This window comes from Oncorhynchus gorbuscha, linkage group LG02 (genome assembly GCF_021184085.1).
Source record: "Oncorhynchus gorbuscha isolate QuinsamMale2020 ecotype Even-year linkage group LG02, OgorEven_v1.0, whole genome shotgun sequence".
Classification (NCBI taxonomy): domain Eukaryota; kingdom Metazoa; phylum Chordata; class Actinopteri; order Salmoniformes; family Salmonidae; genus Oncorhynchus; species Oncorhynchus gorbuscha.
Window position 1 is genome coordinate 49,597,874 of NC_060174.1, and position 144,179 is coordinate 49,742,052.

At 43.2% G+C, this 144,179-nt stretch overlaps 3 protein-coding genes across 5 annotated transcripts; 2 read left to right on the top strand and 1 right to left on the bottom strand.

Moving 5' to 3' along the window:
- The first annotated feature begins 706 nt into the window (after positions 1 to 706).
- LOC124003756 (ankyrin repeat domain-containing protein 27-like) lies at positions 707 to 35,706 on the top strand. Of its 3 annotated transcripts, none has more exons than XM_046312321.1 (27): positions 707 to 847; positions 7,782 to 7,904; positions 16,115 to 16,225; positions 16,651 to 16,807; positions 16,936 to 17,090; positions 20,126 to 20,185; positions 21,062 to 21,115; positions 21,252 to 21,317; positions 21,417 to 21,493; positions 21,801 to 21,922; positions 23,337 to 23,415; positions 23,616 to 23,754; positions 24,589 to 24,681; positions 25,328 to 25,452; positions 25,954 to 26,036; positions 26,235 to 26,350; positions 26,547 to 26,639; positions 27,070 to 27,267; positions 29,121 to 29,177; positions 30,225 to 30,341; positions 31,436 to 31,600; positions 31,876 to 32,070; positions 32,280 to 32,399; positions 32,665 to 32,838; positions 33,097 to 33,256; positions 33,509 to 33,590; positions 33,870 to 35,706. In XM_046312321.1, the coding sequence occupies exons 2-27, from the start codon at positions 7,803 to 7,805 to the stop codon at positions 34,441 to 34,443; spliced, it is 3,474 nt and encodes a 1,157-aa protein (XP_046168277.1). In that variant the 5' UTR covers positions 707 to 847; positions 7,782 to 7,802; the 3' UTR covers positions 34,444 to 35,706. The 3 variants fall into 3 exon arrangements, with proteins under 3 accessions (XP_046168277.1, XP_046168268.1, XP_046168286.1); XM_046312312.1 differs by having other exon boundaries at positions 708 to 847; positions 31,873 to 32,070; XM_046312330.1 differs by having other exon boundaries at positions 708 to 847; positions 31,873 to 32,070; positions 33,097 to 33,190.
- Positions 35,707 to 50,836: 15,130 nt separating this feature from the next.
- LOC124003782 (iroquois-class homeodomain protein IRX-5-like) lies at positions 50,837 to 53,431 on the bottom strand. Its single transcript, XM_046312354.1, has 3 exons — positions 52,945 to 53,431; positions 52,074 to 52,476; positions 50,837 to 51,856 (listed from the first exon to the last, which is right to left on the bottom strand). Exons 1-3 carry the CDS (start codon positions 53,182 to 53,184, stop codon positions 51,147 to 51,149), a joined length of 1,353 nt encoding a protein of 450 aa, XP_046168310.1. The 5' UTR covers positions 53,185 to 53,431; the 3' UTR covers positions 50,837 to 51,146.
- Positions 53,432 to 54,288: 857 nt separating this feature from the next.
- Positions 54,289 to 115,894, top strand: LOC124003772. Its single transcript, XM_046312342.1, has 12 exons — positions 54,289 to 54,484; positions 60,175 to 61,143; positions 73,861 to 74,148; positions 87,225 to 87,281; positions 90,731 to 90,853; positions 91,552 to 91,563; positions 92,564 to 92,566; positions 97,614 to 97,700; positions 101,671 to 101,675; positions 106,777 to 106,850; positions 114,875 to 114,970; positions 115,245 to 115,894. The coding sequence occupies exons 2-12, from the start codon at positions 60,190 to 60,192 to the stop codon at positions 115,448 to 115,450; spliced, it is 1,905 nt and encodes a 634-aa protein (XP_046168298.1). The 5' UTR covers positions 54,289 to 54,484; positions 60,175 to 60,189; the 3' UTR covers positions 115,451 to 115,894.
- Positions 115,895 to 144,179: the final 28,285 nt, after the last annotated feature.

The window sequence follows — 144,179 nt, forward strand, 5'->3', positions numbered from 1 at the left end:
AAACAGTTTTTTTTGTAACCATCAATGAGGTTGCTGCACCTTCCACTATGCAGCTGCAAACTGCTCTAATTTATTGGTAAAGATAGGAAGACCCCACTACTGAGGAGACACGAAATTCCCCCATTAGACTTTGCCACACCCCACCTAAACAAAATGGGGAAATGTTATGTGGACCAGTTAATTAAGCAAAATCAGAGCTATTTTTGCAATACAGATCAGTGCTATGTTTACCGATGACCAAAGTAAGCATTATCCCTTTAAAGGAGATGGTAGGAAAAAAACATTTTGGAAGGATGAAGTCCTGAGGAGAACTAGACCCAGTGCATTTTTTTTGTGGCCTACATGTTTGTTGTTGTATCACACTTAAATATAGATCACGTTGTTCTGTAACAATAACTTCTGTATCTACCAAATAAATGCAACATTTCAAGCCATTACAATAGTCAGTGGTAGGGACAAACCACCTTTGACAATCTTATTCAATCAATTTATGGTGATCCAAATAGATTTCTCAGGGCAGTCATATATTATTTTAGGACGACATGTTGACTAGCCATATACTGTAATTTGATTTCATACACTGAACGGTGGTGTCATCCTTTCCTTTGACGTTTTCACGAACCCTCAACACCGACCGACATGTTAGGACCTGAGGGATTGGTTTGCTGCGCCTGATTGGTTGACTAAACCAAATTAGCGAATGTTTTCCTCGTCATCAAGTTAGAGAGACCGGTAGTGCTGACAGCCAGGCAGGCATCAAATGGTAGACTTTCTTCTGTTTACACGGTCAGGCTTTTGAAGAAGTGCAATTTGCAATGCGATTCCGGAGTGTTTAGCAGATAAAGAGGTACGTTATGGACATAGCTATATTGTGTTTGTATGAATGTCCATCCAAGCCGACGTTGCTGTTGTTGTGATAGAAAACGTTTTCTAGCTAAAAGATGAGCAGCTAATATAACGTTAGCTAGCTAAAAGCTAGCCAATGTAAGAACACAAATATTTGGCATTGAAACCTCGACCCATGTAGATGCTGCAATCCATTTGCTATATATTGCTACGACTTTGAGTGAAGTGTTCCTCTCGATCCGGTCAGCTGTTATGAATTTAAATTCTGTTTTGCTTGATTCCACCTTTCAAAACAAGCATATGTTTGACATTGGTTGTCACTTACAGCTTATCACAGGAAATTGCTACCACATTTCACAACTTTCGGGCAACCTTGTTTAGCCATTACCTGGAAGACCTCAACATGTGGCACTGTAGTATCCCTGGGGCACATGGCCTATCCATTGAGACTAGACGGAATACAGCTTTTGTCATTTTTGACTTTGTAGCAGGTTAGAATAATTCGGCGATGGTTAGCTAAAAACAAACGACTTTTGACGTGAATTTAACAAAAGTTGTGTTCTTTCTAGCCATGTCCAGCCTATCCACAGTGAGGTCTTGGGAAGACTAATAAGAACATAGGCCGAATGATCAATTGCACATGAGTGGGTGCAGAGCAACATGTGATTTGGGCTACTTACTTGTACATCCAAAAATGGTTGAGACCGACGTGGAAGTTCCCCCAAGAATGCAGAAAAAATTATATGTAGGGCCTGTCATGCTCTGTAGAATTAACTTGGCAATGGAAACTGACATACCGTTTACTCTATACTTGAATATCAAACCAAAGAATAGTAAAATAATACAGAGCTTGCAGATACAATTCAAACAGTGACCTTAATAAACCGTGAGAGCCTGATACTATTGGGAAGTTGTGGACAATTGTGTTAAATATGTATACCTCCATATACTACAGTGCCTATATAATAGACCAGTTTTTAATTTAGTAGTATTGGCCAAGGAGTCTGTAGCTGTAGCCTATGTGTCAAAGGTCACCAGTCTGTCTTGAGAATTCCTAGACCATGAGGTCAGTAGTGTAACCTCTGTTACCCAGAAGTAAAATGATCTTCTCTCATGAAAGTTTGACACTTCCTGTTTTATTGCTGGGCGGAATGCAGAGCTTGTCAGCTTGTAGTCCTAATAACCAGAAATGAGTTACCTCTGGTTCGTTCAGCCATTTTCTATGGGGAAAGCAAGGCAGTTAACCCTCAACAACAATGGGCACAGATGGTGTCAATTTAAAGCAGCCCCCTACACCTCTCTGATTCAGAGGGCTTCGGTTTAAATGCGGAAGACACATTTAGGTTTAATGCATTCAGTTGTGCAACTGACTAGGTATCTCCCTTTCCCCCAAAAAAACATATTTTTCTTTTAATACATTTTTACAATACAGACAATTTTGACTTTGTGGCTGTGGAATCTAGTGGAAATTGGTTTATCATCTGCACCCGGGCTTGAAAATCACCAGTTCAACCACTGCCTTCGTCCAACCCTGATTTGTCCAAAAATCTGGAAATGTTGAATTGTAGTGTCCAATGGAAATGTGAGAGGGCATGGTGAGTGGATGTGTCGTTGTGAAAACGGCCTGGTTCAACTTCACTAAATTGTGTACGGGAAGTGTATCTTTTGTATTTGGAAGATTCTTTCTCGCTTATGTGATAGGGTTTCCAAAACTATCGCTAGCGAGGATTAACCCCGCGAGGATTAACCCCATCAGTCCCCGCAAAAATGGGCTCTTCATTTATCCGACTTTAATTTATCTACATGACCAGCCCATATATTTAGCCTCACAATTAAGTGTTTTGCCATTTTCTTTTCAGGGCAACCAGGGCTACAAGTAGAACACAAAACAGTGGTATTTAAAAGCCTTTGATGAGCACAATTGAAGATGGTCATCCACAAAATTTGATTTGTGGGCACATAAAACGATATCCAGTTTTGGAATGTTATCCGTGGGATACCGAGCTAGTGATCAAAACTCTAAATTACATTATATCAATTGCAGTTATTTTATTATTCTGTTAGACAAGCACATGACATAGCCCTACTCAGCAATGTTGTTGGGAAAATGACTTTCCATGGAAACAACAGGATGGATGTTACAGATGGTGATATTGGCTGTATTGAGGAATCAAAACGAGAGTCTTGACTCTGTAAACATTGCCATGGCTTTGGCAGAGGAAATTATGTTCTCCTATTTTTTTAAAGTGCAATTGAATCGGTAAGTTTGAAACCTTGTGCTTTAATTACAATGATTGTTTCTGCTCATCCTGGAGTCTGTCAGTATGTTCAGAGAGGAAGTGAGAGGCACAACTTGCCGATAATACCGTTTTTTTCCATTGTTTCGCCCACCAAGCAAGGAGTTTTTGTATGGAGGTCAATGTGTCGAATTTGTTCAACCAAAACATTAATGGCTTATTTGCTAGTTAAGATTGATTTGATGTAATAGAAGTTTCATAATGCTTAAATTGTTACGAGTGTACGGATATAAGTAGAACACTTGACAGTCTCAAGATAACCTTTTTGTCATCAATATTAGATTGATGTACAGCTGGTGTGTCAAACTCATTCCATGGAGGGCCGACTGTATGCTGGTTTTTGTTATTTCCTATCGATGTGTGTCCAATTTAAAACCTAGACAACCAAGTAAGGGGAGTTCCTAACTAATCGTTGACCTTAATTGATCAATCAAGTACACGAGAGGAGTGAACCTGCAGACACTCATCCCACCATGGATTCAGTTTGACAGGTGATGGTCTATACAGTGTGACCAAACAGGATGAAAGGCCAGACTGAGAATACGTTATTTCCCATTATCTTGAAGAGAACGGACATTTGTATTTATGCTCACAAAGGCCAGATCCCATCACCAACTCACCCATCGTGAAATGCCTGCCTTGGCTTTCCTGAAGTGGAAAATGTGCTGTAAGCGTTCACTCCCCACACGTGTGAAGGAAGGTTACCCCCAAACAGGGCTGTTCAGACCCAGCTGACCGGTCACATGGTTAGATGGCACATTCTTCAGGGTTTCAGGCCAGCAGACAGCATCCATCTGATACCAAGGAGGCAGCAGCTCTGTGAGATGAGGGTGGAAGTGGAGCTGCTGCCTTCACGCTAAGACAGTTACTGCTTCACTATGAAGCCCAGTCAGACTCCAGAGAGGCTGGTTTAGATGAGCCCCCCCCCATGGCATTATCATTCCTAGGATTCGTAAAGATGATGTTGATCTCAGCGTTTCAAGGCCCGTTTACGAGGCGCAATCACGTGAGTAGCCTGATGAACTGATCTTAGATGAGACTTGAATGGATTTCATACTCTTTTGTTCCCCATTTTGGGGATGATGCTCACATGTTTTTATGGTGTTTTCAATGGATTGATTGGAATCTTACATCAGAAGAACATGTGACGACACAGTGCCTGCCATATGACCTGGCTAAATTTCATATTTACAGGCATTGCGCTACACCTGCAAAAACATCTGCTAAATATGTGTATGTGACCAATAACATTTTATGAGATTATAGTTTTGATTCAAAAGGAGATGAGGCTAACATCGGAACATTTATAACTTGACTCAACAAGCAGAGATGTAGAGCCCCCAAACTGGTAGGTCCCGAATTTTGTCATTTTATTTTTCTAATTTACTCGGTCGGGCTTAGACCCCTGATATCATATAAACACACATAAGCCATGGAAGAATGCATAGAATTACAGGTATTTAGCTTCAAACAGCTAAAAAGAATCTCTGCCTCATGCAAAAAATGTAAAATTGTTGGAAATTGTCTTTAAAACTGCAACATTTTCTCTCCGCCAACAAGATGGTTGTCAAGTGGGGATTTGTTACTACGCCGATAAATTACATTATCCATTTTGTCACCTAGGACATCTGTGACCAGACCTTCTCAAATAATACTTGAGTACCCCTGATGCAGACAAGACAATGCACACAAAATAGACCTAGCTTATTATATACAATATGTTGTTTATGCACAACCATGTCGTCTACAAAGCTACCATCTGCACTAATAGCTGGGACAAAGCAGAGACCAACCAGACAAGACAATCTCCTCTCTCCTATTAGGCCGATTCAACCAGTAATGAGACTGACCTCGAAAGAAAAGTCACACCTCACTGTTATTTTTAAACATTTCATTTAGCCAGGCAAGTCAGTTTAGAACAAATTATTATTTATGTTGACGGCCTACCGGGCAGAACAACAGATTTTTTTACCTTGTCAGTTTGGGGATTCGATCCAGCAACCTTTCTGTTACTGGTCCAACGCTCTAACCACTAGGCTACCTGCCGCCCCCCAACAGCCTGTTAGTTAGATCATTCCCGTGTGTCTTTGTGGGCGACTGACTGCTTCATTGAAATTTGATGTCTGTTGCAAGGTCTCCCAAGCATGTCATACAGAGACAAAATCTAACGCCCCACGATGGGGGATCATGCAATTATGTGGTGAACCAACTTTAAGTAATTTAATTTCCCGAAAACGTTAACAAGCTCAGCCGAGAGGCAGCTGGCTGGCGAGGTGAAAAGTGACCCTGGAGAGAGAGACAATCTTCCTGTTGTTCCTGCTGTGGTTTAAGATTCCTCAGGAAAGAGGAGCGCGAGCTTCTGGACCTAGCTGCTCCCGTCTTTGCTTCTTTGTCCTCTTCAAATAGAGTAGGCCTAAGCCTTTGACCAAGCCAGAGCAGCCCATAGGGCAGGAGCAGGATCTCCTGTTTCTGTAGCTTGAGGAAGCTTGATGGACTCACACCACATTTTAATTGTTGCTAGGGTGCCAGTGAAAAAATGTTAGCTAGTCAGATTAGTTTCTGGTTCACAATGATTTATTTTTTCAAACAGCAATGGGTATGCAAACCAGGTTTTCAAAAAGTTTGAGGTCTTGGTTGAATCTTCGGGTTGCGCAGTTCAGTCATTGTGCACTGTTTGAATCAACATTTCTAAAGGCTTTCCCAAAATACCTTCCCAATTAACTGTTGACTGCAAAGTAGGTCTACCTGGCAGAATGAAATCATGATTTGTATCAATTGCGGGGCATTTGTTTAGCAAACTATGCCATCACATGTAGCCTACACTGTACATTGTGCAGTACAAACAACGGTCTCTTGCTAGGTGTGTAATTGAATTAAAGGTCAACTAAAGACTTCAAAAGTGGTCTCCTAATGTGGTTTAAGAATTGTTGTGGACTGAGAGCAACAAGTGAACTCGGAAATCTGGAAAAACAAAACACGGGCCCTACTGTGCTACTGACTGCACAATATTTAGCGATTTTTGAACAAAAGTTTTATTTTTTTGTTCTCCAAATAATCACTTTAAATATCATATTGTCAAGTTAAAATGTAATTGTTTGTGCATGGAGGGTAGATCGTTATAGGACAATTTTAAAGGTAACATCCGCTTTCCCTGGCCTTTATTCTTTTGAATGCGTGCCAGTAGCTTTCAGTTGGCACTGGACCGGTGTGCCACTTGCAAATTTACCTGGAATGTCAAGCCTTGCAGGGGCATGCTAGTTTAAAAGTTGGCTAGTCATTATTAGTCTGGTTCTGTATGGATTGCAGGTACATTGTGGGAGACAAGTTGGGTCACTAAACATTTGTGCAACCAAATCACATGCCGGTGCCATCAACACTAGTCTGTCCTCTTGGCAGACACTATTGATATTGAAACCCCTCTTAGCCAACCAGCAGTTTAGTCCTAACCTACTTCATGTCAACAACTCTAATATGTGACAGTCCGGCTTGGTTCAGTCTTATGTAGTGAAATTTTAAATGTTTTTTTTTTTTTTTACATTGGATGAAAGTAGAGACTCAGAGCTAGACAATGGTATATCATACACTACAGTTGAGGAACAATGGGAAAGTAATTCTGCTTTGAAAGTTGACAAACTTGTAACCTCACCTTTGATAAAATGGCCCTTGAATGTTTTGGTAAACCTACTGGAGAGCTCTTCATTGTCGACACCCATTCAGCATAGTTCACGCCAAGTTAATGGCGAGCTAATTACAGAAAATAGCTTACAATTGTGAGTGTGACGAAATAAAAGCAGGGCATTCTACCTGAGGATTTTAGAACTTGGACACTCCCTCGTTGGCCTAACGTTGATATCCTAATTTGACTTTGGTCCAGGCCATGTTCATCACATTACCTTGGGTAGATTTTATTTGATATAGTTTGCGTCTAAGTTTATTTGTCACATGCACATAATACAGAAGATGTAGTGAACATTTTTTTCCATTTCCTTTCCCTTAGTTTGAAGATGTGATCCCGAGACGGGTGTTTTCTACAACAGCCTATGTGTTCTCTTTTTGACAATTTGCAATCAAACGGCAGAATTTTCCTCAGCTATCATACTTTAATTCCACTGATTTCAAAAGTTGGTCCTCCAGAAAGTGGAGAGCAACACTCAGCCAGTTCTACTACGTGATATTTTTCAAAAAAGCTGTGTTCGAAAGGATTACCTACACATACTGACCAGCTCACGTTATAGACAAAAGTTCGCTACTTGGCAGACCAATCATCTCTCGGCATATCTCAGTCAATCATGGCATGGCTAGCGGGGATGTTCCAGCCTTTTTCCGGGGCTAAACCAACTAGGCTTGTATTTTAACAATTGTATTTGTATTTATAGATGACATGTTTGCTATTAAGGCGCATGAAAGTTCACATGTTCCAGAAGACTTTTCTGACGAAAAATCCATTTTGATAAAAATAAAAACGTTTACGTTCAAATGGCTCTCCTGTGAAGTAGTGACACGTGACATACACCTAGTTTCCTGAAATGAGTCCCTTTTGGAGCAACATGAATGCATGTTTTGTCAGCTGAATTTCCTGGTATCGAACCCTTCCCTCCAACCACACATTTACTGTAAACTGTCCTCTCTTCCTCCCAGGAGCCAGAGATCCAGTTCCTTATGGCTCTGTATGATGAGAACCTCCAGAACAACCCTTTTTATCTGGCGCTGGAGAAGCAGCGTCCTGACCTGTGCAGCAGAGTGGCAGAGCTCCATGGCATCGTGAGTGACTGACAGCTATGGCTGTGGGGCTACATATAGTGCTCAGCCTTTTACATTATGTACAGTTGGCTCCAAAATTGCTGGCATCCCTGACTGGCAATGCACAAACAATACTTTAAAAAAGAAATAAACAATATAATTATAGAGAGAAACTCAAAATACCAACATGTGAGAAATACTGTACTTTATTAATGTTTCAATGGAACCCACCAAAATCATAAAATTATTTAATACAAAATCAATTTAACCAAAATCAAGGTTTCATAATTATTGGCACTCCTCATTTAGTACTTAGTGCAACCACTTCTGGCAAGGATAACAGCATGGTCTTTTCCTGTAATGTTTGACAAGGTTAGGGAACACATTTGGAGCGATTTTGGACTATTCCTCTATGCAGATCCTTTCAAGAGCCTTCACATTCTTGGGTTTGCGCTTATCACCTGCCCTCTTCAACTCAGCCCACAGGTTTTTGATTGGATTGAGGTCCAGCGACTGAGATGGCCATGGCAGAACATTGATGTTGTTGTCACAGAACCATTTCTGTGTGGATCTTGAGGTATGTTTCGAGTCATTTTCTTGTTGGAAAGTCCACCTACGGCCAAGTTCCAGCCTTCTGGCAGAGGCAACCAGATTGTCAGCTAAAATTGCCTGATACTTGGTAGAGTTCATTATGCCATCAATCTTAACTCGTGCCCCTGGACCTCTGGAATTAAAATGGCCCCAAAACATCCCTGACCCTCCATATTTCACCATGACTATGAGGTGCCTCTCCTTGTATGCATCTCTGTTTCGACGCCAAACATGCCGATGCTGTATGTGACCAAAATGTTCAATTTTGGTCTCATCTGACCAGAGCACCTTCTTCAAGTCATAATTTAAATGACGTTTGGCAAACTCCAAGAGCCTGTGTCTGTGTCTTGGGGTCAGAAAGGGCTTTCTTCTGGCAACCCTTCCAAAGAGCCTGTGCTTTTTGAAACCTGGTGACCCCAAGACGCCACCAAGGCCTGCAATTCTTTCAGTGATTCTTCGCTATTTTGTTGCTTCTCTCACCATCCTCCTCCTTATCCTGGGGGGAAAAATGCATTTGCGTCCTCTACCCATGAGGTTTTCAACTGTTCCATATCTTTTTAATTTTTTTATAATTGCCCTGACAGTGCTCAGTGGTATATTCAATCGTTTGTGGATCTTGTAGCCATTTCCAGATTTATGAAGGTCTATGACCATCTGTCTCTTTTTAACTGCTAGTTCTTTTGGTTTCTTCATGGTGTTGGATGACAGAGGGATATTGCATATGTGTTACCTCATTTGTATACCCTAGTGAAACAGGAAGTGATGTTATGGCTCAATAAAGTTCCTTAAGTCTTAGATGAACTTAAATAAGTGGAATTTAATTTGGTTTAATTTTGCTAGATGTTATTTACAATCATCTTTAAGAGTGCCATTAATTGTGAAACCTTGATTTGGAGGACAGATTTTTAATTAAATCAATAAATTTATTTTGGTTGGTTCCATTGAAACATTAATAAAGTACAGTATTTCTCACATGTTGGTATTGAGTTTATCTCCATAATTAGATTGTTTCTATTTTTTAAGTATTGTTTGTGCATTGCCAGTCAGGGGTGCCAGTAATTTTGGAGCCCACTGTATGTATTAGGGACTAGGCTCAGTAGAATAGTAGCTTGTTCAGGCAAGCAGTGGTGGAGTGGAGCCCCACCAACATCTAGGAAATGTGCATGCAATTCTGTTATTTCACGTCACAACAATATATCATATCGGTAAATAATAACATTTTATTTAAAACATTTGATTGACCTGATAAAGCATATGTGGTCGCTTTTCCATTGTATTGTTGGTTTGGTACATTTTGGTTGAATAAGGCAGCTCCAAAATGCAGCCGTTTCAGCCTCACTCTGTGCTTTCTGTGGTGGAGGGGCAGACAGAAAATGAATTGCAGAGCGTAGATGTCAGTGATTTCTCTGTGGTTGCGTGTGATTGTCTCAGCACCTGCTGGGTGAGCTAGCCAGCAAAAGTCCATCTTCGGTGCGTCATTGATTATTCGGCATGACCAATTTTAATTAGGGCTGATTTCAAGTTTTCATAACAATCGGTAATCTGCCTTTTTGGACGCCGATTACATTGCAATCCACGAGGAGACTGCGTGGCACGCTGACCACCTGTTACCCGAGTGCAGCATCAAAAGGACCTTGTGGCTACAAGAGCCAAGGTATGATGCTAGCTAGCATTAAACTGATCTTATAAAAAACCAATCAATCTTCACATAATCACTCGTTAACTACACATGGTTGATATTACTAGGTTAACTAGCTTGTCCTGCGTTGCATATAATCAAAGCGTTGCCTGTTAATTATTTTATTAAAAAGTAATTGGCCACAAATTCAAGGTCTTATGTCTTTGATTAAGGTCTTTGATTGGGCTGTCAACATCATAGCTGGCTAGTTGTTTACTGTTAGGTTCCAATTCTCAGAGTGAAAAACTCAATGGACACTGAAAGTTGAACCAAGTTTAATTATTCCCAGAGGGTCATTCCTCCCCCCCACCTCCTCCTCATCACTAATCCATGGCTCTCTCCCCTTATCAATGCCTGCCACATGTGATTGCTTCCCAGCACTCAATATTTCAATAGAATACCTGATATAATGTAAACGTTATACATTACCCTCTCACCCTCAGTGACTTGAATAAACATGAACCCAACATCATGCACTGTTAGCACATCTTCAAGCTAGGTAGTGTAGCTCGCTGAAACATGTCGACTAGCTTAGCTATCTCCTAGCAAATAATTGTCAAACTTAGCGTTATGAAGGAAATGTAGAGAGAAACTCTTGGTTGGGCGGTATACTGTATTTTGAAATATCATCCGTATGAGTTTCCAATACAATTTTAGTGTTGGTTATACATTTTAATATTGGTACTTAAAACATTTTTTAAAAGCTTTTATAGATCCCTGCAGTCAACTTGTGCACTAGGTAATAGATAAAGCAGATTATGTTCATAATTTTGCCTGTTAATAAGAAATCATCTATGCTTACTAGTTTCCCAAAACAGCTGTTTGAGCCAGTCATGTGTGTTTGTTTACAAAGAAGCACAAAGAGCAACTTAAGTGAGGTGATCAAGTTACAGTTGTATGAAATTCACTACTAATGTTTGCCAGCTATACAGCACCAGTCAACAGTTTGGACATGCCTACTCATTATTTTTCACTATTTTCTACATTGTAGAATAATAGTGAAGACATCAAAACTATGAAATACCACACATGGAATCATGTGTTAAACAAATCAAAATATTTTATATTTGAGATTCTTCAAAGTATAGCTACCCTTTGCCTTGACAGCTTTGCACACTCTTGGCATTCTCTCAACCAGTTTCATGAGGAATGCTTTTCCAACAGTCTTGAAGTAGTTCCCACATATACTGAGCACTTGTTGGCTGCTTTTCCTTCACTCTGCTATCCAACTCATCCCAAACTCATCCTAAACTATCTCAATTGGATTGAGGTCTGTTGATTGTGGAGGCCAGGTCATCTGATGAAGCAGTCCATCACTGTCCTTCTTGGTCAAATAACCCTTACACAGCCTTGAGGTGTGTTGGGTCGTTGTCCTGTAGAAAAACAAACGATAGTCCCACTAAGCGCAAACCAGATGGGATGGTATATTGCTGCAGAATGCTGTGGTAGCCATGCTGGTTAAGTGTTGTGGTTTTAGATGTGTTTTAATATGTTTTATGTACACACTATTTGAATATTTATAATATGCATATTGTTATATTTGGTAGCACTTATTTGTTTTCCCTCGACTCCAACCCCATTCGATGCGTTGGAACGGATATGGGTATGGCTAGGTCTACATAAGGGTGCAATTTATTTATTTTTTACTCACAAAAGCTCTGACGAAGGCTGTGAGGCTGATACGTAAAGCTTGTTGAAGGGCAGTGATACTATCGAGCAGTGTGTGGGTTTATTTTTTTTCCCATACTATAAAATAATGCCACGGAATTCTAAGCAAATCTTGTCTGCTAAATTAACTAGTGTATCCCACAGCCATATGATCTTCTTTTTTTTCATACTATAAAATAATGCCACAAATGTTTTTAAATGTAGATGTTCCAAAGGTCTGTGGGTGCCATAGAAACCAGGAGATGATAAATGTGTTTTATTAATTAACGGTCAATTACCGTGAGACGGGCAGTTATTTGCTTGACAATCTCCGGCTGACAATGTTATGATCGCCACAGCCCTATCTACTGCTCAGAATATTTTAAATCATGACTTAAAAAAAACATAATCCTTTGGAACATTAACCTGTTAAAACAGTTCTGTCGCAAGGAGGGTTGTAAAGTAGGCTAATATGCCCAATACATTATCACTGCAGATTGGCTGTGCTTGAATTGCCCTGCCAATGTTCTTTTCAGACTATTTTGAAATGTTAGGTATATGATCACTGATGGTGAATCTCAAGTAAAAAAGAGACAAAATGCATTTTATGGCTTATAACTTTTATATCAGACCGCATACCACAGGTATGACGAAACAGTTTATTTTTACTGCTCTAATTACGTTGGTAAACGGTTTATAATAGAAATAAGGCACCTCGGGGTTTGTGATATATGACCAATACACCACGGCTAAGGGCTATGTCCAGGCACTCCGCATTGTATCGTACTTAACAGCCCTCAGCTGTGGTATATTGGCCATGTACAACACCCGCTCTGGCCTTATTGCTTAAATATACTGTGTCTAAAATGTATATAGTATTGACGTGACTTGTGATGAATGTTATTTAACGTATCAACTAACTATGTTTAATTGTTACCGGATTTAATCATATCACCATTAACTCATTAGGAATTTGGGGCACAACGTAAGGTGTTTTAAGTGTTACCAATGCCCAAATTCAACTCTAGAAGATATCTAAACTCAAAAAAAATAATGTCTTCTCACTGTCAACTGCATTTATTTTCAGCAAACTGAATGTGTGTAAATACTTGTATGACCATAACAAGACATCCCTTAGACCACTAAGGGCTGTCCATTAAAATAACAAAAAAAATGATTGAAAAATAGTGTTCATTTTGTAAATGACTATTCTAGCTAGAAATTGCTTTTTTTGTTTTTATGGAGTGTCTACATAGGTGTATCAGCAACCATCACTCCTGTGTTCCAATGGCGTGTTGTGTTAGCCTTTTAAAATGATAAACATGAATTGGCTAATTGACCATTAAACTCTTTTACAAATATGTTAGCACAGCTAAGAACTGTTCTGATTTTAAAGAAGCAATAAAACTGGCTTTTAGACTATCTGGAGCATCAGCATTTGTGGGTTTGATTACAGGCTCAAAATGGCCAGAAACAAATAACTTTCTTCTGAAACTCGTCAGTCTATTCTTGTTCTGAGAAATGAAGTCTATTCCATGCGAGAAATTTCCAAGAAACTGAAGATCTTGTACAACGCAGTGTACTACTCCCTTCACAGAACAGCGCAAACTGTCTCTAACCAGAATAGAATCAAATCAAATGTAAGAAGGGCTATATAAATACATCAGCTGATATCTCAAAGTGCTGTACAGAAACTCAGCCTAAAACCCCAAACAGCAAGCAATGCAGGTGTAGAAGCACGGTGGCTAGGAAAAACTCCCTAGAAAGGACACAACCTAGAGCGAAACCAGGCTATGAGGGGTGGCCAGTCCTCTTCTGGCAATGCCAGGTGGAGATTATAACAGAACATTAAATAGTACCCACAAAACACCAGTCTCAACAGTGAAGAGGCAACTCTGGGATGCTGGCCTTCTAGGCAGAGTTCCCCTGTCCAGTGTCTGTGTTTTGACCATCTCAATCTTCTTTTTGTTGGCCATTCTGAGATGAGGCTTTTTCTTTGCAACTCTGTCTAGATGGCCAGTGTCCTGGAGTCGCCTCTTCACTGTTGACATTGAGACTAGTGTTGTACGGGGACTATTTAATGAAGCTGCCAGTTGAGGACTTATGAGGTGTCTGTTTCTCAAACTAGACACTCTAATGTACGTGTCCTCTCTAGTGGACTGACAATATATGATGGGTTGTTGCACATATGGAAGAGGAGGTGTGGAAAATAGAGAGGGGGGGGAAAAGGGACATTTATCGTACATTTGGAAACAACGCTCACAGCCATATACCTTACCCAAACGGGTGGCAACTTGTGTGTAAGAAATGCAATGTATTTATGTGTAGATGGCTTTGTTTGTCGTCTCTGAAACCAATCAATCTTTGTATGGGGAATGGCTCGATTAGTGGACAACCAGAGCCTTACACCCGAGGTCACAATGTCCTTCTTCATAGCGGTCTTGTGTTCAAATAGAACAGATCTTCAGATGCACCAATGGTTGTCTGAGATGGGATTGTTTTCCCTTCCCACCTTGTGTCTTTAGTCAAAGTTCTAGGACCACCTTTACATGCCCAGCTGCAGACTGGCAATGCTAAGGTCTAGTCTTTATCTTCACCTTGTGTGGAGTTTCCAGTTTCTAACCATTTCAACGTGTGGACCACGCTCTCACATCTTTTAGCTCACTCTTCACATTTGCTGGTCTGCATGTTAATTCTTAGCGAGTCCTTTTAAGCAATCTAGCCGAAAAGTGCGGTTCCATCACACTGACACGCTCTTCTGACATCATTCGGTGTGTGGCTTAGTTTTCATGTCCTTTGCACATTAACTATGTTCTCGTTAGGAATGGGATTTCAGTTTTCTATCTTAACAAAAAAAATGTAATTGTTCTTCATATTTCCTACACAATGTAAAGGATGTAAATGTGAAGCTTTCACACTGTATGTCAAGTTACAGTATTTGTGTTATACTGTTTTTAATGACATCACAAAATGAAAAACAATTTGACATTATTATTCTTTAGATCCCCACTGACCATTCCTATCTTAGAAATATTGTTCCAATATTCACTTTTGACATTCAGGGTTTTTGGGTTCTCGGCTGCATAAGATTTACGTGGGAGAGCGGGGGGTCTGGCTATTTGCCAAGCTGATCGGAGGCCTTGGAGTCATGCCAGTAAGGAAGCTGAAGCCTAACCGTTGTTGTTGATTAGTTTACTCCAATTATGGGAGGGGTGGTAGGGTTAGGGGAAAATATGTATATTTTTTTTGTGAAAAAATAAGTGCCTTCCTGGCACTATGGCTGCTGAATCAAGTGCATCTATCCCCAATAGAACAAAACTAATAAAGATAATTGGAGTGCAAGGCTTTATAATTATTATTTTTACAGAGATGTTTGGTGATTGACTAGGAATGCCTTGGAGATCAACCAATTGATTGTAATCGACGGGTTGGTGACCACTGGCCTAGGCCTATACGTTCTTTCCCAGACTCATGAATGGAACGTTTTGAGCGTAGCATAAGGTAACCAGTCCATCCAGTATGCATAATAAGATGGTACACACTCAAAGGTGATTACTAGAATTAATTTAATTTGGGAGTATAGGCCAGACTAATTATATACCAAAAGACAATGTTTTTCTGCCATGCGTAATATAAGGTAGGCTATGTATTGTATAACGCCACAATCATTATTTTAATTCTGTTTTTTTGGGGGGCTTGGGCTAATATAGACCTATGCATAAGCTTAGTAAAAACAGGCATAAACTTCCCAAATTCTCCCAATAGCCAGGTGCAAGGGGAGAGAAAATGACCAAGCTGCATCTTTCAGTCAAACATAAGTTAAAACTAATGCAATTTTCACTAGTCTGTAATAATCTAATCATATTTTACCAGTTCGCCAACAAGCATAGGCCTGTTAACTAGGCTACATCGACAAAATACTGTGACTTTGAGAGAACTTTGAGTTGATTTAAATTGCAACAAATACAACATGAAACCGTTAGATGAATGTGTATATTTCTCCATTTACAGTGTTTGAATCATGTCAGATTTTTTTCCCTCTGGTATTAAATGCTTTAAAAGGGAAGCAAAGAGTTTGTGCTGACACTACGGTCATGGGTATTGGATTGCATGTGGGCACTGGGCAGTAGGCCATATCATAAAGAAATCAAGGCTACTTCCTGGGGCTAAGTAGCAATGTCACAGTAAGATCAGATGCTTTTTATTGTAGAAATTTTACCAATGAAACCATTGATAAATCCATTCTTAGTCACGAGAAACATGTTTTTAAATTTTATTTAAAACCTTGATGATGGTCATATTACTGTGCCCCCAGGTTTTGGTGCCGTGCCGTGGAAGTCTAACCCTTGGGGCGTACACAGCAGCCCAGTTTGAAACCTACGTTTTACAGCCCTCTGGAGAGGGATATCAGACTGTAGATGGGAAGGTAAGTTCCATCAGACCAGTACCACGGCATATGGAAATGCCACAGTATCGATCCAGACTATCACACCCGGCCGTGATTGGGAGTACCATAGGGCGGCACACAATTGGCCCAGTGTCGGCCGGGGTAGGCCGTCATTGTAAATAAGAATTTGTTCTTAACTGACTTGCCTAGTTAAAGGTAAAATTTAAAAAAGTATTAGCCATCTCTTGATTCTACAGTTGTTAAACTGAGAAATTGTATACTAGTGTACTATTGTCCTCTATTCCTCTATTTTAACATGGTAAAATATGTGTTGACTCATTGGTTTACTACACCAAAACATCAGACTATTTCATATTCTCTGGCCTAACTGTATATCTTTGGTTGATTCTACTCTGCTATAACGGAGGATATTGGGGTCTGCTCCTCCTCTTCCTCTCTGATAGGAACTGACCATCCAGGACAGCCAGGTCAGACTGGGCGCAGGGTTCCAGGCCCCTGCCAATGTGCCCATCCTGTTTGAGGAGACTTTTTACAATGAGAAGGAGCAGAGCTACAGCATCCTCTGTATTGCCAGGCCCATCGACACAGACCAAAGCCCAGGTACCGCTCTCCTCCAGAAGCTGTGAAAGTCTATTTAAGTGGGTGTACGATTTTAGTTGATGTTGAACCAGATACAAACAGCCTACAGCCACCATCTCACTCTCGCCTTTCTTGTCTCCCTCTCTCAGTGGAGGTGACCCCCAGCCCAGGCCTGTACTGTCTGAAGAATGTGGAGGATGTCCGGGAGTTTCTGGGCCGCCATGCGGAGAAACTGGACAAGTTCATAAGCAGCTTCTGCCATTCCTTTAAAGAGCAGGAAAGGAAGGGACTGCGACACCACATCGTAAGCACCGTGCCTAATCCTGATGGACACTACTAGCTCACTGCTAGCTAGCTAGCAATTTCACAAGGGTCGAGTAAAACCATTTCCACGCATGATAACCTACACTGAGTGTACAAAACATAAGGAACGCCTGCTTTTTCCATGACATAGACTGACCAGGTGATAGCTATCATCTCTTGCTGATGTGACCTGTTAAATCCACTCCAAGCATTGTATATGAAGGGGAGGAGAATGATTCTAGAATGATTTTTAAGCCTTGAGACATTGATTGTGGATGTGTGCCATTCAGAGGGGGAATGGGTGAGACGAAATATTGAAGTGCCTTTGAATGGGCTATTGTAGTAGGTGTCAGGCGCGCCCGTTCGTGTCAAGAACTGCAACGCTGCTGGGGTTTACACGCTTAACAGTTTCTCGTGTGTATCAAGAATGGTCCACCACACACAAGACATCCAGCCAACTTGACACAACAACTATGGGAAGCATTTGAGTCAGTATGGGCCAGCACCCCTGTGGAACGCTTTCGACACCTTATAGTATCCATACCCGACGAATTGAGAGGGAAAAGGTGGTGTAACTCAAAATTAGGGAAGTGTTCCTAAAGTTTTGTACACTATGTATACTGAAATACATAGCTAGTGCACTCATTTCTAATGTGATAGATACTATACTATTAATACACATTGTACTGTATAAGACAGAGTAGCATAGTCCGAACCAAAGTTATTGGAATCCTTGAGAAAGCTGAGCAAAAAATACTGTGTAAAATAAGTGCAAAAACCGAGCTCAATTGTATGCTCCAAAAATTGGGAAATGATTTACTGGGTAAAGTTCATGCTGCTGTTGACCTTAACAAGGGCCCCAGGATGCAAAACCCACCACTGGTGTGCTTGGCCAAAGAGCTCTATTTTCATGTCATCTGACCATAGCACCGGTTCCAATCCAAGTGCCAATACCATTTAAGCAAACTCCAGGCGTTTACATTTGTTGGATGATATGAAAGTAGAGCTCTTAGTCCACGCACACCAGTAGTGTTTTGCATCGGGAAAAAATATACGTATACAGAAAAGAACCCTATAAAGGTGGTGGATCTTTGATGTTCTGGGGCTATTTCCCTTCCACTGGTCCTGTAGCCCTTTGGAACTTTATAGTAGAACTTTACCCAGTACCAGGACATTTTAGCCCAAAACATGGTTGCTTCTGCAAGGAGGCTAAAATTTGGCCGCAAGTGGATCTTCCAGCAAGACAATAACCGCAAGCACAAATCAAAATCCACAAATAAATGGTTTGAACACAAAAATCAACATTTTGCAACAGATAGCAAAGTCTCAGGACTTGAACCGCATTGAAAATCTGTGGTTTGAATTGAAGACAGTCCATAAGTGCAGATGAAGGATATCAACAATCTGGAACAATTCTATATAAAGGAAGGGTCTAAGATTACTCCCAATGTGTTCTCAAATCAAATTATATTAGTCACATGCGCGGAGTACAACCGGTGTAGACCTTAACAGTGAAATGCTTACTTACGAGCCCCTAACCAAAAGTGCAGTTTCAAAAAATACGAACAAGAGATAGAAGTAACAAGTAATTAAAGAGCAGCAGTAAAAAATAGACTATATACAGAGGGGTGCCAGTACAGCATCAATGTGCGGGGGCACCGGTTAGTTGAGGTGGTATGTACATGTAGGTAGAGTTATTTAAAGTGACTATGCATAGATGACAACTGAGAGTGGCAGTGGTGTGGAGGTGGCAATGTGAATAGTCTGGGTAGCCATTTGACTAGATGTTCAGGAGTCTTATGGCTTGGGGGTAGAAGCTGTTTAGAAGCCTCTTGGACCTAGACTTGGCGCTCCGGTTCCCGCTTGCCGTGTGGTAGCAGAGAGAACAGTCTATGACTAGGGTGGCTGGAGTCTTTGACAATTCTTAGGGAATAGGTTTTGTCGTGCCCGCTTCACAACTGTCATGGTGTGCCTGGACCATGTTAGTTTGTTGGTGATGTGGACACCAAGGAACTTGAAGCTTTCAACCTGCTCCACTGCAGCCCCATCAATGAGAATGGGGGTGTGCTCGGGCCTCTGTTTCCTGTAGTCCACAATCACCCTCTTTGTCTTGATCACGTTGAGGGAGAGGTTGTTGTCCTGGCACCATACAGCCAGGTCTCTGAGCTCCTCCCTATAGGCTGTCTCGTTGTTGTCTGTGATCAGGCATACCACTGTTGTGTCATCGGTAAATTTAATGATGGTGTTAGTTGTGCCTGGCCGTGCAGTCATGAGTGAACAGGGAGTACAGGAGGGGGCTGAGCACGCACCCCTGAGGGGCCCCTGTGTTGAGGATCAGCATGGCGGGTGTGTTGGTTCCTACCCTTACCACCTGGGGGCGGCCCGTCAGGAAGTCCAGGATCCAGTTGCAGAGGGAGGTATATTGCCCCAGGGTCCTTAGCTTATTGATGAGCTTTGAGGGTACTATGGTGTTGAACGCTGAGCTGTAGTCAATGAATAGCATTGGCCAAGGGTTTCTGGGATGATGGTGTTGATGTGAGCCATGACCAGCCTTTCAAAGCACATTATGGCTACAGACGTGAGTGCTACGGGTCGGTAGTAATTTAGGCAGGTTACCTTAGTGTTCTTGGGCACAGGTACTATGGTGGTCTGCTTAAAGCATGTTGGTATTACAAACTCGCACAAGGAGAGGTTGCAAATGACAGTGAAGACATTAAACATTTTAGATAAAGGCTCAGTGGTGTTATCCTCGCAAGGTAAAATATTGAAAACAAGGGTGTCAATAATTTAGACTCCTATTTTAATTTTTTTACTACTTCTTAAACAAAATCTCTGACCAATTGTGTTAGAATAATTACATGTAAAACAAAAATGGGAGCATACAATATAGCTCAGTATTTGTATAGTAAAAAAAATTCTGTTTGCTCAGCTTTATCAATGGTGCCAATAATTTTGGACCGGACTCTATGCGATAGATGTATAATATTTATTCTGCTGTGACCACTGCTCTAACCTGTGACTGTCCTCTCCCCTCAGGACTCAGTGAATGCCCTTTATACTAAATGTCTTCAGTGCCTGTTGAGAGACTCAAGCCTGGTAAGTACTGTAGGAACATGACTGTTAGATTGTCGGGTTGCCAGCTATTTTTCAAGCAAGGTAGCTGTTGGTTGCTCCATTTGTCGCTAAAAGTCATTAGATGAGGTTATGAAGTAATAGCGATGTCATAATGTTATTTTGCACATAAAAAATAACATACTTATGCTGTCCCTCAGTCTCTCATGCAATGGAAAATTCTCCAAAGCATTAATAGAATGTTTGAAGGAGAACAAAAAGGAATAAATTAATTTGTATTTTAAAAAAAAAGTGTTTTGTTTAAATGTATGGTAGCTAACTTATTTAGAATGCTTCTTTTTTTGCATTACAAAAAAATATTATTTATGCTAGAGAGTTCTATCATTTAACAATAAGGAACAATTTAATAAATTAATTTCTCTCGCTGCAGCAGCAGAGAAGGAGTCGAGAGGCTAGAGTGGAGAGAGATGCGAGAGAGGTGGGGGAAGGTGCACACGTGCAGCAGCAATTGATAGAGGTAGCAGTGCTCAGAGCAGCACAGCTAGGCTCAGCCAAGTGGGCACACACTCACACAAATAGGGAAGTCACTAAATCAACCAAAAGTTGCTGGGGTAGCCTTGAGTAGTAGCTAAACGTGTTGCTATACGCTTTAACCAATAAAAGTAGCTGGAGGGTCTGAAAACTCGCTAAATCTAGTGACAAAGTTGCTAAGTCTGCAACACTGCCTGATTATCTACATATCTCAAGTCATGTTCAGTTCAGTAGGTCACACTAGCAATGTTTTTTAAATGTTTCTTATTGGACAAGTTCAGGTTTTCTATTTCTATGTGCCTACTGGACCACGACCCAGTTGTCTTTCCTGAGATCTGAACCAGATTGGTTATACCTCCTGTTTTTCAGAAAGTGCTGGCCAAACAGGAGCTCCAGATGACTCTCCTTAAACAAGCGGTGGAAGTAAGAGAGATTTCCGTCTATTGTGTTGTATTGAACATTTGAAAACTGCCCTACGGAGTAGTTGTGTGACGCTATAATGCTTAATGTGTTTTTATGAAATGTTGTCGGTATACATATTTTCTGTTTTATCTTTCAGATGTATATACATCATGGTATCCATGATTTAATCTTTAACTTTGTGGGAACTCTTGAAGCCAGCCAGGTCTGTACAGTATTTGATATTACTGTTAGTCTTTTTATAGCCTCAGAATCACCATGCGGTAAAGGTTAATGTTCATGTTAACTATCACTGTTTCAACAGGATTCTGCCTTCAACAAAACCACCAGAGGTCTGCAGGACCTGCAGCAGAAAGACGTGGGGGTCAAATCTGAATTTAGGTTGGTCGCCTTTATGCTGACAGTCCAAAGTAACCATATACAGTCATCGCATTATACATGCATACAACACAAACAAGGGGCCACACCACCATATCGCTCATATACCACTTCTAATACAAACTGATCATCATATTGAATAGGTCTGATATGAGACCCTGTTCCGTTGTGTCTATAGACTATAGGAGTATGTTTGCCTGTCTCATCAGTATCAATATCACCTAGCCATTCACTACTATAACCTGTAGTGTGTCCCTGAATCCTACTATAGTATCAATACCCAGTTGTATTTCCCTATTACCAAATACAGTATAAATATACCCCGGGCCAAGAGAGAGCTGAGCCAGTTGAACCACTGCACCTCTCCTCTACACAAGCTGCTCTGCCTCAGAAAGGTGGGACTCGCCATCATGCAGTCCCCCAGCAGCTCAGGTATACCATCTGTCTGTCTCTTGTCTCTCTTGTCTGCATTTTATGTCACATCGGCAGAGGTTTACACAGTGTTGTTGTGTCACAAACAGCACTGTTGAGACTGGAAGGTAAATGTGCCTTAAAATGGATTCTGGACTGTTTGTTATGGTACTATAGATGCGGTAAAGAGATCAAAGAAACTCAACCATGGGGCAGCAGGTAGCCTAGTGGTTAGGGCGTTGGGCCAGTCACGTTCCCCGGTGGGCCGTCATTGTAAATAAGAATTTGTTCTTAACTCACTTGCCTAGTTAAATAAAGGTTTAAAAAACCAAAACAGTGGAAATGCCATGGAAACGTGTGGGAGAAAGATCCCGAATCTCCTCATTGCACCTCAGCAAAATTAGCCTACATTTAGGCTATTGTTTATATGTATATTTCACACTGTGTTGAGGTAAAAATCTTGAGTATAATGCTCGTATGGATGTCAACCCCAATACAATTTCATGTTATTGTCACCAACTGCATTCCAGTTAAAAGCGACTGTCTACCACCGCCCATTTCTCCACGCTAGCTATGCTACCAGCTTATAATATGCTACCAGCTTACCGGCTTATAAGAGCATTTAGGAGTCACTTTTTCGAAGCCTGAAAAGCGGCTACTTCGAAATGTTATGCATCGAAACAGCCAATTATATCCAAATCAGACTATAGTAACCGCATTGAGGGCCTGTTACAATACATAAATCATTATGGATTGCCACTTTGTTAGATCAGATTTGTTGATTGTGTGCCAATCCACCCCCCCTCCCCCTATGGTCTGTGTTCCACTGACTTCTTTACCACATCACATAAGTTACTAGAAGTAGCTTACAAGGCTGGTCATTGTAACCGCCCAGGTCAGGGTGTGTAGGAAAGTTGACTGAACTCTGCACAGTCCCACATAATGTCCTCCATTCCTCAATTTCTGTTCACTCCCTGCCTGGTAATATAATTAACTCTGTACTTACGCATAACAATGTCCTGACTCTTAGGGCCTAATGTGTTTGTCCAGTTTGTTTTGGAAATAAAACCTTGTTGGCCACATAACAACCCTTACCCTGTCTCTGTGGCGTGGTGTGATCCACTCGTAATTTCTGTTGGCCAAACAGCCAATTTACCAATTTAAAGCCTAAACGACAAGGAAAGAGGCAGAGTGTCTGTCTCAGAGGTTAGACAGACTGTGTGGGCATTTCACAGGTAAAGCAACTCTGTAAAGCAACACTCATGTGTTTGTAGGATGAAGCGGTTTTGATGTATTCATTTTAAAGAGCCTTATCTCTCTAGTCTACTGTGTGCCCCCTGCCATAAACCTCAGTCACATTAACAGGTTACAGTTACTGAAGGAACCACCGTAATTGAATTCTTCCTTTCATTTCCATTTTTTCCTTCACATGCAGTGAGCATAGAGGCCGTATGTGCAGACGATCTTCTCTCTGTCATTCTGTACTTACTTGTGAAGACGGAGATCCCCAATTGGTGAGGAAGATGTTCAGCAGAAAACCTTCAACCTACTAATACCACTGACTATGGAATGACTTGATTTACTTCAAGTAAACTAGTTGAATGAATGAATGAATTACTAAAGTGACCTAGTAATTAAAGAGTCATTGATTGATTCATTAACTAGTAAATAATGTATTAAAAGCCAGTGTTGTGTTTAACTAATACTCTTCCAGGATGGCCAACCTGAGCTACATCAAGAACTTCCATTTCTGTAGCTCTACCAAGGACGAGTTGAGCTACTGGCTGACGTCGTTCGAGGCTGCCGTCGAGTTCATCAGCCAGGGCAACCTCAACCTGAGCCAGGAACGAAAGGTGACAGTACATTACAGTACAGTAGTACTCGCACAGTAAGAACTCACAGTAATCAGCTAGGTCAACTTCCTGAGCCAGAGACAAATGGTGAGCACAACAAAGTACAGTAGCACTCACACAGGGTGGCTCCTTCCTTACGTTACACTACACTGAGTGTACAAAACTTTTAATATTGATTGCACCCTCCTTTTTTGCCCTCAGAAGAGCCTCAATTGGTCGGGGCATAGACTCTTCCCACAGTTGTCAAGTTGGCTGGATGTCATTTGAGTGGTGAACCGTTCTTGATACACACAGGAAACTGAGTGTGAAACCCAGCAGCGTTGCAGTTCTTGACGCAAACTGGTGCGCCTGTTCAAAGGCACTTAAATATTTTGTCTTGCCAATCCACCCTCTAAATGGCACACATACACAATCCATGTCTCAATTGTCTCAAGGCTTAAAAATCCTTCTTTAACCTGTCTGCTCCCCTTCATATACACTGATTTTGAAGTGGATTTAACAAGCGACATCAATAAGGGATCATAGCTTTCACCTGGATTCACCTGGCCGGTCTGTCATGGAAAGAGCAGGTGTTCTTAATGTTTTTGTTCACTCAGTGTACCTGGACCCTGGCTAGCTTGACTTGGCTCAATGTTGTCAAAATGGCTTTATACACCACCAGCACATATAACAATGTTGTATCTGATATCCTATACAAGCGCTGTTGACTTAGACACACCACTTCATCACTGCAATACCTGTCATAACAGGCCACAGTAGTGAGCGAACTTGACCGAAATGAGTGAGGAAAAAAGTCCTGTGTGCAGAGTAAGTGACTGTGTCGGTTGTTTGCAGGGCTCAGGGGAACTGAACGACAAGGTGCGTTTCACACAGAAAATAAACCTGCTCTGTCAGAACGATGCTACCCCCATCAACTGTCTGTTTGAGGTGAGAACATGACCAAGGGGGGAGGAAAGCTTTACTCTGTGTTGGGGAGTAGTGAACTACATGTTGTAAATTAGTCATTTACAACATTTTGCAGTAGGTTGTTGGTAGTTGAACTCTTTTCTAATCTTGGTAGTGGTTTCTGTTGTTAATAGCTACATCACTACATGGCAAAAAAGTTAACTACACACAGCTTTTTTTGCAAAAATATAAGAAAATATGAGGGCATCAGACCTGCCGAATTCTCACTTGAAACAGTTTTTGTGTTTAGTAGGCTAAATTACAGTCTGATAACACCTGACCCCAGAGTGACCTGTTCTTGCAATTTGTAGTCTGTGACATTTTTCAAAGTGGCTTTAGTTCCTTAAGGGTAGCTTTAGTGTAGCGTTAACTTCTAGTGTGCAGTTATTGGTAGCTTGGTAAACTATGATTTCAGAGTAGCTTCCCCAACACTGACTGGGCATCATGGTCTATTGGCTAGATGGATACCTTACTTTGTTAAACAATTTAATTTGTTCACATGAAAATGTTGTTTAACCAACTTTCTTTGGGTAAAAAAAAAAAAATCAATTATCCGTATGATTTTTATCTTTTTTTAAACTGCTGTTTTGTGTGTGTGTGTGTGTGTGTGTGTGTGTGTGTCCTGTAGCACATAGCCAACGGTAACGAAGCGGAGGTCAAGCGTGTGTTGAGTGAAAACGAAAGCGATGAAGACGGGGTGAAGATGTGTCACCCCCTTTGCTCCTGTGATCACTGTGAGCTCCGGGTCTCTGGGTGAGCACACGCACGCAATACCACACACAGGTTTGTTATGACGGGGCGGCAGGTAGCCTAGCAATTAGTGTTGGGACAGTAACCGAAAGGTTGCTTGTTCGAATACCCGAGCCAGCAAGGTGGGAATATCTGCCGTTCTGCCTTTGAGCAAGGCAGTTAACCCCCCCACAACAACTACTCCCCGGGTGCCGATAACGTGGACTTCGATTAAGGCAGCCCCCCCCGCACCTCTGATTCAGAGGAATGCGGAAGACATTTTTCAATTGAATGCATTCAGATGTGCAACTGACTAGATATCCCCTTTCCCCCACCCATCAGGTAAGTCTCAGACACTTCACTTGTCTGTTTTTCTTCACTCCTAGTGGAATCATATTCTCTTTCTGTGTTATTGTCATTAAATGCAGTGGATAGAAACCGAACACGTGATTTATTCTCCTACTTTTGAAATTCCCCTTGAAGTTTCATTTCCCTTTTCTCTATTACTGTGTCCGCTTCGCGCAGAAGACTGAATGACCCGTCCATTGTAACGCCCTTCTCTCGAGACGATAGAGGATACACGCCACTTCATGTCGCTGCTATCTGTGGTAGGTGATGCTAATAAGTGCCTGAGGGTGGCCTATTGATCCACAAATCTTCCTTGGGACTACACATACACCCTAAAGGCAGGGGGAATCGAAATCCCCGATCCGACACTTTCTGTACTTTTCATCCCCTTGAGTCTGTCTCCCGTTCTCATTCCCCACTGTCTAAATAAAGTAAAAAGCCTGTCTTTGCCACGGCAGGTCAGTCCCTGTTGATCGACCTGCTGGTGTCTAAGGGCGCTCTGGTGAACGCCACCGACTACCACGCCCTCTCACCCCTGCACCTCTCCTGTCAGAAGGGCTACCAGGGAGTCACGGTGAGATGGGATTCTAGCGAGACAGTTATAGCCTGGTTCCAGATATTTTTGTGCTGCCTTACCTACTCCTAAACAGATCTGGAATCAGGCTAAGATGAGCTACACTATCACAGAAACTGTATACAAAAAGGATACTTCTGTTACACAAACTGTTCAATCTCTCTGACATATTTTTATCTCTCTCTCTCCCACCCAGCTGCTGCTCTTGCACTATAAGGCGAACACAGATGCCCAGGACAACAATGGAAACACTCCTCTGCACCTGGCCTGTATGTATGGACATGAAGATGTAAGTCAGTCTGGGGAGCCACTGCAGTGTTAATCTGTCTTTTTAAAGTCACAAGCTGTCATTTCAACAGCTTTTGACTGTGCCAATGTGTTTGGTAATCTGAGGGATAGAGCTGAGGAAGTGCAACCAGTCACAGGACATGGGATAGAAATGAAAGTATCTGTATCACACGAGGGTGCTGAGGGGTGGATGGCTCATAATAATGGCTTGGATGGAGTGAATAGAGTGGTATCAAATGCATTGAAATCATGTGTTTGCGTTCAATGCCATTCCATTCCAGCCAATACTATGAGCCCGTCCTTTCTGCTGTAAATGAGTACAGGTATATATGGAGAATGATGACGACAGCCTCTACTGACACTGTCGCGCCCTATGGTAGTTCATAAGAGATTGCTTTTAGTCTGACTGTGTTATCCCATCCGTGTCCCAGTGTGTTAAGGCTCTGGTGTACTACGACCTGCCCACGTGCCGTCTGAACATCCAGAACGACAAGGGGGACACCCCCCTGCACATCGCGGCCCGCTGGGGCTACGAGGGCATCATTGAGGTTCTGCTGGAGAACGGAGCCAGCACCACCATCTACAACAAGGCCAAGGACTCTCCACTACAGTGTGCTTTGAATTCTAAGGTGAGGAGTGAGACCCCCTGATCTGCTTAAACCACCTAATATATGCTATTTAGCACACGCTTTTATCCAAAGCGACTTAGTCAGTCACGTGCAAACATTTTACCACCTACCCAGATGGGCCCTTTAAATTGTTTTTCTTTTTAAATTAAGTATGTGTTTCGGAAAGTTGAAAGCTGAATAGTCGGGGGAGAAGGGCCTTGGTCAGGGAGGTGACCAAGAACTCGATGGTCACTCTGACAGAGCTCCAGAGTTCCTCTGTGGAGATGGGATAAATTTACAGAAGGAAAACCATCTCTGCAGCACTCCACAGTGGCCAGACGGAAGCAAATGACAGCCCGCTTGGAGTTTGCCAAAAGGCACCTAAAGGACTCTGACCCTGAGAAACAAGGTTCTTTGTCTGATGAAACCAAGATATAACTCGTTGGTCTGAATGTCAAGTGTCACGTCTGGAGGAAACCTGGCACCATCACTACGGTGAAGCATGTTTTTCAGCGCCAGGGACTGGGAGACTAGTCAGGATCGAGGGAAAGATGAACGGTGTAAAGTACAGAGATCCTTGATGAAAACCTGCTCAAGACCTCAGACTGGGGCAAAGGTTCACCTTCCAACAGGACAACGACCCTAAACACACAGTCAAGACAACACAGGAGTGGCTTCGGGACAAGTCTCTGAATGCCAGAGCCAGGATTTCGACACGATCTAACATCTCAATAGCTGTGCAGCGACGCGCCCAATCCAACCTGACAGAGCTTGAGAGGATCTGCAGAGAAGAATGGGAGAAACTTCCCAAATATAGGTGTGCCAAGCTTGTAGCGTCATACCCAAGAGGCTGTAATCGCTGCCAAATGTGCTTCAACAAAGTACTGAGTAAAGGGTGTCGTGGTAATTTCCTGTATTACTAAATGAGGAGAGCTTACAAACCACACACAAGTCAGTTATATTTTAAATGTAATCCTTAATTATATGAGCTTCACCATAGCCCTTTGACTCTCAGATCAATTCAGTGTCTATAAATGAATTCTGAGAGTGCTTACAAAATAATTCTAGTATCTTTTATAGCCAGGATACACCCCTCAACTCACATGAACCACACATCTCAGAAACTTCACAAAGGGCCTTTTACTTGAGAGAGGAGTATCCCATAGCCAGATAGCATTAGCTATAAATTATCGTTCAGTTTGTTCTCTAGGACGAGGTTCTAATCTCGTTCTTGATACTTCATAGTACCAAAACATTACCTCATCCAATGGCATATATCAATTGTCAACTTTAGATACTCTCATCTCAAATACAACCCACCCCTGGACAAGCTCACTGAGGGGAGTGACTTGTGCACAGACATTGTGGAGCCAAGAGATAATTGGTTCCCCCTTAATCATCCCTTCACATGTTTTAACAGATACATTCACATATGAAGACAAGCCTGACCTCTCCCCTCTCTGGGCCCAAGTGACTTTTCCCTAGAGAAGAAAGGAAAATGCAACCGCTGACAGTATAGTCCAAAAAGAGACATTCTAATGACAAGTATCTCACATAAGCATATTATGAAAGTAAATAAAACATCTTATTTCTCTAACTAATTTTGATTCAGCAAGGGTCTGACTACTTATGTAAATGTAATATTTCCGTTTTATTTTTTTACTAAGTTAAAAAAAAAAAGCTTTTTGCTTTGTCATTATGGGGTATTGTGTGTAGATTGATGGGGAGGAAAAACAATTGAATCAATTTTAGAATAAGGCTATAATGTAACAAAATGTGTGTAAAGTCAAGGGGTCTGAATACTTTCCCAATGCACTGTATGTGCTCATATGTAAGTAAGTGTGTGTGTGTGTGTACCAATGTCTGTCTTGCAGATTTTGACGCTGCTGGAGTTGACACACAACAGTTCTCACAGAAGAGGTGGCAATGATGTAAGTCAAATGTCATGACATAGGAGAAGAGTTGACTCAGAATAGTGGAACTACAGCATTTAATTCTAAACTAAATGCTCTAACCAGCCAGGCTGTTAAAATACCATTAACCAGAATCCTGTAGGTGTATTGTCCTAAATATTCCAAAGAAATCTCTTTACTTGCTCTGCTAGAAGCAGCCTGGGCCCAGTTTCCCAAAAGCATCTCAAGGCTAAGTTCATTGTTAAAACCTTCGTAGGAGCATCGTTAAATCGCCGAGCTGTTCCCCAAAACCGTCGTTGGTGGAGTTTCACTTGAAATCGCTAGATGTTTACTCACTACCTCAGACCACTCGAAGAACAAGCTCAGTGGGTCGTTAGAAAATCTCTGCTAAACTTAGAATCAAGAGGTTTCTGTCTCTCTGTAACCGCAGATAACTTCAGAACGAACTTAAAAGTGGCCAATGTCTTTGCAATTGCCACAAACAAGCGAATGATACAAAGCTGCTTCAAATACAAACTGAGATCACTGCATTAAAATAATATAGTATATGCTACATTGGCCTATGTATTTGAATGATATTGAACTCAATTTCATGTTCAATCAATTACGTTTTATTTTTCTTATTTTAGGGTACTGTCTTAAATTGCCTCAATATATTTAATGTTGTGAAACAATGAGCGCAATAATGTGCCAAATCTGTGATTTAGGGCATTATTATGGGGTAAGCATTGGAATAAGCCGCCTCAACATTTGCAGCCATGTAATATCTATTTAGGAGCTGATCTGTCGTCAGAATTGTGGAATCATTTGAATGAGATTTGAATGGAGAAAGCTGATCTGAGAGCGGCACAATCATTATCGACACATACTCCATCTAAGCACTTAGCTAACATGGTCTACGTGGTGTTTTGGGAAAAGCATGTGACGTCTTCGGACGTTATAGTAACGATGCATCGTTAAAACACTGGTAAGTTGAAGTTCTATCGGGAAACCGGATCACGATCTGGGTGTGGTATGGCCAGCTGATTGACGGGGCTCTCTCTCTCCCCCTGCTGTCCCTGCCAGTCCCCTAACCGCTCTCCCGAGGCCTCTGACTGCAGCAGCCGCCGTTCCTCTGTCTCCAGCACCACCTCACAGAGCTCTGAGGCCAGGCCCGACTGCGACAGGGTCCTCCACAAAGAGGTGAGCAGAGCACTCAGGACCCCTGTTTTAGGCAGAGTTGACCCTGAAAATGTCTGAGGAGTACCATCCTCTTAATTCAATTCTTGAGCGTTAGGGCAAAATGTAGATTTCTGCCAAAAAAGACATATCCAAAAGTAATTATTTTCATGAGATGGCCGTAACCAATAACTGGTAATGCTGCATAGTTTTAGAAAGGTCTATAAGTGGTTATAAATTGCTGAGGTGTACTCACTTTTGATGACACAAGCTGAAGAACATAGTACAAATATGAGAGATCATACGATTTTTTTTCTTTTCTTTTTTTCCCCCCTATTCAACAAAAGTAGGGCAATGGGCTTAAAATGACTGAAGTGCTTTCTAAATATAGTAACAATCAAATTATAAACGACTTACTATAAGACTTCAGCTTTATAACTGTAAAATAAATATCATCATACTTAGTGACTTTAGTGATTAGTGATTTTTCATAGAACCGACAACTTTTTCCGCCAAACGTCCTCTGAGCGAATCAGACACCATTCAAATGTGTGCAGACTTGTTACAACTTCTGCTTTAAGCACAGTGATTTTGTGCATCTCTGACCTAGAGGAAGTGGTCTTGTTTCAATTCTGTGAAATTAATTTCTGTTTTTTCCATCTGTTACATCTGCTAGACTCTCCCGTTTTCATATGCGCTATTCCATGTGCATCTACGAGGGTCACAGGAACTGGAAATCGTTCCTTTGTCTGAATAGGCCAGAAAATGTCATGTCGCTCCCTATGCAAATATGTCTGTGAACCTCACAGCTGCGCTTGCAAATAGCACATTTGAATCAAGACAACCAGAACTTTTAGGGAATGTAAAGCAATTGATGTTGCGCCTTTCACAGAGCACACTGTGCACATAAATATCAGTCGGAACTAGTCCAGAACCACTCAAACCACTCCCCCTAAATAGGGGACTTAACATTTTAGGGAACAGAAATGGGGAGGGAATGTAGGTGAAATTAGATGCAGTATTTTTCTATTTATTGAGGGATGCTAATATTTAGAGCTTTCATACAAAGTTTTTGTCTGGTGGTGGTCTAATAGGCTGCGCCTCTGTTTGACTGACAGGTGGAGAAGTTGCTGCGTGCGGCCGCCGATGGAGACATAGAGATGGTGCGGTACCTGTTGGAGTGGTTGGACGAGGAGCCAGAGGAGGAGGAAGCAGGTCTGCCCTCCTGGACTAAGTTGTGCCACCCACTGTGCCAGTGTCCACACTGTGGGCCGTCACAGAAGGTCAGACAACAACCCTCTCATGTCTCCTCACCACTGCAGGCTCCACACCCTGACAAACACACTTACCAAACCTCTTTCTGAGGTACAATGCGCAAACAAACAGCAGTCTTCACACAGAGCCTTACTGGTAGTAGTAAAGCTATGGTGAATGGAGATTTTGTTGAGTTTTTTTGTAATGTTCCTGCAGAACTGTCCAGCTAACTTAATGTCTGTGCCTTTGTGTCTGTTTTATTGTTGTGTGTGTGTGTGTGTGCGTGCGTGTTTGCCTCCAGAAGTTTGTGTGCCTGCAGGCCAGTGGTCTGGGTGTGAACAGCAGTAGTGTGGATGGCTTCACTCCCCTCCACGTGGCGGCGCTCCATGGTCACACGGCACTGGTGTCCCTGCTCAGCCGCAACGGGGCCAACGTCAATGCACGCAACAGCCAGAGTGCCACGCCACTGCACCTGGCTAGCCAGAACAGCCACATACAGGTGGGCACACAGTACTATAATTTAGCTGCGTTTGATTGATCTTACCTGGCTCATCAGAAACTGCGGAATAGTCCCAGCACCCTTCCATCTAGGACTCCAGACAGACTCGCCCAGAAGTTTGAAGTGTTTGAAAGAACACGCAGATCTGGTGTAGATTGTCTGGGACGAAGATGGGAAAAGATTCAATCTCTCATTGGTTTTATGTTCAGGTAGTGACATCACTGCTGGAGTTCAACGCCAAGCTGAATAAGAAGGATCGCTATGGCAACACCCCTCTGATTCACACCTGCCTCAGAGGTCACCTGGACACGGCAACCATCCTGCTGCAGGTGAACAGAACACTGATACTGCTGCCCCCTAGTGGGTCAAACAGGCCAACACCATCACACTGGAGAAATAAACAGCTAAGTGGGGTCTTTATAGCTAGCTGCTAGGGACCAAAAAGTAGAAAAATGATAGCAGGGCAATCACCTGACAAAGACCATGTTGGTCCAAACCTTGTAAACCATACCACCTAAGCTTCATTAAAAAGGCCGCCTATTGTGAGCAGCAGAACGGTGTGCGATCAGACATTTCTATATTGTCTTCCTCCAGAGCAACGCCTCAGTGAACCTGTCCAACATCCAGGGCAACACGGCCCTGCACGAGGCTGTGAAAGGGGGCCACCTGGCCCTGGTGGAGCTGTTACTGCAGGCTGGAGCCTTGGTCCATATGAGGAACAAGAGACAGAGAACAGCACTGGACTGTGCTGTGGAGACCAGGGGAAAAGTGAGAATCTAACAGCCACTGAAGGGTTAGATCAGGGTCAATGTGACCTTGTTAAACAGAGTTGCACAAAGATGTACAGTATGTGCAACTTTCTTTTTCTTAGATTTGCTAACTTTCTGTTCGTCAGCACCTCACCAACTGTTTTGTGTATGGGTCTACATGTCATTCTTTGCAGTAGCAGATCTGAACCAACAACCATGGAGCTGGGGGAAATAATGAGTTCTTTATGAAATGGGCTTTTTGTTTTTCCACTTTCAGAACACTGAAATCCTGAGGACTCTTCAGAAGGCATCTGGAGACTCCCACAATGCTGAACCAATCAAACTGCTCTCTGTGCCTAAGGGGGCTCTGGGTAAGAGAGTCGGTATAGACACCAGCCACTGTTTTTCCTTGACCACCTACCTGCTAGAGCGTGAAGGTACAGCGATATGTTGCAAGTAACACACAATGAAATGTCTTCTCACCAACTTTGTCACCTAATAATTCTCTTGGTCTTTTTGGGAACCAATCTACTACTGCCATATTTTGGATTATTGGGGCTTGTTTTCTAACACCCAATAATTCAAACTATGTTCCACTGTCCATACCATCATACCATTTAGAATGCATGCCCATGGTATGCTGCTGTGGATATGGAACAGTCTTTCTTACTTCTTTCTCCCAATCCCAGCACACTCATTTGTCCAGCGGCTCAAGCATCAGCAGGTTAATGTCAGTGGGAGACGTCAGAAGCTGGCCCAGTCAATAAACCGGTCAGTACCATGGAAAATATTGTGTGCCACTTTGTGGAAAATGTATGCTGTCCTTCATAGTGAAGTTAATCTCAATTTGACTACAGTTTGCAAAAAGATCAGTTGAGACAATGTGCGGTTTGTTTGTTTAGTTAAACGTTTCCTAGATAGAAACACATTTTCTATGTACACAAAGCCGATGCAGAACAACTTTTGTCATAGTTCAAGTACATTTTAAGGAACTGCTATGCTTCGATGCAATTCCTCTGAGCTTGTGGATGTTGTTTGATGTTTTTTCAGTGTTCAGCAAATGAAGAAAGGTCTTCCCAGGGACACCAGTGTGCCTTCCATCAACTCCCCCACTCCTGAGAGGTGGCAACTGAGGCGAGGGGAGACCCTGGAGAGCAGTGGGCCATTCAGCATCTGCTCCAGCCCAGAAGGAAGCCCCAAGCCTGGTGACCAAAGGGACAGAGAGAGGGCCCTGAGCCGCAGTCACACCGTGGACACAGTGCACCCCCAGTCTCCTCATTGGGACCGGAGACACACAGGAGAGGCCGAGGCAAATGAGGACACAAACATAGCTAAAGACCCTTCAGACACTCCAGGTGAACCCTTGCATACATGCACACCTGACATGCACACACCCGACGTGTCAAGTACACGCACACCTGACATCTCATCAAATACACAACAAACCCCCAGCGAGGATCCATCACACACACCTAGCCACGTCAATGGAGACGAAGACCGAAACGGAGAGGAAAAGAATGTCCACACCTCACCAGACATTGAAGTAGAGTCTAAGAGGAACTGTCCTGAGACTGAGAGCCCACCCAAAGACATGGAGGACCTGGTAGAAGAACTGGTAGAATAAATAGAGGTCCTCTGAGGCGCAGAGGCCAAGGCAGACTCCAGTCAAGGGAGAACTTGCACAGTGTGGGTTAACCAGAGACGAGTGGGGCCTACTTTTAGTTAGTTGACCTGACTGTTATTTTAAGCACTTTTTCTCCTTGCCTTCACGAAAAAGGGATGCAAAACATGTTAATTCAACTTGATGCGAATGTAATTCTGTTTTAGCTTATTTTAGTTTTGTTGCTCACCCTTATAAAAGAGCCGGTCGATAGAACATTCTGACAGTGGATAGTGACATTGCATATCAGTATGTTTTGTCTACTTGACAAAAATGCTCATCTGAATATCTATGATTATGTTACATCTGGACGTTTTTTGAATTTGAACATATAAAATCAGGGCTCTATTTTAAAAAATGTAGTTTAATTTGATTACAGTCCTGCGGTTTGGATTTTATTTTATTTACTGAGTTATTCCCTTTAGAAAACCATACATTGACATACGTTAGAAATGTCCATTTATGGTTTTCTATCTATAACACAATGTACCTCCCTGGTGTGTGGCATTTGAATGACTATGCATAGTGAGGCCACACTTGCATCCCAGTGAATGTCGAAACACATAGAATAGTTATCTTGGTTGCTTTGTAGGTAGAGAGAGAACCATAACAGTGTATACGCACAAATCTTTATACGGTAGCTCAATCCACTGACTCCACAAATGGATAGTACTGTCGCTAAATACTGCTTTTGAGAATATAATAACACAATTGCCATATTTAATTTGTTTATCCATCACCTTTACTCTATTCTGATATTTGTCCTGTAGAAAACAATCGAATGCAAAAACAAGTGTTTAATTTAGCATTCAAATGATAATTCAATTTCACATCTATGGCAGTTAATCCTAATCCTGCAAAGTGAGGCCATATAGGACCCAACCAATTCTATGGGGAGTTTGCACTTTACAAGTACCATTTTTTTGGGGGGGGGGGGTTTATCAGCAACACTCTGAAATCTCAGTAGTTTTGAACTGACATTTATTGAACTCATCATTATCCAGCACATACAGTACATTGAACACAGATGACTAGCATCAGTTTACAGATTTATTTTTTATTTCAAAGTTACTGTTTTGGTTTATACAGTAGCAGTTGTCTACTCCAATCTCAATGTTGATTATTTTCCTACTAAAGTATTTTATTACATTTTTAAAAATGTTAGATGCAGTGAACGTGCCTTATTTAATTTGTCAAAATAACCTGTAATAAACTCATGATCAAGAAGTCATTTGTTTTGACTGTGTTCTTTGCGAGAGTTGGCTTATTGTTGGTATTTTTTCTAATATTGTGCTTTATGATATGTTAGGTAAGTTGGTTAATGTTATATTTCTACTGATAAAATATTGTTTTTAAAGACTCACTCCAGCTATTTCTGAGCTTTTCTAGTTGAAAAACAATCATCCATGCATAAATACAGTGTAGGAACATACACTTAGGGTTTTAGACTATATGGAGGCCATTCAAGGAGTTGGTCTGATGGTGCCCTCTGTCATTGGCCTCCCCCTTGCTTGAGGAGCAATACAGAACAAAAGAGGAAAGCGAAAACTCAGAATCCTGCTCATTACTCCAAATACTTAATTACGGCACTTTTGTTTTGAGCCGGCTTTGAACGTGGCACCGTGAGGCAGCCCGGTTCCACTGTTCTAGAGCGGAAATGCTCGTTTAGGTTCTACCTCGGAAGAATGACACAGGCTACATATTCACGAATTGGAGGTGGGAATGAACGTCGGTCATTTTCACGTGGAGTGGAGAAACTTCAAATGGGGCACGGACAGCTGTTAATGTTAGCAAGACTGATAGTGTAGCTAGCTAGCTAACGTTATGTTGCAGTTTTAGATTTATTTTGTGCGGGCGCCCAGTGCTGCACCTAAATCCGCCACTGGTCTGCGAGCAGTTGACAGAGATTTCAATTTTGTGCAGTTATGGGATATACATTTGAAAATAAATTATAAATCTAGTTTATTTATTTGTTATCCAATCATGATGGAACGTCCCAAATCCTATACCCTAGACACCCACCTGAGTGACCCATACACTGAGTAGTCTTTATCTGTTTTATAGGCCTACTGCAATTTGCCTTTACCCAGCCAAGACAGAAGGATAAATGCGGTCAGAGACCCACTAAAGCAGCATTGCCCCCTCAAGATTCTGAGCCTGCCTGTCAGGGTTGGTCTTACAAGGCCAAAGCCCCTGGATGAGTGAGCATAATATACAAGGAATTTCTCAGAGCTGCTAATGAGAACCTTGATGACCTTGTACCTTGCCGGTGGGAATTCCAGTGGGGTGCCCCCACCCAGGTAATGGCAGTGCTGGCAACACTAGGTGCATTAAAACATGGGGAGGGGTTCAAACTTGGACATTCAGAGAGGGGTAAAATGATTATGCCCCTGGTGGCACAAAATAATCAAAGGTCTGACTGCACAGAGATGCTTGGGGAAATGATCACAAAGGGGGACCAGTGTGTGTCTTTTAGGGGAAGGGGGTGTATCGGAGCTCCATCAGCTAAGACTTTACATTGGTTAATCAAATCTCCCCATTCTTGCTCAATTTTGCATGCCTCTCAAACAGCTACAACTGTAGACGCATTTGCACATCAAGTCCTTTGAGTTGGGCTCAGCGATGGAACAACCGTTGAATATCTCCGCTTGTAGTTTTTGGGGGAACGGTGGAGAGTGTGTGTGTGTGTGTACAGTTGAAGTTGGAAGTTTGCATACACCTTAGCCAAATACATTTAAACTTCACAATTCCTGACATTTTATCCTAGTAAAAATTCCTTGTTTTAGGTCAGTTAGGATCACCACTTTATTTTAAGAATGTGAAATGTCAAAATAATAGTAGAGTGATTTATTTCAGCTTTTATTTCTTTCATCACATTCCCAGTGGGTCAGAAGTTTACATACACTCAATTAGTATTTGGTAGCATTTCCTTGAAATTGTTTAACTTGGGGCAAATGTTTTGGGTAGCCTTCCACAAGCTTCCCACAATAAGTTGGTTGAATTTTGGCCCATTCCTCCTGACAGAGCTGGTGTAACTGAGTCAGGTTTGTAGGCCTTGCTCGCACACACTTTTTGAGGTCAGGGCTTTGTGATGGCCACTCCCAATACCTTAACTTTGCTGTCCTTAAGCAATTTTGCCACAACTTTGGAAGTATGCTTGGGGTCATTGTCCATTTGGAAGAACCATTTGCGACCAAACTTTAATTTCCTGACTAATGTCTTGAGATGTTGCTTCAATTTTTCCACACAATTTTCCTACCTCATAATGCCATCTATTTTTTGAAGTGCACCAGTCCCTCCTGCAGCAAAGAACCCCACAACATGATGCTGCCACCCCTGTGCTTCACGGTTGGGATGGTGTTCTTCGGGTTGCAAGCATTCCCCTTTTTCCTCCAGACATAATGGTCATTATGGCCAAACAGTTCTATTTTTGTTTCATCAAACCAGAGGACATTTCTCCAAAAAGTACGATCTTTGTCCCCATGTGCAGTTGCAAACTGTAGTCTGGCTTTTTTATGGTGGTTTTGGAGCAGTGGCTTCTTCCTTAATGAGCGGCCTTTCAGGTTACGTCGATATAGGACTTGTTTTACTGTGGATGTAGATACTTTTGTACCTGTTTCCTCCATAATGATAAAGACATTTAGAAATGTTTGCACATTTAATAAAAAATAAAAAACAACTTATTTACATAAGTATTCAGACCATTTGCTATGAGACTTGAAATTGAGCTCAGGTGCATCTTGTGTCCATTGATCATCCTTGATGTTTCTACAACTTGATTGTTTACCTATGGTAAACACAATTTAATGGACATGATTTGGAAAGGCACACACCTGTCTATATAAGGTCCCACGGCTGACATTGCATGTCAGAGCACAAACCAAGCCATGAGTTTGAAGGAATTGTCCGTAGCGCTCAGAGACATGATTGTGTCGAGGCACAGCTCTGGGGAAGGTTACCAAAACATTTCTGCATCATCGAAGGTCTCCAAGAACACAGTGGCCTCCATCATTCTTAAATGGAAGAAGTTTGGAACCACCAAGACTTCCTAGAGCTGGCCGCCGGGCCAAATTGAGCAATTATTATACCCTACATTATTCATCTCATATGCATATGTATATACTGTACTCTACATCATCGACTGCATCCTTATGTAACACATGTATCACTAGCCACTTTAACTATGCCACTTTGTTTACTTTGTCTACACACTCATCTCATATGTATATACTGTACTCGATACCATCTACTGTATGCTGCTCTGTACCATCACTCATTCATATATCCTTATGTACATGTTCTTTATCCCCTTACACTGTGTATAAGACAGTAGTTTTGGAATTGTTAGTTAGATTACTTGTTGGTTATCACTGCATTGTCGGAACTAGAAGCACAAGCATTTCGCTACACTCGCATTAACATCTGCTAACCATGTGTATGTGACAAATAAAATTTGATTTGATTTGATTTGATTTTGATTTGAATCGGGGGACAAGGGAGGTGGACCAAGAACCCAATGGTCACTCTGACACAGCTCCAGAGTTCCTCTGTGGAAATGGGAGAACCTTCCAGAAGGACAACCATCTCTGCAGCCCTCCACCAATCAGGCCTTTATGGTAGAGTGGCCAGATGGAAGCCACTCCTTAGTAAAAGGCACATGACAGCCCACTTGGAGTCTGCCAAAAGGTACCTAAAGGACTCTGACCATGAGTAACCAGATTCTCTGGTCTGATGAAACCAAGATTGAACTCTTTGGCCTGAATGCCAAGCGTCACGTCTGGAGGAAACCTGGCACCATATCTAAGGTGAAGCATGGTGGTGGCAGCACCATGCTGTGGGGATGGTTTTCAGTGGTAGGGACTAGGAGACTAGTCAGGATTGAGAGGAAAGATTAACGGAGCAAAGTACAGAGAGGTCCTTGATGAAAACCTGCTCCAGAGTGCTCTAAGCACACAGCCAAGACAACTCAGGAGTGGATTTGGGACGCACTGCATTATTTCTGCCTCATGCACCAATTCATATTGTTACTCCTATGACCAGAGAAAGTGAAATATTTCTCAATATTAATAATAACAACGCATGGGGGATTGGAAATGATGCAGATAATTACATTGATGGAAGCTACAATCAATCTACAATATTAAAGCTGATCTACCCCCTAATATAATATTTACAAAATAACAAATATATAAAGTCAAAAGATTGGACACCTACTCATTCCAAGTTTTTTCAAATTAATTTGTTACTATTTTCTACATTGTAGAATAATTGTGAAGACATCAAAACTATGAAATAAAACACATGGATTTGAGATGATTCAAAGTAGCCTCCCTTTGCCTTGATGACAGCTTTGCACACTCTTGGCATTCTCTCAACCAGCTTCATGAGGTAGTCACCTGGAATGCATTTCAATTAACAGGTGTGCCTTGTTAAAAGTGTAATTTGTGGAATTTATTTCCTTCTTAATGCGTTTGAGCCAAACAGTTGTGTTGTGACAAGGTGTGGGTGGTATACAGAAGATAGCCCTATTTGGTAAAAGACTAAGTCCATATTATAGCAAGAACAGCTCAAATAAGCAAAGAGAAATGACAGTCCATCATTACTTTAATACATGAAGGTCAGTCAATCCGGAAAATTTAAAGAACTGAAAGTTTTCAAGTACAATCGCAAAAACTATCAATCGCATGAACTGGTTCTCATGAGAACCGCAACAGGAAAGGAATACCCAGAGTTACCTCTGCTGCAGAAGATAAAAGTTCAAGTAACAGACACATCTCAACATCAACTGTTCAGAGGAGACTGCGTGAATCAGGCCTTCATGGTCGAATTGCTGCAAAGAAACCACTACTAAAGGACACCAATAGAAAGAAGAGACTTACTTGGGCCAAGAAACATGAGCAATGGACATTAGACCTGTGGAAATATGTCCTTTGGTCTGATGAGGCCAAATTGGAGATGTTTGGTTCCAAATGCCGGGTCTTTGTGAGACGCTGAGTAGGTGAACGGATGATCTCTGCATGTGTGTTTCCCACCGTGAAGCATGGAGGAGGAGGTGTGATGGTGCTTTGCTGGTGACACTGTCTGTGATTTATTTAGAATTCAAGGCACACTGAACCAGCATGGCAACCCCAGCTTTCTGCAGCAATACACCATGCCAACTGGTTTGCTCTTAGAGGGACTATCATTTGTTTTTCAACAGGACAATGACCCAACATACCTCCAGGTTGTGTAAGGTCTATTTGACCAAGAAGGAGAGTGCTGGAGGGATTCATCAGATTTGGCCTTCACCCAACCTCAACCCAATTAACGGTTTGGAATGAGTTGGACAGCAGAGTGAAAAGCAGCCAACAAGTGCTCAGCATATGTGGTAACTCCTTCAAGACTGTTGGAAAAGCATTCCAGATTAACTTGGTTGAGAGAATGCAGAGAGTGTACAAAGCTGTCATCAAGGCAAAGGGTGGCTACTTTGAAGAATCTCAATTATAAAATATATTTTGATTTGTTTAACAATTTTTTTGGTTACTACATGATTCCATATGTGTTATTTCATCATTTGTTTGTCTTCACTATTATTTTACAATGTAAAAATAAAGAAAACCCCTTGAATGAGTAGGTGTGTCCAAGCTTTTGACCGGTACTGTATATGTCTGTCACATTTAGGTATCTAGCTATAAGTTACCCGGATCACTCAAATGGATATTTGTAAGCAATTATGGTAAATCCAACTGCCCTTAACTAGGTGTCTTCACTAGACAGAGAGAGACTCATACAGATAGAGAGAGAGGAAGAAAGTGAGAAAGAAAGTGACAGAGGGAGAAAGTTGGGAAGAGGGTGAAAGACACAGAGAGATGGAGAGTGAGAGGAACTGAAAGAGAGACCCCAGTGCAAATTTACTCAGACTTTAGTATTTTAACAACTCTTGTCTTCCAACTTGTTAGGCAATCACATTAACCTACGGGGGAAGGATGGCCATCTACGCAGGAGGGTGATTTTCACTAAGTAAGGGGAAGAAGGAGGCTGTACTAACAGAGACGCATGCTGGACATTTCGGAGTGAAGCGCATGATTGCCAAAATCAACCTACGCTTCTTCTGGTGTGGGATTGTCAAGGATGTGGACAGCTGTGCAAGTGAAATAACCTATTGTATATCAATCACATGCTATTAAAGCTGAAATGATTCTGATTTCGATGAATGTCATATCAGAGCGCACACAGTTTCTCAATTTGTCACTTTGTTTGTATAGGTCAGTACCTGTCTCGCCTGCCAGATGTTTGAGAGGGTGAAGACTGTAGTGCCTGAGTTGAAGCCCATTAAAGTTGTTTCATCACGGCACATGACCGGTAAGTGTGTGTCAATTCAAATTTTGTAATGATACGTTTTTTTTTTACCGGTTGCTTTATTTTTGAACACAGCAGAGTTCAATATTATCAACTGTTTGTGTCAGTTTCCTTACAAATATGAAGACTGCATACTGAATGACACAGAAACAGGTAAGAATAAAGTAATCTTCTCTCTAACACTTTAAATGTTAGGGGTGGACCACATCGGACCCTTCACGAAATCCAGGAATGGCAACAGCTGGTGTCTGACAGCAACCGATTACTTCACCAAGTGGACGGAGGCAATACCCATTAAGGTCAGTGAAGGAAGAGAATGTGCTTAACTCTAAATTATCTTCTGTAACCCATTAACAAAAGGGTGCTTGGAACCTAAAAAGGTGGTTTTCATGTTGCATGATACCCATCAAGAATGGTGAGGCCACCTTACGGCGATCTTCAACACCCCACAGTGCTCCTGAGGTCATCTTGAGTGACCGAGGTTGTGAACTCTGGAACAAGGTAATACTATTATAGGCTGTATTATGTCACCAACTATATAAATAGCGAAGTTTATTTACTGATGTACGATTTTCCTTAGAACAACAAAGCCTTGTTCGAGGACTGGGGGGTGAAGCACCGGATCTCCGATGCATATCATCCACAGACAGACCAACGGTTTGTTTTACTTTTTTTACAATTCGTTTTTAGTGTTTTGCCATGGTACATAATCAGACTGATCTTACATTGTCTATAGATATCCCTTTCCTATCCCCTCCTCCAGGTTTGGATGGACGGACCAACCAGACCCTCAGGACTGCCATGGGCAAGTCCCTTGACGGGTACCAGGAATGGTGGTAAGGACAACCTGAAGGTAATTCTCTTTGCCCACAACAGCAGTGTCCAGGCCTCCACCAAGTACTCACCCTATCGCCTGTTGTACGGACGGGAGCTGCAGCTGTTGACTGCGGTAAACAATGCAATTGTATATACAATTTTATAAAATTATGGCATATTCTGCAATCATTCAAATTTGTGTGTTATTGTTTGTCTATTGCTATTTTTGAATAACATACTTTCAGATCACAGAAACTCCACCTGATGTGGTGGAAGTTGTGAAACCAGATCAGAATGCCTTCGAGGACTACATTCAGGCACGGGCTGAGAAGGTTTTTGACCAGGTACATTTTTTTGTCTGCTGTTAATTTATTTTCTGGCCCTCCAAGAGATATGTAAGATATGTATTTGTAATAATATGAAATACATTTGCATTGATTTCTGTTATAATTCAAGGTGAGACTGAACATCGACAATGTTCAGGATAAGCAGGAGAGCTACCGGAAGAAAATCAAGAAGAGGACCATGTGCTTCGACATCCGGGCGAATGACTTGGTTTGGAAGAAGGATGAAACGAAGGTGAGACCTGGGAAACATTGTTGCTCTTTCGCTCCTAGCTGGAGCCATCGTCCGTTAAGGTGAATATAAAAAATCTCAGATAATAACTATTTGAATTTGCACCCAAAATAACCCGAAGCTAGTCTAGTTTTCCTAACACTGACATTTCTCTTTATGTCTTCATAAGGGTTACCTCGGTGGAAGCCAACAATCTTCTCCAGTCGGAAGGTCGACAACTGAAAGCCCTAATGCTCTACACTTCGGTGAAGCCTGTGAGACAAAGTATGTTAAGCGGTGGTTGACATTTGAGAAAGCAAGACATTTTTAGCTGAACTCATAAAAATGTTCCTCTTCAATTTACGTCCCCAAATTACTTTAGGACCACCACACAGGAGGTATCCCATCCACCAGAGCCAGTGAGTTCGGATCAGTCTGATTCTCTGTGCTCTGAGTCAGAAGGGGACCAGCTTGAGGTCGGCTATACTTTCAAAATCTGTTGAAAACTACATATCTCTCCTTCATAACATTGCACTAATCTGTCAAATGTTCTCACAAGAGGCTTGTTTCCGACTGGAGGAACAGGGACAGGTAGGTTCAGTCACTGGACTAGAAGACACTAGTGAGGTTCTCACTCCTGGTTAGACAATTTTACAATCATGATCATGCTCAAGCTCTTTTGCAGGTTCAGCATGCAGAAGTAGGAGGCCTCCTCGCGTTGGGCGACATCGCCACGCTGTCAGCAGTACCAACTCTCGCTATACACCAAGTCACTTGGCTCTGTCATAACCTCACATGGTCTCTCCTATCATTGCTATGCAGACGACACACAATTAATCTTCTCCTTTCCCCCTTCTGATGACCAGGTGGCGAATCGCATCTCTGCATGTCTGGCAGACATATCAGTGTGGATGACGGATCACCACCTAAAGCTGAACTTCGGTAAGACGGAGCTGCTCTTCCTCCCGGGGAAGGACTGCCCGTTCCATGATCTCGCCATCACGGTTGACAACTCCATTGTGTCCTCCTCCCAGAGCGCTAAGAACCTTGGCGTGATCCTGGACAACAAACTGTCGTTCTCAACTAACATCAAGGCGGTGGCCCGTTCCTGTAGGTTCATGCTCTACAACATCCGCAGAGTACGACCCTGCCTCACACAGGAAGCGGCGCAGGTCCTAATCCAGGCACTTGTCATCTCCCGTCTGGATTACTGCAACTCGCTGTTGGCTGGGCTCCCTGCCTGTGCCATTAAACCCCTACAACTCATCCAGAACGCCGCAGCCCGTCTAGTGTTCAACCTTCCCAAGTTCTCTCACGTCACCCCGCTCCTCCGCTCTCTCCACTGGCTTCCAGTTGAAGCTCGCATCCGCTACAAGACCATGGTGCTTGCCTACGGAGCTGTGAGGGGAACGGCACCTCAGTACCTCCAGGCTCTGATCAGGCCCTACACCCAAATAAGGGCACTGCGTTCATCCACCTCTGGCCTGCTCGCCTCCCTACCACTGAGGAAGTACAGTTCCCGCTCAGCTCAGTCAAAACTGTTCGCTGCTCTGGCTCCCCAATGGTGGAACAAACTCCCTCACGACGCCAGGACAGCGGAGTCAATCACCACCTTCCGGAGACACCTGAAACCCCACCTCTTTAAGGAATACCTAGGATAGGATAAAGTAATCCTTCTCACCCCCCCCCCCCTTAAAATATTTAGATGCACTATTGTAAAGTGGTTGTTCCATTGGATGTCATAAGGTGAATGCACCAATTTGTAAGTCGCTCTGGATAAGAGCGTCTGCTAAATGACTTAAATGTAAATGTAAATGTAATGACTCGTCTACCAGTCCCTGCCGCTGAAAAACATCCCAACAAAATAATGCTGCCACCAATATGCTTCACCGTAGGGATGGTGCAAAGTTTCCTCCAGACATGAAGCTTGGCATTCAGGCCAAAGAGTAAAATATTGGTTTCGTCAGACCAGAGAATCTGGTTTCTCATGGTCTGAAAGTCCTTTAGGTGCCTTTTGGCAAACTCCAAGTAGGCTGTCATGTGCCTTTTACTGAGCAATGGCTTCCATCAAGCCTCTCTACCATATAGTCCTAATTTGTGGAGTACTGCAGAGTTGGTTGTCCCGCTGGAAGGTTCTCCCATCTCCACAGAGGAACTCTGGAGCTGTGTCAGAGTGACCATCAGGTTATTGGTCATCTCACTGACCAAGGACCTTCTCCACCAAATGCTCAGTTTGGCCAGGCGGCCAGCTCTAGGAAGAGTCTTGGTGGTTCCAAACTTCTTCCATTTAAGAATGATGGAGGCAACCGTGTTCTTGGGGACGTTCAATGCTGTAGAAATGTTTGTGCCCTTCCCCAGATCTGTGCCTCGACACAATCCTGTCTCGGAGCTCTACAGACAATTCCTTTAACCTCATGGCTTGGTTTTTATTCTGACATGCACTGTCAGCTGTGGGACCTTATATAGACAGTTGTGTGCCTTTCCAAACCGTGTCTAATCAATTGAATTTACCACAGGTGGACTCCAATCAAGTCGTAGATTAAAGATGATCAGTGGAAAAAGGATGCATCTGAGCTCAATTTCAAGTTTCATAGCAAAGGGTATGAATGCTTATGTAAGGTATTTCAGTTTCTAAAAACCTGCTTTTGCTTTGTCATTATGGCGTATTGTGTGTAGATTGAGGAAAATGTTTCATTTAATCAATCTTAGAATATGGTTGCAACGTAACAAAATGTGGAAAAAGTCTAGGGGCCTGAATACTTTCCGATGGAACCGTAGGTATATGATGATGAGATGGTCATGTCCAATGATATATACTCTAGAATACTTTGGGGGGGTATGGAAATGCAGTTATTAATGTATACATACGTTTTTGCCATGTATCCTATTTCAGACACCTTAATGCATACTTTTTCCATTGTATTTTGTGAGCTAAACATACAAATAAAAAAGTATCTACATTTTTTGATTACTATTGCTACTATCCCCGCTGCAATAAAAAAACTTGAATACATGTAATGTTGTCCTTGAAATACTGTTGAATTCCATTCATTCCTGTGGAGGACTGCTCCTGGGAAGTGCCAATATGGCAGATAGGAGGATTCAATGGCCAGTACAAAGCATCAGCAAACCAGGGTTTGTATACAGACATCATTGGTCATATTTCATGTCTAACAATGGAATTCGCTGTCCTCAGAGAGGAAGAGGCAGGAGGGAGGAGGTTGAACACCCGTCTGGTGTTCAACCTTCCCAAGTTCTCTCACGTCACCCCGCTCCTCCGTTCTCTCCACTGGCTTCCAGTTGAAGCTCGCATCCGCTACAAGACCATGGTGCTTGCCTACGGAGCCCCCCTTAAGATTTAGATGCACTATTGTAAAGTGACTGTTCCACTGGATGTCATAAGGTGAATGCACCAATTTGTAAGTCGCTCTGGATAAGAGCGTCTGCTAAATGACTTAAATGTAAATGTTAAATGAGGGATGAAGCAAGATCACGTGGGACCATTCTAGCCAATGAGAAGGCAGATATCCTGTGCACAACAGGCACAACTCGTATATAAAACAGTTTTCCTCAAAGTTGTCGGTATGCCTCGTGTGTACTTATGTTGGTACTTTTGTAACAACCGAAACATCACAAAACGTATTTTCGATAAAATAATAAATAAGCCATTCAATTGTTTGTTGACCAAATTCGACACTCTCATTGACCTCCATACAAAAATTCCTCATTTGGTGGGTGATTTTTTTTTAGGCTGAGTTACCCGTCTTGCTTCGCCTTCTACTCTCTTGCTCAGCTCAGTCACGAAGAGGAAGAACTTTGCAGCAGGTGGGTAGTAAACATTCAAATAAGACCCAGCCCTGAAATGAAACGTAGTCTGAAAAGTATTTGCACGTCATCTATAAAAGGGAAACAGCATTGACACAGATTTCCGTGAATGTCCCACTTCGGATTTCCCAGTTATAGCCCAAATAGATCATACTTTGAATAAAACTATGACTTAGACTTAAATCAATTTCCAACATCATGGATAATCTCAGGACATCGTCTTTCAGTTAAACAAAAGTGAATTTCCGCTGTTGTGGTACTTTTAAGTACGCTCGTCCTACTCATTTTAATTGAATGGTATCCACCACTAGATGGCGGTGTTTACCCTACAATTCGTGTTGCCTTCCGCCACAGGCGATCCAATAGCGGGGTCCTAGGTGCTACCAGAAGAGTTAGTAGCAAGCAGAGACAACAGCTGAGCCTCAGTCTAAGAATGTTGCTTTCTGCTATGACACCATGGAGTCCATATTGTTCATGTATGACACTGTCAACTTGGCCTCGTGTGTGGAGTGCCAATGTGTTCAAGGCATCCCAGGCACACCCTGGGCGTTCTCTTTGCATGGTCCTGACTGAAACAGGTGAAGCGTACTCCATGGCCGTCTGCTTAGGGGGATGTAGGGGAGGCAGGAGGTTCAGTACTTCAGGACAGGTGCCATTAAGAGTTTCAGCCTCCCTGCTCGCAGCAGGGGACAGTTATGAGTGCAAGGTGTCTTCCACAGACTCATGGTCAGTCCTTGTATTCTCTGTCTATGAGTGTGGTTTAAGTGTGGTTACAATTTACCAGACCCATCTTTTAGCTTTGTACCAAACCGAGTGACAGGAAGGGCTTGATCAACACAAACTCAGGGCTGTGGCAAAGATATTATCGTTTGACTAGTTTATTGCTTTGCCTTTTCGCCTCTGCTTTAAGGTAATTCCCAAACAAGGGATGGTGGAAAAACAGAGTTGCAGTGAAAACGGATGAACCTGACAGAATGCCACCAGCCAAACCCACGGAAGGCATGTCCTGCTGTGTGATATTCAACAGTGAGGGTCACTGGAGGTATGACTCTAAGCAAACAGCACCACCTGGACACGACACACACTATCACAGGCTCAGTATGGCAACACTGGAGGAAAGTCTATATAATATTGTGAAAGCGTATCTAGGATGTTCTACCTGGTCTCATGCTACATCAGGCAAACCTTTTGATGAAAAACGTCAAGCGTTGACGTTTGTTTGACATTTGTTTTTTAGGAGAACATAAACAAATTAAAAACATTTTGGGGCAGCGATATTGCATGCTACAGAATGCTTCTCGTCTGCAGTTACTTCGCCTAGCCCACATTCAGTAGGGAATGTAGGCAGTGGTTACTGATTGGGTGTCTCTCTGGCTGCTGTGTAGTGTTACTCACACAAGAGGGCACTCCAGGCAAAGTTATGGTTACATGAATGTATTCTACACGTCTGCCTCAGTCTTGTGTCTACCCTCCTAGAAAGCAAGTGGGCTTTCAGGCTTTTGCTCCAACCTTACTCTTAACACACCTGATTCAGCTAATCGAGGTCCTGAGGTAAAAGGGATGGAGTTTGTTTTGCAGGAGGGTAGCCCCCTGCTCTGAACACTACATGGAGCTATATGTTAAATGAGGATGACACATGAGGTCATTATATGTAAAGCACTTTAAAACATGGGAAAAGTGCTATTGAAATGCAAGACTTACAAATGGCTTGTTTAAATTATTTTCATATGAAAAGTACTGCATGTGATGTAGGGGGAGAGAGCTTGTTTTGAGGCAGAACATTACCTCAGCCCTCAGAGACCAGAGACTGGGCCGTCCACCCTGGTGTTCTACCTCTGAAAGATCAACACTGAGAACAGATGTTTCTATAGAGGTCCTGGAGAGAAGTGGAGAGGGAGAGGAGCTGGAGAAGGTGAGGAGATGGAGAGGAGAGGGAGAGAAGAGGAGGCATAAGGGAGAGAAGATGGTGAAGGTGTACTGCATGGCAGGGGGCTAGGTGATATCAGATCCTAACATCTGTCAGTCTTAGGGGTTATCCCATGCAGAGTGGACCTCACACTGGTTGAGAGACATGTCCCAACGGTGTCGGATGTCGGGTGGTGTTTAGCTTCGATGCACAACACAGTTGGGAAAGCGAGACATGTGGGCCCTAAAGTCAATCAAACGATTGCTTAACTGCAAATGTTAACGTTTTAGTTTATCTATTGAATTGCAACTTTGGCCAATTTATACAGAGGACCGCTCTTAAATAAATTCTGAGGGTATATCTTTGGTATGATCGAGTTACTACATAGATAAACTCTTTAGATTTTATGAAGCAGATCATTTTCTTTTAGGAAGTGGTCATGGGCCAATCATTTGAATGCGTTATATGGACCAATTTAACAATAGTAACATATCGTAGCCATTAGCCAGCCATTGTAAGTCGCTCTGGATAAGAGCGTCTGCTAAATGACTTAAATGTAAATGTAAATGTAATAATACTCATCCATCAATTACGGCTTGATTATCTGAGGATTTATAAGCCTTTGTTTTGCTGTTACTTATCATATTTGAACTCCTTTTTTAGACACTGTGGTAGCCTGGACTTGGCCCATGGGCTGCCATTTGTGTATCTGGCACTTAGAAGTAATTCTATAAAACTAAATGGGTATATATTCTGCACTATTCAAAAACTAAATTGTCATATTTTGCCTTTGTGATAAAATGATCCATATACTATCAATTTGAGTTTAAAGTTTAAAAAGATACCATGTATTCTTCTTATGGCCTTTGTGTAGCCTGAGTTTTTTTTTTACTGAAACCAAGACCAGAGATTTGTATACAAATACAAAAATTAAGTAGCTTACTGAAAATGTAAATTGTCCATTTAAAAAAAAAATCTATTAAAGGTTTGCATAAGATCATGGTGTGTCTTTGAGTTGACTGTAGGCCTAGAACATCTCGATAAATCTTTAAACATCCAGAGGCAAATGTGTTTGTATTTATTCACACTTTCTCTGTTAGTTATCAGCTTCAAAAAAATACTTGTTTGTCCAAGTGGCGTTTGAGCAAAATATAGCCTATGCAGAAAGCAACGAAAAATCACTAACATAGAAAACATACTTTAGAGATTACATAGCCCTTTAAGTCATTGTGAATTTAGTCGGCCTACACAGAGTTTAGTACACAGTGGCGCGTTTTGCCTCACCTTTCTCTGCATGTTTTGTTACTGTTTGGCTCTTGCAATTCCATGATTAAAAGAAATCCCCTCCTTCGGGAGAACATAAATTCGAATTTACACACTTAATTCCTCGAAGATGGCCTCGGAAAATGTAAGCTTCTTAAGTGTTGATATTTTAAAAACCCAGATATATGTCTGGTTACCGTGGAATATTTTGTGGTTTGATCACATGTAATTTCCTCTCTGCTCAAGTTAAAAAATAAATTAAAAAACAGACTACAGCATTTCTGATATAAGGATTACATTTTCCACAGTTGCTTCAAGTAATGGCTACTAAAATCTAGACTACATGCAGAGGGAATTTCGAGAGTAATGTATGGCTTATTGCAATACAGGACATATTGCGTATTGGAATGGTGCTTCGATAATGCAGTCAATGCAATGATGAATAGTTTTTATCCAATAATCCAATACTTTTGCCGGCATTGGCAACTTTCTGCGTGGAGTTGTGTGCTTCACATGGCTGTGATTATTTGGCAAAGCACACATGTCAACTATTGCAGCCATGCAACACGAAATTAACCTGGTAGAAATAGGTCGTTTTTTTGCGTAATGAACGACCAAAGTCAATAGAAATGACAAAGTAACACACTTTTCTTCTAAAAAAGACTACAATAAAACTAGTCTTCTTTAATTAATAATTATTCACCACGTGGTGTGACAAAGGAATCCACTTTTTTCCCCTCCACATTATCCTTTAAAACATTCTAAATGTAATAATTGAATATTCACATTCCTAAATAATTATTTGTTGCCTTTTTAGGAACTCCCCGGAATAGTCATTGTCATTGTTCCATTTGCATCTCAATATGTTTTTTTTCCCCACTGAAAATATAGTTTCTTTTCCCAGTTGGACAATAAATAAAACGTCTATATAGAGCCTATAGCTTACCAAATGTCACACAGGCTACTAGACATGTGTCATACCTTTCTTAATTTCATATCTCAAGTCTTTACAAATATCTATCTGTGTTTGGCTCCTGGCTTGGCTGTCTCTTGCCAGAGCCTCGGCTCTGTGTAACATAGTTTGATGTAATCCATTTAAATGCGTCGCTGACCCCATGTTGGATCCGGGGCTCTGCAGGTGTCCAAAAGTACCATGATAGTTCGAGTAACCCTGGAAAAAGGGAGACGTATAATAGACATGTCTGGATAGGGCTGCACTGTGAGGGAAAAGATTCTGAGAAGCGTCTCGTAATGGAGATGACATAGGCCTACCGCCCGGAATCTCTGTACGTAATTGTCTGGGCACGGTCTGAGCGGCATCACTACATCCTTTACATTTATCCGAAGAAGTTGCAATCTCCGCGAGCGACCACAGTTTTGGTTTCGGGGCCGGAAGGGCCGAGTGAATCACTGATGTAGCATTGCTGGAGTTGCCTGAGTCATTACGCCTCAGTGGAGGTGGACTTTCCGAGGCTGCGGAGTCTGAATCCCTTTCCACTCCAAGGTCCGCGTTTTGGGGAGATGCCGCGGTGGTGGGCCGTGGCATCTCGGGCACTCTCCTGTCCCCGTGGTCCTTTACATTCGGATCAATTAAGACAGGTTCCATGTCATTGCCGCTATTGTCTTCTTTGTATTTCTCACAGGGGATTCCCACTGGATTTGGATGCTGCCCAACTGCAAGATATAATAAATTAGACCAAAGCGTTCCAAGGATTAGGCCTAATCACCCTGTCAAGGTCTAACGAAAGCAACAACATTTTTAAGTCTATGCAGTGAATTACATAAAAATTGTCCAATACTTTTGAAACTAATGAAACGTCTGGGGAAAAAATTATTTTAGACATACTGTAGCATAGAAAGCTATATTTGTTAAAAAGTGACTTAAACTTACCTGCTTCATTTTTAGACCCAATTTCTGCCGTGGGCTTAAGTGGCTCTTCTTCGTCGTCATTCTTCTCCAGGTCAATGTTGTCATCTTCTTCCTCATCCTCACTTCTATTCCTCGGGGTCCACGTCATTTTATTCTCTTTCTTCAACCGCCGTCTGGCGTTGGCGAACCAGGTGGACACTTGGGTAAGTGTCATCTTAGTAATGATGGCCAGCATGATCTTCTCACCCTTGGTTGGGTAGGGGTTTTTACGGTGTTCATTGAGCCACGCTTTGAGAGTGGCAGTCGCATCTCTTGTAGCATTTTTCCTGTATGCAGGGTCTCCATATGGATAGCCCAATGCTACACCGAACGGGTGATACTCTAAAGAGCCAGCGATACCCGCTGAGGGATCGTACGCGGAGCCCTAGAAAGTCAATAGAAAGTCAATAGATACGAATTTCTCTCAACAGTTTGACCTCACAAGACGTAAGTCATTTCTAGACCTTCAATTTCCAATTGTATTGATCATATTTAGAGTTCAAAATGTATTTATATTATAGGCCGATACATAAGCTATACAACGTATGGCAGCAGATACAATATTGGACACAATTTGAACGAACCAAAAAAAGTTTTTATTTTGCAAAGTTGAAAAAATTATTGTGACTAATCATTGCATAAGCTCTTATTATAAATGACTTAACTTTTATACACGTTTTATTTAACCTCTATTGATTGTGCACTAATTGTATCAGAAAGCTATACTTCAGCTTACTCGTTACAAAATCTGGATAAAAAAAGGCCTTTTCAAAGAAACGAAAGGCATTTTTTCCCAATAATTATTCCGAAATCGAACAGTGCGTAATTGTTCAACTGTACATTATTCACTTACCACAAATGAGTTCAGTGCCGCCGTCTGCTCTCCGCTATACTGGAGGTGAGAATTGAAGCCAGGGGATGAACCATTGAACGCCGGTGATCCCGCGTAAGGGGCGAAGGCTGAGCCTGAAGACGACCGGCCCAGTTCCTCTGTCCTTGGTCCTCCTAAAATCACACTGGAACTGAACGGGGGACAGGAATGGAGAGCTAGAGACACCGACGGTTGGAAGAGAAAGCCTTGAGGATAGGCCATGGTGAGTGACTTCCTAAAGTCAGTCACTTATGTCCACTTGTGCACTTTCGACCTTAGATGCACACACACAAGAAAAGCGCATGAAAACTCACATCTGAAAACAGTTCCCTTCCCTCAATGTTCGCATTTGAAAAACAACTAATCCATTGCGAACTGTTGCGTTGGTTGGTTTGTTGTTGTTTGCTGCAGCAATTTGTCAGGGAAAGTTGTCTGCATGTAGCTTTCCAACGGAACGCTTTTGTCGATGCTCAACCTGCCAGGCTCTGGATATGGGAGAGTCAGCGGAGGAATAGGCAACCTCATTCTATGATTGTCAGCTCCACCCCCGTGCGCGCGCACACACACACACAACACACACACACACACACACACACACACACACACACACACACACACACACACACACACACACACACACACACACACACACACACACACACACACACGTTATGCTATAATTTAGATCGAATTAGACTATTATCAAATCATTAAGATAGTATTGTGAAGGCTATCTGTACCCCAACACACAAAATGATATCAATCTATATAATTTAGACCCAATTATAGATGATTTTATTATCAACTGCACTCCTCGTTAACCAGAGCGGGATCGCTGTATGCACTGCTAACAGGATCCCTAACCTGATCTTCAGTTGTAACAATTGCAGGTATATAGGCTATATCACAATTGCATATATCTAAATATGTTATTTACCAGAGAAATACATTTAAAAACATTCAAGTAAAAGCAGGTAGCGTAATAAAAACAAAGGAATAATTGTACTACAGTCTTACCATTTGGTTTAATTTAATTGGCTGTTGTGGTTTCAAATAATTAGTTATTTGCATTGTCAGTAGATAGCCAATATATTGTCAATATAGCCAATCAGGCACAGAAGAAATAGTCGAATTGACAGACGGATAACTTGTGGGGAACTGTCCAAGTGCTGAATGTTGGCACTGTGGGTAGTGACGTCACATTTTCAAGCTCAGGAACGTCTCAGTGGACGATTAGGCCAATCTACGATCTGTGAGTTGCGTGACGTGCTGAAAGCTGGCTAGAAAACAGACATTAGATCATCCTCATACTCTACAGATCGTTTCTGCTATCAGTTGAACATGCATGCTTCTCGCTGTCGCCAATAGGGCAATGAATAGGCTTACACATCGACATCAATGGAAGCCTGATAAATAGTTTGACCACCCCTTATCAGCAGAAAAAGAAAGGGACAGTATTTCTCTGGACCATATAGCCTACACCTGGCATTTTCTTCTTCTCAAACAAGAGCAGATACAGTAGGTGAGTAGCCTAGTCCTATCCTAATTCACGTTTTGGCTATTGAGTTCTGAGGAAAGGTTTACCAATGGGGGGGGGGGGGGGGGTACGTTTTACACCTCAGGTAGCCATACAAGTAACATGCAATTTAATATTTGTTTACATTATATTTGCCTAAAAGCATAGCCTAAACACGTTTTGATTGATATGGCCCGTGCTTACTGTAAGCTTCTATTGTAAACACAACCCTGAACTGCTCTGCTTAGTCTGGCCTTAGACCTGTGTGCATGGACAGAGTTAATCTTATTTGTTGTTACTATAATTAGAGTGGGTAGCTTAAGACTTCACTTTCACACTACTGGCCCGTGGTGTGTGGTCAGTCTCTGTCATTGTCTTATGAGAGAAAAAGCAACAACAGTGCATCTTGATGTGCTCAGTGTTTCTGATTTTCTTTAGATGACAGCCACACCAACCCACCAGGTTTGGACGTCCCTTTCTTATTGGTCAAACTCATTTACAGCCTGGTGAAAAGTCCATCCCACCAAATTTCAGGCGGCCTTTTCAGTCAGCTCGTACACCATTAGAATCACGTTTCTGACGACACTGGGCCTTTAAGAGACGAACGCTGTGTTGATATTCTGAAATGAATCTGTTCTCCCATCCATTTATCTGTGACAGATAGCAGTAATAAGTTGACTTTACAACATTTCATAAACAGTATTTAAAAGGCAACAGCATCATGATTAACAGTAGACTTTTAATACACCTGGGAAAGAGATTGGGATAATATTCCCTTTTCAATTACACAAAAATTACCAGAACGAGCCTGAAGAAAGAGTACCTTTTATATGAAAATAAGTCAATAAACTGAAACACTAAAAAAAATATTGATTGAGCATAATGAAGCCTGAGCAATGTGAAAACACTTCTCCTTAAGGAGTCTCTCATCACATCATAAGCATGACCGCACTCCTTATTGGTGCAATTTATGGTCTGTGTGTGTGTGTGTGTGTGTGTGTGTGTGTGTGTGTGTGTGTGTGTGTGTGTGTGTGTGTGTGTGTGTGTGTGTGTGTGTGTGTGTGTGTGTGTGTGTGTGTGTGTGTGTGTGTGTGTGTGTGTGTGTGTGTGTGTGCGCGTGTGTGCAGCTGGAAATGGTGCAGTTGTTGGGCATGATCATTTGTGGATCATATGAAGTTTCTCAGTTTATAAACTACAGATAGGTTGGGTAGATTAGAGATGGCATTTCTATGCCTTTAAGCATCCCTCACTAATGCACTGTACTGATTACAGTTGGGGGGGGTGCAGCATAACGTAGGCTTGCATCTTATAACCACTGTTGGTAGGTGTGGAGTGCATGAGAATCATATTAGAGGCCATGAATGCATGTGGTATGCTGGTGATCTATTTCTAATCAGCAGCTCTATGATATGACAAGACATCTACACCAGGTGGTGCTTAAGTAATGTCCGGAAGGTCATCAAGGACTCCAGTCTCCCGAGCTGCGAACTGTTCACTCTTTTACCATCTGGCAAGCGGTATCGGAGCATCAGGTCCCGTACCAACAGACTCCGAGATAACTTCTACCACCAGGCCATCAGACTGCTGAGCAACTAACCCTGCAGTATCTGTCTCCCTGCACAGACCTGCACCTTAGTAACTATTTGCACCCTAGAGACTTTCTGCACTTTAGACCATTTGCACTTACTCTCCATTCATCAAACCCTTACACACACACACACACACACACACACACACACACACACACACACACACACACACACACACACACACACACACACACACACACACACACACACACACACACACACACACACACACACACACACACACACACACACACACACACACACACACACACACACACACACACACATAAGAGCACACAAGCACACACACCCACATTCAACACTGCTGCTCTAGTATATACTATTCATTCTACTGCGCGACCAAGACACTATTCACTTTATATTTGTAAATACAGTCATAGTTAACATTGCACCTTCGTTAATATTGAGGGTTAGAATGTGTTCAGAGCTGGCAGACAGGGTAGTGGTGTTGAAGTGGCTTAAGCACGAACTGGCAAGCTTTTTAAGCCACTGAGGAATCATTGTGTAAGACAAATAAGAAAGGCTAAATCTGATTATTATGTAACCTCTCTTTCCGATTGTAACCCGGCGAAATTCTCGCAAACCGTCAAGTCCCTGAAGAGTTCTACTTCCTCCTTTCTGCCACAACAAATTAATTCAGACACTCATTATGGGAAGAAAATGCATTCATTGATGCATTTAATCACCATTTTTATTTCAGCGGGCTTTCTCTGAAACTTCTAAGCCTCTTCACAATGATGTTGGGCTGGATGCTGATAGGGGAACCTTGCTGAATGAGCAGAGAAATGACAATCAAAGCTTTTGTTTTAGGCTATTTGCAGAAAAATAAGTCCTGGATGCTTTGCTAACAATAGACAACAAGAAATCCACATGGGGCTGACCAACTGTATCCCAGTCTGCTGAAGTGTGCAGCGCCCATCATTGTTGGTTGAAGGAATTTTCTGTAGAGCTCCGAGACAGGATTGTGTTGAGGCACAGATCTGGGGAAGGGCACCTAACAATGTGTGCAGCATTGAAGGTCCCCAAGAACACAGTGGCCTCCATCATTCTTAAATGGAAGAAGTTTGGAACCACAAAGACTCTTTATTATATATTATTATTATTATTATATTACTCTTCCTAGAGCTGGCCGCCCGGCCAAACTGAGCAATCGCGGGACAAGGGCCTTGGTCAGGGAGGTGACCAAGAACATGATGGTCACTCTGACAGAGCTCCAATTCATCTGTGGAGATGGGAGAACCTTCCAGAAGATCAACCATCTTTGCAGCACACCACCAATCAGGCCTTTATGATAGTGTGACCAGACGGAAGCCATGACTTTCAGACCACGAGAAACAAGATTATCTGGTCTGATGAAACCAAAATTAAACTCTTTGGCCTGAATGCGAAATGTCACATCTGGAGGAAACTTGGCACCATCCCTATGGTGAAGCATGGTGGTGGCAGCATCATGCTGTTGGGATGTTTTTCAGTGGCAGGGACTGGGAGACTAGTCAGGATTGAGGGAAAGATGAACAGAGCAAAGTACAGAGAGATCATTGATGAAAACCTGCTCCAGAGCGCTCAGGACCTCAGACTGGGGGTGAAGGTTCACCTTCCAACAGGACAACGACCCTAAGCACATGGCCAAGACAACGCAGGAATGGCTTTGGGACAAGTGTCTGAATGTCCTTGAGTGGTCCAGCCAGAGCCTGGACTTGAACTCGATCGAACATCTCTGGAGATATCTGAAAACAGCTTTGCAGGGACGCTACCCATCCAACCTGACAGAGCTTGAGAGGATCTGCAGAGTAGAATGAGAGATACTCCCCAAATACAGGTGTGTCAAGCTTGTAGTTTCATACCCAAGAAAAGACTAAAGGCTGTAATGGCTGCCAAAGGTGCTTCAAGGCTCTGAATACTTATGGAAATGTAAAATTTCAGTTTTAGATTTTTTTTTTAAATACAATATTAATTTGAAAAATAATTCTAAAAACCTGTTTTTGTTTTGTCATTATGGGGTCTTGTATGTAGATTGATGGGGGATTTTATTTGGTTTAATCCATTTTAGAATGAGTCTGTAATACAACACAATGTGAAAAAAGTCAAGGGGTCTGAATATTTTCCTGAATGCACTGTATATACACTACCAGGTCAAAAGTTTTAGATCACCTACTCATTCAAGGGTTTTTCATAAAACTTTTTTTTTAAATTCTACATTGTAGAATAATAGTGAATTCATCAAAACTATGAAGTAAGACATATGGAATCATGTAATTAGTAACGAAAAACATTGTTAAACAGATCTAAATATATGTAAGATTCTTCAAATTGCCACCCTTTGCTTTGATGACAGCTTTGCACACTCTTGGCATTCTCTCAACCAGCTTCATGATGTAGTCACCTGGAATAAATTTCAGTTAACAGGTGTGCCTGTTAGGTATGCCTGGATTTCTTATAAGCTTCCGGGTTAGAGTTCCGCTCATTGAAAGCGGAAGCTCTAGCTTTTAGCTCAGTGCAGATGTTGCCTGTAATACATGGCTTCTGGTTGGGGTATGTACGTACGGTCACTGTGGGGACGACGTCAACGATGCACATACTGTATTGATGTGATGTACTCCTCAATGCCATCTGAGGAATCCTGGAACATATTCCAGTCTGTGCTAGCAAAACAGTCCTGTAGCTTAGCATCTGCTTCATCTGACCACTTTCCTCCGGAGTTCTTTTCCTCTGGTTGCACATTTAACATGCTGAAAGAAATTTGGTGAAATGGATTTAAGTTTGCCTGCGTTAAAGTCCTGGCTACCAGGAGCACCGCCACTGGGTGAGAGCTTTCTTGTTTGCTTATGGCGCAATACAGCTCATTCAATGCTGTCTTAGTGACAGCCTCTGACTGTGGTGGTACGTAAACAGCTATGAAAAATACAGATGAAACATCTCTAGGTAGATAGTATGGTCTACAGATTATCATGAGATACTCTACCTCAGGTGAGCAATAGCTTGAGACTTCCTTAGATATCATGCACCAGCTGTTATTTACAAAAATACATAGTCCGCCGCCCCTTGTCTTACCAGACGCCACTGTTCTATCCTGCCGGTACAGCGTATAACCAGCCAGCTGTATGTTCAGCCACGACTCCGTAAAGCATAAGATATTACAGTTTTGAATATCCCGTTGGTAGTTTAATCTTGCCAGTAGGTCATCGATTTTATTCTCTAAAGATTGCACATTTGCTAGCAGAATGGAAGGAAGTGGGGGTTTATTCGATCGCCTAGGAATTCTCAGAGGGCAGCCTGCCCTCTTCTGGCCCCTTTTTCGCCACCTTTTCAGGCAAATCATGGGGATCTGGGCCTGTTCCCAAGAAAGCAGTATATCGTTTGCGTCGGACTCATCACTCGTAAAATAAAAAAAAGGATTCTGCCAGGCTTTAACCACCAGGTTACCTGCCGCAGGAGGTGTTGGTAGCCTAGTCAGGAGGATACATCTCTGTAAGGAGTCCTGACTGGTGGTTATATTTTTTAAGAAACTAAATATGCTTATATGCAAATATGCTTTGCTAAAATCTGGGTAAAAGATTGAAAGTAATTTGAGAGTTATTCAGTAAATGTGGTAATTGTTTGCTTTTCTAAAGTCTACCAATCTTGTCAGCAGGCATGCCAGCTAAGATAGTTAGACAAGCTAGATACTCTAACTTGATTTAAAGCCTGAAATTGCTTCTTGGTAGGTAGCTATGTGGTTGGGAGATAGGTTCCCAATCTGGGCTAGCTAAAGCCAATTTCATAAAATTACCAGGTGGCTAGTAATATTACAGAGAAACCACAACAAATTAGTAACCACAATGTTGTTATTATTATTGTTTATTAGTATTATTATTGTATTTTTTTAACGGGACACATCTGAAGGGGCACATGCCCCCTATGGGCATGACGCCTCTGTTGGTATAGACTAGATATCCCACTAACCACAGTATTTAAGAACAAGGCTTTTAGTCTAGTATTCAAATGTGTGTATGTCTGTGCGTGCGTGTTTGTGTCAAGTAGCCCAGCTGCACACATTTGTATACTTGTATGTTTTAACTATTGCCTCATGTTGTTCTCCACTGGCAGGTGACTCTGTGCCCTATGACAGAGTGTTCATCAGTGTTACCTCAGTTCCAGGAGTCCCAGCAGGACATGGACGGGGAGTCAAGGCGTTCAGAACATCACCAACAGCCCATGACACCGAGACAGTTTCAGGACTGGCGGAATAGTCTAGGCAAGAGTTCAGCACCAGACCAGGATAGACTGAACCTGCAAGGTCTTGACCAGGGTCCAGCACAAGACAAGGAAACACTGCCAGGTCTTGACCAGGGTCCATCACAAAATAAGGAAACACTGCCAGGTCATGACCAGGGTCCAGCACAAGACAAGGAAACACTGCCTGGTCTAGAACAGGGTCTATCAAAAGACAAGGAGAGACCGCAAGGTCTAGACCAGGGTTTAGTGCAAGATGAGGAAACACTGCATGATTTTAAACAGGGACCAGCACAAGACCAGGCGAGTCGGAATTACTTCCATCAAGTCCAGGATCAGGATCGTTCACTAGGCTCCAATAAATGCACAACAGAAGAACAGGATCCTTCCATAAAGGTCTCAGTCCAGGATGAGGATCCACCAGGGAACCAGGACTATCAATGTAATTTAGACCTGGAGCAATGCACAGCTCATAGCGCAGACCAGGGTGAAAACAGGCTGAGTGGTGTGAACCAGGATCCAGTATATTTTGGTCCCGCACAAGACCACAGCAGCCCTCATGACAACCCCATTCTGGTATCAGCTGGGAACGAGAACCAAACACAGGACTCAATCCATGATCTAGCTGGTGGAATGGATCTACCACACTGCACAGATCCAAATCCAACCCCAAAACAGGACCAAGAGAAACTGCTTGGGACAGACCAGGAGCAGGCCCTAGTGGACCCAGATAGACGACATAACCCAAACCAGGACCACACCACAGGTGAGGCTTGTGGGGAAGATGCGGCAGGGGAACAAGGCGCCTGTATCCCAGCGGTGGTGATCACTCAGACAGAAGGGGTGAGTAAAGATACAATACCCGATGGAAAATAATAATATGCACTCATTGATATTCATGGGTTTCAACTGTACTGTTCCACACCACTCTAGACTAGAGCTCTGCCACACGGCTCACACTGCCAAATGTCTCCTCTTCCTCAACCCCTTTGTTTTCCCAACTCGCAGGTAGGCCTTTCTTCTCCGTATTCGTTCTTTGTTCTTTGTTTAAACGATGTCTCTGATCATGTTCAAAGCCCATCTTTTCTGACAGCTTTTTCCTCTCTCACCCCTCCTCTCTTTATCCTGTTTCATCGACCCGTTTTTTAACATTTCTTCCACTAAAATCTGTTTCTCTATGTTCACATTGTACATGTTTTTATAGGTTTAGGGTGGTAAAATAAGGCGTTCTCGTCCTGGTTCCACACATCACAATGTTGATTAGAGATGATCTGAACTTCCTTCATAATATAGATGATTTTCCTACTGCAGCGGATTTTCTTATTCAAGCAAATGCTTTCACAAAGCCGTCCTTAGTGAATAGGTTGTGTGTTTAGGTAAGGACATCTTTCTGTCTTCCATTTCCTATCCGACCCTCCGTTTTCCATCTTGATTTAGTGTGCACTATTGTCTTTATACTACCTTCACCTGCCCTTCTGGCAATAACTCCACTTTCAAAAATATAACAATATTAAAGTAGGTCTACAAATGAGTCCTGGTCCGTTTCTTAAGTAGATATTCAGCACAGTGGAACAGAATGTTTAAACCAAGCCGCACATACTGTAGTTATAGACTGTAAGATGCTATAATCAGAGGCGGGAGGATTCCGAGGGGGTAAACATGTGAGAATTGAACTCTCTTACAGCCAGCGCTCCTATGACAGAATCCATTTCCCGCTCTCATGTCCAGTGATCCAAACCGCCTCCAAATAAGTTCCCCTCACAGCCTCTCCCTCACACACGGCCGGCGGAGCCGAGGAGCACTTAAACCAAATTGACTATACCGATCTGAATTATGAAGATACCGATATCATGCATAAAGTTATTTACTCCTCTGAAGAATTGGAATAAGTAATTCCCTCAGATGGCGGTACGGGGGAACTAATATGAATGCAAATAGGGTTAGCCTCCTGCATTAGTGTCTGATAAACTATTTACAGGCCTCAGTGTTCACTGGGGGATACACACTCTCCTGGACACACACACACACACACTCCCCCGCGCACAGGAGGAGATGGGGAGGATGCCAATCTGGAGAGAGAGGGTCTGTTCCAGCATCCCCTTTCTTTAGACGCCCTTATCTCTATTAACCCCTTGAGCTTCTGGAATCATTACAACTAGATCAGACCACCCTGTTACATTTTAGCACGATGAACTATATAGCATGAAATATAATTTAAGCATGAAATACACTAGCTATACAAAAGTATGTGGACACCCCTTTCTTTTAGTGGATTCGGCTATTTCAGCCACACCCGTTGCTGACAGGTCTATAAAATCAAGCACACAGCCATGCATTCTCCATAGACAATCTCCATTAGATCTAGTGAAGGGAAATCTTAACGCTACAACATGCAATTCCATTCTAGACGATTCTGTGCTTCCAACTTTGTAGTAACTGTTTTGGGGAAGGTCCTTTCCTGTTTCAGCATGACAATGCCCCTTGCACAAAGCGAGGTCCATACAGAAATGGTTTGTCGAGATCAGTGTGGAAGAACTTGACTGGCCTGCCCAGAGCTCTGACCTCAACTCCATCGAATCCTTTGGGATGAAATGGAACGCCGACTGCGAGCCAGGCCTAATCGCCCAACATCAGTGCCCGACCTCTCTAATGCTCTGATTGCTGAATGGAAGTAAGTCCCCACAGCAATGTTCCAACATCTAATGGAAAGCCTTCCCAAAAGAGTGGAGGCTGTTATAGCAGCAAATGAGGGACCAACTCCATATTAATGCCCATGATTTTGGAATTAGATGTTCAACGAGCCGGTGTCCACATACTTTTGGTCATGTAGTGTATCTACAGTTGTCATTTCTTTTGGATGTCCTTTTTACCGTAGGTATTCCTCCCATTTCCCATGGTATTTGGCCATTTTGTCTTTAGTGATTTTTGTTGTTGTTGTCCGAATTAAGTCATTTTTGTCTTACAGCTGCCTCCTCCTGCTTTCAATGTTAAAGAGTGGCTTCCTTTAAAAAGAAACAAAAACGAATCCCTTTGAAAATGGCCTCTGTGGCAGTGTCAACATTTAGTGTAAATAGGACCATTTTGGTCATGAAGTCAGTTTTGTCTAAAATAGAGTTTGGAACATCTGTGAATCACAGTGGGTAAATTAAGGTTGGGTTTGGATTTGATGTTGTCCATTTGCCCACTAGCATACAATAGCATGGACAGTGAGACAGATCTGCCCAGCAGCTCCGACAACACGTCGCACATTTTTTTTTTTACTTCAGAAATACTGCACCAAACACCATTAGTTAGATGTAAAATTGGGCAACTAAAACATCCTCAGCAAAAACATCAAAATGAACAAAGTTATCTTAGATTCCTTCTGGGGATTTTGAGGAAGTGAAATCGGTTTCCACGTCTACAGTGTCTCATGGGGGACAAACATCATTAACCAAACGCAGAATCGGTCAGGAAACACACCTGACTGAATTCTCGTATTAAATACACACTTGCCAATCGGCATATTCGGTGGCTCTTTAAAAAGAATCATCCACATTTTCAGCTCATCGACTTCCTTAAGGTTTGGTTAAAGTGAACAATAGTGTTTGGAATGCCATAACGTTAGACATATGCTTGGTGAAGTGTGTGATTTGTTTTTACGGCAACCATTGAAAAACGTCTCCATTTGGAACTTTTTAAGACTCATGAAGGAGATTAACAGAGCAACTACATTTTGAGCAAATAAATAGTGTAAGCCGGGATAAAGAATGATTTTCCATGGACACTGTGACTTCAGATATGACTCAACGTTTAATTACTCAACTTCTGGGGACAAATCAAATATAAGGAGAAATCATATGAGCAGATAGCTAGCAACCCTAATCCGAAGAGATCTCCCAGTACCCCTGATCTTTATACCCAGAGCAATAGCATCTGATATCACAATAACTGTAATTCAATTATGGTCCCACAATAGTACTAAAAGTGGGAGCCATACAAAACAGTGTCAACATACATTTCGACAACAGAGGGGATTAGCAATAGCCCTGCGATTGACATTTAGTTGTCGGAGTTCTCTTCCCTTTTTGTGCTGCTGGCTGTCAAGGCACTGCAAATCACTGCTCTCCTTCTATTGCCTTTGATTGGGTGACATCGTGTACATCATCTCCCCTCCTCTCCCCTCCTTTTGCCTCTTCATCTCCACACTGCCCTTCACATCTATGGTTTCTTACTGCCTTCACACTTCATTTGCGTATCCTTGTTAATGGACTATGTGGTGCTATTTGTGTAATAGAGAAACATTGATGTGTATTGTTTGTCAGTCACTGTACCAATTAGAGTGTCCCCCCCCCCCTGTGTCATATATGTAGAAATGTCTCCCATCTTGTTTTCTGTTGGCGTTTGTCTTCCCAATTCAAACCCACTTGATCATTTAGTTGCTCTCAGTTGTGAATGAGAAATAATTGTTGTACATGACGACAACTCGTATCTTCACCACAGATTTGCACAGAAAAGTTCACCAGCGTTACTCTTTAACAGTAGGAGGATAACATTGTGTTTGTGTGCCTGGTCAATACCTGCCATGAAAACTAAATGAGCAAATGGTGAGTACTATAACTCTCTCGCTCTTTCACCAAATGTGGATTTTATATCACTGTATTGTACTAGCTACATACAGTATATCCCTATATATCCCTAGTTGAAACTCAGAAGGGCCAAGCTTTTAAACCCAGCTTTGTTGTATGCTCCCTACCAGCAGCCTGGCAAATACTTGTTTTTACTGACTTTTAATCTGACTATTAGATCTGAATTACAATGCAGACAGACGCCAGTCTATTACACGGTGTCTCTTTTCAAATGGTGTCATAGCTATGGAACGCAGTAACACGCGAGCACTTAGACATACTGTAATTAACTGAAATCAAACTGATTGGAGCAGTATCCTCTATAATGCCAATTTTAGTGCATTTTACGCCGTGATTGAACAAGGAATCTGTGTAAAGTGTCAATGTGTGTGTGTATGCTACAGACTCGTCTGGATAATTAGCTCTCGAGGGATGACAGTCGGAACAGTTAAAGGACAATCATAGCACTATGGGATGTTAAACTGCTGCCTGCTGCCTTTGTCTTTTACTGCGACCTAATTGTTTTCTACAGGCCAGGCAGGTGCTTCACTTTGTACCTTCACAGGAATGAGAGATTTTCACACAAGCTGACGGACTGATATTTTGTGGAGTTGTAAACACTCTCTCATATGATAATTCAGTGGCACACGAAAGCACATTTGAAAGACAGGTCTCTTATTGGAATTGATGGGGGTAGATCGTATCGTGCTGAGTGCCGACAGTGGGTTTCTCTCTCTGCATTGTTTGTTTTTGGTAAATTAGTTTTGCATTCATTCAGGACAAACACAATTGTGTGGAGCAAGAGATGATTAATTCAGATTTGCATAGCCTAGCATCTGGAATTTAAGTTAATATTACAATGACTTCAAGATATCTGAGCAGGATTAGAAGAGGAGATATTGGCCTACATATTATGTCTGCAAAACAGCCCTTGAAGTTCACAAAATAACCATAGCTCTCCACAGCAGTGGAGGCTCTTCATAGGAGGAAGGGGAGGACCATCCTCCTCCGTGAATTGAATGAAAATAAGAAGAGTGAAACTGTTATGCAGGTGAATGAGGACCCAAAAGCGACTTGGCGAAAACAGAGTTTTTAATCCAGTAAAGATACTTTACAAAACAAAAGGCATAATACTACTCGTAAAGACGAGAACAGACTGGAGACTTGATCAAGAACTGCAGGTTGCCTCGGGAAGGCACTTGAACCTAGCAGACTCAGACACCTGCTCACCACGCAGCATCTGAGGGAAACACGACACGACAGGGCAATACATAGACACAGCACGGTGAATTATAGACAAGGATCCGACAGGGCAGGAACGGAAAACAAGGAGAGAAATAGGGACTCTAATCAGGGAAAAGGATCGGGAACAGGTGTGGGAAGACTAAATGATTGATTAGGGGAATAGGAACAGCTGGGAGCAGGAACGGAACGATAGAGAGAAGAGAGAGCGAGAGAGTGAGAGAGGGAGGGGGAGAGAGAGGGATAGAAAGAGGGAAAGAACCTAATAAGACCAGCAGAGGGAAACGAATAGAAGGGGAAGCACAGGGACAAGACATGATAATCAATGACAAAACATGACAGTACCCCCCACTCACCGAGCGCCTCCTGGCGCACTCGAGGAGGAACCCTGGCGGCAACGGAGGAAATCATCAATAAGCGAACGGTCCAGCACGTCCCGAGACGGAACCCAACTCCTCTCCTCAGGACCGTAACCCTCCCAATCCACTAAGTATTGGTGACCCCGTCCCGAGAACGCATGTCCATGATCTTACGTACCTTGTAAATAGGTGCGCTCTCGACAAGGACGGGAGGGGGGAGGGAAGACGAACGGGGGTGCGAAGAAAGGGCTTGACACAGGAGACATGGAAGACAGGATGGACGCGACGAAGATGTCGCGGAAGAAGCAGTCGCACAGCGACAGGATTGACGACCTGGGAGACACGGAACGGACCAATGAACCGCGGAGTCAACTTACGAGAAGCTGTCGTACGAGGAAGGTTGCGAGTGGAAAGCCACACTCTCTGGCCGCAACAATACCTTGGACTCTTAATCCTGCGTTTATTGGCGGCTCTCACAGTCTGTGCCCTGTAACGGCAAAGTGCAGACCTCACCCTCCTCCAGGTGCGCTCACAACGTTGGACAAACGCTTGAGCGGAGGGAACGCTGGACTCGGCAAGCTGGGATGAGAACAGAGGAGGCTGGTAACCCAGACTACTCTGAAACGGAGATAACCCGGTAGCAGACGAAGGAAGCGAGTTGTGAGCGTATTCTGCCCAGGGGAGCTGTTCTGCCCAAGACGCAGGGTTTCTGAAAGAAAGGCTGCGTAGTATGCGACCAATCGTCTGATTGGCCCTCTCTGCTTGACCGTTAGACTGGGGATGAAACCCGGAAGAGAGACTGACGGACGCACCAATCAAACGACAGAACTCCCTCCAAAACTGTGACGTGAATTGCGGGCCTCTGTCTGAAACGGCGTCTAACGGGAGGCCATGAATTCTGAACACATTCTCGATGATGATTTGTGCCGTCTCCTTAGCGGAAGGAAGTTTAACGAGGGGAATGAAATGTGCCGCCTTAGAGAACCTATCGACAACCGTAAGAATCACAGTCTTCCCCGCAGACAAAGGCAGACCAGTAATGAAGTCTAGGGCGATGTGAGACCATGGTCGAGAAGGAATGGGGAGCGGTCTGAGACGACCGGCAGGAGGAGAGTTACCCGACTTAGTCTGCGCGCAGTCCGAACAAGCAGCCACGAAACGGCGCGTGTCACGCTCCTGAGTCGGCCACCAAAAGCGCTGGCGAATAGACGCAAGAGTGCCTCGAACACCGGGATGACCAGCTAACTTGGCAGAGTGAGCCCACTGAAGAACAGCCAGACGAGTGGAAACAGGAACGAAAAGGAGGTTACTAGGACAAGCGCGGTGACGCAGTGTGCGTGAGTGCTTGCTTAACCTGTCTTTCAATTCCCCAGACTGTTAACCCGACAACACGCCCATAAGGAAGAATCCCCTCGGGATCAGTAGAAGCCACAGAAGAACTAAACAGACGGGATAAGGCATCAGGCTTGGTGTTCTTGCTACCCGGACGGTAAGAAATCACAAACTCGAAACGAGCGAAAAACAACGCCCAACGAGCTTGACGGGCATTAAGTCGTTTGGCAGAACGGATGTACTCAAGGTTCTTATGGTCTGTCCAAACGACAAAAGGAACGGTCGCCCCCTCCAACCACTGTCACCATTCGCCTAGGGCTAAGCGGATGGCGAGCAGTTCACGGTTACCCACATCATAGTTGCGCTCAGATGGCGACAGGCGATGAGAAAAATAAGCGCAAGGATGAACCTTATCGTCAGACTGGAAGCGCTGGGATAGAATGGCTCCCACGCCTACCTCTGAAGCGTCAACCTCGACAATGAATTGTCTAGTGACGTCAGGAGTAACGAGGATAGGAGCGGACGTAAAACGTTCTTTTAGAAGATCAAAAGCTCCCTGGGCGGAACCGGACCACTTAAAACACGTCTTGACAGAAGTAAGAGCTGTGAGAGGGGCAGCAACTTGACCGAAATTAGCGAAACCTAAAAAGCGCTGCAACTCGACACGTGACCTTGGAACGGGCCAATCACTGACAGCTTGGACCTTAGCGGAATCCATCTGAATGCCTTCAGCGGAAATAACGGAACCGAGAAAAGTAACGGAGGAGACATGAAAAGAGCACTTCTCAGCCTTTACGTAGAGACAATTCTCTAAAAGGCGCTGTAGAACACGTCGAACGTGCTGAACATGAATCTCGAGTGACGGTGAAAAAATCAGGATATCGTCAAGATAGACAAAAACAAAGATGTTCAGCATGTCTCTCAGAACATCATTAACTAATGCCTGAAAAACAGCTGGCGCATTGGCGAGACCAAACGGCAGAACCCGGTACTCAAAATGCCCTAACGGAGTGTTAAACGCCGTTTTCCACTCGTCCCCCTCTCTGATGCGCACGAGATGGTAAGCGTTACGAAGGTCCAACTTAGTAAAGCACCTGGCTCCCTGCAGAATCTCGAAGGCTGATGACATAAGGGGAAGCGGATAACGATTCTTAACCGTTATGTCATTCAGCCCTCGATAATCCACGCAGGGGCGCAGAGTACCGTCCTTCTTCTTAACAAAAAGAACCCCGCCCCGGCCGGAGAGGAAGAAGGCACTATGGTACCGGCGTCAAGAGACACAGATAAATAATCCTCGAGAGCCTTACGTTCGGGAGCCGACAGAGAGTATAGTCTACCCCGAGGAGGAGTGGTCCCCGGAAGGAGATCAATACTACAATCATACGACCGGTGAGGAGGAAGGGAGTTGGCTCGGGACCGACTGAAGACCGTGCGCAGATCATGATATTCCTCCGGCACTCCTGTCAAATCGCCAGGTTCCTCCTGAGAAGTGGGGACAGAAGAAATGGGAGGGATGGCAGACATTAAACACTTCACATGACAAGAAACGTTCCAGGATAGGATAGAATTACTAGACCAATTAATAGAAGGATTATGACATACTAGCCAGGGATGACCCAAAACAACAGGTGTAAAAGGTGAACGAAAAATCAAAAAAGAAATAGTCTCACTGTGGTTACCAGATACTGTGAGAGTTAAAGGTAGTGTCTCAAATCTGATACTGGGAAGATGACTACCATCTAAGGCAAACATGGGCGTAGGCTTGTCTAACTGTCTGAAAGGAATGTCATGTTTCCGAGCCCATGCTTCGTCCATGAAACAACCCTTAGCCCCAGAGTCAATCAAGGCACTGCATGTAGCACCCGAACCGGTCCAGCGTAGATGGACCGACATAGTAGTACAGGATCTAGATGAAGAGACCTGAGTAGTAGCGCTCACCAGTAGCCCTCCGCTTACTGATGAGCTCTGGCATTTTACTGGACATGAATTGACAAAATGTCCATCAAATCCGCAATAGAGGCACAGGCGGTTGGTGATCCTCCGTTCCCTCTCCTTGGTCGAGATGCGAATACCTCCCAGCTGCATGGGCTCAGTCTCTGAGCCAGAGGAGGGAGATGGTTGCGATGCGGAGCAGGGAAACACCGTTGATGCGAGCTCTCTTCCACGAGCTTGGTGACGAAGATCTACCCGTCGTTCTATGCGGATGGCGAGAGCAATCAAAGAGTCCACACTGGAAGGAACCTCCCGAGAGAGAATCTCATCTTTGACCACTGCGTGGAGTCCCTCCAGAAAACGAGCGAGCAGCGCCGGCTCGTTCCAGTCACTAGAGGCAGCAAGAGTGCGAAACTCTATAGAGTAATCCGTTATGGATCGATCACCTTGGCATAGGGAAGCCAGGGCCCTAGAAGCCTCCCCACCAAAAACTGAACGGTCAAAAACCTGAATCATCTCCTCTTTAAAGTTCTGGTAATTGTTAGAACAATCAGCCCTTGCCTCCCAGATAGCTGTGCCCCACTCTCGAGCCCGGCCAGTAAGGAGTGAAATGACGTAAGCAACCCGAGCTCTCTCGCTAGAGTATGTGTTGGGTTGGAGAGAGAACACAATATCACACTGGGTGAGAAAGGAGCGGTACTCCGTGGGCTGCCCGGAGTAGCAAGGTGGGTTATTAACCCTAGGTTCCGGAGGCTCGGCAGGCCAGGAAGTAACAGGTGGCACGAGACGAAAACTCTGGAACTGTCCAGAGAGGTCGGAAACCTGAGCGGCCAGGTTCTCCACGGCATGGCGAGCAGCAGACAATTCCTGCTCGTGTCTGCCGAGCATGGCTCCTTGGATCTCGACGGCAGTGTTACGAGCATCTGTAGTCGCTGGGTCCATTCCTTGGTCGGATCCTTCTGTTATGCAGGTGAATGAGGACCCAAAAGCGACTTGGCGAAAACAGAGTTTTTAATCCAGTAAAGATACTTTACAAAACAAAAGGCATAATACTACTCGTAAAGACGAGAACAGACTGGAGACTTGATCAAGAACTGCAGGTTGCCTCGGGAAGGCACTTGAACCTAGCAGACTCAGACACCTGCTCACCACGCAGCATCTGAGGGAAACACGACACGACAGGGCAATACATAGACACAGCACGGTGAATTATAGACAAGGATCCGACAGGGCAGGAACGGAAAACAAGGAGAGAAATAGGGACTCTAATCAGGGAAAAGGATCGGGAACAGGTGTGGGAAGACTAAATGATTGATTAGGGGAATAGGAACAGCTGGGAGCAGGAACGGAACGATAGAGAGAAGAGAGAGCGAGAGAGTGAGAGAGGGAGGGGGAGAGAGAGGGATAGAAAGAGGGAAAGAACCTAATAAGACCAGCAGAGGGAAACTAATAGAAGGGGAAGCACAGGGACAAGACATGATAATCAATGACAAAACATGACAGAAACATTAAAGAAGTTATCCTTTTAGAGGAAAACTATACTAAATGTATTCATGTCACAATGGAGGTCTACAGTAGCCTCACTCTGTAGGGTAGCACCATGGTGTAGCCGGAGGACAGATAGCTTCTGTCCTCCTGGGTACATTGACAATACAAACCCCATAAGGCTCATGGTTCTCACCCCCTTCCATAGACTTACACAGTAATTATTACAACTTCTAGAGGACGTCCTCCAGCCTATCAGAGCTCTTGCTGCATGAACTGTGACTTGTTGTCCACCCAATCAAAGGATCGGAGAATTAATCTAGTACTGAAAGCATAAGCTACAGCTAGCTAGGACTGCTGTGCATAAAATGTGATGAGTAGTTGACTCAAAGACAGAGAAAGACAATAGTTTAACAGTTTTGAACAAATTAATTTCCTCCAAAATTAAGAAGCAAGAGTGAGAGAGAGATTTTGTTATATTTTTTTTAAACTTTCACATTCACTTACTTAGCTAGCAAATGCAGCTTGCTGGTTTAGCCTACTCAAACACCTGGCTCAAACAGAGAGGGATGCTATTTTAGCTAGCTGGCTATGGCTATCCAACACTGGAACTCTTCCAAGTCAAGGTAAGTGTTTGGATTGATTCATTTATTGCCACTGGGCCTGCCGGTGAAACTGCTAAACTGCTTTCTGACTGTACAATGTACTTCATGATTGTAGCGGGTTTACTAACTAACATGTTAGTTCTAGTACCTATGTTGGCTATGACATGACAACGATGTAGGCTGTGTGTAGCGGTTAGCAGTCATGATATGAAGGTTTGGCTTGGAAAGTTTTTTTTTCGCCTGGTCACAGACAGCTGATGTGTTGTGCACTGAAGTCCAAAAGTGAAGGAAAAATGTGAGAGGAGGAGAGCGTGTCGATAGTTGCAAGAAGAAGTCATACACTGCATTCGGAAAGTATTCGGTGCCCCTTGACTTTATCCACATTTTGATACGTTACAGCCTTATTCTAAAATGGAATAATTGTTTTTTCCCCTCATCAATTTACACACAATACCCCATAATGACAGCAAAACAGGTTTAGACTTTTTTGCTATTTTATCAAAAAGAAAAATGGAAATATAATATTTTCACAAGTATTCAGACCTTTTACTCAGTACTTTGTTGAAGCACCTTTGGCAGCGATTACAGCCTTAAGTGTTCTTGGGTATGACACTACAAGCTTGGCACACCTGTATCTGGGGAGTTTCTCCCATTCAGTCAGCTTTAGGAAGAGTCCAAACTTCTTCCATTTAAGAATGATGGAGGCCACTATGTTCTTCGGGACCTTCAATGCTGCAGACATGTTTTGATACCCTTCCCCAGATCTGTGCCTCGACACAATCCTGTCTTAGGACCTTATATAGACAGGTGTGTGCCTTCCAAATCATGTCCAATCAATTGAATTTACCACAGGTGTACGCCAATCAAGTTGATCAATGGAAACAGGATGCACCTGAGCTCAATTTCGAGTATCAATTTCGGGTCTGAATAATTAAGTGAATAAGGTCATTCTGTTTTTTATTTTTAATACATTTGCAGAAATGTCTAAAAACCTGTTTTCACTTTGTCGTTATGGGGTATTGTGTGTAGATTTGATGAGGAAAACAATTAATTTAATACATTTTAGAATAAGGCTGTAACGTAACAAAATGTGGGAAAAGTCAAGGGGTTTGAAAACTTTCTGAATGCACTGTATATACAACGAACAAAGTGATCATGCTGTTTTTATGTGGCTGCTATGAAAGTGAACTGTGTTTGCGTTTGATCGGGGTGTATTCATTCCACCGATTGTAATGAAAAACATTTCTTAAACGGAAGCAAACAGAACGAAGCAGGGATAAACATAAACTGAATTTGTACAATAGAAACTCAAATTTGCAACGGTTGGACTAATGATTACACCCTAGATCAGCTAGATGCAGGGAAGAGTGTGCAAGGCGGTCTTGAATGTGTCACTGTCTGTCACCTTGATTACTCAAAATACTTTCGACATTTGCCCCTACGTTATAAACTTTCATTCTAGGTTGTAGTAACCTCATCATGGGTCTATGGAACATAGACCCATGTAGTAGTCATGTAGTAGTCTAAACCTATCGATGTTACATTGAGCTGGGTGAATGGAATATGACTGACTGTTATCCAATAAGCTGTAATAGAAAAACATAGAATCACACTTGGATGCAATATCCTAAACGTTTTGTTTCTAAGTACTGTCCCATCTTTGGAGCAGTGTTTGTCAGTGCCGTTTAAGATGAGTTGATGGAGGATGATTCTTTACATTTTTTTGAGCATGGCCTTTATTTGTCACATGCACCAAATACAACAGGTATTTACTGTGAAGTAAGTGTTTCACTGTAAGGTCGACACCAGTTGTATTCGTCACAGTCTATGCTCATACATATATATTTTTTTATCATCCTCCGTCATCTTAAAATGGCACTGACTGCCACTACTCCATAGATAGGGCGGTTCTTAAAAACCAAACGTTTGGAATATTGTATCCAAGTGTGCGTGTGTGTTTCCCCATTGACTAATGTATTTTCTCCTGTGTGTTATCAGAGCCGGGGGCCAGTGGTGAATCAAGGTGGAGAGACCGCGCCAGGGGTAACGGAGAGAGTGGAGGCTGGACCACTGTGGCCACAGACACCAGCAGAGAGGCCAGAGATACCAACAGGACCAGAGAGACCACAAGAACTAGCAATCGCAGCCATGATTCCAGTGACCACTTTAGACCTCAGCCCCAGCCCTTTCAGTGCAGACCTCAGTCCCAGCCTCATCGAAGGGGGGGACCTACTGGCCTGCTGTGATCTGCTGTCCCTGAAGAGTGACACTGTGTCCCTGGCCAGGGTAAGTGATTTCTCCCATACACACACATTACAGGGAGGGTGAGTAGCTTCTCCCAAACACACACATTACAGGGAGGGTGAGTAGCTTCTCCCGAACACACACATTACAGGGAGGGTGAGTGACTTCTCCCAAACACACACATTACAGGGAGGGTGAGTAGCTTCTCCCAAACACACACATTACAGGGAGGGTGAGTAGCTTCTCCCGAACACACACATTACAGGGAGGGTGAGTGACTTCTCCCAAACACACACATTACAGGGAGGGTGAGTAGCTTCTCCCAAACACACACATTAAAGGGAGGGTGAGTAGCTTCTCCCAAACACACACATTACAGGGAGGGTGAGTAGCTTCTCCCAAACACACACATTACAGGGAGGTTGAGTGACTTCTCCCATACATGTATACACATTACAGGGCTGTCACCCGATCAGTGCTCATCTATTGCCTGGGAAGACAACTCATCTCTGCAAGAGTAGCCAAAGTTTATTTTTGTCTTTCAGTAAGTGTTGTTGTTGATATAGTCTGGCTAAGACCTTTCTAGTTACATGCTGCCTCTTTCTAGCTAGCAGCCTAATCATTGCTTTTTGAGCTGCTGAATGCTCAGTACTTGTGACTTTGAAGTGTTGGACCATTGACTTCAACTGGTTTCAAGGGAATTTGTGAGAGCTTTCTGATAATTGGTGGGTATGTCAGTTGGAGGGGGTATTTTTCTTCACCTCTGCTAGGCAATCAGCAATTAGTGTAAGTACTTCAATCTCCCCTAGTTTTTCATCGCGTTGTTGCCCAACATGAAGACTGTCGCCGAAACAAGATATTTCAGATTATCAGATTTTGCTATTGTGTAGTTTTGTCAAGTATGTGTGATTTCCGGTTCACTCCTCTACCTGTAGGTTTTACAGAAACTCCCCACTCCGTGGCTGCAACCCTTCTAATCTAGTGTACCCTTCCTGCACAACCCATGTTCAATTCCTAGTCTCCGGCAGTGTTTGGAACTGCCAATCGGTGGTCAACAAGGCTGAGACATAGATTACCCATGAGAACACTGCTACTACTCATGTAGGATGGGCCAGGCAGGGTGGTCAGAGTCCTGTCTATGGGGCCTTCAGCAGCAGAACATGGGGCTGGGGCGCCACACGTTCCCTTCACGACTGATGGGTAACCCTCATCACCCCTGGGGTAGTAACCAGACTGCTAACCAGGGGCGTGGGAATGGTCCTTGGAAGCGGTGACGAACAGCCGAGTGAACAAACAAGAGTTGTGTTCAGTAGGTATCAACCTGAAAACACTGAGGATTTACCGGGATGTTCATTTTTGTTTTCTGTTGTGGCCAGATGGATAGTGAGCAACTAGCACGACTACCTACTTGACCGAGTCAAATCTCTTCTACACATTACATTTCTTACTGAACCCTCCTGTCCCAAACAGGCCCCACTAGTGAATCTTGTGGTCCTTCTGTAGCTCAGTTGGTAGAGCATGGCGCTTGTAACGCCAGGGTAGTGGGTTCGATCCCCGGGACCACCCATACGTAGAATGTATGCACACATGACTGTAAGTCAATTTGGATCTGCGTCTGCTAAATGGCATATATTATTATATATTATTATTATTATTATTATTATTATTATTATTATTATGTCTCCTAAACTGAGATTTTCAATTTTCCCCCTCTCTCACCTGCCCATCTTCTCATTTGAATTCCATGCTGTCACTGTCACACTGTCACTGCCACTCAAGCTTAACATTGTTGGCATCTATCATCCACCAAGTGCCCTTGGAGAGTTCCTCAATGAGCTTGACACCTAGATAAGCTCATTTCCCGACGATGGTTCACCACTCATCATACTGGGCGACTTCAACGTCCCGAAGCCTGACTTCAATTCATTTCTTTCAAACTCTTTCTTCCCTCTCCTTGCCTCTTTTGACCTCACCCTTTCCCAGTCCCCTCCCACTCACAAGGCAGGCAATAAGCTTGACCTCATCTTTACTAGAGGCTGTTAGCCTACCAATCTCACTCCAATCCCCTCCAGGTCTCTAATTACTATTTTGTTTATTTTTTCTCCTTCCCACTCTCGTCCAACCCTACCCACTCAGCCCCTACCCAGATGGTCATGCACCGTCACAATCTTCACTGTTTTTTTCCCACTACTCTCTCCTCTTATATTCTATCACCTCTCCCTTCTGCTAAATCCTTCTCCCTCCTGTCTTCTGACTGCCTCTTTGAACTTACTTTCCTTTCCACCTAATTTAACTCCCACTCTCCTCTTTCCTCCCGGCTGGCTCAACCCTTCCTCCTGCTCACAGAACAGGGATGTGGGCAGCTGAGTGGAAATGGAGGAAAAACTAAACTTCCAGAGGACCTATCACCCTTCCACTCCCTCCTCTCTACATGCTCTTCTTCTCCAACCCTGGGAAACTATTTTCCACCTTATCCTCCCTCCTTAATCCTCCACCTCCCCATCCCTCCTCCCTCTCTGTGAACAACTGTGTCAACCACTTTGGAAAAAAGGTTGACAACATCCGCTCCTCATTCACTCAGCTTACGGAGTCCATTGGTCTCACTCACACAGAACTGCCCTACTCCTTGACCCTTTTGCCCCTCTCTCTCCAGATGAAATCCTGCAACTAGTGATGTCCAGCCACCCTCTAGAATCCATCTCTGGAGAGACCTTCTCCCATTCCTCACTTCCCTCATCAACTCATCCCTCACCAATGGCTGCGTCCCCTCTGATGTAATGATGGCCAGAGTCGCTCCCCTCCTCAAGAAACCAACACTCGACCCCTCTGATCAAAGAATTACAGACCAGTATCTCTTCTTTCTTTTCTTTCCAAAGCGGGCTATCTCTGACCAGCTCTCTCGTTATCTCACTCAGAACAATCTTCTTAACCTTAACCAGTCAGGCTTCAAGATGAGTCACTCAACTGAGACTGCTCTCCTCTGTGTCACGGAGGCTCTCTGCTCTGCCAAAGCTGAATCTCTTCTCTTTTCTCATCCTCCTAAATCTATCTGTTGCCTTCAACACCATGAACCATCAAATCCTCCTCTCCACCCTCTCAGGGATGGGCATCTCAGGTTCTGCACACTCCTGGATTGCATCCTAACTGACAGGTCGCTCCTACCAGTTGGCATGGAGAGGATCTGTGTCTGCACATCGTGCTCTCACTACTGGTGTCCCCCAGGGCTCGGTTTTAAGCACCTCTCCTCTTTTCTCTACACACCAAGTCACTCGGCTCCATCATATCCTCACACGGTAACTCCAATTATTGCTATGCAGATGACACTCAACTACTTTTCTCATTCCCACTTCAGACACCCAGTTGGCGACATGCATCTTTGTGTGCCTGGCAGATATCTCAGCTTGGATGTTGGCCCACTACCTCAGGCTCAACCTCAACAAGATGGAGCTGCTCTTCCTCCTGGGGAAAGCCTGCCCACTCTAAGACCTCTTCATCACGGTTGACAACTCCCAAAGTGCAAAGATCCCTGGAGCAAAGATCCCTGTTGTTCTCTGTAAACATCAAAACAGTGAATCGCTCCTGCAGGTTCATGCTTTGCAACATCCGTAGAGAACAACATTTTCTCACAGGAGACGTGGCACGGGTCCAAGTGCCGAACCCAACAAGAGTAAGGTCGAGGACCTTCACAGTTTTATTTGAGACAAATGTACAATCCATGAAGTTTCATTGTCAGATCCAACAGCAGATGTCGTTGTTTCAAGAAAACTAGAACTAGCATCTCTGTTTTGTCCGAGTTTAAAAATAAAACGCTTACCGCCATGCCAGGCAGTTTTGGGGCTTCACCACGTTTATTTGCAATGTATGTGTCGTCTGCAATAGCATTGAAAGTTTGACATTGTGTTTCTGAATTACATCACAAAGAGGTAGCAAGCAGTGCATTCGGAAAAGTATTCAGACCCCTTCACTTTTTCGACATTTTGTTACGTTACAGCCTTATTCTAAAATGTATTAATTACCCCATAATGACAAAGTGAAAACAGGTTTTTAGACATTTTAGCTCATTTATTTAAAAAAAATAAAACACAGAAATACGTAAGTATTCAGACCCTTTGCTATGAGACTCGAAATTGAGCTCAGGTCAAGCCTGTTTTGATCATCCTTGAGATGTTTCTACAACTTGATTGGAGTCCACCTGTGGTAAATTATATGGATCGGACATGATTTGGAAAGGCAGACACCTGTCTAAATAAGGTCCCACAGTTGACAGTGCATGTCAGAGCAAAAACCAAGCCATGAGGTCAAAGGAATTGTCCGTAGAACTCCAAGACAGGATTGTGTCGAGGCACAGATCTGGGGAAGGGTATCAAAACATGTGTGCAGCATTGAAGGTCCCCAAGAACACAGTGGCCTCCATCATTCTTAAATGGAAGAAGTTTGGAACCACCAAGGTTCTTCCTAGAGCTGGCCGCCCGGCCAAACTGAGCAATCGGGGGAGAAGGGCCTTGGTCAGGGAGGTGACCAAGAAACCGATGGTCACTCTGACAGATCTCCAGACTTCCTCTGTGGAGATGGGAGAACCTTCCAGAAGGACAACCATCTCTGCAGCACTCCACCAATCGGGCCTTTAAGGTAGAGAGGCCAGACCGAAGGTGATTCTCAGTAAAATACACGACAGCCCACTTTGAGTTTGCCAAAAGGCACGAAAAGGACTCTCAGACCATGAGAAACAAGATGTGATACTCCACATCCAACCTGACAGAGCTTGAGATGATATGTGGAGAAGAATGGGAGAAATTCCCCAAATACAGGTGTGCCAAGCTTATAGTGTCATACCCAAGAAGACTTGAGGCTGTAATCGCTGTCAAAGGTCTGAATACTTATGTAAATGTAATATTTCAGTCATGTATTTATGATACATTTGGAAAAATGTAGCAAAAATGTTTGCTTTATGGGGTATTGTTTGTAGATTGATGAGGGAAAATAAACATTTACATTACATTTACATTTAAGTCATTTAGCAGACGCTCTTATCCAGAGCGACTTACAAATTGGTGCATTCACCTTATGACATCCAGTGGGACAGTCACTTAACAATAGTGCATCTAAAACTTAGGGGGGGGGGGGGGGTGAGAGGGATTACTTATCCTATCCTAGGTATTCCTTAAAGAGGTGGGGTTTCAGGTGTCTCAATTTTAGAATAAGGCTGTAACGTAACAAAATGTGGAAAAAGTGAAGGGGTCTGAATGCTTTCCGAATGCACTTTATTTACAGTTGAAGTCGGAAGTTTACATACTGTGGCAGTCCAGGGGGGTTGGTTCAAAACGTTTACACAGATCAGACAGAGTAGAATCAAGACCGACACCCTGTCTCCCACCTGGAATTCTCAGGGCTGGGCTCCCCGATTGTAGATCTGGGCTTGGGCGCGTTGGGCCTTCTCCATATGTTCCCTCACGACTGGCCATATGGCTGTCATCCTCTCCATCATCGTCTCCATGTGCTCTACCACACTGCGTAAGGGGGTCGGTTGGGCTTCCCACACCTCCTTGTCGAGGTCCAGTAGGCCGCGTGGCCTCCTCCAGGTAGAGGAGTTCAAAAGGGGAAAACCCTGTGGAGGACTGGGGTACTTCTCATATTGAGAACATTAGGTGGGGTAGTAGCTGGTCCTAGTTCTTACGATCCTGTTCGATTACCTTCCGCAGCATTTGTTTGAGCGTACCGGTAAGTCAGGTACCGGTAAGTCTGGTACTGCACCCACCATCATCTGGCAGTTCCCTTGTGGCGTCACGATGTTGGCCCATACGGTTGAATACCGCTTTGTGTCCCTGTGAACACAGAAAATTGACGTCTCCCTACCACGTTCAGTCTCCTGTTTCAGCAGGCTTGTGGTTACGAGGGTAACCATACTTCCGGAGTCTAATAGAGCTTCCGTGTCCGTCAACCTTCACCGGGACCATGGGTGCAGTTGATTCGTGGTGTGTCCAACAGGAGGTGACGTAGTCCACTGCGTGACCCACCTCGCTTTCGGGACTTTCTGAGGGCATCGACTCCTCTCAAACCTCCTTTGGTCTCCATCTACCTGGGGGTTGTCATTGGCGGGTCGGCCCTACCCAGGCTGTCTCTACACGTGTTTACGGTCCTTTGGCGCTGCCGACTGTCGGTTCGGGATGTCCTTCCGACTCCTCGAATGGCTCCCACTCAGCAGAGCCTCCGGGACCCTCTCCGGATACCGTCTTCTGAGCTCCGGGTCTTGCTGTGTGTGTCCAAGTGGGGATCAAAACTGAACTCTCTCCTGTAACCTCTGGTACCGTCCCCAACTATACTATACATACACTAAGTTGACTGTGCCTTTAAACAGCTTGGAAAATTCCAGAAAATGATGTCATGGCTTCAGAAGCTTCTGATAGGCTAATTTACATCATTTGAGTCCATTGGAGGTGTACCTGAAGATGTATTTTAAGGCCTACCTTCAAACTCAGTGCCTCTTTGCTTGACATCATGGGAAAATCAAACGAAATCAGCCAAGACCTCAGAAAACAATTGTAGACTCCACAAGTCTGGTTCATCCTTGGGAGCAATTTCCAAATGCCTGATGGTACCACGTTCATCTGTGCAAACAATTGTAAGCAAGTATAAACACCATGGGACCACGCAGCTGTCATACCGCTCAGGAAGGAGACACACTCTGTCTCCTAGAGATGAACGTACTTTGGTGCGAAAAGTGCAAATCAATCCCAGAACAGCAGCAAAAGACCTTGTGAAGATTCTGGAGGAAACCGGTACAAAAGTATCTATATCCACTGTAAAACAAATCCTATATCGAGATAACCTGAAAGGCCGCTCTGCAAGGAAGAAGCCACTGCTCAAAAACAGCCATAAAAAAAGACAGACTATGGTTTGCAACTGCACATGGGGACAAAGATCATTCACCATCCGAACCGTGACGCATGAGGGTGGCAGAATCATGTTGTGGGGATGCTTTGCTGTAGGAGGGATTGGTGCACTTCACAAAATAGATGGCATCATGAGGTAGGAAAATTATGTGGATATATTGAAGCAACATCTCAAGACATCAGTCAGGAAGTTTAAGCTTGGTCGCAAATGGGTCTTCCAAGTGGACATAGAACCCAAGCATACTTTCAAAGTTGTGGCAAAATGGCTTAAGGACAACAAAGTCAAGGTATTGGAGTAGCCATCACAAAGCCCTGACCTCAATCCTATTGAAAATGTGTGGGCAAAACTGGAAAAACTGTGTGCGAGCAAGGAGGCCTACAAACCTGACTCGGTTACACCAGCTCTGTCAGGAGGAATGGGACAAAATTCACTCAATTTATTGTGGAAAGCTTATGGAAGGCTAACTGAAACGTTTGACCCAAGTTCAACAATTTCAAGGCAATGGTACCAAATACTAATGTACACTTCTGACCCACTGGGAAAGTGATGAATGAAAAAAAGCTGAAATAAATCATTCTCTCTACTATTATTCTGAGATTTCCCATTCTTAAAATAAAGTGGTGATCCCAACTGACCTAAGACAGGGAATTTTTACTTGGATTAAATGTCAGGAATTGTGAAACACTGAGTTTAAATGTATTTGGCTAAGGTCTATGTAAACATCCGACTTCAACTGTATATACTGCCTTCTTCTGTATTCTTGTCAATGCCAATTGCTCATCCAAATATTAATACATTTCTTAATTCCATTCTTTTACTCTGAGATGAGTGTATGGTTGTGAACTGTTTGATATTACTGCACTGGTAGAGCTAGGAACAAAAGCATTTCTCTACACCCGCAATAACACCTGCTAAATATGTGTATGTGACCAATAACATTTGTTTTGACATCAACGGTATCGACCTCAGGCGAGACTCCGGACACCTTAGTGAGAGTCTCCTCCAGTCGGTCAAACCGTGTCTCATCCAATACAAAAAAAAAAAACATATCTCTAGCTTAAACTGATTTTGATGTGGATTTGTTTTGTTATGTAACTTAGATTGACGCACCATGGAAGTGGAAGTTTTTATGCCAGTGAGATTGCTAAGGCGAACACCGCCATGTTTAGTTTTGCCCGACCTAGGTCGAGGCTCAGACAGTCTTAATGGGAAAAGCTGAGCTGACTACACTGACTGTGCTAGGGGCCAACTTAAAGCTGGCAGGCTGGCTAAGAGCCTGCTGCCTGGCCTGCACCCTGTCTCATTATGGAGCTAGAGGAGTTAGAGCCCTGATAGATAAAATGAGAGCACCCCTCTAGCTACTCTCATGGTGACTTTGTCTTGACAGGTGATATGTCATTGCCATTAGTGTTATGTAAAGCGAGCTCTGAAGGACATATCAGAATAGCATTAAGATGCTTTCTCTGCCTTTCGATTCCCTTCTTCCTGACAGCATCCATTTTGTTGATAGCCTATTGCATTTATGGCACCTGGGCCCAGTCTGATAAAGCCACGACAAGCTGTAAGAGATTGGCCTAGGTGAGGCTCTCATACACCAAGACCCTCATCTTCCCAAGATGTACCTCTCTAACCAAACGACACAGATATTCCTCTGTTAACAAAACATTCATGTCTCACCTCAGAGCTATCCAGTTTCATTATCGCCGAAAAAAAGGGCCGCTTTATCCAGAGGTCAGCCGGGAATATGGAACCATGGCACTTCTCCAATGAGCAGCGAGGCTGTATCGTTGTTTCAGACATCGGGCAGAGCGCTCGTCAAATCATAATTCCCCTGACCTTGGTGACCCTCGGAGGCTTTGACAACGCGGGGCCATGCTACAGGACAGGCACTCTCTTTCACGCCCGCCGACGCCAAAATGGCTTTTTCATTCCTCAAACAATCATACGCTAGATCCTTTGAATGGAAGGGCAGATGACATAAGCTGTGGGTTCTCTGGTTTGAGTTAAGTGCTTTTTTCTAAACTCCAGAAGCGTGTGGTCTGACCCTAGTGTACGTGCTGACGGTACTGTTATCTTCTTTTCCCCCTCTCATTTCATTTAGCTCCTTGAGCGTTCCTGAAAGCCCAATTTGAATATGCACATCACTGCTGCAGCCCTGTTGTCAAAATCTCAATTAATATGTTAATGTCCCTGAGATTTTTCATTAGTTACCAGAAGAGTTATTGGGTTCATTTTTTTCAGGAATTATTTTTTTTGGAGGGGGTGGGGGGGGGGGGGGGGGCATTGCTTTGTTTATATTGCCTGTTGGTGCTGGAGGGGTTTTTCAATTACAAATCATAAATTGAAATCCTCAACCAAGAAGGAATAACTACCGTTGATATGCTTGATTCGTAGCAGTCCTTGTGCCGATACATCTTCAACTTATAACTTGTTACCTTGATTTATTATTGTAGTTAAATCCGACTCAGTATTCAGAAGGAACTCAAATGTCTCTAAGTACACCTCCTGTCCTTTACTAACACTGTAAATTCATTATTTATAAATGGTGCTCCGTTGACATTCTTAGCTGTTATGTGGCAAATGAGCCAGTGCCACCACCTTGGACGTTATGCCAAAGGAAATGTGTGAGAATTAATGTTGATATCCTCGTTAGTAGCTTAGACATGCATCAGCAAAAATGTACTTCCCTAACTACTGTATGATTAGAGAGTAGGCTGTAAGCCCCCACTTGTTCCTTTCAATCTCACCAGACTATTTAGGCCATTTAATTTTCAAACCGAATGATTAAATCATGACTGCAGGGCTAACTTTAGATTTGAATAATAGGGGCCTCCCGAGTGGCGCAGCGGTCTAACGCAGTGCTTGAGGCATCACGACAGACCCGGGTTCGAGCCCAGGCTGTGTCACAGCCGGCCGTGACCAGGAGACCCATGAGGCGGCGCACAATTGGCCCAGTATCGTCCGGGTTAGAGGAGGGTTTGGCTCTAGCGACTCGTTGTGGCAGGCCCGGGCACCTGCAGGCTGACCTTGGTTGCCAGCTGGATGGTGTTTCCTCTGACACATTGGTGCATCTGGCTTCCGGGTTAAGCAAGCACTGTGTGAAGATGCAGAGTCTGGCAGGGTCGTGTTTTCGGGGGACGCATGGCTTTCGACCTTCTCCTCTCCTGAGTCCGTAAGGGAGTTGCAGTGATGGAAGAAGATTGTAACTACGAAATTGGGGTGGAAAAGGGTTAAGAGTATTTAAAAGGGAAGTAGTGCGAAAACCAGAGAGTTGTGGGTTTCTGTTGTTATTGATTGCAACTAGCACCCTACTCCCTACATAGTCCAATAGTTACTTTTGACCAGGGCCCTATGAGCTCTGTTGGGAATCTGGCTTGGGACGTAAGGCAAATTATTTTGCATTAATGTTGCTGCCCAGTAACCTTAATCAAATAAGATGAAAACACGATGATGGACGAGACCGTTAATTACATTTAATTGGAGGATCAAAGGCTTCTCTTTTGAGGCTCTTGATAAAAACCTGAACTTCAGGTTGCTGAAATGACATAGCTAGCCTTTTATCTCTCTTGTTACTGCGAAATAATGTATTCCTTGTCGGATGTTTTCTCTCTTGTTTTTGACGATGAGAAAAGCTGAAAACAATCGCATCCGACATTAACGGGCTTTGGTGATGGAAAAGGGTTGTGGATCTCTCAGGCTCCTTTGGGTCAATATTGTTTTATTCTGTATAGGTTGGTGAGGGGACACACAACACTGATATACACTGAGTGTGCAAAACATTAAGCACCCCTTCCTATTATTGAATTGCACCCCCCACCCCTTTTTTGCCCTCAGAACAGCCTCAATTGTCTTGCCCATTCACCCTCTGAATGGCACACATACACAATCAATCCATGTCTCAATTGTCTCTTTAACCTGTCTCCTCATCTTCACCTACGCTGATTGAAGTGGGTTTAACAAGTGACATCAATAAGGGATCATGGCTTTCACCTGGATTCACTTGGTCAGTCTTTCACATGGAAAGAGCAGGCGTTCCTAATGTTTTGTACACTGAGTATAACACACCTCTTTTATACATGAAGGGACCAGGCTCTTTTCCGGATCAGATTGCAGTTGTGTAATATGTTCATAATACTACCCTGACTCTTTCTCTTTTTCTTGTTATCTCGCTCTCTTTTTCTCTGTGTCCTTTAACTATTCTTCTTTCTTTCGTATTCTACAAAGTCCCTCCTTTTTCATACGCCAATTTATTCAGCCGAGGTAGAGGAGAGGAGCCCCATTCATTTATCAACACAGAGAAAGTTTTTTATTTTATTGTATTTCATTGGCCCATATTTAGAGGCTGTGGATGTGAAAGGAAGGAAGGCTGGATGGTGATGTTGTATGGAGAAAAGGAGTCGAGGTCATTTCTAGTATTTCAATTTCCTCATTCCTTGGTTTGGTGAATATTTTTCCCTTTCATTTGTGGTTGACTGTCTAATGATGTCCTGGTAACCCATCACCATAAAATAAATGTAATTTTCACAGTGACAATCTGTCCTTAGGTTGCTAATGAGGAAAAGTCTCTCTCCTGGGATACTTCCCCCTCCCTCTCTTCCAAAGCATTGCCATCGTGTCCATTTCAAAACAGCAAGCAAGTGTCCATCACAACACTAGGGGTTTCTGCGACGATGCTGTCATGCTGTGGAGAGAATTGGGGGATGGATAAGGGAGGGAGTGTTATGGTGGGCTTCTCAATAACTCTTGGTCTTCGCCATCGCTCTTGGGTCTTTTTCCCCCATGTTTTTAATTAGTTTATATACAGTGGGGCAAAAAAAATGTTTTTTTTTGTGCCACCAATTGTGCAAGTTCTCACACTTAAAATGATGAGAGAGGCCTGTAATTTTCATCATAGATACACTTCAACTACGACAGACAAAATGAGAAAGAAAAATCCAGAAAATCCCATTGTAGGATTTGTAATGAATTTATTTGCAAATTATGGTGGAAAATAAGTATTGACAGAATGACAAGGGTGCCCACATTTTTGCATAGCCTATTTTTCACATCTGATTTAATTTCATACAACCTAATATTGCTACACTAAAAGTATTTTTTCTGGACAATACCCCAGTACTCAGCTTTTATTAGAAAATGAATGGTATGCCACTGTGATCATTTTCTGTGACGACAGAGTAAATTATTATGCAGCCTCAGAGGGGTGCCCAAACTTTTTCATACGACTGTGTGTGTGTGTGTATATATATATATATATATATATACACTGTTTACCAAAACTGTCATCACAAAAAGTGACATCATCAATGCCAAATCGAGCTGGTACATTTCACATCTGAAAATAGAGGTATTGTTATGAAAAGAGAGGTTAGAATTGACAGGATGGGGGATAAGGTAACACCCAGTAGGCTATAGCAGGAGTGGGCATGTTTCAAGGAATGCTACACTCAGAAATGTTTGTTCATTAGTCCACTATTAATACAATCCCAAAAAAGTATGCATGTCAGCAGTCAAGTTTTCACAATGGAGCACTTGCAGTACAGAGCTAAACTTGCCTTGATGATGCGTTTTGCATCATATCAAAGATAGTTTTTGAGTGTAGTCTCCCTTTATTAATAACAACCAAACAGAGAAAACCACAACGTCCTCCGTAGGTTTTTTTTCTTCCTTCCCTGTGTGCTCACTTAAGCTACAAGAAGTATATTACTAAAGTCCTCCATCTTGAAGTACCATGATTTAAACTCCTCATTGACAGCTTACCCCAACAATGCAAGGTGGGCTCTAGTTTGTTTATGTTTCTGAAGGTAATCACACAGCATAGTAATGAGATAGGGAGTGTTGATCAGTAGAAACAAAACAAAAGATTTTAGAAAATGAAAGAATTAAACCAAAAATCAAGAGACCTGACCTTAGTCTTTGCTCATCTGACTGTAGACGGGAAGTAAAGATGTCAGTTTGAAGATGAAAACAGTTTTGTCTCTGTGTTTTGGGAAGCCTTTGAGAATTTAGAGAATCATTTTAGGATTTTAATAGATTCATTATATAGTCCCTCTTTTCCTTTTCCCTAAGGGAGGTTCATACCCAAAAATGTAAGCACGGAGATGTTTTTGTCAAAATATTTGATAATTGACCATATGGAAATGGTACTGTTATTTGCCACAAATGTTGCAATTTTTTTCCCTCTAAATCTCTGATGCTCATGCTAACTCCTGATTCTTCTTCTGTTTTAGAGTGAGGGATATGTCCAGGAAGAAGATACAAGAAGTGTGGCTGCATCCTCTGTCATGGTATGCGCAGCATTCTGGTGCCGTGTATTCTATTCCAATATAAGAGAATATATATATATACACACTGCTCAAAAAAATTAAGGGAACACTAAAATAACACATCCTAGATCTGAATGAATGAAATATTCTTATTAAATACTTTTTTATTTACATGGTTGAATGTGCTGACAACAAAATCACACAAAAATTATCAATGGAAATCAAATTTATCAACCCATGGAGGTCTGGAGTGACACTCAAAATTAAAGTGGAAAACCACACTACAGGCTGATCCAACTTTGATGCAATGTCCTTTAAAACAAGTCAAAATGAGGCTCAGTAGTGTGTGTGGCCTCCACGTGCCTGTATGACCTCCCTACAATGCCTGAGCATGCTCCTGTTGAGGTGGAGGATGGTCTCCTGAGGGATCTCCTCCCAGATCTGGACTAAATCATCCGCCAACTCCTGGACAGTCTGTGGTGGTTGGAAGGAGACATGATGTCCCAGATGTGCTCAATTGGATTCAGGTCTGGGGAACGGGCGGGCCAGTCCATAGCATCAATGCCTTCCTCTTGCAGGAACTGCTGACACACTCCAGTCACATGAGGTCGAGCATTGTCTTGCATTAGGAGGAACCCAGGGCCAACCGCACCAGCATATGGTCTCACAAGGGGTCTGACAATCTCATCTCGGTACCTAATGGCAGTCAGGCTACCTCTGGTGAGCACATGGAGGGCTGTGCGGACCCCAAAGAAATGCCACCCCACACCATGACTGATCCACCGCCAAACCGGTCATGCTGGAGGATGTTGCAGGCAGCAGAACGTTCTCCATGGTGTCTCCAGACTCTGTCACGTCTGTCACGTGCTCAGTGTGAACCTGCTTTCATCTGTGAAGAGCACAGGGCGCCACTGGCGAATTTGCCAATCTTGGTGTTCTTTGGCAAATGCCAAACGTCCTGCACGGTGTTGGGCTGTAAGCACAACCCCCACCTGTGGACGTCGGGCCCTCATACCACCCTCATGGAGTCTGTTTCTGACCGTTTGAGCAGACTTTTTCAGACATTTTGCAGGGCTCTGGCAGTGCTCCTCCTGCTCCTCCTTGCACAAAGGGGGAGGTAGAGGTCCTGCTGCTGGGTTGTTGCCCTCCTACGGCCTCCTCCATGTCTCCTGATGTACTGGCCTGTCTCCTGGTAGCGCCTTCATGCTCTGGACACTACGCTGACAGACACAGCACACCCTCTTGCCACAGCTCGCATTGATGTCCCATCCTGGATGAGCTGCACTACCTGAGCCACTTGTGTGGGTTGTAGACTCCGTCTCATGCTACCACTAGAGTGAAAGCACCGCCAGCATTCATAAGTGACCAAAACCTCAGCCAGGAAGCATAGGAACTGAGAAGTGGTCTGTGGTTGCCACCTGCAGAACCACTCCTTTATTTGGGGTGTCTTGCTAATTGCCTATAATTTCCACCTGTTGTCTATTCCATTTGCACGATAGCATGTGAAATGTATTGTCAATCACTGTTGCTTCATAAGTGCACAGTTTGATTTCACAGAAGTGTGATTGACTTGGAGTTACATTGTGTTGTTTAAGTGTTCCCTTTATTTTTTTGAGAGAGAGAGAGAGAGAGAGAGAGAGAGAGAGAGAGAGAGAGAGAGAGAGAGAGAGAGAGAGAGAGAGAGAGGCTTTCTGAGCTGCCATAAGGATAAAATGGAGCCTCTTTCCCCCCACGCCGTTCCCATGGTGATATCCCATAATCACTCCTGTCTTCCTTCGTGGTGGGACACAGACTCATTTGCTCATTGGCTGTGACAGCCTCCTACCTCTCACTGACTGGAAGCAGCAGGGGCCTGAGAGGAGCCATCGGTGGAAATAGCAGGGTATCTCCTATAACTCAACGAGAGGGGAAGGATGGAGGGAGGGAGAAAGAGGGTGGGGTAATTAGAGAACGGTACCCATAAGAAGGTAGGAGAGTGAGATGGGTCCCTACAGTGATGCTCATCATAACACTAGGGGTTCGTGTCCATAATTAGACCTACTTTACTACAGTATCTTACTGTATATTGTCTTTGGAAAAACGTGGAGACTTCTCCAGACTTCTCCAGTTACACAAACAGTATGAAAACCATCATTTTAATTTGAACACATTTTTCTTCCCTCATTCTCCCTCTGTATGGGTAGCCGCCTCTGAAATCGAACCCACAACCCTGGCGTTGCAATACCGCATTATACTGTATGTCCTCTCACTTTCTTTCCGTGTCCCTCCCGCCCTCTATCCTCTAGCTAACTCTGCCTCTCTGCTCCCACCATTCCCCCCACTGTGGTGCTGTTGTCAGGCTGAGGGACAGCTTCCCAGGGCGAAAGGTAGAGAGGCAGGGTTTTATAATTAACGTGGAGCTGACACCTGCATGGCCAGTGTAAACAGGTGAACTGTGAAGAAGAGGCCCTCCCTGGCAGGCCACTGATTAAAGCCTGGCTCTCTGCTTCTCTCTCATTCACGCTGTCCCGCTGGTCAATAAACACCACTAATGGTATCAGACCACCCACCCAGCCCACGGGCACGGATAAAGGTCAAACATAACAGGGAGGTGGTGGGGCTGGTCTGTGGCCTGAGTGTACTGTAGTTGGACTGAACCTAATTTCAGAATAGTTCAATATGATTCTACAACCTAAAACAAATTATATATATTTTAGATGAGTTTGCACAAGCGAGTGCACTCAAAGGTACTCATGTCGCTCTGTTTGTTAGATTGATGCTCTACTATTCAGAGTAGCAGTGTTGACAATTTGTCTTTGCCTCAGCCTCGAATGCTGAAAATCCCCTCAAGTTAATCATTGACCTTGATTTGCCAGCTTAAGCCAGATTTGGGTTGGTTGCCTCTCTTTAGCCCTGGAGCGAGTACCTGCCGTTTCTACCACAGATTCCCTGCCTGCATATAGATCCTTATCTACTTTATTAGTTGGCTTTGTTTGTTTACTATCGGGAATAATTCCCTCACTTCCCACTGATAATAGCCTTTCCACTCTGAGAAGATAAATGGATTGTCCTCCCTACTCATCACCTTGTAAGAAGAGGCTCATGAAAGACTCAGAAATGGCACCCTATTCCCTATATAGTGCACTACTTTTGATCAGCGAAGTAGTGCACTTATGTAGGCAATAGGGTACTTTGGGACACAGCCCGGGAGAGTCTTCAGACTGGATGACAAAATGCGTGCTTTGGAAGAAAGCTGAAGGTCATAGTGAAAATGCTGTGAAATAGTGGTAGGCTGAGTGAAAGAGATTGTTTCAGAAATGCTCTTCTTGGTGTGAAATTACCAACAAACATCATGTTTTGTGTAGCTTTTTGGGAATATTAGCATGGTGTAGTTTTAATCCGACTCCACCAGCAACTGTAGACAAGCGTAAAATATTTCATTTCTATTTCATTTCTACTGATAATATTTCTCTCTGTCTCTCTCTACTCAGTCTGTGTTCCCCAGGATTCAGTTGGATCCTCTGGAGAAGGACTGGCTACGATCCTGTGCCCTGGGGAACACCGCTGCTCTCCGACAGCTCCTCACACAGGACCCCAGCCTGGCCTCAAAGAAGGTACTACCTCCCCCTAACCCTCACCCTCTACCTCGCCATCAGCGCCATTCTGGCCTCCAAGAAGATATCAAATATAAGGCTCTGGACTAGGGTAAAACTGTTTGATCTGGTCTATCCAAAGCCATACATGTGATTGGCACATTTTCAAGCCCATCTCCCATAGGATTGACACTAAACACACAGACTCTGGCCTCCTATAGGATTCAGCATGATGGCACCCAGGAGCTGCCTCTCTTCATCTAGGATCAGATAAGAGAGCCTCTGTTGATGGGGTTGATGGGCATCTAGCTACTGAGGCTACTGAGATTGAAAGACAAAAAAAACAAACATCAGGAAAGGTAGCTTGATCCCTTATCAGTCAATCCCATCAAGCGTTGTCTCACAGAATTGAAACAGCCCATAGTTGCTGTCTTGACGCCCTCTCTTGAGACATCAGGTTTTCATGGACCATTTCACCTCCACAAAAGCTGTCAGATCGCAATGTTGATGTCATTGACCTTGTTTAAAGATGAGATCTTCAGATAGGGATCCTCTGAAAGCCATCTGCTACTTATATTGAAGGATTTTCTTATAATATGGTTCTGATATACCATACCATAAATATTAAATAAATATGATGGTAATAAATTAGACCCATTTTTTCCCCCCAGATGCCTAACATTTGCACTCTATTCCCATGCATTTGCCTCTCTCACCAGGACTTCATCACTGTAAGTAGCCTCCAGTATATCTCCTACCATCCTCCCTTCCTCTTTTCCTGGCCCTAACCTAATCTGTTATGTTGGTGATTCACATAGAAAAGTCCTCCAGATACAGTAGCTTTGTTTTTTTGTTTTATTTCTGCAGTTTGATGTTTTACCAAAACAAATACATGGTTCCTTCTTGAATAGTCCGTACTATGCCAAACTGTACAGATGAAGAGGAAACTTAGTGTGACGGCAACATATGGAGTGTGTATCCTCTACTCTTCAAATGGCATCCATGATTTACCCCGTTTGTAATGGGGGAAACAGGCGGTGGACTCAAATGACACAGGTTTCAATTCTTCAGACCCCCACTAAATATACTGCACTACTCTCTCCAGTGTGCATCGACAGCCCCTCTCCTCCACCTACTGGCTAACACGTCTGTATTCATTTCTATCTGACCGGTCCGCTGGCTGGTTAAACCAATCTCTCCCTTCCCACTGAAGCTCTGGCGTTTCGAGTGGGAGCACTTACAAAACAATGGTCTTAAGGAAATCAGACGCTTCAGCTGCAACAAACAAGCAGTCAGTAAACTTCTTAGCATAACGAAATGAGGGAGGATGGAGAGATGTAGGGACAGAGAGATGGAGGGAGAGAGACTCCCCACCTTTTTCAGAGGGACAGGAGAGCCAGATTAGAGAAGAACGTGTGACAAAAAAAGGACAGGTTATCCCCCTTTTCAAAACCTATGATTCTATCCAAGATTAAAGGTGGAAGGTAAAACATCAACCAGCTGTTGTGAACCATGATTTGAATTTTGTAAATGAATAAAATGATCAAATAACACATTATTGACCAATTCTGCAGACAAAACTGAACAATATTAATATTAATACTCCTATAGGAATGACGTCTTATACTCTAACAAGAACCATAATATTCAATATTCTCTTTCTCCTATGAACTGTGCTGCCCGATGGCCGTTCTACAACTGTTTTGTGTTAACCTGCTGCTGGAAACCAAGGGGGTGAGTAGTGGTATTATAACATTGTCCATGTTCCTCCTTTCTGTACTGATCAAACACTTTGCTGTTGGCTTACAGCTAAAACAAAACACCCCCGATACTTTTATTTCAATTAGCTAAGCATTGACAATTCATAGTGCTCTTTCATAGTGCTCCGGCAGTGTCAAAGATTGGACAAAGGTTGGGTGTCTCGCTGTTCTTTAAAACAGGAAGAACATTTATTCAGAAGTCTACTAAATGGGATTCACACCAACATCCAATTTCTGACATGTATCAACTTTTAAGGTATGACCCAGGTGCAGACAGTGTTGAAGAAACAGAAGTGTATTCTTTAAACAGGGGCAGGCAAATGACAGGTCAAGGCAGGCAGGGGTCAAGGCAGGCAGAACAGTCAGAACCGGGAAACTAGAAAACAGGAGTAAGGAACAGGCGGGAGCAGGGAAACGAAACGTTGGTATGTTCTACGAACAAACAAACTGGCAACAGACAAACAGAGAACACAGGTATAAATACACAGGGGATAATGGGGAAGATAGGTGACACCTGGAGGGGAGTGGAGACAAGCACAAAGAAAGGTGAAACAAATCAGGGCGTGACAGCATATGTTTATCTACAAAACAAACAAAAAGCTGAAATTGTTTTGCAAGGCACCCAAACACACCCTCCATACATTCTGACATGCCTTGGTTCTCCCTATCACCCTACAGTCACACACACACACACACACACACACACACACACACACACACACACACACACACACACACACACACACACACACACACACACACACACACACACACACACACACACACACACACACACACACACACACACACACACACACACACACACACACACACACACACACACACACACACACACACACACTGTACTGTCCTACATACACAATGTCTTTTTTCAGCCAAGACGGGGCTGGTTATTTTTTATCAAGCATTTCTTCAGGCGTCTGAGGTTTTGTTTAGTATTACGGTCAGTCAGTGTAATGGGCCAGAGAATCCAAATGACTGTATCCACTGAGTTTAGCTCACTCTGTAGTCATGGGCTAGGTCCCAAATGACACCTTATTCCCTATATAATGCACTACTTTTCACCAGGGCCCATAGAGCTACTTAAGAGACTAGGGTGCCATTTGGGATACAGTCATGACGCCGGAGCCCAGATGATCATGGTGTGTAATGATATTGTAATTGAATGGTAATTAATAGTTGAAAAAACACACAGCTTTCACTGCCTGAAGGCAGATTTATACCACTATACTGTCCTCACCAGATGAGAGCTACTGATCGTTTTTTCGTAGAATGAAACAATTCCATGAATTTTGAGAGAGAGTTTCTTTTTTTTTTTAAATGTAGGTTTTTTGGTTTGAACATTTTGTGTGTTTAAACACAGAATTTCACTGCCACTGTCATTTGTACAGAAATTCAGCATTACTTTGGGTTTAGTTGAACCCCAACCAATACTTTCTCTCTAACTGGCTCCACACCAGTATGCTACAACACAAAGCCATTATTTCACTTGCTATGAAAACTTTGTTGAGGTATGTCTGTTGAGAATGTTTCCACCAGCAGAGCATATGGCCTATTGCCACAGTCCGGCTTTGAAAGGCAACTGCTGAAGCCAGAGCAGGAATTTCACACAGCGTTGAGTGAGACTGCATAAACAAGCGCTAAGCTGTCTATTGAAAGGCTCCAAAGCAAAAGACCTCGTCCATATGGCCTCTCCTAAAACTCTCCCTCCTTCAGTCAGTTTGTATAGCCCCCCCCGATATCAGCTCCATGGGCCCCACCATGCAGAAGTAACAACATCAATGGTGTAAACCCTTGCCACTTGAGATTATTACATTTCTTTTTATGCTTCACTTGATCAAAATGGAAGAAGTGGAATTTAGGCCTTTTTGATGTTCTTTTTCCTGCTGCTTTCAGCGAGGCATTGGGAACTGGTTTTGTTGTTCGTCCCTGTACCAGAATACCACCCACTAAAGGCCCACAGATGCCAATCTGATGGTAGCAGACGGTCGGGTGGCAGTTACCAGTTTGAACAGGGTCACTGTTGTCAAACTGTCCCATGATGCATGGCAGATACCTCCCAGAAGGCTTCTCTCTCTATTCATGGGCCGGATTTAAAACACCCTGTTGAAAAGAAAGGTTGTACCTTTATGGCCACAGTAAATCTAATGCAATTATAGTGTGCCATAATGCTCACTAACATGGGACATTTTGTAAACAGTAGGTACTGGTTTAAACACGATATGATACTGTTCGTTTGTATTGTATTCAGCAACTATGTGCATCATTACTAATCCTATAAGTGTAACCGCAAAACTTTTTTACATTTTTATTTTATTTTTTAAATAGTTGATGTAAAGTGGACATTCAGATACTGGTCACAGTTGCTCATCATAACATGGAGAGTGACAGTAGCTCCAGACCTGGATGGAGAAGCGTTTTTTAAAATCAGTTTGTGTCTGGAGCGTTGGGGAGGCCAAACAGTCTGACGGAGTGACGGAAGAACCCCAACAGGCATCACAGAGCTTGGTTAGCACCTTGTAATGAAACCAGGCCTGGGTAAAGCAGCTTGGCAGCATCCCGCCTCGACGGGCACAGTGGTCAGTCTACATTAACACACACGCACGCATGCATGCGCTCCCCACACACACACTTAAAGGGGGCTGCTGCAGGCACCCAAAAATAACTCCCGTTAGCTATCCCGCAGACAGACATTTTTCCCCCCCTCCTCCCAGCCATTGGTTTCTGCTAGGTTTCCGTGCTCTCGGTTGTTGGCTGAATGATATATATTGGCGAGAGATAATTAAATGCTTGGAAACCAGTGGGAAACACTGTTCTATTTGTTTCATCTAATCTACTGTAGCGCAACATGGTAGTGACAGTGTGAGGTTGGTAGGGAGTGGGACGGGGTAAGAAAGGCCAGGGTTGATGCTGTGTGTCCTTATGAAAGGGACGGGGTAAGAAAGGCCAGGGTTCATGCTGTGTGTCCTTATGAAAGGGACGGGGTAGGAAAGGCCAGGGTTGATGCTGTGTGTCCTTATGAAAGGGATGGGGTGGAAAGGCCAGGGTTGTTGCTGTGTGTCCTTATGAAAGGGATGGGGTGGAAAGGCCAGGGTTGATGATGTGTGTCCTTATGAAAGGGGTGGGGTGGAAAGGCCAGGTTTGATGCTGTGTGTCCTTATGAAAGGGACGGGGTGGAAAGGCCAGGGTTGATGCTGTGTGTCCTTATGAAAGGGACGGGGTGGAAAGGCCAAGGTTGATGCTGTGTGTCCTTATGAAAGGGGTGGGGTGGAAAGGCCAGGGTTGATGCTGTGTGTCCTTATGAAAGGGACGGGGTGGAAAGGCCAGGGTTGATGCTGTGTGTCCTTATGAAAGGGACGGGGTGGAAAGGCCAGGGTTGATGCTGTGTGTCCTTATGAAAGGGACGGGGTGGAAAGGCCAGGGTTGATGCTGTGTGTCCTTATGAAAGGGACGGGGTGGAAAGGCCAGGGTTGATGCTGTGTGTCCTTATGAAAGGGACGGGGTAGGAAAGGCCAGGGTTGATGCTGTGTGTCCTTATGAAAGGGATGGGGTGGAAAGGCCAGGGTTGATGCTGTGTGTCCTTATGAAAGGGATGGGGTGGAAAGGCCAGGGTTGATGATGTGTGTCCTTATGAAAGGGGTGGGGTGGAAAGGCCAGGTTTGATGCTGTGTGTCCTTATGAAAGGGACGGGGTGGAAAGGCCAGGGTTGATGCTGTGTGTCCTTATGAAAGGGATGGGGTGGAAATCACAAACGTGCAGATTTTTAACCATCTCTGTGTTAAAAGATACAAAGAATCAGTTCAGAAGGACAAGAAGATTACTGTTACTATAGTTCCCTGCATGCTCTATGGGGACTATCTTAATCTTAAAAGGAAGATTACGGGGGAACTCTTGTTGATTGAAGGGTTTAGTTTGAACCCATGCCAAATCTGAACAGAATAGGACCAAAGGTGTCAATGAATGGACATGTCAGAGAGTGAACCCATCAAAGCATGCCTCTCCTCTCACCTCTCTCTACTTTGATGTGCTTCGACTTGGAATGTGGACGGAGGGGAATAGCTAGTGTCCCGGCTCTACATCAATACGTCCACGCGGACAATAAGAATAGCTGCTCTGGAAAAAGGCAGAACAGGGATGGAATCCGGACATAATACATAGGGATACACAGGTTATGATGCCCACCGTGTATCACATTGTGATGGATTAGAATGGTTAGAACAGTGATCATACATTCAACTTTCACTCCTTCCTTCCTTTCGTCTTGTTTTTCTTCTGTCCCCGTGAATTGGCCATCAAGTTTGTAAGTATATAGAATTAAACATCAATATTATAGATGGGCTTCAATGACTCTGTTTGTGGGTGTGTGTACAACATGTTCCTCTTTCTCTCCCATTAGACTGTTGTGTTCCCTAATTGTGTAGCTAGTTACCAGTCTATTCAATATAATACATGAAATGATCTGATTTGGACTCATTCAGTTTCTACACAATAGAAATTGGATAACTGTCCTTGAATCTGGCTCTTTAGTGAGGCATCAATAAACTCAACATTGGGCCGAATTAAGCCAGCTTATTACAGAGCAGACACAGTGCCTGGCCATTCTTCACAGCCAAATCTGTTTAGGCAAATGAGGCACGAATTAAATTCAAAGGGACATTTTATTTAAATGAGCCGCTCGTGTTTTTTCATTTTTGTGTCACTGCTGTTGTGGAGGCTCTGTAGACGTACCATTCTTCTTATATTAATTGACAGTTGGCCTGAGTGAGGAGCGGTTATCCCTTCTATTGTAACCTTGAAGTCCTAACTGAAATTTTACTCAGGAAATATGCCTTCATTAAAGATTTAGAATAGTATCTGTGACCATACAATACCTTATTAGTTATGTACAACAACAAAAAACCTCAACTCAAACCTCTGCACAAATCTCCCATTGACATCAGTGCTGCCATTGACATCAGTTGAATGACTGGCCCCTCCCCTCTGTGTGTGTGTCTTCTCAGACGGCGCTTCACTGGGCAACCAAGCAAGGCTGCATGGAGGCTGTGGACATGATGGCTCGCACCGGCGTGGACGTCAACATCAGATCGGTGAGCGAACGCCGCAGTGACAGGTGGTGTCGGGCTTGTGAAGGGTCTATGACTTCAGTTCACACTGACGCCTTACTTGCACCTCATACAGCCCACAGCTACCGCATCTCCTCACGCAGTTATCATTTTCTATGTACGTCAATTGTCCACCACAGATGCAGACACACACACACACACACACACACACACACACACACACACACACACACACACACACACACACACACACACACACACACACACACACACACACACACACACACACACACACACACACACACACACACACACACACACACACACACACACACACACACACGTAGAGATGTACAGGTGTGACTACTCTTTAAGATTCCTGCTGAGGTTATACTTCTGTTTCCCTGTGGTGTTTTAATCCAAAGGCTTCCGAAGGAACTTCTCCTCAACTCTGGCCTGCTGGTTTGATAAAGCAGTGCACCACATAAGCTAGCTACAGATTGCACACCAGAAAATGTGATATAACTAGGGATTTTTGGTTCAATCAGACAACAACAACAAATGTGCAAAAGTAGCCCAATTAGCGGTAGAGATGCGGGCAGTCAAAACCAATACAGAGCTGCGAAACGGAGAACAGGAGCTCTGATGTCATGTACAGCATGTTACTGTACAGCATCTGCATTCCAATGTATGCGCTTATCAATGACAGAATCTGTATACGGAATGACACGGGCTGTGCGTGGAAAGAGTTACTAACAGAGCATTTTCTAAATTCAAATGAACCACCTGCAACTGGACACAATCATTTATAATATACTTCTTTACTAAAAAGGTTTCGCCAAATACAGGTTATTTGAAAATTCTATGGCACCGGTTGGTATGGGGCTTTACACCAAAACTCTTATGTTATATTACATTATCTGGTGTACAGTGTCTAGCTACACTTAAACCCATTCCACCCCAAGTCAATGTCCCCAAGACAACTGACATTGTCTAATGTGCAGCACTGAATAAATATCAGTTAAGCATTACCTCATGAGGATTTTCACTCAATCCCTCCCTATCTGGTTTAAGTAGTGTGAAAATATTCATTGTTTGTTTTCTGTCATTTCGTTATTTAAAAAAATGCTAATTTCTCTTTTATCTATCACATCATACTCTTTTTGTCATTCATTTTGGGGCTGATATAGACATTTGAGAGTTTTGTTATTTTTCTCAGCCCGGGGCTAAATTTGCCTTCACAGTCAATAAAATGGAAAACCATACCACACACAAACCCTGCTGCCTTGTATGTAGAGAGGCAGCAGAGGCAGGTGGGTGGTGGATTTATTTGAAGGGGCAATGTTGTGATTACTTAATGGCTTCTCAGACAGCCATGGGCCTGTAGAATTCAATTTAGCATCTGCCCCTCTAAGTGTTAATCTCCTGTCCTCGCAGACCGCTGCCTGGTTATGATGCGATGTGTACACACACAGGAGAGATAATGTTTCATCCTTACCAGAGCAAAGTAAACCGGACAAGTCAGTTATTGGCTCTATAATTACATAATTCGCTTTTTTGTCTCTAATCGTTACAGTGGTAATGGCACTGATGAAACGGCTTTTCAGCAAAAGCAGAAACCAAATCAAAAATCTATAATCCGTAGAATGACTTTTAAGTGCTGTGAAACTGTTGGATTCACTGAACATACTCCATTCTCTGGAGGCGCTTTAGAGGGTTTTGTAGCTTTTTCTTTGACTGCCGATGAATTTCATGTGGGTGTATCTATGTATGTGTGTATCCCCCAAGTCAGCTTTCATCTGACATTAAAGAGCCATCACTGTCAGCTGAACTTGAAAGGGAGGACACAATGTTGACATGCAATGCATCACATAGATATGGTATTGCCCAGTTCTACTTAGTCCATTTTTATATATATATATATATGTAAGTTTTGAGAGTGACACATATACATTTCCACAAAGTTTGCTGCTTTAGTGTTTTTAGATATTTTGGTCAGATGCTACTATGGAATACTGACGTATTATTACAAGTTTCAAAGGCTTTTATTGACAATTACATGAAGTTGATGCAAAGAATCAATATTTTCAGTGTTGACCCTTCTTTTTCAAGACCTCTGCAATCCGCCCTGGCATGCTGTCAATTAACTTCTGGGCCACATCCAGACTGATGGCAGCCCATTCTTGCATAATCAATGCTTGGAGTTCGTCAGAATTTGTGAGGTTTTGTTTGTCCACCCGCCTCTTGAAGATTGACCAAGTTCTCAATGGGATTAAGGTCTGGGGAGTTTCCTGGCCATGGTCCCAAAATATAGATGTTTTGATCCCCGAGCCACTTAGTTAGTAAGTCTTCGCCTCACTGTGCATGCAGATGCACTCACACCTGCCTGCTGCCATTCCTGAGCAAGCTCTATACTGGTGGTGCCCCGATCCTGCAGCTGAATCAACTTTAGGAGACGGTCCTGGCGCTTTCTGGACTTTCCTGGGCGCCTTGAAGCCTTTCTCACAACAATTGAACCGCTCTCCTTGAAGTTCTTGATGATCCGATAAATGGTTGATTTAGGTGCAATCTTACTGGCAGCAATATCCTTGCCTGTGAAGCTCTTTTTGTGCAAAGCAATGATGACAGCACGTATTTCCTTGCAGATAACTATGGTTGACAGAGGAAGAACCATGATTCCAAGCACCACCCTCCTTGAAGCTTCCAGTCTGTTACTCGAACTCAATCAGCATGACAGAGTGATCTCCAGCCTTGTCAACACTCACACCTGTGTTAATGACAGAATCACTGACATGATTTCAGCTGGTCCTTTTGTGACAGGGCTGACATGCAGTGGAAATGTTTTGGGGGGATTCAGTTAATTTGCATGGCAAAGAGGGACTTTGCATTTAATTGCAATTCATCTGATCACTCTTCATAATATTCAGGAGTATATGCAAATTGCCATCATACAAACTGAGGCAGCAGACTTTGAAAATTAATATTTGTGTCATTCTCAAAAATTTTGGCCACGACTGTATATATACACATACAGTACGTGTCAAACGTTTGCACACACCTACTTATTCAAGGGTTTTTCTTTATTTTTACTATTTTTTCACTATCTATATATTGTAGAATAATAGTGAAGACATCAAAACTATGAAATAACACATACGGAATCATGTAGTAACCAAAAAAAGTTTTCATAAAGTTTTCATAAATCAAAGTTGAAAATCTTCAAAGTAGCCACCCTTTGCCTTGATGACAGCTTTGCACACTCTTGGCATTCTCTTAGCCAGCTTCATGAGGTAGTCACCTGGAATGCATTTCAATTAATAGGTGTGTTCATTTGTGGAAGTTCCTTCCTTCTTAATGCGTTTGAGCCAATCAGTTGTGATGTGACAAAGTAGGGGTGGTGTACAGAAGATAGCCCTATTTGATAAAATACCAAGTCCATATTATGGCAAGAACAGCTCAAATATGCGAAGAGAAATGACAGTCCATCATTACTTTAAGGCATGAAGGTCAGTCAATCCGGAACATTTCAAGAAATTTGAAAGTTTCTTCAAGTGCAGTCGCAAAAACCATCAAGCGCTATGATGAAACTGGCTCTCATGAGGACCACTACATGAAAGGAAGACCCAGAGTTACTGTACCTCTGCTGCATAGGATGAATTCATTATAGTTAACTGCACCTCAGATTGCAGCCCAAATCAATTCTTCACAGAGTTCACGTAACAGACACATCTCAACATCAACTGTTCACAGGAGACTGCGTGAATCAGGCCTTCGAGGTTGAATAGCTGCAAATAAACCACTACTGAAGGACACTAATAATTAGAAGGGATTTGCTTGGGCCAAGAAAAATGAACCATGGACAATAGACTGGTGGAAATCAGTCCTTTGGTCTGATGAGTCCAAATTTGAGATTTTTGGTTCCAACCACTGTGTCTTTGTGAGACACAGAGTAGGTGAACTGATGATCTCCGCAAGTGTGGTTCCCACTGTGAAGCATGGAGGAGGAGGTGTGATGGTGCGGGGGTGCTTTTATGGTGACACTGTCTGTGATTTCTTTACAATTCAAGGCACACTGAACCAGCATGTCTACCACAGCATTCTGCAGTGATACACGATCCTTAGTTGGACTATCATTTGTTTTTCAACAGGAAAATGACCCAAAACACACCTACAGGCTGTGTATTGGCTATTTGACCAAGGAGAGTGATGGAGTGCTGCATCAGATGACCTGGCCTCCACAATCACCTGTCTTCAACCCAATTGAGATGGTTTGGGATGAGTTGGACCGCAGAGTGGAGGAAAAGCAGCCAATAAGTGCTCAGCATATGTGGGAAATTCTTCAAGACTGTTAGAAAAGCATTCCAGGTGACTATTTTGGTTACTAAATGATTCCATATGTGTTATTTCATAGTTTTGATGTCTTGGTAAAAAATAAAATAAAAAACTCTTGAGTAGGTGTCCAAACTTTTGACTGGTAATGTGTATATATATTTATTTGAAAAATGATATTGTGAACAAGATTAAAAACAAATTTGCTCTCCTCTTACCTCCTGCCCCTTCCTATGATACACAATCCTCACCATCTCTACAAAGCATGTAAGTAGTCCCTTACCTCACTGTGGCCAGTACCACAAAATGTATGCAAATGCTAGAAATATGAATAGCCCTAGGGCTGCTACAGTTGATGTCGGAAGTTTACATACACTTAGGCTGGAGTCATTAAAACACGTTTTTCAACCACTCCACAAATTTCTTGTTAACCAGCTATAGTTTTGGCAAGTCGGTTAGGACATCTGCAAATCAATCCCAGAACAACAACAAAAGGACCTTGTGAAGATGCTGGAGGAAACAGGTACAAAAGTATCTATATCCACAGTAAAACAAGTCTTATATCGGCATAACCTGAAAAGCCGCTCAACAAGGAAGAAGCCACTGCTCCAAAACCGCCAGAAAAAAAGCCAGAATACGGTTTGCAACTGCACATGAGGACAAAGATTGTACTTTTTGGAGAAAAGTCCTCTGGTCTGATGAAACAAAAATAGAACTGTTTTGCCATAATGACCAGGCTTGCAAGCCGAAGATCACCATCCCAACCGTGTAAACACGCGGGTGGCAGCATCATGTTGTGGGGGTGCTTTGCAGGAGGAGGGACTGGTGTACTTCACAAAAGAGATGGCATCATAAGGTAGAGAAATTATGTGGATATAGTGAAGCAACATCTCAAGACATCAGTCAGGAAGTTGAAGCTCGGTCACAAATGGGTCTTCCAAATGGACAATGACCCCAAGCATACTTCCAAAGTTGTGGCAAAATGGCTCAAGGACTACAAAGTCAAGGTATTGGAGTGGCCATCACAAAGCCCTGACCTCAATCCTATAGAAAAGTTGTGGGTAGAACTGAAAAACTGTGTGTGCAAGGAGGCCTAGAAACCGGACTCGGTTACACCAGCTCTATCATAAGGAATGGGCCCAAAATCACCCAACCTATTGTGGGAAGCTTGTGGAAGGCTACCCGAAACGTTTGACCCAAGTTAAACAATTTCAAGGCAAAGCTGAAATAAATAATTCTCTACTATTATTCTGACATGTCACATTCTTAAATAAAGTGGTGATCCTAACTGACCTAGCACAGGGACTTTTTACGAGGATTAAATGACAGGAATGGTCTAAACCGAGTTTAAATGTATTTGGCTAAGGTGTATGTAATCTTCCAACTTCAACTGTATATGCACTTTATATGCATCACTTCTTATTTTTATATGAACCATTAACAATCCCAAATTGTTTGCATAGTCAACTTACACACAGCTCTGACACACACACTTATCCCACCAGACATGCCACCAGGGGTCTTTTCACAGTTTCAAAAAAGTGTACAGTTTTATATAGAGCATTTATTGCATCGACCTCTGTTCCATCAGATTTGCTCAAATAATCAGCAAACCTGGTTTAAAAAAGCAGATAAAGCAACAGCTAACAGCACAACGCCTCTCTCCTATTCGACCGAGAGAGTTTGTGTGTATGCATTGATATGTTGGCTACATTTGCCTTCTTTAAAAAATATATATATATATGTAGTTCTGTCCTTGAGCTGTTCTTGTCTATTAATGTTCTGTATTATGTCATGTTTAATGTTGTGTGTGGATCCCAGGAAGAGTAGCTGCTGCTTTTGCAACAGCTAATGCGGATCCTAATAAAATACCAAAAATACCAAAATATGAATTGAGCATTGACAAACAATTTACTAAGTCAAATGACCTGTGTTGGTAGTATAAAATGAGGTTGTCCCTCTGTCTCTTGATGTTTTCTAATTCTCCCTGTATTCCTCTGGTCTTCTCCATGCCTGGTGATTTGACTGTCGACGTGTTCTGCTCTGAAGGGGGTAAGTTATATTGTAATACTCTAATACACATTTGAAATGAGTCCATACTATAGTGGTCATGAATATGGTAAAGGAGAGCTGTCACGCCTTATAGCGATATCCCCTCACGTGTGTTTGGAGACAGGATGTGTGGGCTGGAGGACTCATACGAACAGGCATACAGAAGGAAGTTAATACCAGTCTGCCCACCATAGGCATTCAACAGACAGGAGTAGGAGAGGGGTGAAGTTACATTGGGTCATGTTACATGTTATCATACATGGAGGGTTCGTGTCCACAATCAGAATGAACTGAAACTTGTACTCTCCGACATGGCAAAGTCAGCGTGTATCAGTGAAAGGAGAGGGTGTTCTGTGTCTGTTTAGATCGTCTCCCTGTTTGTCAGTGGGCTTACGTCAGTAGCTTATGGGTTGTCTTGGACAAGTAACAAAACAAGCTAGCCTACCAACGACAGAGTTGGATTCCAGCTGAATTCATATACTGTGCCTTGATCTCTCCCTGCTCCCTCGAACCCCTAGTTAGACGCCCTTTACTTCCAATGTAAAGCTCAAAGTACACATTAAAGGGGCTTTGAACTTTCGGGAAATTGTAGAAGTGAAAGGTGGTCTCCTTTACCTTGAAAAAGCAGCATACAGTATCTACAGTACATGCTTTAGCTCCTTCCACACATATATTTACGCTTTTTCTTTTACCCACCTTAAAGAGATTCTCAAGTACTTTTGTATACTTTTTAGCCAGTAGTTCTGAAAGTAGCGCTCACGAGCCAAAAGTGGTCCCTGAAAACTGCGTACTATGTCTAGGGCTGTGGTGGTCATGACATTTTGTCAGACGATTATTGTCACGCAAAAGAATGCCGGTCTCGTGTGAAATTGACCGTTAATTAACATAAACACAGTTTAGCATCGCCAGGCCTCAACGAATACAAGCCGCATACAAGCCGCTGATGGGCGCCTTTGGAACATCTACATTTTAAAAAGTTTAATAAATCAATTGAATATACAGTGCATTCGGATAGTATTCAGACCCCTTGACGTTTTCCACATTTTGAAAGTAGCACAGCTATTCAGGTCTCTCCAGAGATGTTAGATCGGGTTCAGGTCCGGGCTCTGGCTGGGCTACTCAAGGACATTGAGACTTGACCCTAAGCCACTCCTGCGTTGTCTTGGCTGTGTGCTTAGGGTAGTTGTCCTGTTGGAAGGTGAACCTTCACTCCAGTCTGAGGTTCTGAGCGCTCTGGAGCAGGTTTTCATCAAGGATCTCTGTACTTTGCTCCGTTCATCTTTGCCTCGATCCTGACTAGTCTCCCAGTCCCTGCCTCTGAAAAACATCCCCGCAACATGATGCTGCCACCATCATGCTTCACCGTAGGGATGGTGCCAGGTTCACAATAGAGCCCTGCGTACCAGGCCATTAGCGACCTGATGATGTCCAGAGTGCATAAGAGGAGATTACCTTGCCTCAACGGTCACATAGAATTTTACTGCGGTCATGACTGCCGGTGTGGCGGTAATACAGTCACCGCAACCGCTCTAACCATGTCACATATGTGCAGATATGTGCATCACGTCATTGCTCTTTCTCTCTCTGCTGTTTATACTGAGCTGTTGGGGCCCCCTGCAACCTCATTGGATAAAGCTGGGCAGGCCTCTAACTAGTTGTCACTCAAATGGGAGGGGCTGGAGCTCATTGGCTTGAATTGCTAGGGGGGTGGCCCACGTGGGGGGTAATGTAGGGAAAAGGGCGCGGCACAACTTCAAGAAAACAGTTGCTTTCAAACTAGGGATTTTGTGGCTAATTGAGTTAAACCAGTAATTCTACATGTATGAACTACACATTGACACATCCCAGCCCAAAGCAGAGGTGTTAAACATACTTAGTCGCCAAAGTACCGGAGCATGTCATTAATACCCATACAAATGTAGACCTCACAATACATACTCACACAGTACAGTATGTTAAGTGCATTACGTTTATGCACAGCAAATTAATCTGCTCAACAATTAATCTGCTCAACAACCACACGCTCACATCCATCCACACCTATTTTCAGTGGACAATTGGATAAATGTATTTTAAAGACCCATTTGGAAGGAAAGTGACCAGAAAGAAACACAGAGGAAACAGTCACAGTACGGTGTTTCAGCTTGTCTGATAGCTCCCTGGATGCACTCTAGATCAAAGAGTCTCCCGGGCCACGTATAAAGTCTCTGTTGTGATAAGAGTTCAGCATGACTGTGTTCCAGCGCCTCACACAGACCCATTACTCTATCAATACTGACATCAAAGTCTCACCCGGGTTGTCACTTAACTTCTCTCGGACGAAGAAAACGGCTTTCAAGTTTCGGAGCACTGTGTTTCGTATGATAATGACGCCAGAGAATGACTCGTGTGAGTCAAGGGTAGTAGCCCACATTAGACGGGAGTAAACACACAGATTCCTCACGCGTCAAAGCACGACATGTCATTTGGTTAGGGCCGTTATCAGAATGTACAGATGGAACCGTTCAGACTGATGCAGATGGACAGAATGAGAGACACACCGGTTATAAAAATCAATAAAAACTGCTAACAAATACTTCACTCTGCCGTTCACAATCCATATTCCAAAGCACTTCCCACAGACCTGGTGCTCTAAGATCCCCGTTGGATTTTATGACACAGCATGAGCAAAATGAGAGTTGAGTTCATAACACTGATTTTGTTTTGTTTGGGACTGTTAGGGCTACACAGCGCTTCACCTGGCCTCTATACACGGACACCAGCACGTCATCCAGCTCCTGATCAACATCTACAGTAAGTGATTACACCGACCTGACTCGCTTACTCTACTTTTGTTCTAATCATAATGCAGCACGTTTATCTGATATCTTTGCCGTAATCAGACCCTCAACTCACACCAGAAACGCGTTCCTACAACTGTTTGCCTACGACTACTGTTCTTGCACATGTGTTACATTGTAGCTGCTGTAAAGTGTTTAAAATGCGTATTGCACACAGGATATGACATATGGGTTCAGGCTCGGACACTGCGAGAGAAGGCTGGATATGCAGATCATGCATTCGAGGCTTGTCTGAAAGCCAATCTAAAGAATAGCGCATCCCAAATGACCTGGGTTAGAGCTGAAACAGAGCACCAAACTCCTCCATCAGATGACAAGGCTAGACGCTGCCGAGCCAACTCTCAAAAGATAGCAAAAGGAGAGGCGGATAAGTACATATGGGCTCTAATGTGTCTAACCAAGCTATGAAGCCCAGTGGAGCAATTCATGATCAAGTTGTGCATCTCAAATGGTACCCTATTCCCTATATAGTGCATTACTTTTGAACAGAGCCATATGAGCCCTTCCTCTAGGCCCTGGTCAAAAGTAGTGCACTATATAGGGAATAGGGTGGCATTTGGGACTCAAATCTGCAGGATCCCTGTGGTGGTGTGCCAGGTCAGAGGCCTTGGTTGTGGAACCCTCCTGCCAGTATAGACAGCCATATGCTTAGAGTCAGCCTGTACCATTCACCCAGACACACAGGCCCTCAGCGTCGCTGTCTTCAGACACTCTCTGTACACAAAAGCATGTTTCCATATGGCCAATGAGAATAATGAGTCTGGTCTCTGTCTGCCAAGGACCCCCCTCTACAAATCCCTTTTTTGTGTGACCTGGAAGACCAGGTAAGCTGTGTCTTGTTTTGCACGCTTTGTACAAAATAATAAAATGCAAGACGACAGGATCTTTCTAAACGTAGCTGTTTATTAGTTAGCTATAACTGGCATGTTCATGTGTCTCTGGCCATGATCAACTGGAAAAAATGACCTCATGACCTGGGTGGTCTTAACCAATCATATCACAGTATAATACGACGGTAAAATGCAACCAATACATGCTCTGTAGTTTGAACTCAATGTAAGTAACCATTTATTCTGCATACTGCACCAACTGCATCAACATAACAGACTCTGAAACAATGACTCAACATACTGTTACTTTTAAAATAAAGATTTCTCAGCAACTCAGATTTTCACTGTAGCAATGACATCAAAACATTTCAAATGAATTCAATACCAAAGCATTTCAAGTTAACTTTTTAAAAACAAGCTTATCGTCTGGAACTATTTTAGGGCAGCGATCAAACTACACCCTTTGACATTTCACAGGTTTAGGACAGCTCTAGGCTTGACCTCTCTTCCTGAACCTTGTGTGATATGAAGCTGAGCATGCTTCTGTGTCAGTCAACAGTTCTTGTGGTGTTGCAGGTAAGTATAGTGTATGTTGTGCTGTGTGTGTGTGTGTTTAGTCCACCGCGTTCTCTTTCAGGGAAACAGTTAATCTCGTCAGTGTGTTGTTCTTTTGTGTTCAGTAGGTGACGAAAATTGTGGCGGTACACCGCTCCTTCTGCGGTGCGGACGTGATATGAATGTTGTGTCGGCTGGCTGGATGACGACTGTCGGCCTCCAGAGGCCATGCTCCTGGATTCTCACTGACTCTCCGTCGATCAGTGGTGGCAGTGGTCTACCTGTCGTAGGATCGCTTTTGGTGGTGTTGTTTCTGTGCACCTTTTGCATGGACTTCCTTGTAGCTGATGACTTCAGACTGCAGCTGCTGTTTGGTGCTGGGAGGGATTGAGCGAACTCTGCTGCTCATCAATAGCTGGGCTGGTGATTTGAAGTTGTCAGCTGGAGTGATTCGGCATTCAAGGAGACAGAAGTAGGGGTCCATCTTGTCTGCATTTGCTTTGTCCATGCAATCTGCATCGATTTTTCAGCAAGGCCATTACTTTGAGGGTGATGTGGGCTTGTGGCAATGTGTGTGAATGATTTATCTAAATATTCTGCAAACGGAAACACACAATGGACAACAAAAAAAATTCAGGTACTCCTCATCTCTCAGCCACAGAATGCCAGGGTATATCTGGTGTTCTTTCTGGAATAAGAGCAAGCGTATGTTGTGGTAGAAAGGGCAATGGAGGATAAAATGAGTTTCATTCTCTATTTCTTCGAGGTCACAATAGTTACATAGGCTTTTCTCTTCCATTTCACCACAATACTGACCTGTTTCAATATGCAGAGGCAATATCCCTGATCTTCCCTGTGCACATAGAGATCTCTTGCTTTTAGGTAGGTTATACATAACATATCTCTCACACACAAATTCACCCTTAATCAAACAAAAGGTTCTCAATTTGGGTTTATGATTCATCTCCTCCACCCATTTTTTTTGTCATATTGCATCAACAGTTTTTTAATCATATCTATGTCTCCCTTAATTTGGTTTTCGTACAGATGTTCACAGTCAGACTGTTGAAAAAGGTCAGACATTTCAATTGCCCAGGCTCCACCTATGGATAGATCCCATTGAAAAACTTGACTAGCTATTCTGGCAGTTGGCATGTCCAATAGTCTATTCCAAAGTCTCACCATACATGTCTTCCATCTCACCTCACAGGGTTCCCAGCCCATGTCCCCAGTTATTGCAGGTATAGGTGCAAACGTGTGGACACCTAGAAAGTAACGTACGGGTTACTACATTATTCCACATGTGTTATTTCATAGGTTTGATGTCTTCATTATTATTTTACATTGTATAAAATAGTAAAAATAAAGAACAACAAATGAGAATAGGTGTTCTAAAACTTTTGACCAGTAGTGTATGTAAATATCATCTGTTTCTGTATATAGGTGTACTTAACTTAATAAATTACTATAGGGGGAGGATGCATCTCTACCCCATGTGGACTGTTCAGGTGGCAAATTGCATGGAAACACAACAAAACAATATTCTGGCTCCCTATGTTCAAAGCACAAACCAATAATTCCTTCTATGGCTTTATTGATAATTTCAATTTTATTTGCATTCAAACATACCAAACTTTACACATATTCCCATTCCCGCAGAGCCTCTGGGGGCTTTCACATTAGTTTTGATGTTGAGTCCATGCCATTACATACCCTTCAATATCAATAGTTTCTTGCAAATGCTTTTCATTTATTGAGATATTGTCTGGGTTTAAGTATTTTCGTATCGTTATTCGTCATTTATTGTTCAAGGTAGTCCATCCGTTAACATTTCAATGCGGATTTGAAATCGAATCTCGTAGGGGATGGGAAGCCCCTCAGTACGTAGTAGGTCTGTCCACCCCATGTCCTTGTCCACATTGTCTCTCTGGATGATCTCGTTTCATGACCCATCCGCTTTCCAAGACGAAATAGTCCTTTCCTCCTGGTATTTCCCTCAGCAGCTTCTTGAAGTTCAGGCGATCGGTGTGGGACTGATCGAAGGAAGACTTTGTCATAATCAGGATGGCCTCGCAGCCACTTTTTCCTTCACGGACCGTCACGCCACCTTCACAACCCCGGGACCTTTACCTCTGTCCCTCATCCTCTCAACTGCAATCACCTCTGCTTCGCAGCCTAAGGCCTACCGACGTCAACTGGTTCACTTTGGAGATTTAGGTCCTCGTTTTCATCAGCTGGAAGTCCAGCAAACATGATAGAACTTTGTTGTTTTGGCAGCACCTATTGTCCCAGATGCTAGGAATTCTACACGGGACTCCAGACGTCCAACTTCAAGAGCTATGTTATTATTCTCCAGTTGAGTCAGCACAAGTGTATGATTATCAACTTTACTTTTCATTCCTTTTTCAATACTAAGCTTCATTTTGTCCATCTTCTTTTTTATTTTTGTACCTAGACTCCTTATCTCCGTCATGAGATTAGCCATGCTATTGGCACTTTCTTTGATAAATTTGGCTCCATGCTATTGGCACTTTCTTTCTTTGATAAATTCGGCTCCATGCTTTTCTCACCACTGCGTCGATTTCTACCAGAGTCCATATCTTTTAAGCTTTTCTGTTATTGCCTTTCAAGGTAGATAGCCAGCTAAATGTATAGCTAGGCTCGCCAGATTACTCTCCAAACATTCCCCGACATGACTGTCAATTGACTGTCTGTCACCCTCACGCGATTCAGACTTGCCTCCATTTACAGGCCGGTCTCTTTAAAACGTTTTGAAAGAGTTTGGTTCCATAAAGAAGCAGCAGCGTTTTTAACTTATGTTAATATAACACATTACTGAGTACCACTCTCCATATTTTCAAGCATAGTGGTGGCTATGCTCGTAATCATTAAGGACTGGGGAGTTTTTCAGGATAAAAAAAAATAAACGGAATGGAGTTAAGTACAGGCAAAATACTAGAGGAGGTTCAGTCTACTCTCCAACAGACACTGGAAGATGAATTCAGCTTTCAGCAGGACAATAACCTAAAACACAAGGCCAAATCTACACTGGAGTTGCTTACCAAGAAGAAAGTGAACGTTCCTGAGTGGCCGAGTTAGTTTTTTCTGCTTGAAAATCTAAGACCTGAAAATGGTCATCCTACAATGATCAACAACTAATTTGACATAGTTGAAGAACTCTGAAAATAATAATGGGCAAATGTTGCACAATCCAGGCAGTGGAAAGCTCTTAGACATGTACCCATAAAGATGTACAGCTGTAATCGCTGCCAAAGGGGATTCTAACATACACTACATTACCAAAAGTATGTGGACACCTGCTAGTTGAACATCTCATTCCAAAATCATGGGCATTAATATGGAGTTGGTCCCACCTTTGCTGCTATAACAGCCTCCACTCTTCTGCGAAAGCTATCCACCAGATGTTGTAACATTTCTGCGGGGACTTGCTTCCATTCAGCAACAAGAGCATTCGTGAGGTCGGGCACTGATGTAGGGCGGTTCGGCCTGGCTCACAGTCGGCATTCCAATTCATCCCAAAGGTGTTCGATGGGATTGAGGTTAGAGCTCTGTGCAGGCCAGTCAAGTTCTTCCACACTCTTCCCGACACAGCATTTCTGTACGGACCTCGCTTTGTGTACGGGGGCATTGTCAAGCTGAAACAGGAAAGGGCTTTCCCCAAACTGTTGTCACAAAGTTGGAAGCACAGAATTGTCTAGAATGTAATTGTATGATGTAGTGTAAGATTTCCCTTCACTGGAACTTAGGGGTCTAGCCAGAACCATGAAAAACAGTCCCAGACCACTATACCTCCTCCATCAAACTTTACAGTTGTCACTATGCATTGGGGCAGGTAGTGTTTTCCTGTCATCCGTCAAATCCAGATTGGTCCGTCTGACTGCCAGATCACTCCAGAGAACGTGTTTCCATTACTCCAGAGTCCAATGGCGGCAAGCTTTACACCACTCCAGCCAACTCTTGGCATTGCACATGGTTATCTTAGGCTTGTGTGCGTCTGAAGCTCCCGATGAACAGTTCTTGTGCTGACATTGCTTCCAGAGCCAGTTTGGAACTCAGTAGTGAGAGTTGAAACCGAGGACAGGCGATTTTTACACGCTTCAGCCCTCGCCAATCGCATTTGTTGAGCTTGTGTGGCCTACCACTTTGTGTCTGAGACGTTGTTGCTCCTAGACATTTCCACTTCACAATAACAGCACTTTCAGTTGACCAGGGCAGGTTAGCAGGGCAGACATTTGACAAACTAAGTTGTTGGAAAGGTGGCATTCTATGACGGTGCCATGTTGAAAATCACTGAGCTCTTCAGTAAGGTAATTCTACTGCCAGTGTTTGTCAATGTAGACTGCATGACTGTGTGCTTTGTTTTATACACCTGTCAGCAACGGGTGTGGCTGAAATAGCTGAATCCACTAATTTGAAGGGGTATCGACATACAAAAAGTATGTATAATGTATATTGACTCAGGGTTGAATACTTATCTAATCAAGATATATTATTTGACATAATTGTTTTTACAAATGTTAGTATTTTGAGTAGGTCTTTGACAAAAAAAAAAATTAAATCCATTTTAAACGCACTTTGTAACACAACAAAAATGTGGAAAAAGACGAGGGGTGTGAATACTTTCTGAAGGAACTGTAGAGAGATAGGTGAGTCTCTGCAGACAGACACGCAGCAGTAGTTGTCTAACTCTTGTTTACCAGAGCTGCAAGGGAGTGTCAGTAGGAGGAAACTGTCGGTAATGAACAGAGTCAGTTACACATCCATTACTGTCTCTGTGTGAGCGAGAAAACAACCTCTGTGGGCCCTCTACCTCATTTAAACTGCTTTATAATTGCTTGGTCTACACAGATATGTACATCTACAGTATCATGTACATTTGTGGGGGAAATAAGTACTCTGGCTGAATTTACAGTTTTTTTACCCAACTATTGTAAATGTATCATATTCACAGTCCAATCAACAAATAACAGCAAATTGCATCAATTACACAGACAGGATGATCTTCATAATTCTCATGTTTATATTATATTATCCAATAGATTGACTTTTTGGAATTCCTTTCTGAAACTATACCAATGGATATATTGTTTACCCTTGGCCTGTTTTTATCTACAGTGCCCTAGGACTGTATGTATTAAGCATCGCGGAGTAAGAGAGCTGATTTAGGATCAGTTTTGCCTTTTAGATCACAATTAATAAGATTACATGGACAGGGGGGACTTGCCCCTCATCTGCATATGGTCATGAGAGGTTTAAATGCTGTTTTGCATCAAGCAGCCCCAAAATGGCAATCAAAGCAGACACCGCACACCCTTATTCATTCAGATTGGATTGGCAGGGCTGGCAGATGGTAACTGTGCGTCTGCAGCGAGAGGGAGAGAACCTGAATACAGAATGAGACGTTTTAAAATCGGTGGATCCTGTGTCATTCATTCTGAAGAGGTATTACAGGCTGTTGATTTGCCTTCAGAAAGAATAGAGGAGCTGCTGACCTTTCTCTCAGTCACTCTCTCTCTGCCCGCCCTCCTCTCAAAAGCACAATTCCCTCTCCTCCACTGCATGTTATCTCAGATAATTACCTGCCGCCTTTCTCCAGAGTCCCTGGGGGCCTCTCTCTCCCTCCCTCTCACTCAGCCGCTCCATTGTGGAAGGGAATGGGGGAGTAAAAGAGGAAAGTAAAAAGAAGAGTGGAGGGGGAGTTTTCAGCCCATCTTCCTGCTAGCCAACAAGCTATTTCTTAATGGGGCTCTCAGGTATTGGTGGTGGAGGCTCCCCTCCCAGTTGAGAGCCTCTGTACACAAGAGTGTAACAGTGATGAGCATTGTGGGAAAACACGGGGCCAATAGCCAGAGACCGCACCACCTCCCGCCCATCACACTGTTGAGATGAGTTTTAATGACACCCCACAGGTACTTCTTTAAAAAAAACGTCAGATACAGGAGCTGAGGAGCAAGTCGCTCCTGTGTCCTTCACTCCTGTTCACTCACTGACAGTTTGAGAAACGACTCAAAACCATTAGTGCTGCTGGCCTACAGTATGAGCCAGCTGAACTGCCTCTAGCCTAGTTTCTAGGCTACTGTGTGTGTGTGTGAGTGAGGGATTTAGGGAATACACTATCATATTATTTGCTATTTTGCATGTTATGAATGGATTTATATGTAAATAAATGAATTATTGGGACCATATATAATGATCTCCTGACTTTGCAAGTCAGATATGTTCAAAATCTAGTGTCTTGCACAGTGAGCTCAAAAAGTATTGGGGCAGTGACACGTTTGTGTTGTTTCGGCTCTGTATTCCAACACTTTGGATTTGAAATTCTACAATATCTATGAGGTTAAAGTGCACACTGTCAGCTTTAATTTGAGATGTTCATCCATATCGGGGGAAAATACCCTCAAATTAAAGCTGACAGTCTGCACTTTAACCTCATAGTCATTGTATAATTTCAAAGTGTTGGAGTACAGACCCAAAACAACTGCAAACAATTGTCACTGTCCCAATACTTTTGGGCCTCACTGTATGTCTAAGTATCGATATACAGAAAATATCTTCTTCCCCATTTGATCAGATGCCAGAACTAACATCAGGGACTACCATGGCAAGCTTGCAGCCCATTACTGGAGTGGCAATGCTGATGTGTTCAACAAACCAGGCTCGCAGTCATGTAAGTGCTTTTACTGTGTGGCCTTCCTGTGGTTTCCTCTTGAAGCTAAAGGGAACACCACATCCACCACAACAGTTAGTCAATCCATGTAGTAGGCATAGTAGGTGGTGTTGTTTCAGCCGTCTCATCCACTAATGGGGTAGTTTGGTATAGTTTGTGTAGAGCTGTTGTAATTAATGGGTTGCATGTGTCCTTTCATGTGTCCTCTCGCTTTCTGTAGACCATGGCATGCCGATACTGATGAAACATGCCTTTTTGGTCCTCCCCCTCTCAGGTGGTAAATGGTCATCAAAAGGAGGAAGAAAGGCTCAACGCTACACCAACCTACCCTCTCTGCTCCTCTCTCGCTCGCGGAGCCAGGGGAACCTCAACAACCTGGAGTTTGGGACTGCGCCTCAGACCCCCCGCCCCCCCCGCTCCCCATCCAGTATAGACTTCCACAGCTTCCAATCCCCACTGCTCTATGGAGATCATTTCTGATTAAAGATAGATAATACTTGTTTTATTTTGCATCCCAAATGGCACCCTATTCCCTATATAGTGCATATATATATATATATATATATATATATATACACACGCGCACGCGCACACACAAAAGTAGTGAACCATGTAGGGAATAGGGTGCCATTTGGGACGTAATCTTATTTTTCTATTACGATCATGGCTATAAAGTATGATTGGTCACTTCAGAGAAGCACAAAAGGATTTGATTGATTGAAAGTTAAAGAAAGTTGTTCAACTGTCTGGTACAGGTCTCTCTCCTTACTATGGAATTTAGCATGTACACTGAACATAAATATGAACGCAACATGTAAAGTGTTGGTCCCATTTTTGAATGAGCTGAAATTAAAGATCTCAGAAATATTCCATACGCACAAAAATAATATTTCTCTCAAATTGTGTGCACAAATGTGTTAACATCCCTGTTAGTGAGCATTTCTCCTTTGCCAAGATAATTCACAATTGGCCCAGCGTTGTCCAGGTTTGGTCGGGGTAGGCTGTCATTGTAAATAAGAATTTGTTCTTAACTGACTTGCCTAGTTAAATAATAGTTAACATTATAATAAATTACACAGGTACGCCTTGTGCTTGAGACAATAAAAGGCCACTCTAAAATGCTGATTTTTATCACACAACACAATGCCACAGGTGTCTCAAGTTTTGAGGGAGCGTGCAATTGGCGTGCTGACTGCAGGAATGTGCACCAGAGCTGTTGCCAGAGAATATAATGTTCATTTCTCTACCATAATGATGTTTTAGAGAATTTAACAGTACATCCAACCGGCCTCACAACCGGAGTCCACGTGAATGGCGTCGTGTGGGTGAGCGGTTTGTGCCCTATGGTGGCGGTCGTGCCCTATGGTGGCGGTCCTGTTATGGTACGTACGGGCAGGCATAAGCTACAGGGAACGAACACAATTGCATTTTATTTACGTCAACTTGAATGCACAAAAATACCGTGACGAGATCCTGATGCCCATTGGAGGCCTGTATCTGTGACCAACAGATGCATATCTGAATTCCCAGTCATGTGAAATCTATAGATTAGGGCCCAATTAATTTATTGACTGATTTCCTCATATGAATTGTAACTCGGTAATATCAATGAAATTGTTGCATGTTGCATGTTCAGTATAACTAGCTACTCCCGCTTTTACCTTTGTTGATATATATTTTCAGAAGTGTATTACATTTATGAACGCTCTCCTTGCATTCGTTGAATCAACATTGTTTCAATGCAACGTTGTATTTGAAAAAGTAATCAGCTGCGGTTTTGAGAATGAAATTGGGACCACAGGATTATGTCATCATGGTAACTACATTTCAACATAGACAAACCTTGAATAAAATATGTTGAATGTCTACCATTCAAACAACGTCAGTTCTTCAATGTTATATCCACTCTCGGACAACAACAAAAACAATCGGCTGGGCAGCACCTGTTACTGGAGAATGTATCTATCTACAGCTATGGTCTCCCATCCAACTGTTTTCTCATGTAGTTAGTTCTATGGCTACTTAAGCAGCCCATATGATAGTGCAGCACTTGTAGACTAGCACAGGAAAGCAGCGTCACAGATGAAAGGAGAAACTCGTGATCAAACCTGCGTTAGTAAGTAGACTATCGTTGGTAGAGCGCATGCGGCTCGCGTTGCTCGCTCTGACTGTCAAACAAACGTTGTGATTTTTAGATTTTTTTTCATGAAAGTAATGCAAAGTAATATAACGGATATAATAAACTGGGTGGTTGAGACCTGAATGCTGATCGTCTGAAATCTGCGGTGTACCACGGATATGAAAAAAAAATACGGTGGTAACCAGTATCCAGGCCAGAACAGCCCTTAGCTGTGGTATATTGGCGGTACACCACACCTCCTCGGGCCTTATTGCTTAAATAAAACGCATTACTTTCCAGACAAAGTAATATTGTAAAGTAACATGTTACTTCTGTTAAATGTAACAGGTAATACGTAATATTTTACTTTTTCAAGTAACTAATCCCAAGACTGATCCCAAATGACTTGCATAATAATAAAGTCACTGATCTTAATGAAGAAGTACTGTATAAGTACTGTAATTATGTGCTTGTATTTAAAAAATAACAATACATGTGACTTATAAATAAAGGTCTAGGTAATATTGGTATATTAGGACTTGGATATGTGGGGTTATAAGGTATTTCCGATGCATTTTTACAAATTGAATGGGATCCTATGGGAAAATGGCATAACATGATTTTCCTATAAAGTATCTTAATATGTGGGATATGTCTTGGGATATCAAAAAACAGTGTAGGTAACTGCTAAAATAGTTACACGTCAAAATGAGGGATAGCCTCCTTTAAAGGAGAACTACACTTCCAGATTTGGCCCATGACTGGAGGCAAACAAGAGTTGTTTGGGGGTGTGGTTTGATGTGGGTGTTTCTTGGGTGTGTCTTTGCCATTCAATCACAACAAACAAGTGCAGTAGTGAGTATGGCGAGGCAAACTAAGTTATCTTTGCTATGGAGAGAAAACAAAGTTTTAAGTTGAGGACTTCTCCCTAATTCAGTTCTTTGTGGAGGCTAAAGCGTGCGACCTTGTGTTTAGCCAAGCTGACGGCAGCTAGCTAGCAAAGCTTGGTGATAGCTGCAGCTGACTGTCCTATCTAGCTGATATTTCTCTGTCAAATCAGTTATGGCAAGATAGCAAGAGCCAGTGTCTGGAATGTGTTTCAAATGAAACTTGTTCTACAACACCTTGCTACGAAAGTAGCTTGCAACTTAGTTTCAACGTTTCATTATGACATGTAAATACATGTTACTTGGGAATGATATCAACTACTACTAAGTTGAATGTCGTGGTATTCAGTCAGCTCAGCTGTCCTACAGCAAAATACTCTATAACTGGCTAGTTTTGTCTCATCTCTCCTTGTGTCTGCTGTTAGATCACCTTACAGGTGTAGGCTACATATGGACAATACACAAACATCGCCCAGCTTGAGTGTAGATACAACAACACAAATGGATGGATGTGTTTGTGTTAAGTTTACTGCTGTAAATGTCAGTATGCCTACATTGTACTTTACAAATCAAAATCAGAACAGCGCAAACGGGCTCTAACCAGAATAGAAAGAGGAGTTAGGAGGTCCCGCGGCACAACTGAGCAAGATTTTCTAATGATCAATTAACCTTTTAAAATGATAAACATGGATTAGCTAACACAACATGTCATTGGAACACAGGAGTGATGGTTTCTGATAATGGGCCTCTGTACACCTATATAGATATTCCATAAAGAAATCTGCCATTTACAGCTACAATAGTCATTAACAACATTAACAATGTCTACACTGTATTTCTTATCAATTTGATGTTATTTTATTGGACATTTATTGGGCGAATAAAGGTGATTCTGATATTACTAAACACGTGTGATGTCCTGTCTTCTTAGTAATCACTCTTTGTCCCGTCTGAGGTGTTTTCCAGTGCCAGTAGATCAGCTCCAGGCCCCTCGTCACAGATACTGCTCATGAAAGATACTGACTTACAGATCCAATCCATCGCCTATGAGAGAGAGAGAGAGAGAGAGAGAGAGAGAGAGAGAGAGAGAGAGAGAGAGACTCACCTTCAGTGTTGGGGAAGCTACTCCTAAAATATATTGTACCAGGCTACCAATTACTTCACAACGAAAGAAGTTAAGATACAATAAACTACCCCAATGAAAAAGATAGATTAGTTAAAAGTTACTTCGAAAAAGTAGTTCACTACATCAACACCATTTAGTGAAAAATATGTGACCAACTGGCTCGATTCGGTCTTATACATAAAATTCTGTTTTTTACATTGGATAAAAGTATAGACAGAGCTAGAAAATGGTATATCATGCACGACAGTTGAGGAACAAGGGGAAAGTAATTCTGCTTTGAAACTTGTAACCCCACTTTTGAGAAAATGAACCTTGTTTTGGTACACCTCCTGGAGAGCTCTTCTTAGTCTACACCCATTCAGCATCGTTCACACCATCTTAAGCCTTAGCCCCATCCATCTCCTTAAGGATTTACATTTGAGGCAATGTGCTATTCAGAGTGGGTATGGTAGTGTACTAAACAACCAAAGATTTCAAGACTAAAGACTGGTTTATACTACTTCTATATGTCTACAGACACTTGTCGTGGTGACATCATGAACATTCTATTGTTGCTCGACATCAAACTTGCCGTTAATGTTATGAAAAAGTATAAACACAAAATGACAGGATGCATGACATCAGCAGCCTGGTTGTCCAAAATAGCATAACTGGTGTATTTTAACACCAATAAACCGAACCATTTAAAAATGAATTTAGTATATATCAATCTAGCAAACCAGGCAACTAAAAGCAACTTTCTAACCAATGTTTTGATTAGTTTCTAGCTTGTTTGCTAGCTAGCGAACGTTAAGTTAGCTGGCTAGCCAGTTCAAATAATGACCATACCATACAGCTGACAATGTCTTAACTTTAGCTAATTTGTATTCATTATTACAGGAAAATAAACTCACAACAAGATAACTTTTTACAAGTTACGGGTGAGCTAACTACAGAAAATAGCTTATGGTCGTAAGTGTGATTAAATAAAAGCAGGGCTTTCTACCTGAGAATTTTAGAACTTGGACACTGTTTCGATGGCCTAACGTTATATCCTAATTTGACTTTGGTGCAGGTCATGTTGTTCTTCACATTACCGTCTCTGGTACACACACACTATATCAAATAAAAGTTATGTTTATTTGTCACATGCACAGGATACAGAAGGTGTAAACGGTACAGTGAAATGGTTACTTGCATAGTGGAGTCTTTTGTTTAGACATGAAGCTAGCTAGCTAAACAATGAACCATAATCCCAACTCATAATGTTAGTAGCCTGCATGAACCTGCTGGTAGCTAAGGCTAACCAACTAGATGGGTTCAATGTTAGCTAGCTAACATTAGGCTATAACTAGCAATGCAAATGGTTCTGAGATACAAATAATATTACTACACAGATCATACATGTAACATTAGCTAGAGAGCCAGCCAGCAAATGTTAGCTAACTAGCTAACTGTACACGTTAACTTGCAATGAAAAGGACTTCTGACAAAATGTGAAATGTATAATACCTGAAAAGGTAGCTAGCCAGACTCTTTTACCCATATACATGGATGAACGCTCCTCTCTCTCTCTGTCATGGATGCCATGTGGTTGCCCTTAGTTTGAAGATGTAATCCGTAGACAGGTGTTTTATACAACAGGCTTGTTCTGTCATGTTTTGTCTTATATCATCTTGTCATTTTGCTTTTCCTTCTGTTCGTTTTCCCCCTGCTGGTCTTTTTAGGTTCGTTCCCCTTTTTCTCTCTCCCTTCCTCTCTCTCTTCTCTCTATCGTTCCGTTCCTGCTCCCAGCTGTTCCTATTCCCCTAATCAATCATTTAGTCTTCCCACACCTGTTCCTTATCTTTTCCACTGATTAGAGTCCCTATTTCTTCCCTTGTTTTCCGTTCCTGTCCTGTCGGATCCTTGTCTATAATTCACCGTGCTGTGTCTATGTATTGCCCTGTCGTGTCGTGTTTCCCTCAGATGCTGCGTGGTGAGCAGGTGTCTGAGTCTGCTAGGTTCAAGTGCCTTCCCGAGGCAACCTGCAGTTCTTGATCAAGTCTCCAGTCTGTTCTCGTCTTTACGAGTAGTATTTTGCCTTTTGTTTTGTAAAGTATCTTTACTGGATTAAAAACTCTGTTTTCGCCAAGTCGCTTTTGGGTCCTCATTCACCTGCATAACAGAAGGATCCGACCAAGAATGGACCCAGCGACTATGGATTCTCTCTACTCTACTCTCGAGTTCCAGGGAGCGATGCTCGGCAGACACGAGCAGGAATTGTCTGCTGCTCGGCATGCCGTTGAGACCCTGGCCGCTCAGGTCTCCGACCTCTCAGGACAGTATCAGAGTCTTCGTCTCGTGTCACCAGCTACTTCCGGTTCTTCCGAGCCTCCGGAACCTAGGGTTAATAACCCACCATGTTATTCTGGGCAGCCCACTGAGTGCCGCTCCTTTCTCACCCAGTGTGATATCGTGTTCTCTCTCCAACCCAACACATACTCAAGAGAGAGAGCTTGGATTGCCTACGTCATATCACTCCTTACTGGTCGGGCTCGGCAGTGGGGCACAGCTATCTGGGAGGCAAGCGCTGAGTGTACTAACAATTATCTGAACTTTAAAGAGGAGATGATAAGGGTTTTTGATCGCTCAGTTTTTGGGAAAGAAGCTTCCTGGTCCCTGTCTTCCTTATGTCAAGGTAATCGATCCATAACGGATTACTCTATAGAGTTTCGCACTCTTGCTGCCTCCAGTAACTGGAACGAGCAGGCGTTGCTCGCTCGTTTTCTGGAGGGACTCCACGCTAAGGTTAAGGATGAGATTCTCTCTCGGGAGGTTCCATCCAGCGTGGATTCTTTGATTGAACTCGCTATTCGCATTGAACGACGGGTAGATCTTCGTCACCGAGCTCATAGAAGAGAGCTCGCGTTAACTGTGTCTCCCCTCTCTCCGACACTACCGTCTTTCCCCACTGACTCAGGTGTTGAGCCCATGCAGCTGGGGGTATTCGCATCTCGACTAAGGAGAGGGAACGGAGAATCACCAACCGCCTCTGTCTCTATTGCGGTTCCGCTGGTCATTTTGTCATTTCATGTCCAGTTAAAGGCCAGAGCTCATCAGTAAGCGGAGGGCGACTGATAAGCGCTACTAGACGGTCCTCTCCGTCAAGTACATGTACTACTTTACCGGTCCATCTACGCTGGACCGGATCGGCAGCTTCCTGCAGTGCATTAATAGACTCTGGGGCAGAGGGCTGTTTTATGGACGAAGCCTGGGCGCGGGAACATGACATTCCTCTCAGACAGTTAGGGGAGCCCACGGTCATGTTTGCCTTGGATGGTAGTCCTCTCCCCAGTATATTATATGAAACACTACCTTTAACCCTCACTGTATCTGGTAACCATAGTGAGACCATTTCTTTTTTGATTTTTTTGTTCACCTTTTACACCTGTTGTTTTGGGTCATCCCTGGCTAGTGTGTCATAATCCTTCTTTTGATTGGTCTAGTAATTCTATCCTTTCCTGGAACGTTTCTTGTCATGTGAAGTGTGTTTAATGTCTGCTATTTCTCCTGTTTGTTCTGTCCCCTCTTCTCAGGAGGAACCTGGTGATTTGACAGGAGTGCCGGAGGAATATCATGGTCTGCGCACGGTCTTCAGTCGGTCCAGAACCAACTCCCTTCCTCCTCACCGGTCGTATGATTGTTGTTCTGATCTCTTTAAGAAGCGTTTTGCATCCGCTCCTATCCTTGTTGCACCTGACGTCACTAAACAGTTTATTGTTGAGGTTGACGCGTCGGGGGTGGGCGTGGGAGCCATTCTGTCCCAGCGCTCCGATACTGACGATGGGGTCCACCCTTGTGCGTATTTTTCTGCTTCTGCTCCTGGTCTTGCTGGGTCTCAGTCTGTTCCCTGCCATCGCATCTCTCCTGTTCTTGTTCCTGCCCTTGCTGTGTCTCAGTCTGTCCCTAGTTGTTACTCTCCTGGCCTGTTTGGTCCTGTTTGCTCTAAAGTTTTCAGTTCTCTACCCGTGTCTCATTTTTTTTTTAGAGTAGTACCCTAGTTTCCCTTTTTATCGTTTTTCGTTACGGTCCTGAGGAGAGGAGTTGGGTTCTTTCTCGGGACGTGCTGGACCGTTTGATCTATGATTTCCTCCGTTGCCGCCAGTGTTCCTCCTCGAGAGCGCCAGGAGGCGCTCGGTGAGTGGGGGGGTACTGTCATGTTTTGTCTTATATCATCTTGTCATTTTGCTTTTCCTTCTGTTCGTTTTCCCCCTGCTGGTCTTTTTAGGTTCGTTCCCCTTTTTCTCTCTCCCTTCCTCTCTCTCTTCTCTCTATCGTTCTGTTCCTGCTCCCAGCTGTTCCTATTCCCCTAATCAATCATTTAGTCTTCCCACACCTGTTCCTTATCTTTTCCCCTGATTAGAGTCCCTATTTCTTCCCTTGTTTTCCGTTCCTGTCCTGTCGGATCCTTGTCTATAATTCACCGTGCTGTGTCTATGTATTGCCCTGTCGTGTCGTGTTTCCCTCAGATGCTGCGTGGTGAGCAGGTGTCTGAGTCTGCTAGGTTCAAGTGCCTTCCTGAGGCAACCTGCAGTTCTTGATCAAGTCTCCAGTCTGTTCTCGTCTTTACGAGTAGTATTTTGCCTTTTGTTTTGTAAAGTATCTTTACTGGATTAAAAACTCTGTTTTCGCCAAGTCGCTTTTGGGTCCTCATTCACCTGCATAACATGTTCGGTTTGTTCTCTTTTCGACTCCCTCTACATTATTTGCAATCAAGCACCCAAAACACTACCTAGATTTTAATTTAGTTGAACTACCACCAAGCTACTGAAAAATGTAGTTAAATTACTAGTTGAACTACATGTAGTTCACTACCTCCCCAACACTTGTCACCATACAGTTATAGAAGCCAACAGTAAATACACGGTTGAACATAGCCAATCCGAGATTATGATTCACAGCCAATGTGTCAGCATTGCCAGAAGATTTTGACCCTACCGTTATGCTTGTTTACACTGAGCTGCATTGGGGTTGGAAAGCAATCATGGCATAAGGGGAGGTAGGGTGCTGCAGCACCTCTGATAAATACATTTAAAAATGTAAATACATTCACAAAATGATATTACTCCTGTGTGAACGTTCCATTAGCAGGAAAACACCATTCTCAAAAGTGACCACAAATGCAATTATGCATGTAATGCTTTTATTATAAAGGTGCATTTTTTTATCTGCCCGAAACATAAAACGTGCTGTGTATGTATGCCAATTAAGCTCTACACCCATGTAAAGCAGATTAATGCGGTTCACTTTCAGAAGTTATTTGGCCACTTTAGTTGTGTTTCAAACCTTGTCATAACATATAGGCCTATGGGTGCACATGAGGTGAGCAACTATGATTTGAAAATGTTTTAAAAAATGCATGCGTGTTTCTTGCCATTGAGCATCATTCACAAGTGAAAATATATCATTCACCAGTGATAGGCTAATAATGTCACCCATCACACACACTTCTTGATTTAATCTTGTCTTTACATATACTAAATAATATACGCGTGAAAATTGTTTTTATTTCGAAGGGAACATTATCACGCACCGTCTCGAACTGGGCAGTGTAAAAAAATACGTAATCTATGTAATTAAATAGCGAACGGAGGACACTTTTCCCGTGGTTCATTTTCATGCCAGCCAGGTAGGTTATACTCCTGTTTTAAAGAGAAGCAATGTCGTTAATATTAGGGAAATTGATAAATAAATATAGTAGTTCTAGCCTATAGAAAGCTGATGGGATCCTCATTTTTTTAATAAGCATCCGCCCCTTTTTTTTTTTTTTTCGCCTAAAATGACATTCTCAAGTCTAACTGCCTGTAGCTTAGGCCCAGAATCAAGGATATGCATATTCTTGGTACCATTTGAAAAGGAAACACTTTAAAGTTTGTGAATATGTGAAAGGAATGTAGGAGAATATAACACAATAGATCTGGTTAAAGATAATACAAAGAGAAAAACAACTGTTCTTTTGTATTTTTTTTGTATCATAATCTTTGGAATGTAAAAAAAAGGCCAAATGTGCCTAATTTGTTTACTCATAACTTTTCATGTTCAAAATTGTGCACTCTCTTCAAGCAATAGCATGGTATTATTTCACTGTAATAGCTGACTGTAAATTAGACAGTGCAGTTAGATTAACAAGAATTTAAGCTTTCTGACAATATCAGATATGTCTATGTCCTGGGAAATTGTCTTGTTACTTATAACCTCATGCTATTCGCATTAGCCTAGCTCAATCGTCCCGTGGACAGGACACCAATCCCGAAGAAGTTCATAGAGTCCATCGCTCTGTTTTCTCACACAATTGCATAGCCTATAGAAATGTTGAGCAATATGAGCTCATGGGCTTTCATGAAGTGTTTGATTGCATTGATGTCAGAGTGATTAGAGGGACAATAGAGTGCTGAGTACCAGGCAGTTAGCAAGGTTGGTAGGCTAATAATGACCATCAGCAGTATCAGAGCTTACAGAAGCCTAATTACCGTGACTAAACGGTCACATGGAATTTGACTGCCGTCATGACTCGTGATCTGCAGTTTAGCGGTAATATGGTCACCGTAACAGCCCCAATTACAACCTATGTGTTGTGATTATTGCATTGTTTGCTCTATAACCTGTTAGTTCATATCCCTTGACACTGTGATATATACAGTGCTTTCAGAAAGTATTCAGGCCCGTTGACTCTTTCCTCATCACGTTACAGCCTTATTCTAAAATAGTTTAAATACATAAAATTCCTCAGCAATCTACACACAACACCCCATAATGACAAAGCTAAAACAGGTTTTTTAGAAATGATTGCAGGAATACCTCATTTACATAAGTATTCAGACCCTTTGCTATGAGACTCGAAATTGTGCTCTGTGCATCCTGTTTCCATTGATCATTCTTGAGATGTTTCTACAACTTGATTGGAGTAAACCTGTGGTAAATTCAACTGATTGGAAATTATTTGGAAAGGCATACACCTGTCTAAATAACATCCCACAGTTGACAGTGCATGTCAGAGCAAAAATAAAGCCACGAGGTCGAAGGAATTGTCTGTAGAGCTCCGAGACAAGATTTTATCGAGGCACAGATCTGGGGATGGGTACCAACACATTTCTGCAGCATTGAAGGTTCCCAAGAACAAAGTGGCCTCCATCATTCTTAAATGGAAGAAGTTTGGACCCACCAAACTTGCAAGTAGAAAAATATGTTGACTTGCCCTTCTTGTAGAGAAATGCCATTGCCATCCTCTTGTTTAATTTTGTCTAAACGGTCTATGATAATGTACAATGCCAGGCTAGATCGTTAACATATGTTGAACTTCCACTCAGGCCAGGGGTACAATGTATGAATTCATGGTTGGATCAGAATCGCCGTTATAATCATTGGCCAGTACGGAGAATTAAGTAAAAACACAAGTCCAAATCCTTATCTCCATCCATGGCTAATGTAGAAAAGGGACAACTTTAGCTAGCTAGCTAGCCATCGGGAAGACAACATCACATCAAGATGCAGCAATTCATGTTTTTGTAAATTACGTTTGGCTTGTGATTGGGGTCAAATCCAAACTGGCTTCCATTGACACTTCTATTTGGTGTGCCAGAACCATTCACAATTGAGCTCACTCAGATTAGCTAAAAGCTGATCGGCAATTTTTTTCATTTTATTTTTTATCAAGGGAGGCCAAATGCTTGCTGGCTTCCCTTGTATTCAATGCTACGGGCAGCAACAATATAATCAAAGTTTTAACCAGACAGCATCAGATAGATGTGCTTCACATACAGAAACCGAGGGGCGCTGTTTCACTCGCTAAAATGCTTTCTCCGGTGAGATACATTCAGCCTTTTGCAAATTGGAGGAAAATTATGAATCACAGATCACATTCTTGGGATTATTTGGGGGGAAGCCATCCATCAATACACGCCACTGTCAGTCAGGTGGTTAACTGCCGGGAAGAGACTTCTATTGCAGTAACGTTGAAGGGCTCTGGTTAGTATAGTCTACTTAGACAGCTTGAAGGATGAAGTATGAATCTAATGTTAAACGAAGCCTAACTCAGCAGGCGCAAAATAGTAACCAAAATGTGTTTTTTGTATTGTTTTTTTAACAACTAATTGACCGGACATCCGTTATTTAAAAAATGATTTAAATTCCATAAAAAAATTAAAAAATTGTGAGCTCGATGCGCAGTTTCTGCATAGATAAATCAGATCAAGCCTGAACTGTGCAATGTAGTAGGGAGTTGTAGTTTCCAACGAATTACCATAATCCTTTGCGCGCCTGGTTAATGTTGCTCGGTCTTTGAGTAGCAGACAGGGCAACCGACATCCTCACTCCGATCTCCTCATTGGTTTTTAGGAGCATATACCCACGTGGGTGATTGAAAGACGATCGAGGTCCCACACTCCAGTTGTTATGCAGGTGAATGAGGACCCAAAAGCGACTTAACGGAAACAGAGTCTTTATTCCAGTCTTAAACAAAAGCGATAATCCTGGATATTATCTAGGCAAATGCAAAAACAGGAAAACTGAAATCCACTCGTCAGTAGAGAGGAATGACTGGAGGCGCGACCACAGACTGCAGGTCGCTTCGGGAAGGCACCGGCCGTAGCTGACATTGACACCTGCTCACACGCAGCATCTGAAGAAGGTAAAACACGACAGGGCGGAACAAGGACACAGAACAGCGAACATCAAACAAGGATCCGACAAGGACAGAAGCGGAAAACAGAGGGAGAAATAGGGACTCTAATCAGAGGGCAAAATAGGGGACAGGTGTGAAAAGAGTAAATGAGGTAGTTAGGAGAATGAGGAACAGCTGGGAGCAGGAACGGAACGATAGAGAGAGAGAGAGCGAGAGAGGGAGGGAGGGGGAGAGAGAGGGATAGAAAGAGGGAAAGAACCTAATAAGACCAGCAGAGGGAAACGAATAGAAGGGAAGCACAGAGACAAGACATGATAATCAATGACAAAACATGACAGTACCCCCCCACTCACCGAGCGCCTCCTGGCGCACTCGAGGAGGAACCCTGGCGGCAACAGAGGAAATCATCAATCAACGAACGGTCCAGCACGTCCCGAGATGGAACCCAACTCCTCTCCTCAGGACCGTAACCCTCCCAATCCACTAAGTACTGGTGACCACGTCCCCGAGAACGCATGTCCATGATCTTCCGTACCTTGTAAATAGGTGCGCCCTCGACAAGGACAGGGGGGGGAGACGAACGGGGCGCGAAGAAAAGGCTTGACACAGGAGACATGGAAGACAGGGTGGACGCGACGAAGATGTCGCGGAAGAAGCAGTCGCACAGCGACAGGATTGACGTCCTGAGAGACACGGAACGGACCAATGAACCGCGGAGTCAACTTGCGAGAAGCTGTCGTAAGGGGAAGGTTACGAGTGGAAAGCCACACTCTCTGACCGCGACAATACCTAGGACTCTTAATCCTACGTTTATTGGCGGCTCTCACAGTCTGCGCCCTGTAACGGCAAAGTGCAGACCTGACCCTCCTCCAGGTGCGCTCACAACGTTGGACAAAAGCCTGAGCGGAGGGAACGCTGGACTCGACGAGCTGGGACGAGAACAGAGGAGGCTGGTACCCAAGATTACTCTGAAACGGAGATAGCCCGGTACCAGACGAAGGAAGCGAGTTGTGAGCGTATTCTGCCCAGGGGAGCTGTTCTGCCCAAGACGCAGGGTTTCGAAAAGAAAGGCTGCGTAATATGCGACCAATCGTCTGATTGGCCCTTTCTGCTTGACCGTTAGACTGGGGATGAAAACTGGAAGAGAGACTGACGGAAGCACCAATCAAACGACAGAACTCCCTCCAAAACTGTGACGTGAATTGCGGGCCTCTGTCTGAAACGGCGTCTAACGGGAGGCCATGAATTCTGAACACATTCTCAATGATGATTTGTGCCGTCTCCTTAGCGGAAGGAAGCTTAGCGAGGGGAATGAAATGTGCCGCCTTAGAGAACCTATCGACAACCGTAAGAATCACAGTCTTCCCCGCAGACGAAGGCAGACCGGTAATAAAGTCTAAGGCGATGTGAGACCATGGTCGAGAAGGAATGGGAAGCGGTCTGAGACGACCGGCAGGAGGAGAGTTACCTGACTTAGTCTGCGCGCAGTCCGAACAAGCAGCCACGAAACGGCGCGTGTCACGCTCCTGAGTAGGCCACCAAAACCGCTGGCGAATAGAAGCAAGCGTACCCCGAACGCCGGGGTGGCCAGCTAACTTGGCAGAGTGAGCCCACTGAAGAACAGCCAGACGAGTAGAGACAGGAACGAAAAGAAGGTTACTAGGACAAGCGCGCGGCGACGCAGTGTGAGTGAGTGCTTGCTTTACCTGTCTCTCAATTCCCCAGACAGTCAACCCGACAACACGCCCTTCAGGGAGAATCCCCTCGGGGTCGGTAGAAGCCACAGAAGAACTAAAGAGACGGGATAAGGCATCAGGCTTGGTGTTCTTATTACCCGGGCGATAAGAAATCACGAACTCGAAACGAGGGAAAAACAACGCCCAACGAGCTTGACGTGCATTAAGTCGTTTGGCAGAACGGATGTACTCAAGGTTCTTATGGTCAGTCCAAACGACAAAAGGAACGGTCGCCCCCTCCAACCACTGTCGCCATTCGCCTAGGGCTAAGCGGATGGCGAGCAGTTCGCAGTTACCCACATCATAGTTGCGTTCCGATGGCGACAGGCGATGAGAAAAATAAGCGCAAGGATGGACCTTATCGTCAGAATGGAAGCGCTGGGATAGAATGGCTCCCACGCCCACCTCTGAAGCGTCAACCTCGACAATGAATTGTTTAGTGACGTCAGGAGTAACAAGGATAGGAGCGGATGTAAAACGCTTCTTGGGGAGATCAAAAGCTCCCTGGGCGGAACCGGACCACTTAAAGCACGTCTTGACAGAAGTAAAGAGCTGTGAGAGGGGCAGCAACTTGACCGAAATTACGAATGAAACGCCGATAGAAATTAGCGAAACCTAGAAAGCGCTGCAACTCGACACGTGACTTTGGAACGGGCCAATCACTGACAGCCTGGACCTTAGCGGGATCCATCTGAATGCCTTCAGCGGAAATAACAGAACCGAGAAATGTGACAGAGGAGACATGAAAGGCGCACTTCTCAGCCTTCACGTAGAGACAATTCTCTAAAAGGCGCTGGAGTACACGTCGAACGTGCTGAACATGAATCTCGAGTGAGGGTGAAAAAATCAGGATATCGTCAAGGTAGACGAAAACAAAGATGTTCAGCATGTCTCTCAGTACATCATTAACTAATGCCTGAAAGACAGCTGGAGCATTAGCGAGACCGAACGGCAGAACCCGGTATTCAAAATGCCCTAACGGAGTGTTAAACGCCGTTTTCCACTCGTCCCCCTCTCTGATGCGCACGAGATGGTAAGCGTTACGAAGGTCCAACTTAGTAAAGAACCTGGCTCCCTGCAGAATTTCGAAGGCTGACGACATAAGGGGAAGCGGATAACGATTCTTAACCGTTATGTCATTCAGCCCTCGATAATCCACGCAGGGGCGCAGAGTACCGTCCTTCTTCTTAACAAAAAAACCCCGCTCCGGCGGGAGAGGAAGAAGGCACCACGGTACCGGCGTCGAGAGAAACAGACAAATAATCCTCGAGAGCCTTACGTTCGGGAGCCGACAGAGAGTATAGTCTACCCCGAGGGGGAGTGGTCCCCGGAAGGAGATCAATACAACAATCATACGACCGGTGAGGAGGAAGGGAGTTGGCTCTGGACCGACTGAAGACCGTGCGCAGATCATGATATTCCTCCGGCACTCCTGTCAAATCACCAGGTTCCTCCTGAGAAGAGGGGACAGAAGAAACAGGAGGGATAGCAGACATTAAACACTTCACATGACAAGAAACGTTCCAGGATAGGATAGAATTACTAGACCAATTAATAGAAGGATTATGACATACTAGCCAGGGATGACCCAAAACAACAGGTGTAAAAGGTGAACGAAAAATCAAAAAGGAAATGGTCTCACTGTGGTTACCAGATACTGTGAGGGTTAAAGGTAGTGTCTCACATCTGATACTGGGGAGAAGACTACCATCTAAGGTGAACATGGGCGTGGGCTTCCCTAACTGTCTGAGAGGAATGTCATGTTTCCGAGCCCATGCTTCGTCCATAAAACAACCCTCAGCCCCAGAGTCTATCAAGGCACTGCAGGAAGCAGCCGAACCGGTCCAGCGTAGATGGACCGACAAGGTAGTACAGGATCTTGATGGAGAGACCTGAGTAGTAGCGCTCACCAGTAGCCCTCCGCTTACTGATGAGCTCTGGCTTTTACTGGACATGAAATGACAAAATGTCCTGCAGAACCGCAATAGAGGCAAAGGCGGTTGGTGATCCTCCGTTCCCTCTCCTTAGTCGAGATGCGAATACCTCCCAGCTGCATGGGCTCAGTCTCTGAGCCGGAGGGAGGAGATGGTTGAGATGCGGAGAGGGGGAACACCGTTAACGCGAGCTCTCTTCCACGAGCTCGGTGACGAAGATCTACCCGTCGTTCTATGCGGATGGCGAGTGCAATCAAAGAGTCCACGCTGGAAGGAACCTCCCGGGAGAGAATCTCATCTTTAACCTCAGCGTGGAGTCCCTCCAGAAAACGAGCGAGCAACGCCGGCTCGTTCCAGTCACTGGATGCAGCAAGAGTGCGAAACTCTATAGAGTAATCCGTTATGGATCGATCACCTTGACATAGGGAAGCCAGGGCCCTGGAAGCCTCCTTACCAAAAACTGAACGATCAAAAACCCGTATCATCTCCTCTTTAAAGTTCAGATAATTGTTAGAACACTCAGCCCTTGCCTCCCAGATAGCTGTGCCCCACTCCCGAGCCCGACCAGTAAGGAGTGAAATGACGTAAGCGATCCGAGCTCTCTCTCTTGAGTATGTGTTGGGTTGGAGAGAGAACACAATATCACACTGGGTGAGAAAGGAGCGGCACTCAGTGGGCTGCCCAGAGTAACATGGTGGGTTATTAACCCTAGGTTCCGGAGACTCGGAAGACCAGGAAGTAGCTGGTGGCACGAGACGAAGACTCTGAAACTGTCCTGAGAGGGCGGAAACCTGAGCGGCCAGGGTCTCAATGGCATGACGAGCAGCAGACAATTCCTGCTCGTGTCTGCCGAGCATTGCTCCCTGGATCTCGACGGCAGTGCTGCGAGAATCCGTAGTCGCTGGGTCCATTCTTGGTCGGATCCTTCTGTTATGCAGGTGAATGAGGACCCAAAAGCGACTTAACGGAAACAGAGTCTTTATTCCAGTCTTAAACAAAAGCGATAATCCTGGATATTATCTAGGCAAATGCAAAAACAGGAAAACTGAAATCCACTCGTCAGTAGAGAGGAATGACTGGAGGCGCGACCACAGACTGCAGGTCGCTTCGGGAAGGCACCGGCCGTAGCTGACATTGACACCTGCTCACACGCAGCATCTGAAGAAGGTAAAACACGACAGGGCGGAACAAGGACACAGAACAGCGAACATCAAACAAGGATCCGACAAGGACAGAAGCGGAAAACAGAGGGAGAAATAGGGACTCTAATCAGAGGGCAAAATAGGGGACAGGTGTGAAAAGAGTAAATGAGGTAGTTAGGAGAATGAGGAACAGCTGGGAGCAGGAACGGAACGATAGAGAGAGAGAGCGAGAGAGGGAGGGAGGGGGAGAGAGAGGGATAGAAAGAGGGAAAGAACCTAATAAGACCAGCAGAGGGAAACGAATAGAAGGGAAGCACAGAGACAAGACATGATAATCAATGACAAAACATGACACCAGTCCAGTTGGCTGCAGTAATGCACCTTAAAGTTGGTTGCAAATGCCATATAAAATCCACAGAAGAAGAGACTGAACTAGGAGATATTACTAGAAACTAACTAGGTTTCCCCTTTTATCTGTGGATTAATTGTCCGAGTAGAGAACAGATAATTTTGTCTGCCTAAAAATTAGTCAATATTCTACAAAGATCCAGCAACAGAAAAAAACTTGTACATTTCAAGTAAAATAACAACTCAATGGTTATATTACGACAAATTAGCTAGCAACAGCAAGCTAGCTAGCTAAATGTCCATGAATGTTTCATATGTGTTCTTTATTTGTACTATTTTCTACATTGTAGAATAATAGCGAAGACATCAAGACTATGAAAAAAACACATATGGAATCATGTAGCAACCAAAAAAGTGTTAAACAAATCCAAATACATTTTAGATTTGAGATTTTTCAAAGTAGCCACCCGTTGCCACAGCTTTGCACACTCTTGGCATTCTCTCAACCAGCTTCTAATATAATAATATATGCCATTTAGCAGACGCTTTTATCCAAAGCGACTTACAGTCATGTGTGCATACATTCTACGTATGGGTGATCCCAGGGATCGAACCCACTACCCTGGCGTTACAAGCGCCATGCTCTACCAACTGAGCTACAGAAGGACCAACAGTGTTGAAGGAGTTCCCACATATGCTGAGCACTTGTTGGCTGCTTTCCGTTCACCTCTGCGGTCCAAATCATCCCAACCCATCTCAATTGGGTTAAGCTCAGGGGATTGTAGAGGCCAGGTCATCTGATGCAGTACTGCATCACTCTCTTTCTTGGTCAAATAGCCCTTACACAGCAAAATATATTATTATTTTTTAGTTGTTTAACACTTTTTTGGTTACTACATGATTCCATGTGTTATTTCATAGTGTTGATGTATTCACTATTATTCTACAATGTAGAAAATAGTACTAATAAAGAAAAACCCTTCAATAAATAAGTGTTTCCAAACGTTTCACTGGTACTGTATATACTGTTGAAGTCGAAGTTTACATATACTGGAGTCATGAAAACTAGTTTTTCAACCACTCCACAATGTTCTTGTTAACAAACTATAGTTTGGCAAGTCGGTTAGGATATCTACTTTGTGCATGACACAAGTAATTTTTCTAACAATTATTTACAGACAGATTATTTCACTTATAATTCACTGTATCAGAATTCCAGTGGGGCAGAAGTTTACATACACTAAGTTGATTGTGCCTTTAAACAGTTTGGAAAATTAGTGTACCTGTGGATGTATTAGTGTACCTGTGGATATATTTCAAAGCCTAACTTTAAATCCAGTGACTCTTTGCTCGACATCATGTGAAAATCAAAAGAAATCAGCCAAGACCTCAGAAAAAAAATTGAACTCCACAAGTCTGTCTGGTTCATCCTTGGGAGCAATTTACAAACGCCTGAAGGTACCGCGTTCATCTGTACAAACAATAGTACACAAGTATGGGACCACTCAGCCGTCATACCACTCAGGAAGGAGATGTGTTCTGTCTCCTAGAGATGAACGTACTTTGGTGCGAAAAGTGCAAATCAATCCCAGAACAACAGCAAAGGACCTTGTGAAGATGCCGGAGGAAACAGGTACAAAAGTATCTACATCCACAGTAAAACGAGACCTACTGTATATCGACATAACCTGAAAGGCCATTCAGCAAGGAAGAAGCCACTGCTCCAAAACCGCCATAAAAAAAGCCAGACTACGTTTTGCAACTGCACATGGGAACAAGGATCATACTTTTTGGAGAAATGTCCTCTGGTCTGATGAAACAAAAATAGAACTGTTTGGCCATAATCACCATCGTTATGTTTGGAGGAAAAAGGGAGAGGCTTGCAAGCCGAAGATCATCATCCCAACCGTGAAGCACGGGGGTGGCAGCATCATGTTGTGGGGGTGCCAAGCTGCAGGAGGGACCGGTACATTTCACAAAATCGATGGCATCATGAGGATGGAAAATTATGGCGATATATTGAAGCAACATCTCAAGACATCAGTCAGGAAGTTAAAGCTTGGTCGCAAATGAGTCTTCCAAATGGACAAAGACCCCAAGCATGCTTCTAAAGTTCTGGCAAAATGGCTTAAGGATTGCAAAGTCAAGGTTTTGGAGTGGCCATCACAAAGCCCTGACCTCAATCCTATGGAAAATGTGTGGGCAGAATGGAAAAGGCGTGTGCGAGCAAGGAGGCCTACAAACCTGACTTGGATACACCAACTCTGTCAGGAGGAATGGGCCAAAATTCACCCAACATATTGACCCAAGTTAAACAATTTAAATGCAATGCTACCAAATACTAATTGAGTTTATGTAAATGTCTGACCCACTGGGAATGTGATGAAAAAAGTAAAAGCTGAAATAAATAATTTTCTCTGCTATTATGCTGACATTTCACATTCTTAAAATAAAGTGGTGATCCTAACTGACCTAAGACAGGGAACTTTTATAAGGAATAAATGTCAGGAATTGTGAAAAACGGAGTATAAATGTACTTGATTACGGTGAATGTAAACGTCCGACTTCAACTGTATATTATTATTTGTTTATCTTTTTTTGCTCAGAAAATTTGGGGGGCCAATTAAAACCACCCGTGGGCCGACAATTTTGGAACACTGGCCCAGACTCTAGCTAAACCATCCACACAAGTAACTAACCAGCCAGCCAGCCATACTGTATATCATGAGTTAGAATATTATGTATTATGAAGCTGTATTATGAATTTATTATTGGCTGGTCCCACACATTCCAAGTCAATGTATGATTGGTTGATTCCATTGTCACTCCAAAATTCTGTCCTAATGCCTTCTATCTAGCTTTTGAGGGCCTAGCCAATGGCGGACTTAGGTAGCTAGATTAACCCAGAGACCACCAAAGAAAAATCCTGATTGGATCTTTTTTTCTTTTCAGTGTTACCCCTTTCCATACTGAAGAGATTAAATCAAAATATAATTGAAAATAATTATAGAATTAGAATACCATTGACATTTTAGTGAAGAGATTAAATAGAAATGAAACCTAAATATATAATTGAAAACTACCACTATTATAGTAGACTTTCTCTGATGGTGTTGAAGGCCCTCACGGTTGCCCACTGCTGGGCTGGGCTCCTCTATGACTGTATCTGCTCTGTGATGTAGAAATTGAAATGGAAACCATGCTTCTGGGATGCCTATGTAGCAATGTGTTTTGCTTTCATTTACAGAATAAAACACACTTTGTTTTCATCTATTCTCATGTACATAAATGGCACTGCTAATTACGGACTGTTTGAGTGTGTGTGTGTGTGTGTGTGTGTGTGTGTGTGTGTGTGTGTGTGTGTGTGTGTGTGTGTGTGTGTGTGTGTGTGCGTGCGTGCGTGCGTGCGTGCGTGCGTGCGTGCGTGCGTGCGTGCGTGCGTGCGTGCGTGCGTGCGTGCGTGCGTGCATGTGTGAGAGAGAGTGAGAGAGTGATCCAGTTGAACAAGCTGTGTATTTTGTTGAAGGTCTTCAGTTAGATCTTTGCCTGAACACACCCGCTGCTGAAAGACTCCTTAGTCTAGAGTCTAACTTCTCCTGATTTGGTATTTGGAAAATTACATTTCAAAGCTGGACTTGGACATCTTATATCAGTGTTCCTGATAATCAATTTACATGTAAACTCATTTAGCATTAACATGATGTGTTATAGCTTTCCACTGAGAACTAAAATGCTCTGTTTGAAATAGAGAAGCATGTTTCCCCCTCCACAGAATATCTTAAAAGTCTCAATTTGGTTTCAATTCATTGGTTGCCTTATAGCATTAAGGTCATTATGTGGTTTAATAAGGTATGCCAAAACCATTTGCATAAACGATAAGTGGGAAATGAAGCGACCAGTTGCTAGAGACACTGTGCACTGCTAATGAACACTGACTGACTCGAAATAGTGTTAAGATTCCCATAGAGCATTAATGTACATCCATCAGAGTGTAACGCTATCATCACTTACGAATTGCATATGCTGTGAAGTCTTCACTTAAAATTGCATGACATAACACCGTTATAATGTCTGACATATGTCATGGCATTTTATAACAAACCTCTGACAACAAACGGACAACCCTGTCATGGTACATATAAGAAGGTACATTTATAAATCAAATCAAATGTTATTTGTCACATGTACCGATAACAACAGTTATAGACCTTACCGTGAAATGCTTACTTACAAGCCCTCAACCAACAAAAATAGGTCCTGGATGGCAGGAAGCTTGGCCACAGTGAGGTACTGGACTGTATGCACTACCTTCTGTAGTGCCATACGGTATGATGCATAACTTTTGCTATACCAGGCGGTGATCCAACCAGTCAGAATACTCTCGATGGGACAGCTATAGAACTCTTTGAGGGTCTTTGTACGCATGCCAAATCTTTTCAGTCTCCTGAGGGGGAAGAGGTGTTGTCGAGCCCAATACTGTCTTGGTGTGTTTGGACCATGATAGGTTGTTGGTGATGAGGACAACAAGGAACTTGTGGACTACAGCCCTGATGATGTGAATGGGGAATGTGTTCAGCCCTCCTTTTCCTGTAGTCCACGATCAGCTCCTTTGTCTTGCTCACCTTGAGAGGAAAGGTTGTTGTCCTGGCACCATACTGCCAGGTCTCCCTATAGGCTGTCTCATCATTGGCGGTGATCAGGCCTACCACTAATGTGTCATCAGCAAACGTAATGATGGTGTTGGAGTCATGCTTGGCCAGACAGTCGTGGGTGAACAGGGAGGACAGGAGAGGACTAAGTACGCACCCCTGAGGGGCCCCCGTGTTGAGGATCAGATTGGCAAATGTGTTGTTGCCCGTCAGGAAGTCCAGGATCCAGTTGCAGAGGGAGGTGTTTAGCACTATGGTGTTGAACACTGAGCTGTAGTCAATGAACAACATTCTCACATAGGTCTTTGTTTTGTCCAGGTGGGAAAGGGCAGTGTGGAATGTGATTGAGATTGCGTCATCTCTGGATTTGTTGGGGCGGTATGCGAATTGGAGTCGGTCTAGGGTTTCTGGGATGATGAGATGATGGTGTTGATGTGAGCCATGACCAGCCTTTCAAAGCACTCCATGGCTACCGACATAAGTGCTACGGGGCGGTAGTAATTTAGGCAGGTTACCTTTGCTTTCTTTTGCACAGAGACTATGGTGGTCTCCTTAAAACATGTAGGAATTACAGAATGTGAATGTTGACCTGTTTAAAGGTCTTGCTGACATCGGCTATGGAGAGCGTGATCACACAGTCGTCTGGAACAGCTGGTGCTCTCATGCATGCTTCAGTGTTGCTTGCCTCAAAGCGAGCATAAAGGGCATTTCGCTCGTCTGGTAGGCTCGTGTCACTGGGTAGCTCACGGCTGGGTTTCCCTTTATAGTCCCTAATAGTTTGCAAGCCCTGACACATCCGACGAGTGTCATAGCCGGTGTGATGGATTCAATCTTAGTCCTGTATTGACGCTTTGCCTCTTTGATGGTTCGTCTGAGGGCATAGCGGGATTTCTTAGAAGTGTCTGGATTAGTGTCCCGCTCCTTGAAAGGGGCAGCTCTATCCTTTAGCTCGGTGCGGATGTTGCCTGTAATCCATGGCTTCTGGTTGGGATATGTACGTACGGTCACTGTGGGGACGACATCTTCGATGCACTTATTGATGAAGCTGGTGACTGAGGTGGTATACTCCTGAATGCCATTGGATGAATCCCGGAACATATTCCAGTCTGTGCTAGCAAACATTCCTGTAGGGTAGCATCCACGTCATCAGACCACTTCCTAGTCACTAGTACTTCCTGCTTTAGTTTTTGCTTGTAAGCAGGAATCAGGAGGTTGGAATTATGGTTAGATTTGCCAAATGGAGGGTGAGGGAGAGCTTTGTATGTGTCTGTGTGTGTGGAGTAAAGGTGGTCTAGAATTTTTTTCCCCTTTAGTTGCACATTTGACATGCTGGTAGAAATAAGGTCAAACGGATTCAAGTTTGCTTGCATTAAAGTCCCCGGCCACTAGGAACACCACTTCTAGATTAGTCTTTTTTTGTTTGCTTATGGCCTTATACAGCCCGTTGAGTACAGTCTTAGATTAAAACTTTCTTGGTAGATAATGTGGTCTACAGTTTATCATGAGGCACTCTACCTCAGGCGAGCAATACCTTGAGACTTCCTTAATATTAGACATCACGCACCAGCTGTTATTGACAAATAGACATACACCCCCACCCCTCGTCTTACCAGACGTAGCTGTTCTGTCCTGCTGATGCACGGAAAACCCAGCTAAATGTATATTATCCGTGTTGTCTTTCAGCCACAACTCGGTGAAACATTAGATATTACAGTTTTAAATGTCCCGTTGGTAGGATTGTCTCGAACGGAAATCATCCAGTTTATTTTCTCGTGATTGTACGTTGGCCAATAGAACGGATGGTAGAGGCGGGTTACCCACTTGCCAAAGATTTCTAACAAGGCACCCTGATCTCCGCTCCCTGTATTTCCATATTTTCTTCACGCGAATGACAGGGATTTGGGCCTGGTCTCGCATCGGACTCATTAATGAAAAAAATCTTTGTCCAGTTCGTGGTGAGAAATCACTGTTTTGATATCCAGAAGCTCTTTTCGGTCATAAGAGATGGTAGCAGCAACATTATGTACACAATTTGTTACAAACAATGCGAAAAAAACACACAAAATAGCAGTTAGTTAGGAGCCTGTAAAACGGCAGCCATTCCCTCCAGCGCCATTGATCACAGTTCTATAGTGTAATGTCACTGGGGGTGGAACAGAAGCCAGGTCATACCGCCTGGTAAGAAGATGGATTTAGACTAATATGACAATCAAGGTTCAGAGACAACCAAGGACCTTCTTAACATATCCCTACGCAGGCTAAATGTACAATCTTGATGGACAATAAGAAAATCATCCAACACATTAAATATGTACTTCATCTGCTATTCAGGTGAATAAAAAGATAGGCCTATAGCATAATGTCTATTTCCACTTCATTCTATTATCTGATAGGGCAGAGTTTTATCAGTGGAATAGATCAGATCCCCATTCAGGTACACACAGCTGATAAGAAAGCCCAAGATTAATGATGAGCAGATATCTATGGCCTGATTGATTAGATGCTAGACAACTAGACCGAAACCATCAGCCAGTTCATGCAAAACATCTTCTTGCAGTTATTGATTAATTGTAACTAAATGGCTTAGGGTCACATCCTGACCATGGTTCATAATCACATTCATGCGATAGACTACAACTAGTATGGACCCTACAGGACTTTTTACATGATTCTGTAAGTTCAATAAGTGTTTCATCTTATTAAGAATTTGTTTCATGAATTCAAGACACAATAAGGAAATCGGTTATGTTAAGTGAGAGTGCTCGAAAACTCTGCCGGGGCCTTAAAATCTTGTATGACCGAGTAAATTCTGATTGCAATTAAATCGGTCCTCCACAGCCACTAAATCCTATTGGCACAACATAATGCTCCAGTGCATATATAGGAGATCTGAGTGGTCTTCCACGTTCTCTGCTATCTGATTGTCACTGTGATGTTATCTGTGACAGACAGTGAATAACGAGGGAATCTGTGGGTGGGAGACAGCAGACAGGTGAATGGAGGCGTGAAGACGGTTTCTCTCATTTTCTCTCTCTACCTAGACTGGGCCTCCTAGATTAAGGCCATCTCTCAGTGTCAAGTCTTCTATCAGACTGATTCAATTAAGATTGAAGAGAGGAGAGAGTGCCACAGAGGAGAGGGCCATAGGTCCACTAGATCACGGGGAGTGATTAGTGGCTGTCTTTGAGTTTTGTCAGAACTTTGTCAACCCTACCCATGTCAGTTGTTGCTATTTGGTCAAAACTTATCTCAATTGTTGCCCTTCTCTTATGGTCAGAACTTTATCAGACCTGGTTGCTCTCGGGTTATACAGTTGAAGGAGCTGTCACTTAGCTCGTTAAAAAAGTTAGCTAGTGCTCAGTCTCTCTCAAGCCATCTCAAACCAGCGATGGAGAGTTACCGAGCACACGATGCCTCAAAAGGAGTCTTCAACCCTCTAAATGAAATGTCAGTTAGACTTCAGACATTACCATTGCAGCTGCAGATGTGTCTTTCACATGCCTGCTCATATAAAAAGTTCATGTTTGTGTAAATGTCCATCACAACACTTTATTCCGTTGGTCATGACCTCCGTACCAAGGTTACCAGCCAAATATCCTTTCAATGGCTGTGTCATACACCGTTTTACATTTGTCTGCATTTACAAACCCATTCCCCAGTCCTAAAAAACTATTGACAGTCCTCATTGATCATAAATTCTGTGACCTTAGCCAATCAAGGACCATTTAGTGCAAAAACAGATAGAAATCGACCCCATTCAGAAGCCGAATAGGAATTGGTAGCGTCTATGTCGCAGCACAAAGGGGCGGCGGAGGCAGCTGTAGAAGCCAATGAGATGAGTAATGTTTATGGGCTCTTCAATGCACTCCTCCGTGGCGCTACAACAATGCCACTGTGACCTCTGAACTCCCTCTCTGCATGGCTGCACTCTGACCCTAGTGTTTTCCCACAGCTGTCACTAGATACAATGACCATTAATAGGGCAGCCAGTAAGGGTCTGTCTACGGGCCATTGAGGACAGAGTGTTTAAAGCCTGATAATGAAAACAGAGGCGTTAACTCATCACTGGCCTTTGTTTGGCACAAAATGGCTGTCACAGTGGCTTCCAGTCAATGGGAAATGGAGCCTAATGAGCTGAAAAGCCACATCAAAGAGTCCACTGATGTGTTAGTCTTTGCATGGGCATTGCAATGAATGCCTCTATTGTCAAGATGTGTGTGTATGTATGTGTGGGTCCTGTCAGTTTTCAATGGGCCAAAATAACAGATAACGATTTTATAGAGAGCATGTTTTGACACATTTAATATTCAGCACAAATTAACTGAGTAGTTTGATCTTTTCTTCTACTAAATAGCTGACTTTTGATCCTGGTATTTATTTTTCTAAATCACAATGTTATGGAGACAACACACAAGGCCACTGAATGTCAGAGGAAGCCACAAAATGTGTTGGCTGTAACATACTGCACTTCTCAGTACAAGGCCCTCAATCATTTTGCTGGTGACCTCAAATGTATGCTTCCATTATCATATGTATTGGATGTGGCTTGACTTATATGTTAATTTGAATTGGAACACTGATATTGGAAAGACTTGAGAGCCTTCTCTTGGGTGGAGTGACCTTGTTATTGGTTTGACACTCCCGGCCGTGTGACAGTCTTCTCCTCTTCATTGTTATTATTCAAATCCTCCCATGGTTTGTTGTCACAGTTCTATTGCATTAGATGCAGGCTGATGGAGACTGGTGACGTAATGTATCTCCGTGTGAGTGAGCTCCTCAGTGCTGCTATGTAAATCTTTGATATTTTCATATGGATAAAACTTCACTGTTGAGTGACAAATCGCACGCAAAATGATAGGGCCCCGCAGATCACCACAGCAAATCCACAATGACATAGCAGCCACTGTGCTCGTCTGGTCTCTCTCCTGCAATGCAGCAGCCTCCCACTATCCTCCTTATCTATACTATTATAACAATCAAATACGTATGCACACCTTCATCCATATTGTCACAGTTTGGTTAAAATGAAGGTTGTGGAAAGATTGCAGCTTCAATAGTGGGTATAGAGTGAGTATGTATGACACCGATACCTCCCTCCTAGCTGCTCTCTTTCCTCACTCACCCCTCCTCCAGGAACAGCAGAGGTCCCAAAACAATGCCTTCACCAGGGGTCTCAATCTATTTGTAGCTGTCGGCAACTTGGCAGGGTTATACCGTAGGCATCCTGGTGTCAGCGTGGATCACTGGCTTGTTCAACACAGGGGTTCATATAAGTGTGTGTGTGTGTGTGTGTCCATTAGTGAAGAAGTAGTTACAAAAACAGGGGCAGGGTTTCAATACTAACCCACTCAGGAACCCCAATAACCACATGGATTTATGGTCTGTGTGAAGAATTAGACTGACAATTAGCTGTATTGAGGAAGGCTGAGATTCAATAAAGTTGTCATCAGTGTCCTACTGTGCACTCCGTGTACTTAGCTTGAGGCTAGTGTTCAGCATTCGTGCTGTAGAGTTGAGAATTCGATTTACATGCATTGCTACTTTGTCGGTTTGTCGGCCTAAATGTGAGTAAAAACCTTTGGACTACTAGAGTTTTTGCACAATTCTCCCAATGCAGGTTTTACACAAAAGTCAGGGGATTTCCAGTGAAGATTTGGGCCATGTACACTTATTGGCAAGACGATGATGTGAGTAAAGTTAATCTGGAAGTGTGATATCCATCACATAAGAAAATCCCTTCAAGTATTTATTTGGGATCATTAACAAAGGTCAGGGAGCAGTTAAACTCTAATCACTGGTCGAGGTGAAAAAAAGTAACGCTATACTTTTAACACATTTTTCCCACAAAAGGTCGGTAAATTGTGTTTACTTGCATTTACCCTCCACTACACCACTGTAGGGGACGGGGTAGGAAAAACACAAAATAACCAATTTAACAGAGGACCATTCTAAATTTCAGTCATCAATCAAGTCAAATCCACAGCCACAACCAGCAACATTAAATCCACAGCTCCACAGCTACTCATAGGCTATCCTGGTGACAGGGTAGGGATAGGCAACAAATACATGTTTGGGTACCACAGTGCCATCATTGACGTCTCAATGTCAACATCTGGAATTAAGATCACTGAGCACTAATTCTGACCTTACATGTGTTTGTTTTTGTTTCACCTTTATATAACCAGGTAGGCAAGTTGAGAACAAGTTCTCATTTACAACTGCGACCTGGCCAAGATAAAGCAAAGGAGTTCGACACATACAACAACACAGAGTTACACATGGAGTAAAACAAACATACAGTACAAATTATACAGTAGAAAAATAAGTATATATACAATGTTAGCAAATGAGGTGAGATAAGGGAGGTAAAGGCAACAAAACAAAAAAAGTCCATGGTGGAGAAGTAAATACAATATAGCAAGTAAAACACTGGAATGGTAGATTTACAGTGGAATTATGTGCAAGGTAGAGATATAAATAAAATGCTGTGTAGAGGGCCTTAGAGAACATGGAGTGTGATATATACAGGTGGATCAGTGTGCCTCTATCAGTGTACCATATAGCAGGACAGAGGGCCGGCTAGTGAGTCCAGATACACTTCTACTCTGCATTTTCAATGAACCACGC

Excerpts from the sequence above, each read along its gene's own strand:
- LOC124003756 (XM_046312312.1), top strand. The coding sequence starts at position 7,803 with ATGGCTCTGTATGATGAGAACCTCCAGAACAACCCTTTTTATCTGGCG. Across the intron at positions 26,037-26,234 it reads TCATGTCGCTGCTATCTGTG|GTCAGTCCCTGTTGATCGAC; the intron begins GTAGGTGATGCT and ends TTGCCACGGCAG. Across the intron at positions 27,268-29,120 it reads AGTGTGCTTTGAATTCTAAG|ATTTTGACGCTGCTGGAGTT; the intron begins GTGAGGAGTGAG and ends TCTGTCTTGCAG.
- LOC124003782 (XM_046312354.1), bottom strand. The coding sequence starts at position 53,184 with ATGGCCTATCCTCAAGGCTTTCTCTTCCAACCGTCGGTGTCTCTAGCT. Across the intron at positions 52,477-52,944 it reads CGGCACTGAACTCATTTGTG|GGCTCCGCGTACGATCCCTC; the intron begins GTAAGTGAATAA and ends TTGACTTTCTAG. Across the intron at positions 51,857-52,073 it reads TGGGTCTAAAAATGAAGCAG|TTGGGCAGCATCCAAATCCA; the intron begins GTAAGTTTAAGT and ends TATATCTTGCAG.
- LOC124003772 (XM_046312342.1), top strand. The coding sequence starts at position 60,190 with ATGACAGAGTGTTCATCAGTGTTACCTCAGTTCCAGGAGTCCCAGCAG. Across the intron at positions 87,282-90,730 it reads TGGCTGCATCCTCTGTCATG|TCTGTGTTCCCCAGGATTCA; the intron begins GTATGCGCAGCA and ends CTCTCTACTCAG. Across the intron at positions 114,971-115,244 it reads CAAACCAGGCTCGCAGTCAT|GTGGTAAATGGTCATCAAAA; the intron begins GTAAGTGCTTTT and ends TCCCCCTCTCAG.